Source organism: Eublepharis macularius, chromosome 18, assembly GCF_028583425.1.
Source record: "Eublepharis macularius isolate TG4126 chromosome 18, MPM_Emac_v1.0, whole genome shotgun sequence".
Taxonomy (NCBI): Eukaryota; Metazoa; Chordata; class Lepidosauria; order Squamata; family Eublepharidae; genus Eublepharis; species Eublepharis macularius.
Genome location: NC_072807.1, coordinates 24,037,544 through 24,179,342, shown reverse-complemented (window position 1 = coordinate 24,179,342; position 141,799 = coordinate 24,037,544). Strand labels below are relative to the sequence as shown.

Below are 141,799 nucleotides of genomic sequence, written 5' to 3'. Positions count from 1 at the left end.
GAGGGCTCCCTCCAGCAGAGAGCCAGACATTTTCCTGGGAAATGGGCCTGGGGTTTTTTTTTGGCTGCCCTGTGTGTTCTCTTCCAGCTGCCGGTCGGGGCTTTGTGCTGAGACGAAGGAACGTTTCCAGATTTGGGGGGAGGGGGGAATCGGGAAGGGGGGGGGTCACATTTCGAGGGGCAACGGAGATCCACAAGCACCTCGTTTCTGCCTGCCTGTCGGTGCGCCAGTGCAGAACTGGCAGGCCTGGCTTTCAGACGCCGGGGCCGCTCGCTCCTTGGGGGAGCACGCCTGGATCCTCCGAGCTCGCATGGCGGCGGCTGTAACTGCGTGATCCCCCCCTCCCCAGTCTCCCCTCTACGTAAAACCGACAAGACTGCCCCCCCTCTCTTTCCAGCCTCGTACACAAGATATCTGAACGCCGCACGCACGCAGCACATCACAACAGATACACGCACTCCGATCGACCCTAGCTCCCCCCACGCCGGCCAAGCAACCCGGCTTGCAAGCAAGGCCGGAGACGCAGCCAGCCGGCGGGCAGCGAAGCCACCCGCCGCTCCAAAATCTCCAGTGCTAATCAGATCCTTTCTCGTAATGCAATTTTGCACACGCCGTAGAAAAACAACAACAACAACAACAACACACACAAGCGCGGGGCTCGGTGCCTTTTCGACGCCTGGCGCGCCTGACGTCACTCCTTCTTTAATTAGGGAGAAGTTATTTTTAGCCAACCTCGAGTAACCCCACTTCCTGGCCCGGCAGGCTCCAGTGAGTTTCCCTGACCCTATTTCTCTGCCAACTTTACATCGCAGACCCTGGCACGGATTGGTGTGTGTGTGTGGAAGGCAAGCATCGCGTTTCGAAGCCAATGTAAACCCACCACTTGAAAAATCGAGTGCCACGATGGGTGGTGATGGTAATGGGGCTCTGTATCCTTTTTATGTTGATTTCCAAGTCAACTCCAGGGAAGGGGGGGGGGCGTGTTGAAACTAATCCACGCAGGAGGACATTTTCCTTGAACCTCTGGCCTGCGTTAGAGACGTTGTGAAGCAGCGCAAACATCACACCACCGTCTCCCCCTCGCTAGTCACGCACAGGGGCGCGCACGCACACGTAAGCCAAGGCTGTGGCCTAGTATGCTGGGGTGGATCGTTCTGGTGAATTTACCAGTGATGAAAATAATAATAATAATGCTGAGATGAAAGGAAGGATGAAGTGCCCACAGTTTTGAAAATAAATAAATAAATACAATGAAGCAGGGGCTTAATCAAATCAAAAGTATTCCCCAGCCACTGCTTCTTAGGGCCATGTAAGCAGATGTAGAGGATCAAAACGGCGACGTAGAAAAAAGATACCCGGGGGAGACATCCAAAGTTTCAAACATTAAGTAGCCCCCCCGCCCCATAATACAATCAAAGGGATCGTGCAATTGCTGTCCCTTCCTGCAGGACAGATTTAATAATGTTCCCAAACGCTGTATTTGCAAGGCCGAGGCTCTTACAGGCTGTATTTGCAAGGCCGAGCACACGGAATAAATAATAATAATAATAATAATAATAATAATAATAATAATAATAATAATAATAATAATAATAATAGAATAAATCTTCAACTATGTTTAAAATATCCACGTGGATATTTCACATTCGTTTGAATTCTCTTGTTATCCTCCTTGCACCTTTGCCTCTACTTTCCGTGGGGATTTGCAAGAGAGCTGCCCAGGGTCTGAAACGCAACGCAGGGTGTGAAGTGACCAGTTGACTAAGTCTCTTTCCACGTCCCCCGGCTTCAGACGTGCTCTAAGCGGTTTTTAGAAGGGCCAGAATTGGCTGCTGCGGCTACAGCCGTCCTTTCGGGGTGTTCCCACCGACCGGTGTAAAAGCCTTGTGACGCGGTTCCTCAGATCCCAGTTTGCAATCAGAAAACTAGTCCATGCTGGACCTAACAAAACGAGGCCATAGATCTGGGCTGCTAAATTTGGTAGGGAGGTAGTTTTTATTTTTGCAGGAGTGTGTTGCTTTGCTAAGGGCTCCTTCCCCTAAGTTGCTTAAGGCCTGTGGCGATGAACCCGCCAAGTGTTCCAAGCACACCACCAAGTCTCCTGCCACACCCGCCCCTGCCCACGAGCCTTTCATCCCAGTCCTTCCTAAGGCCTGAAAAGAAAGGCTGCCCTGGATCCTCAAGGCGCTTAGGTGGGAATAAGCCCTGCGCATCACAATAGATCTGCCTACCCGCTTAGAACTGCAGGCTGCCCTAGATTTGACGCCCTTCCTCCCTCCCCACCCTCTCCTGGGCTTCGTGGGTGCTGCACTGGCCCAAAGGCTCCGGGGCATCTTTAAACGGCTCGCTTGGGAGGGTTTGGACGAGGCTTTGGAGATAAGAGGGGGATTCAACAGCCCTTCCGAGCAAAGATCTGAAGTGGCAAGCGAGGAAGGGAGAAGACCTCCCTGAATCTGATGCCCCCCCCCCATTTAACAACCCTCCCCAATCTTTCACACCACTCCTGTTTCCTTCCATCTAGCCCAGCATTCATACGTGCAACGCCTCTGCCTCTCACATGCGGATTCAAATGTCACGGGGAAATCGGCTAGCTGCACAACTTTCTCCCTGTCCCTTCCCAGCCCCTTCACCCCCAAAACCCTCTGCACCCCCATACCTCGCAGAACCCACCCCCATCGTGGGCAGCTCCAACCCCACCCTCCAAAAACCAGACGCCGTTTTGGCCGAAGATGGAGGGCCCGACCCTGCCCTCCCCCAACCCCTCCCCCGCCCCCCCCCCTCAGCATCCAGCCAGCTTCGGCAGAGCCACCCGGCACTTACACGCTGCAGCTCAAGCGCGGGCAACGGAGCGAGGGAAGCAGCAGCAGGCAGTCTAGGAAGAAATCCTTTGGGGAGGGAGAGGAGGGGGGGAAAGCGAGCGAAGGGAGGCGAGCGAGGTGGAAGCCTGCGCAGCAATTCCCAGCAGCCGATCGGCCAGCATTTTTGCAGCTCCGCATCCCCTCCCTTCCTGGGACTGGATGTGTGTTGGGGGGGAGGGGTTGCAAGGGGTATCGCCTGGAGCCGGGCCGCCTTCGCTGCGCCCAGCCCGCTTCTCGCAGCCCCGAGCTCTGATCGCTTTCCAAGGAGCTGCCTCCGCTGGCAGGCTGAGCCCGCACTGACGTCAGAGCAGCAGCCTCTTACTCACGCCAACCAAAGCCGGCCGGAGGAGGAGGCAGCGGGGAGGGGAGGGAGGGAGGGAGGGAGGGGAGGGGGAGGGGCGCTTGGCACCGCAGCCGCCGAGCAGAAATCGCGCGCCGAGGCTGTAATTAAGACTCTGATGGCGTCCAATTAAAAAAAAAACCCAACACACTCCGTTCTGAACCGGCTTTGCAAAGCAGGGCCTCTGCCAGCAGCCCGGGCAGGCCTGCAAATCAATCAACACCCTCGAGCCACTTCCCGCACACGCACCCCCCAACCCGGCTCCAGCCCTCCAGGCTTCCTGCAGAAACGGGATTTCTGACAAGGTAACGCCGCCACAAAGAGCGCCAGTCTCGGTCACTCAGTCTTTTAGGGGGCGCGAGGGGCTGGGCCGAGCGAGAGTGCAGGTCTCCCTGGAGAAGGGGCTTGGGAGCAGGCGAGGAAGACATCGCAGGCTGACTTGGGGGCCCTGAGACCTCGAAGCCAGGGCGGTGATGTGACAATCACTGACTTTGTGTGTGTGTGTGTGTGTGTCTATCCATTCATCCAGCCACGCAGATTAGATAGATAGATAGATAGATAGATAGATAGATAGATAGATAGATAGATAGATAGATAGATAGACAGACAGACAGACAGACAGACAGACAGACAGGCAGGCAGGCAGGCAGGCAGGCAGGCAGGCAGGCAGGCAGGCAGGCAGGCAGGCAGGCAGGCCATTCAGGACAGGTGAACTGTGCACCTTGCTGCCAGCCGGGTCTCTCTCCGCTTTCTCAGATGCAAGGAATCCAAGTTCCCGTCTTGCCCACGGCGAGCGGAGGAAGAACAGAGGGCTTCTTCCCATCTTCTGCCACCCTCCCTGCGCCCGGCTTCTTCCCTTCCCTCCTCCACTCCTCGCCCACCTTGTTTACCTTGCCACTAGCGCTGTCCGAGTGCTGAAGCTGATCTCCCCACCCCCTCTAAGTTCGGCCTGGGCCTTCTGTCTTGCCTCCCGCTCCCCAGGGTTGACCCCCAAGGGGGTCTTTTTATCTCTAGAAGGGCTATCCATTGTTGTCCGGACCCCCATCTCACTGCAACCGAATCAAGGCGTTTAAATGGGGCGGGGGGGGGTGCCTCTGTTAAAGCTAAGGTGCTTTCCTTTTCTCTGGAGCGGGGCGAAGAGGATGGAAACTGCGGTGTAAAGCTGGGGTACTGGGGGGGGGGGTCTTCAGTTCCTTCGCTCTGCGTGAGTCTCTCCGCTGATTCCCAGGACTGCAGAAACAGCCGAAGGGGAGGGGGGGTCTTGCCGCGTGAACTTCCCAGCAGGGGCTACCCATCCATCAAACTCCAGACTGACAGACGGACAAGCCAAGTTCATGAGCAATCGCCTTAACCCCTTGGCGGCCATTTCTATGCTAAATTAGATTTCAGCAGATTTGGCACAAACTGATGATGTGTGTGGAGTGTGTGTGTGTGTGTGCTTTCAAACCTAGGAGGTGGAATTCTCCCATTCTTTCCCCCCCCGTTCTTTTCTTTTTTGCTTGAGATCAGTTGCCCCCATTCCATTAACCTGCTTTCATTTTGCTTTTATTCACACACACATGTATAATATAAAACATATATTATATTATATTATATTATATTATATTATATTATATTATATTATATTATATTATATTATATTATATTATATTATATTATATTATAATAGTACCAATATAATACATGCTATAGTATTATACCTGTTTTTAGCCTCATAAACATCTTCATCGCTTGATTCCCCTCGCAGCCTTTCCCGTTCTATACTGGCCCCGTTTTAATCCACACATAACATTCTTTCCCCTTTCTGCTCTGCCTTAGCAGTCTCCCTCATTTTCAGAATAATTAATTTCCCACACACACCTCCTTCAACCGCCAACAGACATCAGTGCAGTGCGGTCCCTTCTTTATATAAAACACTGTCCAACGACGCCGGAGCGGCCTCCGTACCATACAGAGATTATACCATCACGGAAGAAGCCTGAACCGTATAGAGAAAGAAGGCATCCAGGAGACCAGCAACTGAAATATGAATTGCCGATGGCTTGGAAAACCTGGTGGTGGAAGCGGAGACCCTAAAGGTTTTCAGGCGGCAGGCAACCTGACACGCACCACGCCCGAAGACACGGTTCTGCAGCATGGTAACTTCGCAGTAATCCTTCCAGATTTCCTTTTGACCGCGCGCATGAGATCTTTGGCTCAGATGAGAATTAAACTGTTGCTCAGCAAGCGGTGTGGGAGAGACGACACCGAACTCGCCTTGGTAATAATGCTAAATCCTAAAGGCAACAACGCTCATAATTAATAGAATCCTCAACACCAAGAAGAATCAATGCAGTAATAATTCGTCTTTGCCTTCCTGCCAATGTTTCCTTGCGGCTGCGTGTATTTGCCTGAACAATTAATCCGCCAGAAGCTCAACTTCCCTGTAACCGTGGCAGCCTCTCTCCCCCCCTACCCCAACTTCATTTTAAACCCTTCGCGTTTCCTATTGAATTAGCTCTGCTCCATTGACGCTGAAATGAAGACGCCAAATCAACTTTTACCCGTAGTATTTTCTCACCATCCCAAAGAAAAGTCTTTCTGCTTTTTTAAAAAAATCTTTCTTTTCTTTCTTTCTTTCTTTTTTTAAATTCAAGCACCGGGGAGGTGGACGTGCTTTGCAGTTTAACTACTTCCAATTTCTTTGTTCCGGTCTCTCTGGGGCTCCATTGTCGCCCTATTGAGTGAACTTACTGCCAAGACAAATTTCAATGTTTTTTTCCCAAGGCGCACCCCGCGGAACTCAAGACTGAGTGTGTGTGTGTTGGATTGCTTTGCTGAAGTCTGCCTCTCTGGCCTGCGGTGAGAGAACAGTTTGTACAAAGGTGTAAGCAACCTCTGTGCCTCTGTGTGTATACATAACACAGGCTGGAGGAGCCAGGCCCTTTCCAAGTAGCAAGACAAGCCACTGTCCAGGGCACCTAGGAAATCGCGAAGCCCACCTCCACGGGTTGGAAAGGGGAGATTCACAAATGCCCCCTTCCTTCTTACAGGCGCTCTCGGCCCATTCATAGCTCCTTTTCCCCAGCTCCATAGAAGTGGGTGGCGATTTGTTTACCAACGCCTTTCGTTGTGTTGGTAGGAGCCGGGTCGCACACGAGTAAACTCCCCACGGCGCGGCCTTTGCTCCATTCAGTATATGGATCGTGGTGGGGGCAGGTTGCAATCGAAGAGACAGGAATGCCTCTCCGCCAAGGTGCAGAGGAAAGGAGAACCGGGGACACTTCCTCGAAGGCAAGCGAAATCTCTCCAACCGGCCTGACCTGGAGAGTAAGCGGGCCTCCTCTCCTCCCCCTCTGACGTCCGAAATTGACAGAAAGGGTGATGTCCGGCTGACAGCTACTAGCACGCCGCAGAGATGTACAACCAGCCGGTTCTTTACAGCAGAGAGCCGGAGAGACTCGGCGCGCGTTTGAGACACAGAGAGGCGCGCCCGCAGAAGCCACAAACCAGCCCTGGATCTTAACTGTTTCTAGCCGAAACGAGGCGCAAGAGGGAGGAAGGTGCGGGGCGCAGCCACCGATTCGCCCCTTTCAGGTCTAGAGGGAAGCAAATGCCAAGGCAAAGGAGTGGCTTGCCTCTCGGGCAGTGTTTTTCTCTTGCTTCCCCCCCCCCCCCCGAACTCTGATCAGAAGCTTTTGAAGCGCACACACCTGCAAGCAACAAACTCCCCCCCCCCCAGCCCCAATCTCCACCGCTCCCTGCCAAGGTTTTGGAAGGGATCCATATCAATTAACCGTCCCCTCCTCCTTCTCTTCTTCATCAAACTAGGTGAGAGGCAAAAAGATGCTCGCCTTACCTTGCCGAGATGATTCCGAGCTCCGACTTCCTCCCCGTCTCCCCCTGTCTCTGCCTCCCTCTCTCCGTCTCTCTCTCCGTGTGCCTCTGTCTCCCCCTCTCTTTCTGGACGGTCCCTGAGCCCCCCTAAAGGGAGGGTCCTTTTCCTACGCCCTCCCTTCACCCTTCTCTCTGCGCCTCTGGAGCTCTGGCGCTTCTTACCAGCAGAAAAAGAGGGCTGTTTTTCCCCCTTCTCTCTCACCTCCGAGGCGGGAGGGGGGCGAGGAAGAGGGGAGCGAGGGGGGTGTCATTTTTTAGGATGTGCGAAGCCTATGAGCTCTGGCAAAGTGGGCACGGAGTCCCACGTAGGTCTGTACGTCACCTATAATACGCCTTGGCAGGTCTTTTTCCCCCTTCTGGGCAGCTGGTTCGGATCGTGGAAAATAATAAAAGATAAAAGTATTCCTATTAATAACTGTACTCATCGTTTTCCAACCGAGGTGGGTGGGGAATAGTTTTCTGTGTGTACCTCTTGTCGTCGTGGGGCGGTGGTGAAGGTGGACAGACTGGAGTCCAAGGGTTGGCTTGCACACTTGGGTAAGAGTTAGCGCTTGAATGAAGGGGGGATCGCACGACACGTGTCGATAAAGGTGTGACTCGTGTCCGCAGAGATGCAGAGGGGAGTGAAACTGACAAGCCGAAGGTGGGCTAGAAGTAGAGCGCGGAGAGAAACTTTCCAAGAGTTGAGCAGGCGGGAGGCATATTCCTTTTGGCAGTTGTCGGGGCAGGCAGCTCCAGGCGTCCTGCCCCAGCCCGGAAAGAACCGAGAAACAGAGCGAAGAAAAAGATTCCTCCCGGGCCCGAGGAGTTTTTGACAAGCCAGCGGGCAGCCAAGGATGCCCCGGCCAGCCTGCGGATTCGGGGGTCCGGCAACTGCTGGCAGCTGCGTCGCAGCAACCTCTCGAAGACGCTGGCTTGGGCTGCTCCTCTTTGGTCCTTGCCAGCTTCGCCTCGCCTTGGGCACGGGGAGCAGAGGTGCCCATGGGAAGGGGCTGCCGGCCGGAGTGGAACAATCTCCCCTCCATACACACACCTTAGATGTACTAACTGGGGAGAATCCGGGCAAGGCACCGGCATGAGCACCGAGTTGCTTTCTCGAGGGAGGCTCGGTGGGTATTCTCAGAAACTGGGTTAGGAATCTGCCTCGGCTCTTCTCCATTTTGTGGTTTGACCGGGCACTCATGAATAATCAGAGAGAGAGAGAGAGAGAGAGAGAGAGACGGATAGACAGACGATACTTATACATACGGGGGGCTGTATTATTAGAGATGGTCGATATAAGATTTATTTAAAACGTTTTAGTCCACCTATATGCACGTAGGTAGGGATGTTCAGAACCAGCATTTGAATAGTCGCTGTACAAACACACATACACAATCAGCCGTGTGTGTGTGTGTATCTACATGCATAGCTTTCTCACCATTACTCACTGAAGTATTGGATTGGTGAGAATATATAACTCCTGTAACATTTCCCTGTGTGTAATCTCACTTTCACAAGGAATAATTAAATATACATGGAACTGATATGACTTTTCAACGTGTTAACTCTTTAAGACGTTTCCTCAACTTTTGAGTGGGCCAATTTCCCGAATAAACAAAACGGGAAGTCGTTTGCTGTTCTGGCGTGGCAGTTTTCAGGCGGTCTGAATTTCAGGGGATTGGAAATGTTCGTTCGACCCAATGAACTGTTCTATCATTTGGAAGTAGTTCTAATATACTGAAAATCCTTATGATAATAGCTAACAACAACGACAGAAGAAGATTTTGCTTCTCTGAATTTGCTTTGTATTATTTTGTTGTTGTTTTATCGTTCTTTTTTTTTTAAAAAAAGCACGTCTTATATGTTGGATATTCGGTTAAGAAGCAGCAGCAAGGCACTAAAACGTTAGGCTCTGATCCGGCCCAGATGTGAAATCCTGTGAAGTGTGTGTCTATATGCATAACTCTCACCCTCCCACGCAGAAATATAGCATGCGTGAGAATGTTGCACCCTCCCACGGAAATCCTCGGGGCTCCACACCCCTGACTTCGGGGGTCTACCTTTTCTGGGGATTCCAGTGACCACCGCCTTGGCTTCTTCAGGAATGTATCCGGGGCCTTCTGTCTGTTGTAAGATTGACCGGGAAAGACTCGGGATCGAAGCAACGGCAGCCAACGGACCAAGGGGGACAAAGGGCAACCCACCCAGCCCCACCCCAGCCTTGGGTCTGTTGACCTGAAACTAGCACCGGGGCTCTATGCAGGTAGCGGATCGACCGAAGGCGTTTGCTTCTCCAGCCCCAGTTGAGCAGGGGAATCCGTAGGAGCCTTCTGGGTCAGCAAGCGACCTTCTGTGTGTGTGTTTTTATGATCCCCTGGGTGAAAAAGGGCAGAGAAATAAAAGCCAAGCGAATGGGGGAAGCTCTTGACCCCTGACCTTGGGATTCTGTTCTTTTCCCACTGAAGCAGGGCGGGAACAAAAGGAGACCGGTTTGTTTCAATGAGGAAGGGCAGGCGAGGTTAAACAAATGCCCCTTTCTGTCAATTGTCTGGCCTGCTCATGGCGATCAGGTTAAGGTAACAGGCTTGTGTACTTCGCCGCCCCCCCTCTTCTCCCCCCTCCCCGAAAAGAAGAAGAGAATTTGTGTTTTCCGGGAGGTGATCCTGGAGCTTTGGGCTTCCGTTGGCAGCTGTTTCGGGGTCAAACGCTCGACTCGCACCGCGCTTCATTGCAGGTCCATCTAGCATCTCCTTTAGGAAATCACCTAGCAGGTGGAAAGCTTAGAAGAGCCAAGGTGGGAATTCTCACACTGCTCCCCACAAACATGCTAAATTCCCACGGTCTATTAGTATTAGTATTAGTATTAGTATTAGTATTAGTATTAGTATTAGTATTAGTATTAGTATTAGTATTAGTATTAGTATTAGTATTAGTATTAGTATTAGTATTAGTGAAATAATTCGGCCCATAAGCATTTGAAGTACACATACAATTCTAAAATATTCTCTCTATTTAAATAACCGGTGGGATGTCAATACTTTTATGGCCCCTGTGGAGGGCTTTTTTTTTTTTTAAAGCTTTCAAGATGCCTTCCTCTTTTGCATTTCTTCTAAAAAAGCGTCTTGTAAAACGGAAAGGTGTCGGCTCCCCCCTCATCTGTCTCGAAGCGTTGTCCATTTTGCTAGTGACCAAAACGAAGACAAAATTTATATCAAATACCGAAATTTGGAAAAGACACACCACCCCTTCTCCGGTTTTCCGGAATCTCTAGACTGTAAGGCATAACACTACCGAAACGGATCACCTAGCAAATTGGGTTGTTTCTGTCTGTGTTGTAATGAATTACATATATATTTTTTCAGGTGGTGTTAGACAATAGTGCTCATGGTGTGTGTGTGCCTGTGTGTGTGTGTGTAGTGTACTGATTGGTTTCTTTTATCCCCCCGCCGTTCTTTCTACGTTCATATAAGGCAAGGCCATTTCTTTCATCTATATATATCGACAAAAAGAAAAAGCAGGGAAGAGGTTTTTTATATGCCGACTCCCATCCCGGGGTCTATTGAGATTTATAGACAACCGCAGGCGCCTCTGTGAAACAGTGAGACACATGGGAAGTGAAACACAGTTAAATGCACAGGGTGGGCTTGTTTGTATCAAAACATTATTTTGTATTTAAAAGAAAAGCCTCTAAAATAATATGATATTGAGAATATGAACAAACGGAGGTGGGGGGAAGCCTGCTAGATTTCAGACGCATGGAAGAGGTGCGATGTTTTGCTTCGCTGCAAATAGTTTAAAGGTGGATATTAAAAAGGCGGATGGTTCTTTGATGATTTTGTTTTCAATGGGGGAAAAGGGTTTTCGGAGCATCTACGAGCGCAGTTTTGAATGGCAGCTGCCCTACGAAGTCCGGTGCGGGCAAGAGCGACACCTAGCGGCTCCATTGAGAATTGCGCTGTTGCACCCTGCCGAAGCTCGTTTTTTAAACTGAATTTTTAAATAACATTCCCACCGACCCACCCCAAAAAACACAACACAGTATTGTCTTGCTTGGCGAACGTGTTGCCTTCAGGTGACATCATCAATCAAGTAAGAAACGCGGGTTGGGCGATTGTCATAGGGGCAGACTGGTTTATGGGCAAAAAAATAAATACAACATCTGCAGATGGAGAATTTTGCTGAAAAACCAGTCGTTTCCATTAATCAACGCTAAAGACACCTAAGTTTGACTAGAAGTTTCCACCTTCAGTCACCATGCGAGGTATGTTTAGTCTTCTGGCTGAAGGTTGCAGGAACGGGGCAACCTTCTCTTTGAGCGATGAGCATTTCCTGTGATGGAAAAAAAACCCTTTCTAAAATGATACTTATTTTAAAACAGGGGAGCGCTTTATTTTTGTCCGTTTCATTTCCCTTTGAGCATTACAAGGAAGAAGGCGGCATTCTTCTATTAGAAAAGGGAAAGAAAAACCCGCTAGAAATAAGTTCCAAGACTTTTTTCAATTTCGTCTTCCTAGAAAACATTTTTATTACTTCCTACGCTGTCCTTTTGGCTTTCGTTTCGAGAAAGTACTTTACAGATTGTAAAGGAACTGAACTCACACTTTGGCACAAGATCTTTAGTAGATTTATACACAAAATCTGTCACTCTCACATCAATCTATATTACCCCACCCCCAGAAGTACATTTCTCCCTTCATTTCGAATCACTTATGTACGATTTACATGTGAGAAGTGTGGATTTCCTTTTTAAGCAATTTTTGAAAACTGAATAAAAACTCCTGGGTTCTTCAATGACATCTTATCGTATTGTCCACTAACAATTTTTATTTTGTTGGCGATATTTATAGTCCGCCTTTCTCACTGAGACTCAAGGCAGATTACACAGTGAGAATTAGTACAGTCAATTCAAAGGACATCTCAATAAACAAAAGGCCGGCTTTGCGTCCTAGGGACGTCTCTCTGAAGGTGATTCCTATTGTAATTAACGGGACGTGCTTTTGAACTCAGCAAATTATTTAGAGGTGCTTAATTTTGTTGTCGTTGTTGTTTGGGAAACCGCTATATATCTGTCATTTTCCTGTGGGAAAGCGCAAGAGTCCAGTAGCCCTACAATACTAACAAAATTTGAGGTAGGTATGAGCTTTCTTGAGTCACACTTCTTCAGACTAAGTGAGTTGTGACTCACGGAAGCTCACACCCTACCACAAATTTTATTAATCTTATAGGGGCTACTGGACTCTTGCTCTTTCCTGCTGCTACAGACAGACTAACATGGCCACTCATCTTGATTTTTCATTTTTCTAAAATCATTGAGTATCACCTAGGAACTGGCCGACATTTCAGAAGAATTGCTGCTTGCGCTCATTCTCTCTCTCTCCATGGGAGGCGCCACGTTTGCCCGACTGAAGATCCAGATCCGAATAAATCCACGAAGGACTTCTCTGCTCTTTCAATATAATTGTTTCATACGGGAAGGTAATTTCTTCTGCCTGATTAAGAACCTAGAAGAGCCTTCGGTAACGGCACCTGCTTACAGCATGTACTTTCCAAGCCCCTTGCTCCTAAGTATGCCAATTGACTTCTGTAGGATTGTCTCGGGGTTTAGGATACCCTTTCCCTTATGGAGAAATACTGACAAAAGTTCTGTTTTGAGGAACTACAAGATAGCCCCCAGTCCCATCTTCTACTAGCTAGCCCAGCTCCCCTACTTCCAATTTCCTACTTATACCACAAGCAATGTTTTTTTTAAAAAAAATAATTTTAATTTTTGAACAGGAAACTACAGAAGTCCTAGAGGATAGAGAGGTTTTGGGTAGCAAAGGAGGGGAAACAGATCTAGAATGCCACCTCAGCAAGAAATCCAGTTCAAGGAACAGGGACTGGATGGACCCTCTTACCAAACAGTTCTCATTTTCCCCCAACAGTAACACAGAGTCCAGTCCAGATAAAACTGGACATATTTAAAGCATCATTGGTTTCAACAGAAGCAAACTAGCCCCAATCTAGTTTCCTGGCTCTGGACTCAAAGGGTCTTTGGAGGGACCAAGCCTGAATATGTTATACCATGGGCTTGGGGGCAGGTAAGAAAGAGGGCAAAAGAGGGAAAGTTGGAAATCACTCCGGGTAGGTCATTTTTGAAGGGTGAACTGAACATCATCAAGCTGTGGAAAAGAGTAACAGTCCAGTAGCACCTATAAAATTAACAAAATTAGTGGTAGGGTATTTGTGAGTTATAGCTCACTTCTTCAGATACCAGTAATCTGAAGAAGTGCGCTGTAGCTTACGAAAGCTGATACCCTACCACTAATTTGGTTAGTCTTATAGGTGCTACTGGACTCTTGCTCTTTTCCACTGCTACAGACAGACTAACACGGCTATCCATCTTGAACATCATCAAGACAGTTCTGGGGCAGCGTATATCCTTCTTTAGACTTAAGGCAACCCTATGAATGAAAGACCTCACATTAATAGCCTCTCATTAATAGCCTGGCTTAGATCTTGCCGACTGGAGGCCAGTGGCTTCCTTTATTGAGTCACACAGCTTTGGATTTTCTCATACATGTCTGAAAACCAGCCATCATATAATGCCTTTTATTGGGGCCAACTGAAATTTTACCCCCAATGTCTGCAGGCTCTCCATTATGGCTCTCTGGCCATATAGATGTTGATCATCCTAGACCAGTTGAAGGAAGCCTGTGAGAACAGGAGACAGACTTGCTGTCCCACCACAAAGGTCTTTCCCCTCCAGCATCCTTCCCCCCCCCCCAGAAAGTTTCAAGTGGGTAGCCAGGTTAATCTGTTGGTAAACAGCAAAATTAGAGCCCAATAGCACTGCAAAGACCCACAAGATTTTCAGGCTATCAGCTGTAGAGATGAAGAGAGCTTTGACTCTCAAAAAGCGTATATCCTGGAAATCTTGTTGGTCTTGAAAGCTCTGGACTTGAACCTGGCTCTTTTATTTTCCACATAACAGCTAATCCACTGGTAGAGGTATTTTGCCACCTTCCAGTAAGCGTTGGTTTCCCCCTCCCCAATCCTAAATAACAGAGGTTCATAGAAAGCAACATATTCTGCAAAATGTCATTCGCTTTGATTTTTTAAAATTTCTCCTGCATCTAATACACTTATGAAGCAACGTCCAATGAATTTATTCCTTGCAAGGGAGCATAGATCTGCTACAAAGCCCATTTTAAAATATACTGTGATATACACTTTCCTCCCTTCTACCCCAAAAAGAGTTTTGTGGCACCATCAAAGGGAAGCAATTCATTGCAGCAGTCAAAGGGAGCGTGATTCCCAGAAGCTTATACCTTGGAAATTGTTGGTTTTTATGGTGCTACTGGACTTGAATCTTATTGTGGCAGAGAACATTACTGAGCTGGAATTTAACAATAGATTTAATTGTATTAATTGGAACTTAAACAGATGCCATTATCACTTGCTGTGAATGGTCACTGTGTTTATCCTGTGCTCTGGTTTCCCATGGAAGTAAACTACACCATTTGCATTTCACGGCCTTTGCACTCCACTCTTCCATTCCCCCCCACTGCGTGTAGATTTATTACTTAATTTGGGCCGACTCACCAGAACACAGCACACGTTCTTGTCTCTCATGCTAGGGTTGAATCCTGGAAGAAAAAGACATCTCTGAGCATGTTCAGAGCACCTTGGCCTCTGCACTGTCTAACCTCAGTCTACTGCCTACAGGAGCAGGCTGCCTCTTGTAGAAGCAAGACCGGAGGATTTTCAGATATAAGAGGAGGGCCCAAACTCCTCCCGAAACAAAGCCTCCCCATTCCGTTTTTGCTCACTATCATTTGCAAGGCTTCAGATTAGAGGGGTGTGAACATCGCACTGGGAAAACAGATTTTTTGCAAAGCACTTCTACAAATGGTGGGGGAGATAAGCAGAGAGGCTGTTTACAGCGGGGGGGGGGGGGGAGGCAACCGCAACAACCACCGTTCTTTAACTGTAGCCCTTCCCCCAACAGCACTCCATGTGGCTTCCTGCCAAAGACCCGATCAGGTCATGTTCTTCGCAAGATGCTCTGTAATCAGGTTCAGAATGTTTTCCTACAGCCAGGAGAGGACTCTTGCTCCCTCTTGCTCTAAATGGAATTTGCTAGATCTCTCTGGGAGTGGGCCCTGGTACAGTGACCAAGCACCGGTATCGCCTGCAGAAGCTCCCAGATTTGGTTCCCAGCACTGCTAGTTAAGTGGACCAGATAGCAGGTGATGGGAAAGACCTCCGCTTGAGACCCTGGAGAGGTGCTGCCAGCCAGAGTTAAGGACCTTAGTAGAGCATCAGACACTAAATCTAAGAGCCAAGCTACAAGTGACGCCTTATACAGGTTGGACACTTGTCAGCTTCCCTCAAGTTGTTTTTTTTTTCATTACTCAGTTTTAATTCTTTCAAAACACCCTTTGTGAAAATAAAGGTTTACAAAAGATATTTGCAACGTGCGTCGTCTTTGAAAAAAAGGGCTGTGGGAGATTGATAGCAAGGGGCCATCTGAGGCCTCGACGCAGGACAAGATGTGTCACAAGAGCTGCAGCCGCTTCTCTTTACAGACCTAGCTTGGTCCTTCTCCAGTGCCTCCGTTTGGAGTTGTATCTGATCTTATTGCCAGTTTTCATACGGATCCATTGTGGGATGGGCCGGTTCTGTTTCTGCTTTTTAGCAAGAAACCGCTTGATCTTGAACGTCTTGTGGGAGGACATGGCGAAGACTTGCCCACCAGGCACCACGGCTTCCCTCAAGTTTTGATGGGAAATGTAGGCATCCTTGTTTTACAGCTTGGCTCTCCATTACAGCTGCAAGACCAGGATGCCTACATTTCCCATCAAAACTTGAGGGAAGCGGACAAGTGTCCAACCTGTGTCAGGCGTCACTTGTAGCTTGGCTCTCACTCACAGCAAGGTTAGTCAAGCTCTGTTTGCCCTGCAGGGGACTCACTTCTGTTTGGTTATATAGTTCCCAAGACAAAGGAATTCATTGTGCAGAAACATGGGGAAGGATATAGTTGTACAGTGAACCTAAGACCTCAGCTACCTTAAAAAAAAAGAAATTAGTATTCTCGCTCAGATGAGCTCTCTATTATGCGCAGACTGCAATCCAGGTTGAAGAACTAGGTCCTCAGAAAAAATTACACAGGAAGCAATGAGTGAAAGAGCTCCACACTTGAGAATCAAGGTCCATTTTTATTGTCAGCTTATAAGGCAGAGGGCTTTTCATCATGGACAGGAGCTATTTTGTTTACAGGTACAAAGTATTCATATATCGTTCTGTCGTTAAGATGCTTACATCCTAAAGATGATGTACAAGAGCCTTGTGGCTTGCTTTAGTTTCCACATTGTGGAATTTGAGGTAAAGAAATCCCAGAAATTGCTTTAGGAAAAGCTTTCGACTTTGTCATTTAAAGAAGTCACAATCAACCACAACATTCCTTTATGTTACTGTGACGTCCCTCGGTTCTGTTAAAAAAAAAGGCCAAGAACAGGAACCACCAGGGAATCAATCTAATGGCTCAGCTTAAGAAAAACCACAGGATGTGGAAGGGGGGGAACTTCTGCTTCCTGCCTCTTTATTGAACTGTGCTGATGGAATGGGGTGGCCGTGCCCTCGGTGGCATTTGAGTTGCGTCAGTGAGGGTTTGGGCATGTCAACAGCAAACGCTCACACTCAGTGCAAACTCGGCCCACAAAACGTGGCAGAGTATTATGTTCAGTCGATAAGTGCCTTGGGTCATCAAGAGAGCTCTTCTCGGTGCTGGGTAGTGCTTTTTTAAGTGGTGTAGAAGTGCATCAATCTATTCCATTGTTTCTTTGAAGGGCGCTATGCCAAGCGTGTGTTTTCCCCCATTGCTGCCGTGTGCTATTTCCGTGCTCCTGTGTTCCATTGGTTATTCCTTCAGTGTACGCCTGCTGCTGTGTTAGCTTCAGTTAATGTTGTGGCTGAAGGTGTTTATCACATTCAGGGACCGCACGTTGCTCCATTAAGAACCAGAACTGGGTTCTCGATCCATCGGTGCTCCCGCGTGGTTTACCAACACTGTGTTCAAATGTGTTAATCATTTCTCCGTGTGCAGACGGTGAAATAGTTGGTAGTGCAAAAGTGTGGGTTCCATGTCACTGAGTTTAGAGCTTGAAGCTGGGGCAAAGTTGAGGAAAGAATAATTAGCACACAGTATTGAAGCAGATTTGGATACATCCTGCCCCCCCCCTTAAGGATGAAGCTCATTTCCTGTTTCTGCACTAGCCAATATCAGGCTATGCCTCCTGATTGGAAGCCTAGGTTAACTCAAGCAGAGCTTCAACAGCCAGCCTCCCCCAACAGTAGGCAATAGTGCCATATCACCTGAGATATTCAGCAGACTTATATGCTTCTATTAGAGAATCACACCAAGATGTTTAAAATGATTTGATTTGCTAACACTCCTGTCTGCCCCAGCATGTAGTTTAAGAATGACCAAATTCCAGAATTCAGACTTGGGTTTCCCCTTCTCATCAGGCCCCTCACACATTGCCTTTCCAGCATCCGACAGCAGAAGAACTCCCTCATCTTAATGGAGGAGCTGCTTCTACCGCTCAAAGTCAGGCAAGACATAAATCCCAGCTGCTTGCTGGACACTTGCCATCTCATTATCAGAAGTGTTCATCAGAAGGCATTTCTGCCAAGAGCAGGCTTTACGCGTTAGCTATAGACAGTCATTGGAACAATCAGGCCATTCATAACATCATCATAAGCCTGTAATGGTTCATAACACCTCTGCTAACTACACATGTCATGCTCTGGGGCTGAAGCCTAGCTGCTGGCTTCTTCTCTGTTCAGTAGACCAGGCCGTTTAGAAACAGAGTGCAGGATGTTATTTTGGTTCTTTGAACATCCCATTTTAAGAATCAGGCTGCCCTCCCTAGAGCCAAAACTGACTTTTGCTAAGGAGTCCTTGCCAAGACTTTTAAACAGAAGATTCCTTGAAAGCCCCCTCCCCCAACAAAGAGCTCATTTTAACACATCAGTTTCACATAAAGTAGTGGGTGTCAAAATGGAACGTGTTTAGAAATCAGAGCAAAGGAGGAATAATACTATAATTACACCAAACTAAGACCTATTACCAGGCAGTGTCTGAAAGGTTCTCTTTATTGGCTCATGTTGGGGAAGGACTGGAATCATGCAGTAGTCAAGGAGCAACCTGAGCCAAGCAGTCTCTGCAGCACCGCTGGGCCCAGTTGGTTCAGATACGGCCAGGGCTACCAATGGCCACACTAGCTGCGGTCACAGGGCAGAGCCAAGCAGCTCCTGTTGTGCTGGTGGCACAAAGGACACTCTAGTCAATTCTGATCACCAGGGCTGTGGCCCACCAGGAGAAACTTTTCCAGTACACTAAGAGGACAATTCACCTTGACCTGGATAGCCCAGGTCAGCCAGAGCTCATCAGATCTCAGAAGCTAAGCAGGGTCAGCCTTGGTTAGTAACTGGATGGGAGACTTCCAGTGGATACCAGGGTTGCAGAGCCAGGCAATGGCAAACCACCTGTGTTAATCTTTTGCCATGAAAACCCCACCAGGGGTTGCCATAAATCAGCTATGTCTTGAGGGCACTCTCCACCACCAAGGGGGCAATTCAGCCCTGCCATATCACCAGTTGAGACACGTGGAACAGCCACTAGGCATCTTTAGCATGGGATGGGTGGTGCAGCCGCACACACAACCCTCCTTCCCATGCAGTGTAGCAAGCTAGCCAAGAAACATGTCTAAGCTTTGTAAATAGCTAGAAGAAGAAATACTACTTGCCCTGTAGAAAAAGGAAGCTATTTTGGTTGGAGGAAGAATGTGTTTGTAGCTCAGCTAATGTTGCAGGGTTTGGGGGAGGATTCTGTAGAGAGGGGAAACACATATATTTGGCAAAGTCTCCTCTGGGTGTCAGAGACATTTTGCTGGAGTGAGCCCTCAAGAACACACTGCCTCTGTTGCAGCAGAAGAGCAATAGTAATAATAACAATAACAATAACAACATTCAATTTATACGCCACCCTTCAGGACAACTTAACGCCTACTCAGAGCAGTTTACAAAGTATGCCATTATTGTCCCCACAATAATAAACACCCTGTGAGGTGGGTGGGACTGAGAGAGCTCTGAAAGAGCTGTGACTGACCCAAGGTCACCCAGCTAGCTTCAAGTGGAAGAGCAGGGAATCAAACCCTGTTCTCTAGATTAGAGTCCTGCACTGTTAACCACTACACCAAACTGGCCAAATAGCAGCAGCCGTGCCATGTTTTCAGAAAACTGACCCACCATTATGAATCTTTTCATTGGAGAACATCCAATGAACTTGAGGAAATCTGGACTCCCCTAAAATCTCAGATGTGAAGGCGCATGCGTGCATGCACGCAGTTTTTCAATTTTTCTAATGGGAAAATTTGGGAGACTACTAAAAAACTGCTCCTATGAAAAAGTCTGAGAATTTCCTGTTCTTTCCAATGGGAAAAAACCTCTTTAGTATAGACATATCCAAATCCCTTGGTGATGTAGTATTGCTTCTGAGTTGCTGCTTGACAACTGTTGTCAACTGGCTGAAAACAAACAAACTGAAATTCAACCCAGACAAGACAGAAGTGATGGTGATTGTTGGAAGGATGTTATGCTTCCAACCTTTGATGGGGTTCAATTGATCCTGGCTGAGGCTAGGAGTTATAATAGATCTGGCACTGCTGGTAGCAAAGCAAGTAAATGCAGCTGCAAAAAAAAAAAAAAAAAAGGTCTCACAACTCAAGACTACTCTGAAAGATGGCCCTCTACCTTGACATGGCTGATCTGGCCACTTGGATTCATGGCAAAGTAACATCAAAACTAGACTACTGTAATGCACTCTACATAGGCCTCCCCTCAAAGTTGACTTCAGAGACTCCAACTGGTGCAGAACGCTGCAGATCATTTACTCTCAGGAGCTAGACAGAACATGCATATCAGTCCCATTCTGCAGTCACTCCATTGACTTCCCATCAGTTACCAGGCTCAATTCAAGGTCCTGACTATCATATTCATGGCTCTCCCCCTATGTTCCACCATGCAGCTTCACTTATTTGGACAGGGCCCTCTGCAGATACTGCCCTGGAGTTGGGCAAACTATGCGAGACTGAATTATTCAGGGGGGCTTTCTACCCAGATTATAGGGCTGTGTTATAAGAAGTAGCTCAGAGAGATGCCTTGGTAGGGACAAGGACTATATGCTATGCTCTTGGGGACTCTCTGCTGATGTAGACATGCACCTACTAGAGAGTTTCTACATTGCTAAACATGCCATGTAAATTGGTTATGTTTTCTTTCAGAAGATTTAATCCCTGTGCCCATCTTTATGCTTGTTCTTCTACTGAACTATATTGTCTCTCTTTCACTGAATGTCATCACTGTTGTTAATTATTGTACTCTGCTCAGTGAAATGTCCTAGATGTTGATTATATTATATTTTCACTTGCCCTGTGTAATCTGCCTTGGATCCGAGTGAGAAAGGAAGACTACAAATAAATAATGTTCAAGAAGTTTTTGGTTTAAATTGGCAACAATTAATATGCCATGATGTATTAATGATACTAGATTATGAAACAGTTTGATGTTTTCAGTATTATAAAGCTTAGCTTAAGTTAGTATCGAAACATGTCGGTAGCCCTGTCTATTGTGACTCAGAGAGCTTTTGTTCAAGTACCTTCCTTTTGTTTAAGATTGAATTTGTTTTCTATAATGCTCTTTTATTTTTCCCTGCCTCTCTAGCAAAAATGGAAGATACACTCCTGGCCTCCTGCAGCTTCAAGATTTCTGAGAATGTTACATCTCTATCCAAAAGACAGTTTGAAAATCATCTTAAAGTTGGCAGAATGAGGTGCTATACTCCCCTAAGAAGCTAACAATACTGTCACCTGGTGGCCAATAGCAGAATGACCTTACAAAAACCTCCTCAACTCCCAACAGAGATTCCTCCCAGGTTATTCTACTTCCCATTTATCCATAGCCAACGTGTCTCGTTTCTACAGAGAAGGTGACAATAAAATAAGGCCCCAACTACTGCTGCAGTATTTTGTTAATGGCTTCCCAGTTTACCCCAGCATTAGAGCATAGTGCAGGCCAGTGAATATCATAAAACACCTCTTACCCCTCTTCAACCAGAGGTTCAGACTAGATAGATAGGACTACCAGCATGTTCGGATACTAAGCCAAACTGTCGAAGGGCTGTTGAAAGGCAGCTCATGCTAGAATACTTACAGCACAGCCCCATGCATATTTACTTCAAACAACAGCCAGAGTATGTCAAGTAAAGCACGCCCAGGATAGCAGCCATATGACCAGTTAAGTAGGTTTACACAACACAGCTTTACTGTGTGTTCAATGGATTTTCTCTTACGTAGATGCTTTTCATCACAGCTCAACAGTGCAGCATTACAGAGTTACCCTATTACTCTCTTTTACGACCATTGAAATCAGTATGGTTAAGCTGCCATTCTAAAGGCACTTTCCTGTGAAATTAAACAATAATGGGCCGCGTTGTTGTGTGTTGTTGTGCTGCCAGACCGCTCCCATTGAGGCTGTGAATTTGTGTGTCTGTTTGGTTTAAGACTTCAATCTTTTTTTCCTGTGTGTGGCACCTGGTTACTGCCCTGAGGAAGCAATGACCTGTGAAACGGGAATACGAAATATGCAAGCATGAGCCCGTTGGCCCTTACATAGGAGTTTTTGGTGTCTAGCTACTCAGCGTATTGCCCACATATGGACATTGTTTGTACACATGAACTGATTACCAACTCTTTTCCTTTATGAGTATATACTACGTTTGTGGTCTGAACCAGCTTACTTTGACTTTACATTGATATTGGTCCTGGCACTTTGTAAATCACTTCCATGTACTGACTGTATTGTGCTTTGCCATTAATTTGTCTGGATATATTCGGCTTTTGGTCTCTAACCCTTGAATTTTTGTATATATGACTTGTATATATGACTCATATCTTTGATTTATTTTCACATATGCTGTTTATTCAATTGTATTGTCATCATTTCTATACCCAACAAAGCTATCTGCAAGCATCTCAGACTGTAGTATACAGGAGGGGGGTGGGCTATAGATTCCCTGCTTCTCTCCCTGCTTCTGAGTACCTTCAGCTTTCTTGGTACAATAACTATTGTTTAGTAAGAAAAAACCCCACAACATAACCCAATATATGTTCATCAATAAATTGCATTTTAAGACTTGCTATTGTAAATTGGGGGCAGGGGCGGGGAGAGACTAGCAGGGTTTAATACGCAGTCCAGAACCTAAAGTGATAAAATTGAGACCATCGCCATTAAGAAGCCAACAAGAAGCAGGAGGAATTAAGATACACACATAAGTAGACCCTGTGACGAAATACTAGCATAAAACCGAGGAACTCTTTTCCACCCATAATGTAGAACTCAGCACCAGTAGCAAGTACATTGCATGTGTATATGAAAACAGAAGAGAAGAATACCTGTCTCGGCTACATTTTAGAATTGCATAAACACTGTGCAAAGCGTTTCTGAAACTAGCATCATAATAATGTCAGTATCCTTATTTGTCTTAAAAAAATTGTTACCTGACTTCCCCCTTTCTTCACAATCAAAGACAACTGCTCAGCAAGACCCCAATCCACAATTTAGATCACAGCCCAGCTTTTATTAGAGGTACAAAAATTCACGCAAGGAGGGGGAGTGGCTAGAAAAAGCCAAATTGGCAATCAAATTTCAGTGGGGTTGGTAACCGCTTCTACAGGTGTTGCTAACTAATGAGGGGGCGGGGCTTGACACCTGCGTTTTGCAGGGGCCCAAGCATGGGGGACACTGTGCCTGGGGGACACTGTGCGCTTATGCCTTTTGTTATTTAAGCAAGTTCCCTCGCCCACCATGGAGCATGCAATTGTATTATAGGATGCACGTGGAGGACATATTGGACTGTGTACGGGCTGGCGTCCCGGCTTTGGGGGCAGCAGAAATTCAACAGGCAGTGTTGCATTTCCCAGTACTGGCTCCCCGATGCAGGATAAAGATTTCCCGTTTGGATTAGCAATTTAGGAAAACAGTGACTACAGTGAAAATGAATGATGCAAAGGGAAGTTCCTTGTATTGTCCTGTTGAGGCATAAAAGCATCCCAGTTCCAACGCAAAGGAGACGACCAATTTTTTAAAAAAGTTTTGTTTTATTAAAACAAGAAAAAAAAGCAGAGAGGCTCTTTTATCTCCCTTGGCCTCTATTCGTTTGCGACCGCGGCAGGACTCGAACCTGCAATCTTCTGATCCGAAGTCAGACGCCTTATCCATTAGGCCACGCGGCCCCGATGGAAATAGTTTTTCTTCAGCGCTATAGGAAGTCGAAGAGCTGAATTTGCCTGAACCTGGAAGATACTATCTTAATGGGGGGGGGTTCAAAAAGTAGCCGAAGGCACTCCGGCACAGACCACAGCAGCTGCTTTTTATCCCCCCAAGCCCTTCCTTCCTCGGTTACAGGCTGAGGCCTCCAGGGCGCGATGAGGGAAGCTTTTCCGAGGCGCGCCTCTTCGTTCACCCCCGCGTCGGACGAGCTCATTGCAGCCTAGGCCGGAGAAGGTTCGACGGAGCGGCGGAGGGGGAGCGTGGCGGTTGAGGCCGTTGAGGGAGGGAGCCCCGTCAGGCCTCTGAAGGGGGCAGAGTGGCTGAAGGGCGCCTGCAGGCACCCTGGTCGGGGGAATTGCGGGAGGAGGAAAGCAAGCGAGCAGCGGCTGAAGGGGGGCCTGGAGACAGAGGGGAAGCCATTAAATTAGCCACTTTTGGTAGAGGGGAAAAGCAGTCAGGTTTTTTGAGGGGAAGCAGTTTGTTGACACCCGGTGGGGGGGGGGCACCCAATTGGGGGAAAGGATTAATTTATTGAAGGGTTGGAATAATAGGCAAATAGAGCGAGGGGTGTGTTTTTTTGTATGGACAGCCTAGTTTTGTATCTGAAGAAGTGAGTTGTGACTCACGAAAGCTTACACCCTACCACATCTTTTGTTAGTCTTATAGGTACTATTGGACTCTTGCCTCTTACCTACTGCTAGTTTTGTATGGATAGCCTGGTTTCAGTTGGGTAGGGAGGGTAGCAGTGGTTAGTTTCTTGGGGGAGGGAAAACAAAGAAGAGCAGTCAGTTAGGGTTGGGGAGAGACTGTATGTCCAAGCCTGATTTCTTGGGGTGGGAGAAGTAAGCATTAGTTTCTCAGTAGAAGGGGCAGGAAGCAGTTTTGTCTCTGGGGGAGGGAGCTTTACTGAACTCTAGGAATTCACTTATGTGCAAATGAATTCCTAGAGTATTCTAGACCCACTGCTAGAATACTCATTGGGTCTAGTATTCCAGACCCAATGCTAGAATACTCATACTTAGAAACCTGAAAAGCTTTTCTTCAGTGTTAAGCCTTTATAAGGAAAAAGTCTGCATTTCAAGGAGGCAAGTGGCAACAGATAAGTATTTATGTATTTCAGAGGCTCTAGTCCTAGGTCTTGAACTGAATGAGAGAAGGAGCATCCGCTGTTTTGAGGCATGAGAGGATAGCACACTGAACACCAGCTCTGTTACACACTATTTGCTTCCTGACAGATTGGAGCTAGCAAGAAAGTCGAACCCCTATGCCTGTTGAAGATGAAACACTTGGCATGGAGGACGACACTGGCAGGTCTGTTTACATCACGGACAGCCCTGAGATGGTCCTCAGGTTCCTCTGGCAGCCACCTGCTACAGGCAGAGGTGGCGCAGGATACCTGCACAGCATCGGGCCAGCAGCGCATGAACCCCCTTGGGATCCAGATGCTCTCCAAGGGTCTTCATGAACAGATTTTTCGAGGTGCTCAGGTGCATTACTCAGATGAAGATGTCCAGAAAAGCGTGGAACACTTGAAGAAGCATGACCTGTGGGGAAAAGAGACCTCCACTGTTCCAGATGTGGAGCTGCAGCTGCCCCACATGTACGGGGCCAACATAGATGAACACTTCTGTATTTTGGCGCAGAAGCAGAGCCTCCCATATTTGGAGGCTGCCGAAGAGCTTCTTGAGAGTACGCTCTCCCCCATGCCTCAAGAGTGGGCTTGGGAAGTTGGGTGGACACGATACGGACCTGACGGGGAGAAGAAAATGGTGGAGTTCCCTGATGAGCGGGCAATGGTATTTGATGTGGAGGTATGCGTGGAAGAAGGGCATTGCCCCACACTTGCAGTGGCTGTTTCCCCAAGTGCCTGGTAAGATAGAGATAACTTTGGTGCAGGGATGGGACAGAATTCTTATGCCTACAAGTGATAATGTGACCAATGCCCTTCTTCATCCTTTCCCCCTCAGCCCCATAATCCTTCCTCAGCCGCCCTGTTACGCTTTTTGGCTTGCAGTAGGCCACAATCTTTTTCAAGCTCCAGTCAGTTCGCATTTTAGGGCCTTATGGCACTATCTTGCTGTCTCTTCTTCCTGAATTCTTTTTGATTGCAGCACACCAGTGGGAAGAGAGAGGTTCCCACCTAGGAATTTCCTGAGCTGTTGCGCCAAACCAGAAGAGTGGTCATCAGAACCCCTAACACACACTTGATGTATCATTATGTGTGGCTTTCCCTTGTTTACACTGAGCTGTCTGTACTGATCCACAGAACTCAGTCTGGTAAATAGGTTGCTGAGGCATCAGTGTGCGCGGTGCATGGCTGTTTGTGGGGCTTGTAGAAAAAGAGTTCATTATACTTACTTACTACTTTCTGCATTTAAGTCATGCCTAAGACCAGTTTTCCTTCGTGTTTGCTTGTTTATCTTCATTGTTTTCCGGCTACATTGTTATCCAATGTTTTATGCTGTGTTTTCTGCCCATTGCGCAATTTGCCGTGAGCCTGAGCAAGAAAGATGGACTATAAATGAAGTAAATAAAATCAATTAAATAATTTTCTTCACTTATATATATCCTAACTTTTACTCCAAGGGGGACTCAAAGCATTGTTTTCTTCTCTTCCATTTCATCTTTACACCAACGCTGTGATGTAGGTTAGACTGAATGTGTGCAAGCGGCCCAGGGTAAACAAGCAAGCTTCATGACAGAGTGGGGATTCAAACCTGAGTCTCCCAGATTTTAGTCTGACACTATAACTACTATTTCACACTGATAACCCACACACACTTTGCATACATGTTCAGATAGAGAAGGATGAGCCTGTATTGTATCTGATAAAGGCTGCTTTTCCTCTTTTTGTCAACTGCTTAGGAATCAGATGTCACAATTTGGTCTTGGACTATAGGTGTGCAGTATTTTATGTTTCATTTTTAGAAATCTTCAATATTTGTCTCCTCGGTGTGTTTGGGACTGCTTCTTTCCTTGCTGTCCTAGTAGCATTTTAGCTACTAATGTGCCTGGGTTCTCTGTATGGTTAGCCATTCATATGAACGTGACTTCTTCTAAGTATGCATCTGTAATTGGCCAGAAAGAGGTTTGGTGGTCTGATGAATTTCTCATCAGGATCACACAGAAGAGAACAGCAGAATCCTTGACATATTTGCTTAGAAAGACCTTCCACTGAATTCAGTGGAATTTTCTCGTTTGCAAATTTCAGGCGCACACCCTTAAAACATGAAGGCTAAAATGGCAGGGCCTGTGCGCAGTGGCACCAGCAAGCTCCACATTTAACATGACTGTGGTGCAGTTCCTTTGTAGGCTGGCCAGGACACTTTAGTCCGCTCTCCACTGCAAATAATGAAAGGCTGATGCTTTTGCTTTGCAGGTACTCATGGTGCAGCAAGCGGCTGCTAGAGCAGAGATACAGTTGGTCCAACCAGCTGACTCTGGCTGACCTTATCCCTCTGGAATCGGGCAGCAACTTCCCGAAGCAGGACTGGCGGGAGAAGCTCGTGGTGGGTCACAACATCTCCTTTGACCGGGCACACATCAGAGAACAGTACCTGATTCAGGTGAGACCGCCTGACCTTGAGATGGACATGTATTTATTTTCATTACTGTAAGGCTTGGTGAACAACCGTCAGCAAAAAGGTACAATATACAAATAAGTGCTTGTTATATAAAGGATTTATGTCGGTGTCAGTAGGGGAAAATGCAGATAAAAGGCCCAGTTCCTTTTAACAGGCACTGCCCAATACATTGTCCCTACTGCTGATAGCTAAACTTTTGTTTACAAAGTCTGTGTGCCTGCTTTTTGTTGATGCTACAGACAAAGCAGCTTTCTTTCACGTTTGTCTGGAGGGGGAATTACAGGTGTTGCCTCTTGTCCTAAAACCCTGGCTTCTGGCCTCTTCTCTGCAGTGTGCTGTTGGGAGGGGGTGGTTTGCAGGAGAGCTGCTGACCCCGCCACACTCCTCTTTTCTTGAGCAAAGGTTCCAGGCCCATCTTTTCAGTGGACCCAGGAGCCTTGTGGGAAACAAGCGGGGAGGGATGGAGCTGCAAGGGGAAAATGGGAGGGGAGGGAAGAGTTATGCACCTTTTGGGGTTCTTTACTTTTGATATTTGTATCCCCCCTTTCAGCTCTCCAAATTGGCTTACAACAATTGAAATTCAATGCAGTACCTGTTCAGTACAAAATAACAAGGGATATATATGGGTGTGTGGGTGACAACTGATGATGCAGCTGCAGTAGGAGGGGCCAGAAGGAGTTGAAAGTGGACCTCCAGGGCTGGCTGATGGTAAAGACGTCCACCAACAGAAGCAGCCCTTTTGCTGACCTGTTGGCCCTGGCAGCTGATGACCTAGTCAACTATCCTTTCCCATATTGCTCTGCTTCTTCCTCTCCCCATTCCTCCCCCTACTTTGTAGAGGAGGAGAGGTAGCTTGGGTAATGAAAAGATGACAGGATGCAGTTTTGAGCCTCAGCCACTTCACAAGAACTTAATTTGATAAAGGGTAAGTTATGAATGCTTCCGTTATGCACACTCAGTGGTCCTTCCTGAAGCATCGACCTGGCTCCTGTTGATGGATGGGATGCTGAGCTAGATGTAGAGTTTAATTAAAACATTTTTTCTGCCTCTGTTCTCCCTGGAAGGAACTTACAAATAGACAAAACATAGCACCTGCAGGTAACACAACAATCCAGTCAGTAATACCGCAACAATAAGAATATAAAATAATCTCAACCGAGTCTGAAAACAACCAAATAACAATGAGCATCAGGAGCAATTAAAAAGCAGAACTGCATCTTGAAGCTAACACATAGGGCTGTTTGACAGTCTCTGCACATGGGCTTGCCTAAAATACCTTTTAATTCTCCATGCTGCTTCTCTGTTGTTTTCTCTCTTTATAAAGTGGTAGCCATATTAGCATGTTATAGCAAAATAAAAGCCCAGTGGCACCTTAAAGACTAATTTCAGTGTGAGCTTTTGAGAGTCACGGCCCACTTTTTGTCTTGCTACTTACGGTTCTTCGCATTAGTGAATTTGTAGAGTGGCAATGCTACTGTCCCTTTTCAAAATGACTGTACATTTCAGGGCTCTCGCATGCGTTTCCTGGACACCCTGAGCATGCACATGGCCATCTCGGGATTGTCAGGATTCCAACGCAGCCTTTGGATGGCAGCGAAGCACGGCAAGAGGAAAGGGCTGCAGCAAGTGCAGGAACACATCAAGAAGACGCGCAGCAAAACTGATGGTCCTGTGGTGAGCTGGAGAAGCAGGGGGGAGCTGCATGCAAACTCTTGAAGTCATTCACTGGGTGTGACCCTCAATGCGCCTCCTCTAGTTCATGGCTTGAATAGGAACAGTGCTAGACAGAAGTCGATGGTTTTCCAGCAGTGAGCCAAGACTGAAGGCAAAAATAGTTTTTTTTTCTTTTTTCCAGTTGTTGAAGCAGGTTCAAAAATAGGATTGTGGCTTGGAGTGTATGTGGCTTGAAGTTTGTATGCTCATTCTGCTTTCCTTCTAATTGGGCTTTGTAGATCTTTGTATTATTTTGGAAACTTTGGGTGGCACCTTCAGACCCTAGTTTGCCAATTGAGTTATCGCAGAAAACTCTGATCTCCTTGTCTCCCTTCCTGTTTGGAGGCAGCCTGCAAGGCAGGGGCAGAAGGGGAGGGGAGAGAACCTGCAAGCCTGAGACTCGTTCTAGACTTGCTCATGTAGATAGATGGGGAAAGAGATTCTTCTGGCAGAAGTGCTCCAAAGTGACACAGCAGGAAAGAAGGGGGAGCTGGTAAAATTCCAGATGGGAGAGAAGAACAGGTAAGAAATAAGGATTTTAAAAAAATCTGTAGTTTCCCATTCTCTTGATATCTCATCACTTTGCAGATTGCCTCCTGGGACTGGGTGAACATTAGCAGCATCAACAACCTAGTAGATGTTCATGCCCTCTATGTAGGGGGCCAGACATTGGAGAAAGAGGCCCGAGAACTCTTTGTGAAGGGAAGCATGAATGACATCAGAAACAATTTCCAGGTAAGGAGAGAATCTATTGGACAAGATCTTTTAAAGGAAGTGGCTCAACATGGTCTTTGTATATATGTCTCAGGTTCAGTCTGTGCGATTTCCCATCAAAGAAAGATCTTGAATAACAGGGCTTGGGAGGACTGCTGTGTATGATCTGGAAGCTGCTGCCAGTCAGAGGAGAAAATGCTGGAACAGTTTGACTAACAGTGCCTGGATATGAAGGTTTTAGGAGGAGCTGCCTTAAAATGTATCTTCTCATACTTCTCCTTTTCTCAAAGGACCTGATGACATATTGTGCCCTCGATGTCCAAGCTACGCATGAGGTATTCCAGGAGCAACTTCCACTCTTCATAAAAAGGTGAGATGACGGGGTACAGCCATATCGAGACACCAACAGTGCCGGAACTTACTTGTTGCTCTTGAGAGCCGCAAAGGGGAAAAATCTCACCTGGGTATTATTATATGTATTTATTTTAAATATTTGGACCCTGCTTTTCCTCCTGGCTGAAGGTGGCTTGCCAGTAATACTTAAAACATTACAGATTAAGACTGAAAAAGAATATAAATCTCAAATACCTCTCTCCCTTTAAATATGTCTGCTGTACATACCCATAGAAAGTGCCCTCTGGAGATTTCTCATGAGGGGGGCTCCTGCCCTCACCTCTTCAGGGAGCCTATTACATATAGTGAGAGATGTTAATACTGAACCATGACTTAGCATTATTGGAGCAAGTCTTGGGCTCACATGCTCTTTCCTCCCCCTGCACACTCCAGTTCTTGCCCATTAGAACTCGCAGACTATGGATTGTATGTGTTGTCCAAATCGGAATTGGAAACCATGGTTCAGGTGTAACGTAACTGTGAAGGAATCAGAACATTCAAGGGGAAGAATGAGTGGTACTTGGGAGAAGAGGTACTTGGCAAGGCTGAGGCTTGTGAATGTAGTGCCACACCATGAACTGGCATTATGTGTGAACAGACCCAGTATCTCGCCAAGCACCATGATGTTTGGGGAGTGATGTAATTATTGCATGTGCCTGTAATTATTGCTCTGTGACCATTCTTCAAAATGCCTGTCTTTGAGATTGATCTTCCGTTGTGCAAGCTACTTTTTTCTCTTTACAGAAGACCCCCCCCCCAACTTACAGTGTTCAAATGAACAGTTGTAAATCATTGAGACAGAGACTTTATGATCATCTTTTGTAGAACGGCTTGATGAGAAAACCCTTTGCGTAATTATTTCCCCCTTTTTTCATTTTGTCTGGGCTTTTATCTGGTCTTACGGATAAAAAGCTTGGCTAGAAAAATAAATCGCCAGTTGACCGCATTTGAGAATGAGGCATGTAAAATTAAAGCCAAGAATTCTGGGAGTTGCATCCTAGTAAACGATACAGCAGCAAAAAGCGTGCACTAACGGCATGTCATACGAATGTGAGGGTGCTTGTATATTGCAAGGAGCAAGGGGAGGATACTGTGCAGGTCAAGTCTTATGGCATCCCCAGCCAGGGGCCAGCAAACTTCAGCAGTGATTTTGCTTTCACTGCAGGAGAGATTCAAGGTACAGCAATTATTTTGCTCCATGGGAATGACTGGAAAATATCCACTTATATAAGAGAAAATAAAGTGGTCTGTTGAGCGCCACCCTCAGGATGCAGGCTTGACCTGTTCCCTACCCTGGCAACCACAGCCACTGAAAATCAAGCCTGTTCCTATCTATATTTATGCGGACTCTGTCTGGATATTTTTCTTTTTGATTATGCCTTGTGGGGTGGATTTTTAGGAACTGTGTATTAGCGAAGAGTGGCGAATGTCTATGGTTAACAGAGCAGAGTCCGAAAGAGCAAGAGTCCAGTAGCACCTCTAATACTTAGAAAATATGTGGTAGGGTATGAGCTTTCATGAGCCTCAGCTCACTTCTTCAGGTATGTATGTATCTGAAGAAGTGAGCTGTGGCTCATGAAAGCTCATACCCTACCACAAATTTTTGTTAGTATTAGAGGTGCTACTGGACTCTTGCCCTTTTCTACTGCTACAGACTACCATGGCTACCTATCTTGATCTATATATTAGAGGCCAGTTGTTGCTAGCCAAGTAGTTTCAGCTGTGCAATCAGCCCTTTTTTGCAACTTCTGCTTCAGGTGTCCCCATCCCGTGACATTTGCAGGAATGCTAGAAATGGGGGTCTCATACCTCCCTGTCAATCAGAACTGGGAGAGGTACCTAGATGAAGCACAGGTCACTTATGAGGAGCTGCAAAAGGAGATGAAGAAATCCTTGATGAACCTGGCTGACGATGCCTGCCAGCTGCTCCACGAGGAGAGGTAGGTAGCACTAATATTGTGATTGGTGGAGAACCTTGCATGTGCATGGTGACTATGCAAACTGCCTTCAAACAGAACTGCGTGTTTAATAGAGATCCGCACCTGAGCCTCTGTCGAGCAGCTGCAAAGTCCGAGGGGTTGTGTGTGTGCTGGAGCAATAGGCAGGAAAGGGGATTTTATGTCCCCCCAGTTGTTTTTTTCCACCAAACAGTTCTAGCTGCTTGTTTGTCTGGTCTTAAGGGAAAAGCACCTGAGGGAGGTGAATTGCATGGGAACGATGACTGTTACGAAGGATTTATACTCCTTCCACCTGTCACTCCTTTGCTTCAAATCACACCCTCCCCTATCAACTTTACAGCTATTTACTTTATTTACAGTCTGCCTTTCTCACTGAAACTCATAGTGGATCGCTCAATTAAAAACAGTGCAATAGATTGTTTGTAATATACTATCAACAGTGGAATAGAACACATACATAAATTGGAGGGCAAAGCATTGCAACAAAGCTGGATTGCAAAAATGGAGAACAACGCAATAAAAACAGCATAATATCTACTATAAAAAGCAACGGAAACTGCTTGAAATTTCACTGATGTTAGCTATGAGCGTATTCTCTTTATAAAAATGTGATCCTGAATAACTCCTTTTTGTACAGTCTGTGAGGACTTGAGCCTGTTGCTCTGTCCTGAAAATCTGTAGTGTGTTTTGCCTTTACACCGAACCTTGAAAGTAAGGAACAAAATGGAGGATTATGACTTGAGAATGTTTGGAAGGCAATATTATTGTACCAAGGAGAAGATGGCTCAGCAAGGAGCTGTAATTGTCCCCGTCATTCGTGCTGGATGTGCCTAGATAGAATTGGGAGCTAATTTCAAACCAATAATGTCATTTGGGAAGAGCACAGCTGGAAGTCATTGCTAATGGAAATCAGCTGGAACCTTGAATAAAGTTCTTGGAGATAAAAAGGCTGTGTCAGAATAACCCACATGTTGTGTTTGTTATGGTGTATTGCACAGGTACAAGGATGACCCCTGGTTATGGGATCTGGAGTGGGACCTCCAAGAATTTAAGCAAAAGAAGAAAAAAACTGGGAAGAAGAATCAAGATGGCGATGATGAACCTCCCAAAGTCGTGGAAAATGCTTCTGTGCTGGAGTGGCAGGAAGGTAAAGTGCTCTCATGAGGGTGTGCTGGCAGGATGCCATGGCTCAGTGGCAGAGCACAGTGCTGTGTTGTGTAGATGGTTCCCAGTTCAGTCCCTGGCCTTGGCAGTTAAAGAATCTTAGGTATTAGGAAAGACCTGGAGACCCTAGAGAGCAGCTGCCACCCACAGTCAGTAATTTTCTCCGTGGTAGGAGCCTGAAATAAGGTAGAGAACCAGCCAGTGAAGGCCTGTTTTGTACTACACTGATCTATAGAAAAAGGATGCATTCAGAGAGGGGAAGCAAAATGAAGTTTGAGGAATTAAAAAACCTTTTTAAAAAATGCTGCAACCAGAGTGTGGTTGAAGGGTGCATAACAGTTACCTTGCTGAAGCTCAGCCATGCTGGATCTCTTCAGTGCCTGAATGGAAGAATCCCTTCTAAGAATCCTAGGGATACCACCTTGAGTGTCATGGATGTTGTTGGTGGTGGTGGTGGGGAGACAGGTTGGGAATACACTAAATAAACTAACTAGACCTGCTGTTTTTGATGGTTAAAAACTCAAAGATTTCACAGAAGAAAAGAAATGTATAATTTATGCTAGCAGCAAGATGCAGAATTTGTTTTCAGATTCTAATGCTTTCATTGCATTCTTCCATTATGGGCCTTAGATACTTGCCTTGTCAGTGAAAGCCTAGATAAGACAGAGCCATGTGCTTGTATTAAATTTTGCATTGGGTTGTAGGATCTGCAGGGGAAACTGGCTTCTGTGGGCTGTGCCCCTTGATGCGAGGCACAGTGCAGGCAGGGAATGACACGGCGCTCCCAGTGCTTCCAGATCCTTGAAAAATGTTTTTCTGGTTTGTCGTTTGGTGAAAACAGATCCTGGTCCCCCTACTGAAGTGGAGGAACAGAGCATCCCTGCCAGCCAGCTGTGCTTGGACCGCCTGAAGGAGACTGTTACTTTGCAGCCAAAGAGGATTCAGCATCTGCCTGGTCATCCAGGGTGAGTTCTGAAAGAAAGGAAGATTTCATATCCCATTACTTATGTACAGTCTCTGTAAGCCACTTCAAATTCACAAGTGTTTTATAAAAAAGTTACAATCACAAGTATAAAATAAGTCCAGTTAGAATAAACCTTGACATCCTTGCAGATGGTGACAATTCTCCAATGTCATATTAGCTTTCTGCCCTAATGGACAGGACTCCCGTGCTGCTGTCTGCTCTTTGAAAATGCCTCTTTCTCTAGGTCAGGGATAGAAACCTGAGGTAGGGCTGGAAATGTGAACCTAGATCTTTAGAAACTGGCTTCTGTGGGCTGTTTTTAGCCCTGGTAGAGGAAAAGATAGAAAGCAAATTTGAGAGGTAGCAGAGGGAAGCCGTGGCCCTGATCCACAATCATGCTTCACCCTGCCTGCTTTTCCAGTTAAATCATGTAGTGTGCCATCACTAGTGTATAATCATAGTGTGGCCCTTTAAAAAGGCCCGTTACTAAAGACATTATCCCCCTCCCCCCCCACGATTCCTATAGATGGTACCGTAAACTGTGTCCCCGACTGAGTGATCCCAGCTGGGTGCCTGGCCCAAGTCTCATCAGCTTGCAGATGAGAGTGACCCCAAAGCTCATGCGGCTCACCTGGGATGGTTTTCCACTGCACTACTCTGAGAAGTACGGCTGGGGTTACCTGGTGCCAGGAAAGGAGAGACCAGCAGAGGATGCCCCTGGTGACCAGTCACCTGCGTGCCCGTTCAGGTAAGAACTTTCTGTAGCAGCCAGCTAGGATTTATTTAATATTGTGCTGTCCTCATCTGTGGCAATTTACAGAGTAATGCCAGTGAGAAAAACGATTCCCTGCTAGAGTTGCCTACTTTTAAACTGGTCCCTTTAATATTCCAAGTTCTTTTCCAAGTTAAAGATAATAGAGGGTCATATAAATAATAAATATTAGCTTTTTTGTTTCAGTTACCCCAGTATTGCCATTGCCAATGACTATGGGTTTCAAAGCAGTACCTGCAGAGGGCAAGGCAGAGCTCCACTTAGGTGACACCTAGCCCCTTTCTTATCTTAATATTAGGTGGCTCTTCAGCAAATAGCAGGCAATGTTGTTTACCTCCTTGCCGGGATGAGTTTCAGTTTTCCATTTCCACATGTTAAGCCTCTGTTAAGGGGACAGGAAACTTTTCTCCAGGCCTGTCGCCAACCTTAGTTCCCGTCCTTTGGAGCTTGCAATCTACATTTTTGTAGAGGGAGGGGAACATTAAGGGAAGGGGAGAGATCAGAGGAAAGGAAATGCAGTTATCCATACTTGTTTTTCTGGACACGTATCTCCCCTCTCATTCTGTGTCTCAAATATTGTGGGTTTCAAACCCCCTTCATCTGGAGCTGTCATTTCACAAACCAATAGTGTGGTCTCTGCAGAAGACTGTAGTTGACTCTGCTCCTCTAAGACTGCATGTGCAGCATCTGAAGTCCCACCCAAGAAATTACTCTGGCACATCTGGATCTAGCTTCATCTGAAGCATGAATACGGGATCATGGCCTGGTAACCTGTTGCCTGCAGCATCACAGTGACGCTGGGCAGGGCTAGAGAAACATTTTTGTTTATGAGAACCAAGTCCTGCCAATATTAAGGAAATGTTATTTGTTGCTAAGCAATGACATTGCATTTTTTTGATCCTGGGTGCTTGGGCAACAGGGATTTTTCTAGACCTGATGCTGGCAAATTAGATTAGGTGCCAGACGCTCAAGATGTTTGATGGACGTTGCTGCCCTCGTAGGTGTGATTGTGCCTCATTTGCGCACACCTCCCTCCCGGGTAATACAGCGTCTGTCTTTTCAGATTCAGAATTAAGCAGCCAGGCCAACTTCCTAGTTCATTTCTGCAGGCAGGACGTGAGTAACGGCTCAGATGTGATTTAAAGGGCCACAAACTCTCCTCCTGCCCCCTGTTTGCAGGGTTATTGAGCATCTGTACCGGGAACATTGCAAGGAGAAAGGCAAAGAGCAGCCTGACTCACTGGATGCCTCTCTGGATGAAGACCTTATGTTAACAGAAAACAGCGCTGTCTGGCAAAAGGTACCACTTTTAGGAGTTGAGATTAACCATCAGTTAGGGTAATGAATCACATAGTCCGACTGTTTTGTGCCACGTCAGATAACAGATGAAGGACTTTAATGAATGGATATCGTTTAAAAACAAAAAAACCCAAATGCTTCCCGAACATAGAAAACTAGCATATGAGCTTAGTGTGAAGGCCCGTCTTGAACAGACGGTCAGGAATGTGAACAGTGATATGAGTTGATATGGGTAGGGAGAGTGAGCCGGATGTTAAAGAGGTCTCTTCCCTTCTTGCTAGGTTGAGGAGCTCGGTCACCTGGAGACAGATGTGGATGCAGATCCTGCAGCCAAGCCCACGAGAAAGGTATCGGCATACTCAGCTGGGAGAAAGAGGGTCCATTTGTGCATACTGCATATTGGTCAAGCTTGTGGGTAGAGAGTGTCTTCCGGGGTGTTTGATAAAGTCTGAGTATACAGGGCTCCCTCTGTATAGTGTGGGTCTAGTTCCATAGAGGACATGATAAGAGCAGCCCTTGTGACGTGTTCAAAATTCTGTTCTGTGGCCTAGCATCCCTTGAGTTCTGTCATTCTAGATGGAGCACTGGGCTGTTTTCGTTTATGTAAAACGTTTACAACCCCTTCCCCAGCCTGTTTTCAAAGTGGCTTACAGCAGCAGAGAAAAAACTGAAGCTACACTTGTGTAGAATCAATAAGAGAATTAAAAACAATATCTCATAACTAAAAATTTTAGTGGCTAGTTTAAAAATACCTTTTCTGCAGCCCTTCAAGAATCCAGGCTTAACAGATCAATCCTAAGCAGAGTTGCTCCAGTCTAAACCCATTGATTTTATTGGGCTTAGGCTGAAGTAACTCTGCTTAGGATTGCACTGTAAGAGGCATAACTCCTCAGTTTCAAAGGTACTGGTGGCTGCAGCTTTGCAGGATTTTGAGAGGAACGGCAAGGGTCCTAGGAAAGATTGTGAGAAGCCACTCTCATGTTTGGAGGTTGGTGCCACATGTCTGCTGTATTAATAATTGTAGAGGAAATAAAGGCTCTCTGGAGTGGAAGCGAAGAATGTCCTGCTTTTAGCCCTTTAGGGAATACATACCTGGACTTTGTTTTAGTTACAACAGTCTGTCTATATGAGGGGATTATTAGGTGCTTCCCACACTTGAAGTCTTTCGTTTTTGTACATTTTGATCTTGTCCAGTTAATTCAGCATTGATTGCCTCTAGGATGAGGAGGGGTCTGCAGAGAGTCCTGAATATCACCATGGCAATGGTCCTTACAATGATGTCAATATTCCTGGCTGTTGGTTTTTTAAGCTACCTCACAAGGTGAGCTTGGTATTTTTTAATGAGTATTACTCATGCATAAGTGGGATTTCACTGAATCCCAGTGGCTTTTTGTGATCTAAAATCAGAAAATGTGTTGAAGCATGTATGCCAAAGATTGGCATTTGTGATATATGGAGATGTTGTCCGAGAATTCTTTTGATGAGATTGGCTTCTTTGTTTAACACCCTCGTGGAAAAGATGGGGAGGGGGAAATGTTTGTTCTGTGGATGTGTCAAACCAAGTCCCTGAGCACGTAGCATTTGATTAGAGAGCCTCCTTGTTCCCTTCCCTTGGAAGCTGAACATTTGTTTCCTGTATTGGAAAAACAGACACATGAGTGTTGTAGCTCAAGTGTGCTTATGCGATGCACCTTATGACATTGGTTCTCAAACTATTGCTGGACCCAGTAGTGGTTCACGACTGTCTTGGAATGGGGGGGGGGCAGGGGAGGGAGGAGAGAAGGAGAAGGAGCAGAGTGAGGTAGAAGAGGATGCTGCAGGAGGCTCAGTGGCAAATGTGGGTATATTTCCGCACAAGGTGCAAAATGCCCATGACGTACCGCCTGTAGCTCAACAATGCTATATATTTATAGATCCAGAGGATTTATAAATAAACATTAAAAATGGAATATAAACTTGCAGGAATCTGACATTGCTTAACATTATTTTATGTTGGGAAGGGAGAAATTTACTTTTCGAGGGAGTCTTGTAGTTTGAACTTAAGTAACTAAGTTATGTTACCAGATTTTACTAAAAATATTATAAAATGCAAATGCAGCTGCTTGCTGTTTGCCCGTCCCGTCGCCCTCAGCACTAGTTGGCCAGGACACTTGAAGGCAGGGATTTCTGCAGTTCCTGAAGGTAACTGGACAGAACCCCCTTCGCTTGCAGAACGACCAGTGGTGACAAGACGTGTTTGTAAATCTGCAAACAGGAAGGGATATTCTCATGACATTGGCTATTTTGGCGCTCCTGTTCCGAGTCCGAGCTCACTCCTTTTCCCTGCTGTTAAAAGGACGGGAATGCCAACAATGTTGGAAGTCCGTTTGCCAAGGATTTCTTGTCCAAGATGGAGGATGGAACCCTGCAACCTGGCACCAGGGGCTCCGATGGGACACGAGCTCTGGAAATCAACAAGAAGGTCTCCTTCTGGAGGAATGCTCATAAGCGAATCAGGTAGTTTGGGTGCCCTACTGTTCAGCTGCAGATCTGTTTTGCTGCCAGATATTCCCTGCCGATTGCTGTACATGGCTGTAATCCTCAGTCCTCCACTCTGCACTGAGAGGATTCCAATTCTGCAGTCAAAAAGCTCGACTGATGCATATTTTCTGCCATTAACTTGTTCAGTTCACTTGTCTGGTGTGACACTATTCACTTTTTTGTGGAACTGCTTGCCGAACAGCAGGTGGGAGAGTGAACAATTATTTATTGTTGTCATTAGAGATGTAAATTTTCTGGAAATGTTGAAACCATAGAAATTTGGAGGAAATCTGCAAAATTTATTTTTTAAAGAAACTTATTTTTTTCTTTAAAGACATAAAATGCATCATTCATAAACTTGCTAGCATCATAATTGTATTTGGAAAATTAAAAAATGTAAATGCCTTAGTTTGGGTAAAACTAAACTGCAGGTATATTGAATACTATAGAGAAGTGAAAACTGCAGCGTTCTATCTTACTTAAGCCTATATTGCTGTGAAGTAGAAAAACATAAAAGTTGACAATAGAAACCATACATTGTGTAGAAAAACAAAAGATTTGGACTTAGAAACAGTCTGCATAGTGTCACATTATTAAGAGCTAGCATAATGAGTTTTAAAGCTAACATTTTTTAATTTGTAAAGTTTTATAGTGTATTATTGCCGCACAGTACCGTGTCATATTAACTGTGGACCTCCTTAGCGGCATTTTCACACTAAACGTCCTCAAGAAATGTTACATCTTCAGGTATACATAGGAATAATTCTTGATATCACAGATTGCCTTGCATAAATATCTTCATACTATATTGTTCTTAGAAAGCATTTTGGGTGACTAATGACTAAATCCTAAGCAGAGTTACTCCATTGACTTCAGTAAGCTTAGACTGGAGTAACTCTTCTTAGGATTGCACTGTATTTACTCCTTCCCAAACAGAAAATATTATATAAGAGTGGATTTCAACATTCTCCAAAATGTCCTGTTTCAAAAAACAATCCCCCAACTCTACTGCCCAGTATAGATGGGTCAGTGGAGAGAAGGGGTCTCGTATCATTCGTGCTGGGAGACAAAAAGGGCAAGAAATGGCTCGAGCGTTCTGAGCAGAGGGAGGAAACCCCTGTTTCCTACTTCCTTCAAACTCCAGTGCAAAGCGAGAGAAGCTTTCCCTCCCTCCCCCCCTCCCTCCCTCCCCCAACTCCAAGTCTTCAATTTTCTGAGAACCTGAGCATAGCTCTGATCTTCCTGGGATAGCATACGGGGTGCTCTTCTGCCGTGCTTGTTTCCAGACGTATTTCGTTGGATGCCTCCCTTTTTTTGTTTTTCCTTTGGCAGTTCACAGATGGTGGTGTGGCTGAAGAAAGGAGAGCTGCCTCGATCCGTGACCAGGTACCTCTATGGAGTCACCATAATGGTTCAATTTACTGCATATTTTGACAGCATCTATTGAGTCGTATCTCTTGATTTTTCAAGCCGTATTTGTGGTCATTTTTATTCAAGCCTGTATATCTCACTAGTTATCAGTGCTGTGCCTGCTTATGTGTAGCTTGACTGGGCAGGTCTCTGGAGAGGCAACACAGAAGTTTTCTAAATAATCTCATGTTTTGAATCATGTAAAGGTGTTCAGGTAGTGGGATGCGCTTGGGGTGAGGTGGAGAGAGAGCGTCAGGGGAGCACAGAATCTTTCCTCCTTGAACACCATGTTTGAGGCTCTGCTTACATGTTTTCACATTGTGTCTCTGCAAAACCTTGGAAACTTGAGTGGTAAGGCAGTATAGAAATTCGTAAGTAAAGCCTGAAGCTTAAAATGTTATAGTTTTTAAAAATCAAAAATATGCCATTTCTCAAGAATTGCCACGAGATTATTGTATTCCAAGCACATTTCATTGAGGCAGATTAACAGACGTCTGATGGCAGGGCTGGGTGTGTGTGTGTAAATTTTAATGCACAGATGCTGAGCTACTCCTCAAAGAACCTTTAGACCCTCTGCCCACCCCCCTCCAGCACTGTGTCATTCCAGCAACAGCCTCGGTTGTCCCTATCGAGTGGCTGCTGTGCTGCTTGTTGTGCTTTTGAAGGGGCTCATCCTCACCCTCTTCCAGGCATCCCGACTACGATGAGGAGAACAGCTACGGGGCCATTCTGCCTCAGGTGGTGACTGCTGGGACCATCACTCGCCGGGCTGTGGAGCCCACCTGGCTGACGGCCAGCAATGCCCGAGTAGGTATCTGCTTCTTGCCAAAAGCTTTGGTTGGGGCTAAAATGCGTTAGTGATGAGACCTAGAAGAAGTGCAGAATTCCCTTGAATTCCAAGTAAATGGAATTCTCAGGTATGAGAGTTGGGTATAGAGCAGGATGTAACTGTCAGAGATGATTTTCCAGTCCAGGGAGTGTTTGGCTTTCTCTTCAGGATAGGCTGAGCCAAGAACCCAAGACGGGGAAAGGAAGGAGGGTGCCCACTTGTTTCAGAAGAAAAGTAATGTGTGGCCTGGAGATGGGATTGGCCACAGCACTTTGCCTTAGATCTACGTGGTAGCAAATATAGAGGCCAGAGTTTAATGTTTGAGTGGCTCTGAACCATCTTGGGCTCACTCCGGTGTGTTTTCATGTCTCATGCCATGACCTCTCCCCCCCCCCCCCCATTAAGTGTCTCTGATCTCTCCCCATTTCCCCTCTAACAATGTAATGTAGATTACACACCTTCTGGGTAGGCAAATATCACTTGGTGCTCTGTAATGCACCAGGTTCAATACTCGTACAGTCAGTTGAGTCAGCAGCCTTTTGTAGATGTGCTGTTTTCCTCCTTAACAAGATTTCAGCATTTCTGGTGAAGCTGTGTATGTGTCCTTGCGATGTGCTGTTTGCAGAATCACTCCGTAGTCTGGCAAGGAGGAGGCAGACTACATAGCAATTAGCTTAGCCAGGGACATGGTGACAGCGTTGTCCTCCATTTCTTGCAGGCTGACCGGGTGGGCAGTGAGCTGAAGGCCATGGTCCAGGCCCCTCCTGCCTACCACTTGGTTGGAGCTGACGTGGATTCCCAGGAGCTTTGGATAGCAGCTGTCTTGGGAGAAGCTCATTTTGCTGGCATACACGGTGAGTGCCTTCGCCTCCATGTCTTCAGTGTTTGGAACTGATGCTGTCTTGGTCCATAAAGCCTCTGCTGTTGCTCCTCCTAACTGCAGACTTGATAATCAAGTGAATGTCGGTAGGGAAGGAAAACAGGGCCATCCACAGGCTAAGTGTCTGTGTACTTGGGAATTTCCTACATAGGCAAAAAAAGAAAATTAGATAGTCAACCTTTAGACGTGATTATTTCTTCATATGATTTCTATCCCACCTTTTGATCCAGAGCATCCCAAGGTAGCTTATGCAGAAAGTACAATTAATACAGTTTTGGGGATGCTTCCACCTCCTCTGACATAGCATTGCTATGGGCACGATCCCGCCCAAACCCTGGTTATCCTTAAGTCCTTCTTGTTAGGAGTTTCTACAGACGTTGGAGACTCATTATGGATGCTCAAAATTAATGTGTAATTTTTTTAAAAGAAGGGGAAACCCTTCCCCTTACACCTTGATGAAAAATGGCCTCTTGGAATGTAAGAATATAAGGGACTAGGAGTTACGAGATGAAAAAATGGTTTATAAAGTGAGAGCTTAAAATGTCTTAGAGGAGATTTGGGTGGGGGATTTCCCTAAAGTTGATCTCCCTGCTTCCTCAGTGATTCTTTCTGGGCCTCCAGCTTGTTTAGCTCTAACTAACTATTGATAGATCCTGCCCTCCCTATGTGTGCCTGCTTCTGTTTGAAGCATCCCGACATCCTGTGGGTACTGAGTTCCATAAAACACGTTGTGTCAAGAAGTGTCTTTCCTGAACCAGTTCCTCTTTAGTTTATCAGAGTTCTGATCAGAGCATAACTAGACTGGGAAGCGCAGGGAAGACTTCCGCTGCTTGGCAGGGGCTCGGGGGTAAAGGGGGGGGGGGGAGTCTTGGAACTCTCGTGTCTGAGTCAGTCCAGGAGGGCTGTTTGTGCACTGTATGCCCAAAATTACAGTCGAGCGTGAAGGTGCCCCAGTTCTACACAAGGATAAACTGAAGCATAGGCTCTGCGTGAATGATGGAACCTGGTGTTTCAGCATTTCATGGTTTATTATTCAGGCTGTGGGGAGAGGCTGGGAGCTAAGCAAGTCTCTGCCTCCTTTGTCAGTTGAAATTTCTTTTGCCACCGTTGTGGCTGCTCACTGTATGCTCTTCACATACTTGTAGGCAAATGTTTGCCTTTTTAAAATGGAAAGCTGAAATTCCCTGAAAGCATCCGGTTCTGTCCTTTGTTTGGAATCTACTTGGTCCTGCTGTGCCCTGAGGTGCCTCCTAAAAACTTGCTTTTGGATTGAATGAACCCTTCCTCTTCCCATCACAGGCTGCACCGCCTTTGGCTGGATGACCCTTCAGGGGAAGAAGAGCAATGGCACAGACCTGCACAGTAAGACGGCTTCCACCGTTGGCATCAGTCGGGAGCATGCCAAAGTGTTCAACTACGGGCGGATCTATGGGGCAGGGCAGCCTTTTGCTGAGCGCCTCCTCATGCAGTTCAACCATCGCCTGACACAGCAGCAGGCCAGTGAGAAGGCACGCCAGATGTATGCCAGCACAAAGGGGATCAGGCGGTGAGGAAACCAGTTGGAAGCCATAGATTGTCATGTTCCTGCTGTGTGGCAGTGTTGTGTGGGCTGCTGAACATAACTAGGGTCACTAAATAAAGGTGGTCAAAAGACCATTGGGAAGAAAAGTTCTACAATACTATAGTGCAACAGTTTATAAATCTTTTCAAGTGATTTTAACAATAATACATGATTACATCATATTACATATTTCTCATATCATTTTTCAACATTTTTCAGCAATCTTATCATTCATAATACACAGAAACAAGAGTCCTCTGCAAGAGGACCTGAGGGTGTGACGGCAGTGCAGCAGGAAAAGTCTTTAAAGACTCAAAATAACGTGTCGTCTTTAACTTTTTTCTTTTTTCCTTTTTTCAAATTTTTCAAAAGCCAAGATGGAAAGGTACGTGGCTGGTCCAGAGATGAAAGTTGGAAAGCCCAGTGGTGGTACTGAAAGTCAGTGTTGCTTGGCATCTCAGCTTAGTGAGGGTGGAGGTAGGAGCCATCTCAGGCCTGTAACTGGAGATAGCAGTGATTGAATCTGGTGATCTGCTGTTGAGACTTAGCCTGAATAGAAGGCACATGTGCAGTCAGCTACCATCTGCTTCATGGATCAAGGAACAGAATCCGCAAGGCTGACTCCAGTGTTTCCGGGGTACTCCTGGCGAAAGCGTTGTCTACCCAAATGATCCCTCCTTGTTCTGTAGCAGGCACATCAGACAAGGAAGAGAAGGGTCTCTGTCTCAGCTCCGCCACTGTGTACAGGCATTTTCTAACTCTGTGGGACCTGGCCTGAGGGGGTGACTGGCCTGCCTTTTGGCCCCGGTCAAAGTTCTAGTTCTATATTGATAGAGAATTCAGGGAGTCCTCTCAAACTTCAGAGCGTGTAATGTATAGGCTAAACCGTGTGTTAGTACTGATGCCCAGGGTGGATTGCTTGGAGCTGTTGCTCTCTGGGCACCTCATTGAACCGCACTCAGTTGCTCTGAGAGCCATCTTGTGTCCTGAATCACACTGGAGCTGCTGTGTCCGTGGCCCTGCCAGGTGTTGAACTTGCATCACTTCTTGTGTGCCTTCTGACTTCCTTCTCCTCCTCCTTTTCATGTAGCTGCCTCCTGTCTGAGGATGGAGAATGGCTGGTGAAAGAGCTGGGCATCCCCGTGGAACGGGCAGCCGACGGTTCCGTGTCCTTGCAGGATGTGCGGCAGATACACAGAGAAGCAGGGAAAAGGTGAGGGAGGGAAGAAAGCTTTTGGTTGCAGGCAGATCATGCTTGAGCCTATAGTTAGGGCTCTGTCTGTTGGGTGCTCTAAGAGTCCCTGTGCCAAGGTCACAATTTTTTGTTTAATTCTCTTTATCACTGGAAGTGGCAATAGGCTTCATTGAATGGCAGCTCTGTCCCTCGTGAGTGCTGAAATCTTAATTGGTCACCATTGATTTCTGACGCTTACCAGGCTTTATCTCAGGAAACTGTCCTCTATGCTTTCCCCTCTTCTGGTGTGGCATATCCATAGCTTGGGCTGCAGCCTTTTCCCTTGCTTTTCAGACATGGCTTCAAAACTGACTATTGCAGTAGCAGACCCCCTCTTTCGCCTGAAGGAGATAACTTGAATCTTGTGGGCCAAACTAGATGTTTGGTGCAGCAGCCCCTGATCTAGGAATCCAGGTTGCCACGAACCATCTACAAAGGAGTGGAAAGAGGGTATGATTTGTAGCAGAGATGAGGCAGGTGTGTTGGGGGTTCTGTCCAGGGACAGAACATGTGGGGTGAGAGGTATGCAGAGAACAGTGATTGGCACCTCCTGCCTGCCCTTCTCAGCTACAAACAGTGCTCTTAACCTGGAGCTTTGCATTGGCTCCTAGACTGGATCTCCTGCCAGATATCCATCCGGTTTGACTCATGCTCTTTGAATTCAGCATAAAGGGGGGGCGGGGGGGGTGTGGGGTCCTCTGATGCCCAATAGTGCCTTTATGGGGGTTGCAAGGGAAGAGAAGCATGAGTGACCTTTGCTTGCACAACCATTGGATTGAGCCTATTATTACTGGGTTCTCTTTAAAAAAAATAAGACTAATAATCTTTTTAAAACAAACTAACTGAAGAACCTTTTTTACGATCTACAATCACATCTCCAAAAATTGCCTTAGTAATTCTTACGCCTCTCCGTTTATGGTAAGTTTACCATTCTCCTTAATCCTCTTGACAATTCTAGGAAGCAAATAGAATGAGCTCCATGACTACGAAGTGTTGGTTCTGCCAGGTGTTAAAACGTAATTATATATGTAATGGAGATAGAATTAAAAACTGTGGAAATGTGTATCAATGTAATTAAAGAAGTGTTTAATTGTCTAGCTGCATTCAGAGCCCTAGACAGCCTCTGAACTTTTAAATCAGGAACATTATAGAAGTTAGTGCTGAATCTTGTGGCTGATGTTCGGTCTCATAATAGTGCCCTAAGCTCTTTTTAGGAGAAGGTGGGCTGAAAATGTCTTCAGTAAACAAATGTTGCGCCCTGACCTGGCTAGCCCAGGCAAGCCTGATTTCGGGTACTAAGCAGAGTCAGCCTTGATTAGAAATTGGATGGGAGACCTCCAGTGAAGATCACAGTTGCAGATGCAGGCGATGGCAAACCTCCTCTATTAGTCTCTTGCCATGGAAACCCCTCTCGGCATTGCCATAAGTCAGCTATGATTTGACAGCAGTCTCTACTATCGAACAAATGTTGCAGGTCTAGAAAGAAAAAGTGGGACGTGGTGCGCCAGCGACTGTGGGCCAATGGGACAGAGTCCGAAATGTTCAACAAACTGGAAAGCATCGCCATGTCGGAATCGCCTTGCACCCCAGTGTTGGGCTGCCACATCAGCAGAGCCTTGGAGCCGGCCGCTGTCAAGGGCGAGGTGAGAGAGAACCTTATTGAGGTTGAATTTCATCGTTTCCTTAGAAGTTGTTGATCCCCCCCGCCCCATCCCCAATCACTGTTTTGTGAGTGGTTGTCAGCCTGCTTTGTGAGTGCCTTTTTACTGAATCGCCAGTATTTGGAAGTGAGAGACGCCCTTGCAGTCTGATGGACAGCAGCCTGTAATAAAAAGCTCTGTGTGAATTTTTCCTGGGCCCTTTCTCTGGCTGCCTGTAAGGAACAGCTCAAGTTGAAACTCTGCTTCAAAGCGAGGACCTCTTGTATTCTGCCTGTACAGTGCATAGTGATGCTATTCTGTGTCCCTGGGTGCACTGCATTCAGCATTTTGTAGTGCAGTCTCTTTGGGAAAGAGAAGGCAAAAGACCTGCAGTTGTGGAGTGATCCCTTCCCTCAGATCTGTAATGATAAGGAAAGCCAGAATCAGCATGTTAGGCTGCATCTTTGGGTGAGATGTTTGGCAGTCTGCCCTACAATCTCTTCATCTAGGAGGCTATGAGCTGCATCCTAACATGGCTGCAGTTAGTAGAAATCGCCTACAGGCAATCAAGTGGGAAAAATTTATACAAAAGTAGTCTGATCCCCCCCTCCCATTTATGAAACAAATCGCTGATGTAGGCATTACGCTTGTGAAAATGACAGACGAGAGTAACTTGTGCTGCTTGCGTTGATGGATCCAGTTTTCTTGCCACCCAGTTGCCTCCCCCTACTCTTGCTTTCCCAGTGTGTGAGGTCTATGAGCAGTGAAAATCTCAGTTGCCTGAAGCTCTGAGCAGCTGTATGTCCTGTGTGTATGAAGTGGTTTGTGTCTGTAATAGAAGCCCCACACCCCTTTGGCTTTTTGCTGTGTTCTGCTCTTGCCATTTTGTGAATCTTAGAAGCCGAAACATCGTCCCATGCACCTCTGCCAAGGTCACGTATTCCGCCCCCCCCACCTTTCGCAGGAGTGCTCTTGATGAACAAATCCTTTAGTAACAATCACACCGGCTATTGTTTAGTGCCCAACCTAGACGCAGTTGCTCTGTGGAGTGATTTACACTCTGTGCCTTATCTGAGAGCAAAGCCTTGAAAGTGGTGTGACCGACAGAGCCAAGTCTGTCTTCTGTTCCACATCTGCCAATCCCCTTTGTACTTTGGTGGCTCGACAGGGAAATCTACCAATGGTAATCAAGGAGGGCGGAGGAGCTGAGGGGAAAGGAGCCATTTAACTGATATTTGAGCCAGAGAGGTTTGAGGTTCCTTAGACAGGTTAGGGATTCTGTTCTGTCTCTTGTCACTTCAGGAGGAAGTGGGCTGTTCCGTGTGGTTGCCTAGTGTGCCACACACTGGCTGATGCTTCTCAAACAGTCTTCCAAGCTTATTTGGAAGCTATGGGGCAAGGCAGTGATGTGTGAGTTTTAAAAGGCTAAAGTAAAGAATTTAAAAGGTCAGGAAACCTGTGGGAAAAGAGCTCTTAAAGTCCAAAGCAGTCTAGCAGTTACTGGTGTTCTCTCTACTCTGAGACAATATATACTATTAAGAATCAATCTCTCTCTCTCGCTAAGTAGGTTACATTTGTATAAAGGTCCTGAATATCCCCCACTTTACTTTCCCTGCACTGTAAAATAAACCTTTCTCTTGTTGTGTTCAATCTCTGTTTTCTTCTTTGGTATTAAGGGTGGGAAAGGTGCCAACTAGGTTTTACCAAGACAGAGGTGAGGGTACTGGAGGTGGCTAGCTGTAAATAGCGCCAAGCACTGGCAGGCCAGTAAATTGGAAGGACAGTGGTATGTGGCTGTGGGGGGGCAGGGGTCCCCCCCCCAAGTATTTTAATGCCCCAACTCATAACACCCTGTCATGGTGCAAACGTCATCATTGGTTCAGGCCCCTCATAAGTGGGCAAAGTGTATCTTTTCCTTCCCCTCACTTCCTTTGGATTCGGCAAACCCTTATTTCTATCTGAAATACATACAAATGTCCAGAAAATGATGGCTTTTGGTCTGCAATACCCACAAAGGTGCAGCCTTGACTCCTCGATACAGGAGCCGTAAGTATAGATGCTTGATGACCATAGTCTTTACTGGAACCTATTTTGTTTTGAATTTGTGTCCTCCCCATTTATCTTAACGTGCTTAACTAAAAAACGAGCAGAAAATTCATTTGCTGACTCCCTAAATACCAGCTCTCACGTTATACTGCAAGTCTGTTAGGTGCTGATCTTGTTGCCCAGCAAGGAAACCTTGGCCGTAATACGTTCCAGCACGAGTCTCCTTGCTTGTCTTTTGTAAAGGGAAGTCTTCTTTGGCAGTCTGACTCCCATTTGCTTTGTTGTAGTTTGTCACCAGCAGAATAAACTGGGTGGTGCAGAGCTCCGCTGTGGATTACCTGCACCTGATGCTCGTGGCCATGAAATGGCTGTGTGAGGAGTTCAGCATCAACGGCCGCTTCTGCATCAGCATTCACGATGAAGTGCGCTACCTGGTCCAGAGTGAAGACCGCTACCGGGCAGCTCTAGCCCTGCAGATCACCAACCTCCTCACGCGGTAAGCGTTTGGCAGGCTCCTCTTTGAGGCGTATGTTTGGGGGTGGGAAGTCATGGAACGATCAGAACAAGAATGAGACACTTTGCCCAAGTTGGTGGCAGCTTGAGCGGCATCCAGTGGCAGCAGCTTGCATGGGTGGAAAGAGTTTGAATGGCCTTGCTGTATGAACTCCTTGCATGCATTCTGCTGCTGCTGAAATAAATACAAATAATTTGAAATCCCAGGGGCAGGAAATGGCCCTTACGCTTCAGAGCTTGCTTGCTTAGAGCCGCTTCTTTGTTGTGTCAGCAAAGAAAACACTTATTTCCAGGGCCAAACATGGCTTCAGAGCTGGAATACAAATGTGATGCCTAGTGTGCCTATATTTTGTCATGAGAACAAAGTATACCAATCACGTGCACTTGCCCCCCAATTATCTAGCCTCTTAACTGGTAAAATACGTATTTGGAAAATTCAGGAGTTTAGAGGACAAAGGAAATCTTTCTCCACAAGTTTCTCACTCAGCAATATGGCAAAAGTTTATGCACGTAATGTGCTTGATGCCTGTCATTTGTCAGAGTGGGGGGTTGGACCTGCAGTTGATAGACTGGCATCTGCCACCTGTCCTGTGGAAGGAGGAGAACGCTTAAAACGACCAAGTATGTATGTTCCCCTTTGTTTGCTTTCAGGTGCATGTTTGCCTATAAGTTGGGTCTGCAAGACCTGCCTCAGTCAGTGGCCTTTTTCAGTGCTGTGGATATCGATCAGTGCTTAAGGAAAGAGGTTACTATGGACTGCATCACTCCCTCCAACCCAACTGGAATGGAACGGAGATACGGCATCCCCCAGGGTGAGTGCCTACTGTTCTTTTACCCTTGATGAGCTAGAACCCCTCTTCTCTACACAACTAGTCCAGGATTTCTGTTCTGCCCTGTGTGCGCGCGCGAGAGAGAACGCAAAGCATTCCAGTTGCCCTGTTAAGACATTTTTATTGCACATTTTCAGGCAAAAACTAACAGGAACTTACAGTTACCCTGCCCTCTTAAAGCCTGTCTAGAAGTTATATCCACCCAATGACTGTCTTCCCCGGCCCCAAGACAGAACAATTATTTATCACCAAAGCAATGTCATTAAAAGAAGACATAGACTAAGGGAGAGATCCTACAACTCTTTGGATGTATGGGCTTCCCCCACCCACCCACTAGTAAATTAAACCACATTTAAAGATGGTGAATCTTCTATTGCTTGGCAAATTTGCATTCAGGGGAAGAGGGAACACGCAAAAGAGAACACTCAAGCCTGCTCTTTGCCCGTGGTGGCGGAATTGTCACCATCTGGCCTCCCCTTGGCTTCCACGGCCCTCTTGGCCACCTCTGGCTTTCACATCTCTTGCTGCTGGTGCTCTTGTCACCCAACCCCTGCCGATTCTTTGCTGCAGCTTAGGGGCATGCCAGAGTGCTGCAAACTCTTCAGGAGGAGAGCTTGTCACATAGGCAGCAATTATGCTCAGCACTTGACATAATTGCTCCTTTAATTGATGTGGATTAATGGGTGTTTAAACAACTTCCAACTAAGGCTTGTTAATTATTTACTGAGATGCAACAGTGTGTGTTCTAACTATGACAGCTTTGGAAGAAAATCATCACAGGGACAGTTTATGTATTTTATTAAATTAAGCAGCCAGGGGATCCCTTTTAAACTAAGGCAAAATGCATTTTAGGGAAAGGACAATTAATAGGTCCCGGCTGTGGGAATATCCTTCAGTGGCTCTCTCAGCCTCTGAACACAGAGCACATTAGTGAGGGAGAGACGGGTGCCAGATGTGCAGACAGCAGAAGCCTCTGCCTGACTAAAAGACAAGACCAGTGTGTGGCAGAGAGAGAGGCAAGTGGATCTGAAGTCTCTTCACACTCTGCACTTGCTTTCAGGTGATGCTCTGGATATATATCAACTTCTGAAAATAACCAAAGGCTCATTGGAGAAAGGAAAATAAGTAATGAGACATTAAAGGCCTTCAGTTGGGGAATCCTGGGAGCAGGAGAAATGGCCTCTCTCAAGCAGCCCGGCCTTGACTCGTTGCTCGGAGAGGAAACGGTAAGGAGAGTGGCGGGAGCAGCCAGCTGTAGCTCCAAAGGCCAGTCTCTGACTCAGGGCCCTACAGGAGACAGGCAGGCAGTTCTTCAGCAGGCTGCTGTGAGACCAGCATTCAGGGAATCTTCTGTCAAGATGGTGGCGGAATAGCTTGTGTTAAAGAGAGGCCGTCTTTGTTCACAAAACCCACTTGGGCATAAATATGTCATTCTTATTTTTTTCGTCTTCTCTTCTTTTTGGGCTCCTGGCTGTCACTGGACTGTGCTGATGCAATGCTCTAAAAAAGGGGGGAACAAAGGCTAAATGTAGTAAAGTCCTGGCACAAACAGAGATTGTTTCTCACTTACACCCAGTTCTGCAAGACAATTTCCCTAGAAGTCTGAATTTCCAAGTTTCAGGTTTTAATAATTGGTATTGTGCCCACTAAAATGAGAAACAGAAAGGCTGTTCTCATAAATCCAGAGGCTTTGAAATGCAGCACCCAAAGAAAACTGCCCCATGGAACTGGAAAGCAGAGCAAGTTGTGGGGGATGAATTTGAGAATTTCTGGGTGTAAAGAACAACCTTACCATTATGTAGCATCCAAAAAACAGTTCTTTAAGTTCAGAAATTTTGAAAATCAGCTGTATAGAGGAATTGGTGAGCAAGCCTTATTCTTGCCTCCCACCACCATAAGATCTTTCTCCTCCTGGATTGAATTACAATTTCATGTGGGTGGGGACAGGAACCATGAATGGTTGCAAAGTATATAAGAAAGACTGTTGGAACACTTCCGTGTTATTAAAACCAAGCATTCAAATAACTTGTTCCACACATTAGAAACGTAGTTTTTGCTTTCTTTGTTGTTTGAAAAGAAACAAAAATTAGTTTAAAGCAGGCCACTCACAAAACATCCTATTGTAAGAGGTGCTGCTGCAGCTGAATTCAAGTTGGCATGAAAATGAGCCTTGTGATGACGGCATCACCCTGGAGGACAGGAGAAACGTGTTGCATAAATTGTGCTCTTTTTAGAATGGGTACAGACCTGGTTGTTGTCCGGCTCGTTTTCAGCATCCTGTCCCTCCAGGGCATTCTCTAAGGTAGACACGTTGATGCGGAAGTCTCTCGAGGTGCTCAGTTTCATGTACTGCATCAGGTTGACCTGTGGTAGCCAAAGGGATGGTCAGTGTCTGTAATGCATGCTAAAAAGACTACACACACAAACAGAATGTTACCTTTGACTTTTTGGAGAGATGGATCAGGAAATTCTCATACTGCTCTATGGCGAAAATCAAGTTTGGAATTGGTTTCGTCTCCCGCAGCACTTTGGCCTGTGGGGAGAAAAGTGGTCAGAGCTGATGGCTGTTGGACACTTCTACAAAGGTAAAAATCAAAGGCTCTTTGGAGCTACTTTCACCTTAAGAACAGCAAGCTAAGCGTCTTCTTCAGTAAAAAATTATTTACATATGCCAGAGACCTTACAGGTATTCATTATAAGATACCCTCTGCTGGTTGGATGGGGGCAGGGAGGGGGAGAAAAGAGGCTTTCATCAGAAATGTTTCTCTTTGCATTTCCCCTGCCGTAGTAGAGGAAATGGTTCTAGACCAGTATGTTCTCTAATAACTGTGTTTTCTATGCAAACACCCATCTGAGTCTGAAATGGTAGAGCACAGACAGAGGTTTAATTTTCCTACAAACTAGGGCAGGATAAAATACATAGCAGTTTTCTTCATGCCAGTGCTCTGCAACCTTGGGGCATCTTAAGTAAGTGGATTCTTATGTTATTTATGAGTTCTGTACTCACTTAAACCACTGAAACACAGAACTGACACCAAACAGTCTTAACGGCTGGCTATGCAAATCGTTAAGAGGGTGAAGAGTAGTTGCTGTGTTCCTGTTGTTTCTGACTATCCCACAGGGTCCCTGCTTCTGTTGGCATTACACACAGAGCGGTGGGTGTGAGGAACACAGGCTCTGGAGGCACAGCCACAACCTGTTTTTCTGAGGATCAGTTCATCAAGGGGCCGAGGGAATCCCTGCTTGCATCCTGTAAGATAGTCCAAAACAGGGAGAAGGCAGTCGCACTCACCATAACTACAGACACCTCTGCTGTCATCCTGTCCTTTTTCTTCTTTTTCTTTTCTTCTACAATTGAGGTTTCACTCTGGAAGGTAGGCAGGAGACAACAAGAATGGAGAGAAATGGTCAGTGCTCGGGGAAAAGGAGAAGCCGGAGTGGGGAGATCACCCCAGCATGCCACATGAGGATCTGGGAGACCCAGGTTTGAATCCCTGCACTGCTGTAGACACTCACTGGGTGGACCTTGGGCCAGGCCTACTCCCTCAGCCTAGCCTATCTCACAGGTAGTCGTGAGGACAAAATAGAAGAGGGAAGAATGATGTTGTAAGGTGTATTAGGTTGCATGTAATTGCAACTTTCTGCAAAGTATAAACACAACCGGAAGCTGTGCTTGCAATACTTACAGTCAAAAGCAAGGATTGGATTCAACCAGTTTTTCTGCTAGTGAAAAAGGCTATGTTGGGGCTCAAGCAACCTATGCAGCCCAAAGCTATTTCGGGTGGGGGATGTAATAAGGAAGAAAACTGGGTGAGGTTGAGTGGGAAAGTTGGTTAGATCAACCTTGGGTGAGATGCTGAAAGATCGACAATCGGATCTGGTATTCATGTTCTTTAGGTAAATAGCAGCTGCACAGAGCCCCCCTGCAGGTGCAAAATTTTTACTTTCATATTGCAAAGTATTTTTATTATTTTTAAAGATATTCATACCCTCCTTTTCTCCTTCTCCCTTTCGCCTCACAACAACCCTGTGAGGTATGTTAGGCTGAGAGTGAGTGACTGGCCCAACGCCACAGAAAGCTTCCCTAGTTGTGCAGGGATTTGACCCTGGATCTCACCACACATGTAAAACAAATCACCAAAGAAAACCCTGGCCTATACTTTGGATCCAAGCTTGGCACAAGTGCAGCATATGGCCATCCACCCAAGAGGTTCAAAAGCAAATGTCATTTGTTTGGTCTGACTTAACAGGAAATGAGAGGCTCAGCCTTACCTGTACGTAAGTGATGAAAGCGTAACACGGGGGGGTCAAATGGGAACCTGAAAGCCTAACCTGAGGAAGGGGGGGAAAAGTTACTCCAACCATTTCTTTCCTTCCACCATCATGTAATAATAAAAAATATTCAGTGAGCCCCTGTTCACATGAGGGGCTATACAAGACTGCTCACACTCACCAGCTTTTCCAGCCGCCCTGGAATTCCTCCACTCGCGCTGCGGCACGCTTGCAGATACTAGGGTAGCAAGACAAGAGAGAGCACACGAGTCAGAGTAGCCTGTGCCACAGATGCCCTCCTCATGTAACCCCCAGTGTCTTAAGACCAGCAGAAGAGGCCCTACTCCTGATACCGCACTGCCATCTAATGTGATCCCAGACCAGCTTGGCTGTGGTGCCTCCCTGTGGCATAGGGCATATTGGTTTGGTGTGCTTTCACTCCCAGTCATTCGGTGGTTGATTGTGTTATTGCTGGAAGAGGTTTTTAATTCTTGGTAAGCCGTTCCAAGAACCTCATGAGCTACATTACAGCATTTACGGTTCAAGTGTAAATATATGCAGCCTTGCCTGGAACTAAGCTGCCCAGCGCCAGTTTGTGGGCCAGTTTGGGCCGAGGGGAAAGTAGAGGATGAGATCTCCGCACTCCACCCTCCTTTGCCCAGGCTGAGAGCACTCACATATTTGATAAGGGAAGTGAGAGTTGTGTACATCTTGCTGACGCTCCTGAGCAAGGCATCCACGCAGCTCCCTGCAGGCAAAGCCGTTTGTACCAGCTCGTGGTAAGAGGTCAGCAAAGTTCCTAGCTGAAGAATGACTGCCTTTTCCAGGGGATGGGCTGCATTGGCTGCTTGAGAAGCATCTTCTTTACCAAAAAGAGAGAGGACAAACTTGGAATAACCTCTTGGAATAACCCCCTCCCATACTCAAACACAGGAGAGAAAAAAGGAGATGTGCCAACAAAGGACAGCCTGAATAAAACAGGTCCTAATTTCAGCACCTCCCAGAGTCGAAGGGCAGGGCCTAAGCTAGCCTACTTAGCCTCCCACTTGCTCAGGAGATCTGCCTTCTCCTCAAGGGACACAGGTGCAAGCTTCCTGCTAAAATCAAGGGGGGGGGGTGGCGGCTGCACAGCAGCAGAGAGCATGAACTGCAAGACAGAAAGACCTATGCAAGACTCTGGGTCAGTGCAAGGCAGGTAGCTGCAGGAAGTGGAAGCCAGGAGAAACCATTACAAAGCAATGGTTTACAAAGTAAAGCAAGGACTCCTTGCGGCCCCATTGAACAGAGAGAGAGCAAGAGAGAGCACACTCTTCATCCAACCAACAATGGCCATTAATACGCCATCTCAGAGCTAGGGAAGCTGGTTCCACCATGCTAGAAGCCAGGTCAGCCTGTCATAGGTTCCTTAATGGTTCAACTGTTCCTCTTTCCCCACATTTACCTGCTGCCTCAGACCCCAAATGGCTTTTCATCTTATTGATCAACCAATCCACCTCTTCGAGGACCTTCTCTGCTTGGCCCAGAACGAGCAACTAAGACAGAAAAGAGAAGGGCAGAGGATGCTTTTGGGAACAGTTCAGAGGAACCCTCTTGGAGTGACAGCCTTTGCACAACCCAACTCACACAAGCTGTAGGAGCTGCTGTCTTGGTGTTCACAACTGCAAAGTGGGATTGGTGCTCTACTTCAAGATCCTGTGAGGATAGAGAGAAAGAGAGACCGACTTATATGGGAGCAGGAGGTTTTCCTGGTGCACACAGTGGAGGAATCCACAGCACAGAGGCTGAGCTGAGTCTGAAAGGTCATGCTACGCCCCCCCCCCTCACCTGGTCTATGTCCCCAAGCTGAGCATGGATATCCTGGGCAAGCTCACGCAATATGCTAACAGGGCTCTTGATGAGAGTATGCAGATGGAAGAGAAGGGTGAGCAGCCCTCTGCAGCAAGGGGCATCTTCTGTTGGGAGAGGAAGCAATCAGAAAATTTTGAAAACTTATGGAGGACAGCTCAACAGAGCCCAACCCATGGCCAGGCAAGCCTCTAATGGGTCTAATACAGATAATATGCTGCCTGCCCCACAAACGATGGTTAGCCCTGCAGAATCATGTATTCCTGCTCTCTCATGCAAATCCCTCTCCCCTCTTTTCTTGTTTTGGAGGCAATTCTCCTCAGTAAGAATCCATTCCAGTTCTTCTGATGACAACAGGTAACCCAAACCACTGTTTCCAAGCTCTGATGCAAATATGGTTTGACACTATGGATCGCCAAATTATAACGGTAAATACCAACTAGCTGGCTTTGAAAAGAAAGAGGAGGGGAATATCTACCAAGAGCTAGTGTGGTATAATAGATAGAGTGTCAGACTAGGATTGAGGAAACCCAAGTTCAAATCTCCACTCAGCCATGGAAACTCACTGGGTAACCTTGGGTCAGTCCAGTCATCTTCTCTCAACTTACCCTACCTCACAGGATTGCTGTGAAGATGGGAGGTGCCGGGGTGGGGGGGTGGGGGGGAATGATGTTCTAAGCTGCTTTGAGTCCTCATGGGGAGGGGAACAGAATATAAATAAATGCAAATGCGCATCAAAACATTTAGGGCCTCCACTACTCTTCAGCCCTTTCCTCCACCAATTTCAACAACCCACAGACTAGATTTCTTTGGGTGTCCCCAAAAGGCAGGAGAATCGAGTCCAAATCTTACCCAGGCTGGTTTCCTTGCAGATCTTGACTGTCCAAGATAACAACTGCACATACTGTATCAAAGACAGAGAGAGATTTAATCAGTCACAAAAATGTTATTGGTTGTTGTAAGCTGCCTTGAGGGTAAGCTTTCAAAATTTGGTTTGAAAGGCCAGAATTAGATGGCCCTTCATTAAAAGCTAAAAAAGAGAACTCAGTTGACAGGTAAGACCATGGGCTTGTTACACGTGGTGGCTGGCTGAAACAGATCCGTGGCAGAATAGCAAAATTCTTCTGTTGCAGCCGATCATGGGGACCAGCTGCCAAGCTGAGGCTGTGACACTGGACGCCACAGAGTGCTTGCAAAGCACAGACCAGTTCTGGCAGCTCACTTCAAATGGGTATACGCACAAACATTTCACCCCAAAGCATAGTCATAATGCACACTTAAAATGATTAACAAACATTGTCTTCTCAAAGAATCTTGGAAATTGGCAGGTTTGTGAATGGGGGAGGGATCTCTAAGAAAGAACACCACATCAAACTACAATTCCCAGGATTCTTCTGGAGGGATGCTGTCAGTTAAAGTGGTAGAAAATTCAAAACAATGCTATAGCGCCTGTAGGACTCATGAGATTCCATAAGCAACAAACATCCAGGAAAGGCACTTTCAGTTCAGAGAATAGTTATGAACAGAGGGGGTTGTATCCAGACTAACAGTGCAATCCTAAGCAGAGTTACTCCAGTCAAAGCCCATTGAAATCAGTGGGCTTAGACTCGAGTAACTCTGCTTAGGATTGCACTGTAAATTTCCCAATGGTAGAATGGAACTTTCCTGCCTCCCTCTTCCCACTGCAGTCTGCTGAGTTTCATGAAATGCTCTTGGGGGACCCTGAGGGGGTCTGCAGCAGGAATGGGAAAGTGACAAGAAACTGACAATTTTAAGTCTGGATCCTACCTGGGATATCCGGTTGGCACAGATGGCCTTTTCAGAAAAAGCCTTGCCATATTCATAATCATTACAGAAACAGCTGGATGCTTGCTAAACAGAATACTGGAACTGGCTCTCTGTTCCACATTGCCATTTAAGCGTGCCGATGCTTCTGTGATCCTTTAGAATCAAACAACCACTTCTGAAGCCACTTGTTTAGCAAACTCTATTTTTTAAAAATTCAGGCTCGGTGGCTTTCAGACTCTTCCCTAGAATAGTGGGGCTTCTTAGAAGCTTTATCCGAGTTCCTCCAACAGGAAGATAAATCACGGCCAATAAACTTCTCTGAAAGGCAGCCACCTCACCAGTAACTATCACAGCTCCAACACTAAACCGGATGAGTCCAAGAGAATCTGCCGATAGTCCACATGAACTTTGTATATTCCCTAAAACGTGCCCCAGAATCATCTGCAGAGCCCATGAGCAACATCGCAGGAGGACAGGTACTACCTTGATAAACAAGGTGATGTCAAAAAAGAGTTTCTGAAAGGTGAAAGACAGTTTTATGCAATTCCCCTGCCCATAAAAAGGGTGCAGAAAGGGAGAGAGGGAACACACAACTCTCAATATAAAAAATGTAATCAGGAATCAAGATTCTTCAGTGGACATATATAAGCTGTATTGAGGTCCAACCAACACAGATTTCTGACAGTTTCACCTGTTTGTCTGGCCAAGGCAAGAGAGTGTCAAGAGCCCACCGAACTCAATGCCAGGGTAGTTTGAAGAGGATGATTCTGTCTAAATTTTCACAGGGAGTGGCTTTTAACTGATCTTGTAAAAAAATCATCCTGTTATAAAGTTCTATTGAATAAAAACAATTCTATACCGTTTCATGGTGAACCCACAACTATATTTACTTATTACAACAAGAGTTCTCCCTTGGTTTGGTTACTGCCCTTGCACTGTGTCTGCATTTATAAAAAATATTTTATTAGCATTTTCATGTTTGCATATTGTTTTCAATGTTGGTAAGATGCCCTGGATTTTAAGAAAGCAAGTGTATAAAATGCCGAAGTAAATGCGAGCATATCATCAGGATGCTAACTTCAGGGCCCTCTCTGCCCCCCGCACAATTGTTAGCAGCTGCCACCCATACCTGTGGGGAGGAGGGCTCCAGGAGCTTGGAAAGGGAGGTAAGAACAGAGATCAGCAAAAGAGCTTCCTTGCTATTGAAGTCGTCCTCAGCGTGGCTGATCTGATTCACAAGTGACCTCTGGCAGGGAGAAAAGAAGGATGGACATTAGTAGACGCAAGCCAGCTGGAGACACGATCAGAGAAGGATAAACCACGCATTTCTTGGCCTGAGTAGACCGGGGAATGGAGAACTACGTAACGTGGATGTTCCAGAATTCCAATGCTGTTTTTGAAAATGCTCTGTTAACCGTTCGTTAAATTGCAACTGTTTAAATTTAATTTTGAACTGCTTCCCCCTTTCCCTAGTGAGCAAAAGACACTCTGGAAAGGTCAGCACATCCATTCTTCCATTTGCCCTATTCATGTATTCCTTTGTTTCTAGTCCGCCTTTCTCAAAGAGACTCCAAAATGCAAAGATAGCCGTAAATATACTAAGAACTATTTACAAACTTTCAACCAACATTAAAAGCCACACTATCCGCTTCATAAAGAGGCACTTGCTGTTTGGCAGCAAGACAGCTTTTCCCTTGCTCACCTGAAACTGTCGGATCAGGAACGCTGCCTTTTCGGTAACATTAACATCCACTGCCTCTTCTTCTCCATCTTCGTTGGTTTGATCTGCCAGGGAGAATGAAAGGACAGCACCAGAGAGGATTCACTATATAGTGAACAAAAGGCACACTCATACCTATACTTGCTGCCTTGAGCCTCAAGGATAGGTGGAATATAAATGTTTTAATAAACAAACTTTGAAAAGTAATGGACACCTTTTAGGCTGTGCTAGGGCTTTGGGAGTGTCACGTAGAGCCAGCTTTGCAGTATGAGGCTCTCAGGCATATTTATTTTATATCCTGGTGTTCAACTATAGTGCCTTACACAACACTTAAGAACACACACAAGCTATTCCTTCCGCCTCCCCTCCCCATTCCCCATTTTACTAAGTGAATGTTTTAACCTCTTGTCCCAGCCCAAAGGACCACTCTCTTCCCTGCTTGGCTCTCACAACAAGGAGCTAGGTCCTGCCCTGGCTCTGGTGGTTGGACTGGCAGAGGCTTATTATTAGTATTTACCACCAACAGTCACTCACTTGCAGGCTTTTCCTGCCTCTTGCTAGGAAAATGATACCTAACACCATAAAATGCTTCTCTGGAACATCCAGCAGTGAATGATCTGAGGCTGGCCCTCTGCTTGGGTGGGGTTCTGAGAACAAGCCCTCTGGCCACCCTCTCAGTTCCCTGGGAGACACTCCAGAAGAAAAACGGGCACAAAAGCCTTACCCAAGGCCTGCAGAAATTGGGGGAGTTTGGGCTGGTACCGATGTTGCACCGTGTTGAAGATCCGCAGCAATCCCTCTAAGCACAGCAACGAGATGTTCTTGCCTTTCTCCTTCTTCCCTGATTCCTCAGCAGCAGTTGGGATTGAGGTATATCTCCAGAGTAGGACTCTATATGAGGGGAGAGAGGGAAGGAGATGGGGCTGGGCGCTCCAGTACACTCGATGGCCCAGAGCGAAGACTCGGAACCAGCATGGCCCTCTGAACAAACCACACATCCAGCACTCATGAACTGGGCTCACACTTTCTCTCTCTGCGCGCATGTGAATAGGTGGTAGAGGAGCTACGATTCAAGCCTCTTGCAAGTTGCGCTCTCGTGCATTCGTTCTGCTTAACGCATCTAAAGTAGGGCAGCAGAAGCAGAGCATGGCCACTCACATGGGTCTTGCCAAAGCTGTTCTTTCTGCCTGCCTGGGGACTGCACAGCTTCAGGACAGCTAGCATGGTGTCACCTCTGTTGAGGCCAATGTAAAGTGTAATCCTAACTCTAGCCTCCATTGAGGCGCCACGAGTTCTGTGGGCCCGGTCCCAACGTGCCCTCGTCCTGCTCCCCTTCACCTCCTCGCTTCGTGCCCCTACAGCAGGCCTGCACAACTTGATCCCTATCCAGCTGAACGCAGACCCCTGGTCATGTCTTGTGACCCGCTTGGAGGAAGCACAGCTTCCTGGTTTGCAGTTTCTGGCCTCCTGCACTCTCCACGTAGGCAGCAGGAGGCACAGCAAGTCCCGTGCGTGGCTCATGAGCTGCGCTCTGCTTAGCATAAAAAGCCAGGTGCCTTGTGGCACCCCAGACTCTGGCGAATACATCGACGCTTGCCTTGACAACGCTGCACGGCCCTCTGCTGGTTTTGCTGCAGAGGACTAACACGGCCAGCCCTCTGAACTTGAGTCGGTCAGTCGTGAAGCCTGCAGGGCTGTCCCGCGGCAGGAGCCCTTCCCTGCCACGCGGACTTCCTCGGCCACGAGTGGCACAACCTGAATTCCTTAGCCTGGCAGGCGAACCAGTTTGTTGCACAAACCACAATTCCATCACGATATCAGAGTGCAGCCGTATTTCGGAAGCATGCTCTGCCACAGAGATCTTCAGCTCACAGGACAGGACCCGTAGGTGGGTCACACCCTGCTAGAGAACTGCCTTGGGGGGGTGTTGCCTTTTCGGAAGGGCCTGCTTAGGCACCTGTGTAGACAGCAAGGGTAATACGTCTCCTGTCTACGGATGCCAATCTTCAGGAGGGACCCGGAGATCTCCCAGAATTACAACTGATCTCTAGCCAGCAGAAATCGGTTCCCCAGAAGAAAATGGCTGCTTTGAAGGATGGAATCTACAGCACTACCCACTGAGCTCCCTCCCCTCCTTAAACTCTCACACTCTCCAAGACCTGCCCTCTAAATCTCCAGGAATTTCCCACCCCGGAGTTGGCAACCATACTCCTTCCTCTCTCCTGGCCCCCATGCTGAAAGTTGCAGCAGAGGAAAGGAATGCTTCACGACCCAGACTCTCCCTGGTTGCCCACAGTCCTGGCCTTGCACTCGTGAAGTCCCAATGCCAGCTCTCCCTCTTCCCGTCACATGACAGTGAGGCCACAGGGCTTGCGGTTCTCTGGGTCTGACGCTACCGTTTCTGGGTGGGCTTAGGGTCCGGAAAGGTTCGAAATCACTGCTTTACCCACACCAGACTGAAAACCCCGAGACAGCGCAGGGCCACTTACCGAGTGATTTTGCAAAGGTTCTGGAACGTTTTCTCTTGGTTCTGCCCATCGGGCCCGTCCGTCTGCCCCGTCTCCTCCAGCTGCTGCACCTTCTGCAATGCCACGCTGACAGCAAAGCGCATGAACTCGTTGCTGGCACGCAGGACAGCCAAGCTCTCCTCATGGTTCTGGGAACAGTCCCTGAGAAGTCAAAAGGAAATAAATGCTCGTCCTTTCTGGGTGTGAGGTATAAGATGACGGAAAGACAGACACACACAAACTCTTGCCAATTGTAGGAGATCTGTTGGAGAAGTTACCTGAACAGCAGTGAGGAAAGTCCCAGGATGCAAAAAGGAGTCTTGTCCATACTGGTCCCCAGTTATCAGAACAAACATTTCCACGCCGCACCAGATTCAGATTTGCATCCTCAGTTGTGGTCCGCTTTCCCAGTCAAAGTAGGGAATGTTGGGAGCAAGCCAAGGAGAAATCCTTACCTGAAGAGACTTGTCAGCAAGGTGGAGACAAAGCCCATGGAAAGGAAGCTTCGGGCTATTTTATTTGCTGACGGGGACTTGCTCTTTCCGCCTTTCTCTTTCAGGATGTCACAAAGACTGGAGTAGCACTTGAACAGCCCCAGAACATCTTCAGACGTGCTCTTGCTGCCACAACACAATTACCGAATAAAAGAAAAATTCCATAACCACAAGATGGGAGATTGGAATGTGACAATTTTTCAAAGGCTACAGTTTTCCTATCCAAGGGTTGTTAGTAGTGGAATGTAATGCCCAGATGTGCATTCAAGAGAGCCAGTGTGTTGTATTGGCTAAAGTGTTGTGCTCGCTTCGGCAGCACGTATACTAAAATACTAAAATTGGTATTGGCTAAAGTGTTGTACTAGGGTCTGAAATCCCCATTCTGCCATAAAGCTACCTCGATGACATTTAGCTAGTCAGAGGCCAACCTACCGCACAGGGCTGTTGTGAGGATAAAATGCAAAAGGGAGAAGCACACATGCTGCCCTGAGGACGACATTAAAAAATATATATAGTTGATAGATCCATGTCAATCTATCCCTCTTCTCTCCACTGTCAGCTTGAGTCCCCCCAATTGGGTCACCCTTTGTCACCCATCACTCATCTTGAAACAGCCGTAATATTCTCTTGCACAGAATTAGTGGCATAAATTCTGCAGGCGGCTTCTGCTCATGAACGATGTTAGTTGTTTTTGTTTCTCTAAATTATTAATGTAGCTTTGAGCCCCCAGTGGGGTGAAAAACAAGGCAACCCCCCCCCCTAAATAAATAAATTCTAAAAATCAAACATGGAAAGAAGGGAAAAAACCCACAGCTTTTCCACCATAAAACTACAAGTACTCCACACTTTTTCATTCCGTACCTGAAGTTCCCTGTGCTAAAATTGTACTCGATCAAGACTTCACAGACCCCCATCACCAAAATAGCATAGATATTGTTCTTCACACCCACTCCAGTAGACTGAGAAAAATCTGCTGACTTATCCTGAGCAACAACAACAACAACAACAACGAAATTAATATCTCCTCCCCCAAGTGCCCCACAAGAGGGTGGCTCCATCGCCTTCCCTATTCCCACGTGCCAAGGTTGCTGTCCAGTCGCAACCAACCTATGGTGACCCAGCAAGAGGCTTTCGAGGCAATCGAGTAGCAGAGGGGGGGGGGGGGTTGCCATTGCCTTCCTCTGCAGAGTGTGCCTTGGTGGTGATGAGCTATACCAGACCACCTTCCCTCCTCACGCGTAAATTACCAGTTCAAAATCTTCCAGTTCACTCTTGATCATTCGACGTGTGATAGACGCCAACATCTCGCCCAGCTCTTGCTGGAACCCGGCCTCTTCCTCCTCCTCCTCCTCGTCCTCCTCTTCAACCCGACGGCGCAGGGCTAAAGTGTTCTTATACCAGGTCAGGCAGTGGTGGATGCAGCAGAGGAGGTGAGCCTGAGGGAAGCGAGACGTGGCCGTCATGTGGACTGTTCAGGTGTCCTCTGACTCACCAGAATTGTCCAATTCTGCCCTTATACTGCAGGTAGAAGGTGAAGGAGCAAGAGGATCAACTATGATCCAGTTTCTGCCTAGAAATCTGCTAAAGATAGCTCAGCAAGTCAGAAGCGACCTGATGGCACATAACCTACACACTCCTCAGTGTAGTGGGTTATGTGCCATCAGGTCGCTTCTGACTTGCTGCGACCCTCTGAATGAACAACCTCCCAAACGTCCTATCACTGACAGCCTTACTCAGGTCTTGCAAACTGGAGGCTGTGGCTTCCTTTATTGAGTCAATTCATCTCATTTTGGATCTCCCTCTTTTCCTACTGCCTTCCACATGTCCTAGCGTTATTGTCTTTTCCAGTGAGTCAAAAAACATATACAGAGGACGACAAGTGAGTAATCTTTTCATTTGAAATAATCTGAGAAAAGGAATGACCTTTGGTTTTCACATGGTTTGGAGGAGGAAGCAGCTTTTATGATGCATGCCGGAAGGAGAAGTAACTACAGATGAGCTTTCCTGAAACACAGCTTGCCTTTCAAATCCAATCTTCCACCAAAACGTGGAACTGCAAGAGTCTTGGATATGTACCAAGGCACACGGACTCAGGGGCGAGGCTTGGCCAATTCCTGCATGTAATATGTGTGTGGACCCTAGAACATGCCCCAGAACACTGGGCAAAGACAGGGAAGGCAGACACATGCAGGGGTTCCTTGGCACACAAGTCATAGTAGAAAAGGCTTTTTTGAAGATATGCACCAGACAAAAAAATCCATAGTTTTATAGGTTACTTGAGAACCAGGGGTCTCAGTAACATTATCAGAAGAAGCAAAAAAAATATTAAGATGACAATTACTGCAAAGGGTCAAAAGGATTAATATGTCATCATCATACATGGATGATGAGCTGATGAGATAAAAAGGGGTTGGTTTGCCTAGAAATATGCTGGCATTTTCCTTTTATCTTTCTATCAACAAACATAAGAGACTAATCCCGGCTGCCCCTATACGATTTTTAGTTTCTACAAGAATTTTAGCTAAATTATTTATAAATATATTTTACTCCAGGGTTTTATTGTACCACTTATTTGTACAGATATTTTAAATTCTACTAACTTGTATCTTGTTGTGATGGACTGCCTAACTTGTACTGAAATGAACTGTACTATGGGGTTAGGATAATAACATTCGATTTATATACTGCCCTTCAGGACAACTTAACACCCACTCAGAGCGGGTTACAAAGTATGCCATTATTATCCCCACAACAAAACACCCTGTGAGGTGGGTGGAGCTGAGAGAGCTCCGAGAAGCTGTGACTGACCCCAGGTCACCCAGCTGGCTCCAAGTGGAGGACCGGGGAATCAAACCCAGCTCTGCAGATTAGAGTCCTGCGTTCTTAACCACTACACCAAACTGGCTCTTATGGCCCATGGCTACAACAATAAACATTTTGCTTGCTACAGGGGAAAAAAAGAGAGAGTAGTCTAAGGTGTGCGGTTCAACCCCAAAATAAACCCAGAGGCCAGGAGAGTGGAAAATATGCTTAGAACTGGTGCAAAGAGTGAGCAACTAAGAAGCCCTTTTTGCAGCAGCCTCCGCAGTATGGGGACAATAACATTGGCCTACTCTGCAGGATTACCCCTTTTATAGTCCTTACAACGAATGTGTGCAAGTTCCTCTGAATGCTTGAAGTGCTACATACAGCCACAACCTGCTGTTGCATCACTCATCCACGACTCTTACCAGAGGTTCTTGCAGGAAGATTTGGTCTCGCTGAGCCAAGATGCAGCCCTCTAGTTTTAATGGGGGCAACAGGTCCGGTTCAGGTTCATAATACTGTTTTATCTGCCACAGGGAATAGACAGTTAGGATTTCATAACAGGAAACTATTAACCCATTTTACTGCCAGGCGATAGAGAAGGAAATGAAATTATTTATTTACTTCCTTTATATTCCATTTTTCTCCCCAATGGGGCCCCCAAAGTGGCTCATAACATTCTCCACTCCTCCATTTGATCATCACAACAGCCCTGTGAAGTAGGTAAGGCTAAGAAGGTGTGACTGTGCCAAGGTCACCCGGCGAGTCTCCACTGCAAACTAAAAGAGCAACGCATTTGTTCATGCGGTAAATCAGTAGAGGACCTTCTTCGCTGTGTTCTGTCTTGTCCTTTGTATACGGAACCCAGAAAGAAATTCCTGACCAAGGCCCTAAGTAACATACACTCCTTCTCTGACTCCGATAAATTAGTCTACATGTTATCTGACGTAGATGCCTCTGTATCCTACAAAGTGGCACTTTTTGCCTTGGCTGCTAGAAAAGACAAGAGCAAGTGTGGTTTCTAAGAAAACATCTCATCAGTCTGAGCAATAAATCCAGGTCTAGTTTGTGTTTTGAATAATTATAATGCTGTCTGATATTTTAGAATTCTTTTTAAATTTTATGGTTATAATTTGTATATATGTTCTGTTTTGTAAAGGCCAATGGCCATATGCAATAAATTTACCTACCTACCTACCATTGCAAACTGGAGTTTGAACCTGTGTCTCCCAGAATGTAGTGTGACACACTAACCACTATGCGTCCGCAGCTAATTTGAACTGAGAATGAAAGATCCATCCCTTGTTTAGGGGGCTGCATTACTGGACACGGCTTTAGTCACCCCCTCTTCCATCTGGTTTTCCTTTTTATTTCAGCTCTCTCTTGCCACTAAAACCTACTTTGGACTGCAAAGTGCTTTGAGGCAGAGGCCAGACCGAAGGCTGCGCACTTTCAAATACTGAATTACAACTAAACTAGCAGCAGAGGCATCAGTAATTAAAAAGAGACAGCTGAGGTTCGAAGCAGCTGTATGTCTTTTTCTCGCCACCTGCCTGTAAACAACATCTCCCTCTATTCCAGAGGGGAATGCGTGTTTGTTACTTTTGCTACCGCCGACACAGAGTTCTGTGACATCTTAAAAACTAGCAAATATATAGCAGTGCAAAAGTTAATGCAGCGCCGTATGTATTAGTCTTTCCGGATACTGGTGTCTGAGCCTAATATAGCATCTCTTACCTGAGAGAGCAGTGTCTCCAGGACAGAACTGCTCAGCTGGGAATTCCTACGCAGGACATCGTAAAAACCCTGACAGAATAGAGAAGTACAAAATCAGCATTTTAAAAACAAATTAATCAACTGCTGCTTCAGATAATTTATTTTTCTCTCTGCACTCAGTCCACAGGAGTCAGACACGCCCCTCTCCTGGGCAACCAGTCCCCCTACATCAAACTAGAGACGTGATGTGGAAGGCCCACGGGATGAATTTTCCACATTTCTAGCATGATCAATGCTGCGTTTGTGCACAACTCAGAGAACTGGGAAAATCTAATCAGGGCCACAGGGAAGAAGGATGAGGGTTTAATCTTCCCTGTGGCAACTTAAATTACTTTCCCTATTTGATCTCTTGGGGGAAATGGGTACCATATTGGTCCAAGTGTGTTTTTCTCCAAAGAGAAACAGCCTCAGTGTGGAGGGAGCATTTAAAGGTGCGAAGCACCACAGGGGAAAGGGTGTTCCTTGCCCCCTTCCCTCCGGTTCAACCCCACCTCCCCCAGCACTCTAGCCCTGCTTAGACTCACCTCCCCCAACTCTGACCTATTTAAAATAGCGGGAGATCCTAATCACAGATCACACCAACACAAAGAGAGGTGGGGACTAAGAACAGAGCTGCACAACATAACAAACAAAACACTGACCCATAAAACCAAGTTAGTCCATCTCGCAGCTCGCACCACCAGGAGACACAGCAAAGACAGGTATGTCTGTGTAACAGCGATCACACGGAAGGACAGAGGAGGAATCCTCACCTCGTACAGCATGAGCCTGACATCCGCCTGCTGACTTAAGCATCGCCTCAGGCTGCCTAGGATTTCGAGGCAGAAGGCCTCATTAGCCGCTGAGTTATACCGGGCGTGAACATCCACCTGCACCTGCACAGCAACACCGGGGGTCAAGCACGTTTGCTCTCGCTTGCCCTAACTAAAAAAAGAAGACCTAGACATGCCTGCCTCGGAAGCAAACCTAACGTGAAGGCAGCAAACCTTCCTTTTAAGTGAGCACCCACCCATTATATCATTATGTATTTGCAGAATTGTTTTCTCACTCCCTCTCGCAGCTTTTTCCACCACTTGCCTCTGGAGCCACAGAGCGCACAGAAGTGGTGACCTCCTCCAATTCTTTGTCCCCCAGCACCTAGCATTCAGAGATGAGTCGCCTATATACATGGAGGTCACATTGAGCCTATAGCCATTGGCACCCTCCACGAATCTCCCTCATCTTTTTTAACAGCCAGCTAAAATGGTGGCCCTCCGCACTTCATGTGGTAGCAGCAAGTCCCACAAACGGACTGCACATATCTGTGAGGATGCTTTACGCTGAATCAGACCCTTCAGCCATCAACGTTATTATTGTGAATTCAGACGGGCAGCGGCTCTCCGGGGTCTCAGGCAGAGGTCTTTCCCGTCACCTCCTACCAGATCCTACCAACTGGAGACAGTGGGAATTCAACATGGCAAGCAGCTGTTCTGCCACTGAGCCAGGGCCCCTCTGTGTCTATTTCTTATGCTTCTGTGTACATATATCAGTGCAGCAAGTAAAACAGGCACTGATAGGAACTTCCGGAAGAGGTGGGCACAGGCACCTACCTGACTTGCCCCGATGGCTTGGCTGCAGCTGGAGGAAGTCAGGCTGCCCAGGATCTTGAAATTCTTCAACAGTAGCAAAAACCCAGCGACTGCCGACTTACGAGCATCCAACTGCCTGTGATGGGGGAAGGTGGAGGAGAATTCAAGATATCACCCTCGAAACTCCTGTTGGGAAACCTGGAACACACGCTCCTCTGCTGCATTCTGAAGCAACAATAAATGCAGCCATACTCATTTAAGTTGCCCTTGAAACTTGGGAGTGAAGCCCAGGCAGGAAAATTAAAAAAGCTGCTTGGGGGCGGGGGGGGGGGGCGGGATCAGGGTGGACAGAAAATAATTTGAACCAAGATTAAGTATTTTTAAATTATTTATTCTAAAATTCAAGTTCTATTAGATTCTTCATTCAGTATGGAAGGTTAGAAATAATTTAAGACTAGCAACCAAAGCAGACAAATGGAGTTATTTTCCATGTCATGAAGAAATGCCATCTTATCCTAGCCCTGCAAAACTCTAGGCACTTGGTTTTCAGCTAAGTGGCCATGCTTAGCATGCTCGCACGGGCAGAAGGACAGCTGGACAGAAAGCCATTTACTCCACAGCTGCTCCTCTCGCCTCTACGCGTACATAATTCTGTAGGGCAAAAGTACCAGGGCAGCAAAGGTTTGGGACCGAGTGCAAAAAAGGGTAACCCGAGGGCTCAGTTAAGCTGGAAGTCAATTTTTTTGCACATTGTATGCACACTGGTTCAGGAAGCAGGGAAATGTCAAAATGGGGAATGGTGGCTAGAGTGCTGGACCAGATCTGGGAGACCCAGGTTTGAATCCCCCACTCTGCCATGGAAGCTTGCTGGGTGTCCTTGGGCTGAGCCACACACTCCCAGCTTCGCCTACCTCAGAGGGTTGCTGTGAGGTTAAAATGGAGGAAAGGTGAACGACGCAGGCAGCTTCGGCTCCCCAGTGAGGAGAAAGGCAGGGTATAAATGAAGTTAAGAAAATATATAATCAGGAGTTCTTTTCCAAGAAAAGGAAGCTATGCCCATGTCAATCTTCGAAGGGCTGAGAGACTGCAAATGTGTTAAAAGATTTTTTTTTTTACTGTAGAGTCAAAAAAGAAAGAGAAGAGGGGAAAAAAAACCCTCAACTGAGCAACAGAAGCCAGTGTGGCACAGTTGTTTAAGTATCAGACTAGGATCTGAGAGACTTGGGTTCGAATCCCTACTCTGACACGAAGCTTGGACCAGCCACTTGTTCTCCGCCTAACCTACTTTATGGGATTATTTCGAAGATAAAAGTGGGGCAGGGAGAACCACATACAGTTCCCCTGAGCTAATCGGATGACGGGTGAGATAAAAAAAACATGTTAGATACACGTTAGTTTTGAAAACGTTAATTCTTTAAAAGGCAACTCACCCCGAAAACATTGATTTGCGAAGAACAAGGATCAGGGAGTCCCTCATGGACATGCTTATTTTGAGCAGGGGCTGGAACAAAAAAGGACGCAGCAGGCGGTCAGGCTCAACACAGAATTGTTTTAAAGGAGGAACAATACCAGGAAACTCGGAAAGAGAAGGGTAAGGGGAAGCTATCTTTTAAGCATGGCCGACGGTCGGATCAGTAATCGTCCAGCTGCGTTCTGTGAAAGAACTGCTACCGTACCATCAGAGAACCACTGAATTAATGAAAAAAATTCTTGTTAGCCCAGAACACACCCAACAAGGAGGCTGTCTGCTGCATCTCTGCGTGATTTACTGCCCTGACCTCCCTTCCTCTCCCCACTGAGATGTACATGCCCCCCCCCACCAGAAGCTGCAATGCTTTACCTGCACAGCCTTCAGAAGGCCCTGCACTGTTGCAAGAGGGAGGAAAGACAGCTGATCGAAGGCTTCTGTGACTTTAGAGGAAGAATTCTGAAGGACGAGGGGAGCGTACGATATAATGCCAGACAGCAAATCTGAAAGAAGAAAATAACAAGCGGAGCTGTGGCCTCCAAGGAGGGTAAGAACAAACGATCCAAACGGCAGGCACCTTTGGCAGGAAGAGAGGAAAGTGGACAGGCAACAGACTTCTCCTGTTGGGACATGCAGAGGCTAGGGAGACTGCAGGCCAGAGAATGTATCTGACCCACCGGGACGCGAGTGCTCTGTGAGACTCGGGAAGAGAGCACCAGTGGGCTGGAATACGAACACGAAACTGTCATCCCTCTGAAGTGGAGAAGAAAACTAAGGAAGTTTCACACTGTTCGTGGATTGCCCAATGGACCGTTTCACCCTTACCTATGAAGTGGCTGATGGGGGAACCAGCATTTGTGATGACTCTGTTGAGCAGCTGCTCCAGGATCTCATTCCTGATTGGTTCATGGACCTGGAAATGGGTAAGACAGTTAAGAGAGAGAGCGCGAGCAATTTGGTCCCTCCCGCCCGCCCGCCTATTTCTACTAGATTTGCAGAACATTTACAAGCCCATAAAATGTTTAACTGAAACAGATTTCCTATAGAGGACCCTCCTGTGGGTCACTGGAGTTATCCACAATAGCCGCAGCATCTTTCGCCACTCCAGGCCTTTCGGAGTGCTGTACTAATCCTGTTCTCAGGCTGCAGTGAACGCACATATAAAACGTCTATAGTGTACACTTAATTTTTCCCCCTTTGTATGTGCATTGAGCGATTTCATGCCACATTCAGTATGCCACATGTACAGCAGAACGTGTGATTCAAACCCCACATTCATCCATAACCCGGTCCCCAGCTTCATTTGTAAAGTTGGCTTTTCCTTTTAAAAGGATGTACACACGTGCAGGATGTTATCTGTGTTCACTTGAACATGTGAAGGACAGGGCTTCTGCCTGGGGGTGGCTTGCTGGGCTTCCCAGGGATTTAGCGAGCTCAGACCAATTCCTGGAGACGCCCCTCCTTCCTGGCTGTTTTGCTGCTCGTCTTTTTCATCTATTGGGAAATTCTTCTTCAAGGTATTTTTTTTTTCAGTTTAGGATTTTGCTTTTAGCCATTCAACTTTCATTATCTCAGAAAACAGGGTGGAAGTACGCTATTCCTATTAGAAGGGAGGCATTCTCTGGGAACATTCTGGTCTTGCCCTTGGAGCGAGTGGGAGGAACAACCTGCTCACAGACACCCTCCTGCACTGATGCATGTTTTTTAAACATAAGGCTATGGGCCAAACATACAGGACAGCTGAGAGGCTAAATCTACTCTGTAAAGTGTTTTGGAAAACAAAATATTAATATAACCCCAAGTATGTGCGATGAGAAAATTTAATAAAGTCCTCTTGAGAGCCCGTTGTAGCTTTGGTATGATTTACTACTCTAGACTTGCCTCCTCTTAATCCCCCACCCTGGATAGGGGTAACTCTGACAGTCTTTCTGCTTTCAATCACTCGTGACCCAGACCCAACAGCCCTCACAGGAAGCTGCTTGACGGATCTCTGCAGGCCACCACAGTTCTAACCTGGAAGTATGCCCAGAACAAGGGACTCCTGCAGAAACTTTTAAATGGTGGGCAGTTCTCACCCTTAGAGACTGAAGGGTGGCTCCAACTTAAATTCAGGGGGAAAAATGCCCTGGCTATCAGCAGTTTGGGAAACGGGGCACTACAGCTTATCAACAACAACACAAGGCTGTAACAATGCTTTCTCCAGCTCTTCCTTACCTTGAAGGCTTCCAACAGGATATTGGCTCCCAGGTTGCATGCCTGCTGGGCTGGGGTCTTGGAAAGGCCATTGACCATTTCCGTGGATTTGCCTCCTAAAATTTTCTTTGGCCCATAGGAGTCCAACAGGATGAAGCCAAGATCCACCAGGCCTTGAGTAACATGGTCCCAACCAAACACACTGGAGGGAGATGTTTAAAAAAAAAAGAAACAGGAGGAGGAGAGCAGCATAATAAAATCCGGCAAGGGTTCCGCTGTCATGCAATTCTTCCCCTCCTTAGGCATGGACCGAGCAGTAGAAACATAAAAACTGCTAGACCAGGCCGAAGGTTCCTTTTCACGCAGCGCCCCATTTCCTGAATTGGCCTTCCGGAGAAACCCACAAAAAGGCACCAGTCCCTTCCTGCTCCCCCCCACCGCCCACAACACGTTCTGCAATACGGCTCCTTGCTTCACAAGTGTACTTCACCTATCCGCGGCCTGATTTATACATGCAGCACAAACGCAGTGGCTTAATGGAGAGTATCATTTCAGACCTGGAGGGTGTCACGTTTTTTATGCGACCCTATAGAAAAACACCCTGCAAATTAAAATGCTTATGGGAGAAAGGTTTCAGGTAGTGGCTTGAATGCTTTGCTCATTTTCCACGTAAAGGAAATTACCAGCCTATGGGAAACGGAAAAAATATACTCCCTCACCCAGAGCCTGAAGTGGCACAAGCCATTCCATCGCCTCCTTGTCACTGGCCTTTCTTCCGCGGCGTGGGCAGAGCGGATCTTCAATGGCTGGCAGGCTGCAGCAACTCACCTGTTTGCCACGACTTCTAAAACTGTGGCTGATATGCTGTTGCGCAGAGGAGCCAAATCCTGCAGGAACTTGGAGCCCTGGATGAACTGCAGGTCCTTGAAGCACTTCATAATTGACGTTTTCAAGAAGTCAAAGACCTTCAGCAAAACAAAAAAAAAATTAAATAGCAACTCAGCAGAAGGCTGTCTTTATTTCCACAACTGAGACTCCAAGAAGGAAGAACAAGCATGCTGTAAACATGCCTTAACATGAGTGACTTGGATATTGTCAGCGCATACAATTGTTCTGTATCTTAGTGATGCAGTTAAGAGCTGGGAAAGAGGGCGTACCTGCTCTTGAAATCGGTGTATTCTGGCCACTGACAGCAGAAGGGTCACGCTGAAGGGACAGAGGGCTTTGCCAGGATCTCCTTGCTGCTCAGACTAGGAAACACCAAGCACAGCCAGAATGTTAAGAGATTTTCAAACGTATAAAAAGTGGCTTGCATACTAAATAACAGTGCATTTATTTTTTAAATAGCTGTCATGTTAAATGAAACTGAAGTTTCACATTTAATTTTAAACTACTTGTGGAGGATTAATTCAGAACAAGGGACCTGAACTTTCTTCTAAGCTTAGCTACCATGTCACAAAAAGTTTGTTTCAATATTGAAGTCATTGCATGCACACACCCCAGTGACCTAGGCACAAGCCAAAAAGCTGCATCAGATTTGTCAATCAGGCTTAGCCATGACTGAAGTAGGGTGAAAAAAAAAGGGGTGAAGCATACTTCTTTAAAAAATATATATTTTAGCCAGAGTTCTGTTCTTAAAAGAAAAATCAGAAGCCCCATTAAGTTGGAGGAAGTGCCGTTAAGAGCCACTTAAGTTGGAAGAAGGCTTCTAGCATAGCTCAGTGGAGTAACAGGAAACAGGCCAGTCTCTCAGACGCCCTTGCAGATCTGGCCCGTGCATTTTGAGCATCAGCTCCATCTCAACTGGTTCTTTCATTTAACATACCTTTAAGTATTTTAGCAGCTCCTTGCCCAAATCTGGGTCCAGATTAACGGCCAGCCCAATATGCAGAATGACTGTGCCTTCCACATGGCGGAGTTGATCTAAGGGCACTGTAGCTTCTTCAAGGTCCAGGGACCTGGAAGAGTTGTTGATAAAAAAACAAACCAGGTTGCAACGAAGATTCAGTAAGGACCTCTGCACATAAATGGACATGTCTGCAAGAAGTCTCAAAGAGGCCACTGGGAAGGTGACTCAATTGAGAAGCAAGTCTCACAGCAATATTCAAAACCAAAAGGGTGATACATTTAATTACAACCAACTCAAACATCATAAGCCAGTATGCAAGCTTTTGAGTTCTGCAGAACTCTTCGTCAGGATGAATAAAGAGGTGTGTGGGGATGATCTTTCAGACCATCAACTTAAAAGTCTTAAAGCATTCTGGAAGGGGAAGAATTCTGGAGGACTCAAAAGCTTGCACATTGTTTTGCATTATTTGGTTGGTCTGAATGAAAAGTACTATATGGCCCAAGTACCTACACTTTCACTACCCCAGCAGATACAGGACATAAGGAATTACTCACTCTGAATCTTTCTGCTCTTCTTTCTGCTTCTGATCCACCTGGTTGAAAAAGCTGATGATTCCTTCCAAAATGTTTTTCTTGCTACCCTGTAAATTTGGAAGAAAATAAAGTAACAGATGTCATTTTATAACATTACAGTACAGTAATATAATGTGCCATCAACAGCAGCAACAAACATAGTGCTCAATGCACAGAGAGAATCTCAGCAATCTTTGGAACAGGCTGGAAAGCTGGGCTGATATTCATTCCCACCCGCACTGCAAGGAGGACACTGAGGCAGACAGAGTGGCTTGTTAAGGCAAGTTCAGGGCAGAAGGTGGTCTTTAGCTGATGGTTTCCTGGTTCACAGTTTAGCCACTGTGCTACTCTCAGTCTCCCAGCCCATTTCTCTTTTAATATCAAGAATACAGCCTGGCTCCTTGAAAGCTGCAAGAGCCCAACGCATACACACCATTTTAAGAAATATCAGAAAAGCCCCACTGGATCAGGCCAGTCCACCTAGACCAGCATCCTTTCTCACACAGTGGCTGGCCCGTTACTCTGGAGGGCCAACAACAGGGCACAGAGGCTGAGGTCTTCCCCAAGCAGTGCCGCTCTGGTCCACATCCTCCTCAGAAGCTGCGTGGTCCAAGTTTTGGAATCTGGGGGACCTGGTCAGCCTCCCCACAAATATTACCTTTGCAGAAAGGAGCAGCAGCTGGTAGACCAGAGGAGGGATTTCCTGGAGATCTAGCTTAGGGAACATCCTTAGGACCTTTTCCACCACAAACTGCAGCTCTTCCACACTCAGTGGGATGTCCCTGCAGAGATGGGGTGGGGGGGGGGAGAGACAACCCAACCATTTCCCAGTTTTCAAAACGCAAGTGTACTTAGCCCAAGAGCTAGCAAAAGGAAATCCCACCATGAAGGACCCAAAGCCCACTTGGCTGCTGGATCAAATAGGTTTCTGATGTTCTGGGCAGACCCAACCACTCTTTGAAGTCATCTCCCCAAAGCTTCAGTAGGGAACATCCTGGGAACGTAGCAAGTGGGATAAGAATGGTCAGCAAACAGGCTAACCCACCCCAACACCAAGGGCAAATCACTCCAGGAAGATGGATGAAATCCAGACCGTAGTGGCTTTGCTAGTCTCTCCCTCTGGTTTATATCTAACTGGGTCGCTAGCTGACCCAGTCATGAGAGATGGTTCTCCAGTGCAATCTTCTAAGACGGCCGAAGTAAGCAGAATTAGAAGGGTGTAACTCCAGTAAGGAAGGACTCCATGGCTAAAGGCCACCATTGCACATGGGATCATACCAGAGACAGCCTTCGATCCCAAAATGTCTTCTTCATGGAAGGACTGTGTGGCCTAGTGAAACTTCTTCCAAAGTGTAAGCACTGGCTAGTTTTGGCTTAGCACCTTTCCTCTCCTTTACCTCTGGAAACAAGTGATTCCTGAAGTCACAAATACCCCCCCAAGACAATAACAACAAGAAAGATTGGGGATTACCTGAACATGGAGGTGAGATGGATCACATACTGATGACTCCACCTGTCCAGATAAAATTGATCAATACATCTGAGAACTGGGGGAGGGGGCGATTACTTGCAGAAAATATTACCATATCTAGAGTTCAACTTTTATTTTTTTCTCCTCAGATAGTTCTTTGACTGCATGAAACAAAAGGCTGGTTGGTTGATTTTACCAACCATTCCAGAACATTTGCAACATCTTCGGCCTGCTCATAGATCTGCTGACAAACAGGACTGCTGAGTGCCTGGCCAGAGACTCTGCAACCCAGAGCAATCGTGCCACTGTTCCCTTCCAGTGCAGAGGAATGAGAGTTCAAGAAGGCAGGGCAGAAGGAGGGTGACTAAGCCTTAAAACAAAGCATACAACTCTTCTGTACTGAGACACACATGGCTCAGAGAAAGGTTTACAATTTAGCAATGAGCCTCTCCTAGAACAATAGTCTGAGGTTGACATTTCACTGTGGTTATTTATTTGTATTTCCAGCAATGTACCAGGCACTTCACAGTAGTAAAAAGAGAGGGAAGAGGGAAATCTCCATTCCAAAACAGGTACAGAGTTTAGTATTTGACTCTGAAATCACACATGGCAGAAAGGCTCGCGGGAAATAGGTGGATTCTGTACCAGTCTCCCGCAAAATCTACAGAACTGAACAAAACAGGTATACCTACCTGCTGGAGCACAGGGTATTGATCAGCTGTTTCTTAAGCTCTTCCCCTCTCAGCTCACCTGTCAGGAGGGAAACACTGAGCATTCAGAAGATGTGACTAAAGTTAAAGGAAGGAGGAGGGGAAAAAACAAAGGAAGGGATTACCTTTGCCATAAGTCAGGCTCTCTTTCGATGTAGCCAGAGCAGTCAATATTGTTGGGAACAACTCTAAAGATTTGCCACTAAGCAGGCTGCATCCTCGGACAGCTTCAATAAACAAAGTGGCCAACTCAACCAATGCAGGACCTGGCAGCTGGTGGACCTAAGAGAGGGACAGAAAAAAAAAACATGCTTATTGGGGGCTTTATATATGCTTCCCCTCAAAAGGGGGGCGGGGAGGGAGAGAAAATCAAGAACAAAGGACACGGTCAAGATGTCAGTGAAAACTGTTTTAGAAATGGCTGTCGCACTGCCATGCTGGAATGTCTTTCCACCAGGAAAAATAGGAAACCCTCTTCACACATAACATCAAGTAATAAGAAATGGAAAGTCTAAGCTACTGATCTTGATCACGCATGCAAGGTTATCTTAACCGGGCTGCTGACCTTTTTGACCAGCCTTGTTCCCGTGGCCTTTGTTAGAGCCTAACAGACAAAAATCAGGGGAAACTTTTTTCTAAGTGGTAGGAAAGGCTTCCCTGGCCACTGGGCCCATGTTAAAGGCACAAGGGCAGGGCTAGTATGTTGACAACCCAGTATCCTAATGACAATGACTGCATTACCAGGGAGACTAATTGCTTGACAGGAAGTCCCACTGAATAACACCATATCTGAAATAAACATGCACAGGGGAGGTGCATTGACTTGCTGGCCTGTTCCAAGAATATTAATTTGGAAACTGAAACTGAAACTCAGAAGTGAAAGGAAGCCAGCATGGGGTGTCAGACTAGTGTCTTAGTGTCAGACTAGGATCTCAGAGACCCAGGTTCGAATCCGCACTCTGCCATGGAAGCTTGTTGGGTGACCTTGGGCCAGTAACACACTCAGCCTAATCTACCTCACAGGGCTGTTGTGAGGATAAAAAGGAGGGGGAGATTAGAATGTTGGAAGCCACCTGGGGTCCCCACTGGGGAGAAAAGAAAGATATAAATGATGTAAGTTTATAATAAAAACTCTCCTAATCAGATCTAGAAGGGCCAGGAGCAAATCCTGGTGGTCCCTGGGCCGAAGGACATCCGTCTGGCCTTGACCAGGGCCAGGGCTTTTTCTGCCCTGGCCCCAGCCTGGTGGGACGCTCTCCTGCTGGAGATCCTGGCTCTGCGGGACCTGTTACAGTTCCGCAGGGCCTGTAAAAAGGAGATGTTCCGCCAGGCCTTTGGCTGAGGGCCAGCGGGTATCCCCCTTCTTCCATCTAAGACCACCACTTTTTCTGGGACTGTCCTCGGCCATGTGCTATGCCCATATATATGCCCATGGACGGACTCCCAACTGTTCATTTAAGTAGCCTGCGCCTGGACTATTTTAATGATTGCTTTAAGATTATTATTGATTTTATAGTTTTATGATTAACTCATTGTGTTTTATGAATCTTGTGAGCCACCCTGAGCCCATTCGTGGGGAGGGCGGGGTATAAAGCCAATACAATTAATTAATTATTCCTAATAAAGCTGTTACCACCTCTAGCATCAGCAGCCTTATAATCTCAGATGCAACTTCCACATGAAGGTCCCCCGACTCCACCAGCTGGACGCTGTGCTTGTAAATACTGACTCTTCTGACAACACAACTCTGTTGAGAGCACGGAGAACCTAATGTGGAGGACAGAAAGCAAACAACGTTATCTACACAGGCCATCTCCTCATCCCGCTCATGGTCAAGGGACAGCTGGGACCATTCAAAAGCAATGGAGCCTTAACTCTCAGACCATTTCCCCCTGTAAGGACATTTTTTCCTGCCATCTTATTCGGCACAATCTAAACAGCCAGAAAATTATATTTAACACACAAGCTTACACACTTCTGCATCACAGAAGCAGCTCCCACGAAATTATCATCTGACTTAGTCTACATTTCTAAGGCTACAGTCCTAAGAACACTTTCCTGGGAGTAAATCCCACTGAATAAAATGACTTACTTTTGAGTAGACAGTCTACCAGAAATTAGTTGCATATTCAAGCAATACCGAGATCATGAGACTTGACCGTTAGGATTCATTTTGGTTTTATCCAAGGCCCTTCTTCAAGACAATACTGTCTGGAACCTGACTACATTTATCTAGAATGTTTATATGCAGTCTTTTCACCCGCTGGGTCCTCAAGGTGGTCAACAAGTAAAGTGAAATGTACAATGATTCACATAAAACCACCATATAACGTTGGAGAAATCCACCACCAAGCAGTACCAAGCTAATTTGAAGGCCTTTTAAAAAAGACATCTTAGTCTGGTCCCAGAGGCCTGTAGAGATGGTGCCAATCTAGGGGTGCCAGCTGCCCACTGGAAGCCTCCCTTGCTTCATGCCCTTACTCCTTGGAGTGACAGGGCTGGAAATAGCATTCAATGACGTATGATGCCACATCCACCAAAAATCCTGGTTGTGAAGTCAGTGCATGAGGTGACACTCTGGCCATCCCTGAAAACCCCATAGTAAGAACCATGGAGTTTTGGGGGAGGGCCAGAACATCGCCCAATATGCTGCCATTACATTTGGTTTCGGGCGGCTGTAACATCACACATTGCCAGATGTCATTTATGACCATCACCCCACTCGAAAAGCTCCCAGGGGTGGTGGCCAGTGGCCTGACGACATCCCTAATCCCATTTCCTTGGGGACAGGATCCCATAAAGCAGGGAGCAAGAAAAACCTCTAACAAGTCCCACTGAACCTAGTCTCAGGCAACTTCAGTTCCTGCAGGAAGGCCCTATTAGTGGCAAAACCCAGCCATTACTTACTGTGCCATCCTAAGCAGAGTTGCATCGTCCTGAGTCCGGTTGGAGCCCACTGAAGTCAATGGGCTTACAAGAGTGTAACCCTGCTCAGGATAATAGGATCTGGATCCAGTGGCACCTTAGAGACTAACAAGGTTCTGACGGTATAAGCTTTTGACAGTCAAAGCTCTCTTCTTCAGAACTCAGGACAGCACTGTTGGTATAGGTGCTTAAGATACCAGTCTTGTATATAAACACATTATTTATGTGCTTGGCCCCCCAAACCTAAAGAACAAACAGCTCAGAGGTTAGCCTGCCACAGGTCATCGCCTGGTACCTTTGAAGATCCCTCTCAGCAGGGTGCCGATTTCTTTGCCTCTCAAGGCCTGCTTTGTAACCAGGTCACCCAACTGCAACAAGAAGAGAAAAAGACTGCAAGACTCATTTGCCGTATCAGTATTTTAAACTTTTACCTCTGTCTTTTGAGAAGTCCAGGGCTGCAACCAGGTAATACATTCTATGTAGCACTGTGCAAATGAGCTTCCCCTCACCTAAATAAAGACTTGCAAATAATATGTCGCTCACTCACACCACCATCAAAAGACACACACATACAAACATAACTGTTGTAAAACGTGCCTTATCAAGTTGGAGGGAGAGTTCAGGGGCACAATATTTTCCAGTGTTTCATTTATCCACAGAAAATGTCCCAGTTCTAAAAAATCACTGTTTTGTAAAATAAGCAATAATGAATGGATGCCATCGCTAATTCAATATTCAGCCACCTTGGCAGTTTCAAAGTTGCAATTAATGTTTTTCAAATTATTATCCCTAGGAATTGCACAGGAGAATATCCTTATGGTTTACTGATCGGGGAGAAGGGGGAATAAAATCACAAAAATTATAATAATCCAAATAAAAGTCTAGTTATGAATTTGCCTGATTGGTTGTTCAGCTCAAATTGAAACCAAAGCGAAAATCATAGTGGCAGCCAGGAAGAGGAAGGAATGGGCTACAACAAGTGTAGAAACAGAACTACCCTTTGGCCCCTATAGGCATTTGGACTCTGGAAGAATTACGGACACTGTTGTAGATTCTGCCATAGAGCTTAGCGCCAATTATGTTACAGTGCAGATTCCAAGGAGCAGTGGCTCCTTGATACATGGTTCCTCTACAAAACAGAAGCAGTAATAACATGGGTATACCATTTCCTACAGCTGTTATCCACGTGCAGAAGAAAAAAAATAAAAGGACTGTGTCCAAATTATGAGGCATACAGACAATACAACTAGAAGGAAGAGTGAGATGGGGTTCCTCTGCACCCTCTTAATTCGCAACATGCATTCAGTATAACATGGGAAACAGCCTATGCACATACAGGAAGTTTGCGCATAGGCTTCACCCTCATGGCCAAGAAACCCCTAAAAGGCAGGGGTTCTAATTATGCTTCTGTGCATATATTTTATACATATCCAGGTTCATTCAAACATTATATTAAGCACATAATCACGGGAAAGGGAGGAGTTACGAGCACGGGCAGATGCAACCCTATTCCTCCTCCTGTGTGGACTGTATGCTGCATAACTAATTTATGTTCCTTCAGATAGGTGGAGGCCCATAAATGATACATTAGCAAGCCACCATGGGGTATAGAAGCCTTGCCATTTGGCCACAAGGCTCCTGCTAACAAGAACCAGCATCAATGAAATGCAATAAACAAGCAAAGTGAGCAATGTCCTGCGGAAGGCATAGGACCAAACAAAGGTACTAATGGTAGATCCGCCTTCGGGGAGTGCTTTGGGATCCGCTGCAGCAACTTGCCTCTTTTTCATTCAGGTTCTGCAGGCATGCCTGAAGGTGCTCTGTTTTTTCTTCTGCTGCTAAGACCAGGATTTTTTGGTCCATTGCTGCCTAGATGACAAAAGAGAACTAATTTTGACTGTGATCTGCCAAATTAACAAAAAAAGAAAAGCATTCAAACACAAATAAAAGCAGGAGCTGCAGATTGCTCTTTTGTCTTCTTGCAACTGCTGCCAAACAGAAAAAGACGCTCTGTGCACTCCTATGCACACTTACCTAGAGGTAAGCTGCACTGAACACAGCAGCACTTACTTTGGGGCACGCTTCCATAGGACTGCACTGCTTTACTTCACTCAGTTTATACAATCAGTGCTTTCAAATGGGAAACCTTTTCCTAGTGTGTCCCACTTTGAATGATCAGCGGTGACACACTGCAAGTTTAAGCGTGCCACAAATCTTCTCTATGTAATGAGGAGTGTGTCATTCAGAAGTCCTGGCTGACTCCTTTTACCTGACAGGCTAGATTTCTGCATGCATCGAGGGGGTTTTCATTCGTTCTATTGTATTCTGCTTTTGAACCAACAGCTCACAGGAACCAAAAATCCAGTAACAAATGACAAAGTATCTCTCAGGGGATTTTTTTTTATATTGGCAAGAGAGCATACATCTGGCCCAAGGAACCTGGGTCTGCAACTACACCACACTGATACCAGTTCCAGCTCTGCCATCAATGGGACCATTGTGTTGGACTAGGATCTGGGAAGCCCAAGTCCAAATCGGCCCACTCTGCCATGGAAGCTTGCCGAGCAACTTTGGGCCAAGCACACTCTCTTAGGACTGTTGTTGTGGGGATAAAACAGAGGAGAACAATGTAAGTTGCTATGGGGCCTTACTGGGTAGAAAGGTGGGGTATAAATAGGCTTTCGAACCTACAAATTGGTTGCTTGGGAGGGTGGCATTATTCCCACTGAGCTCCCCCCTTCCCCAACAATCAGTCAAATAGCAGGGCAAAAACAGATCCAAACCAGAGGAAAGCGCAACCTGTCTGGTTTATTTCACATTTGAGCATTCCCTGGTCCTCTGGAATAGACAGGAGTCTTGTGGTGGCTCAAAGGCTAAGATTTTTTTAACAGCTTTGGTGGACTGGAGCCCACTGGGCCAGATGCTCTGCAGGGGATCCTCGAAAGAGGAAATCTGTACATGCTCAGAGGCGCTTTTGATTTCTCTGTTGACGGTTCTGTTTTTGGGAGCAAGACCCAACCCTCACCTCCACAAAGTCCCGTGAGAGACCACCAGTTAGCGTTGCCAAACTCCAGGTGGTGCCTGGAGACATCCCAGAATTGCAAGAGATCTCTAGACGACAGTGATCAGTTCCCATGGAGAACATGGCAGGTTTAGAGGGTGGACTCATAGCATTATACCTTGCTGAGGTCCCTCATCTTCCCAAACCACACCATCCCCAGGGTCCCCCCTCCAAATCTCCAGGGAATTCCCGACCTGGAGTTGACAACCCTACAAATTAACCCATCCACCCCCTCAGACACGACTCTGGTAACCCCTCCACCTATTGGCTAGTGGCTCCGTGACCTTTCACCCCTTGTGGCCCACGGCCCTACCAACTTCGCACCTCAGGCCCTCGCTTTTCTCCCGCTTCCGCCTCCGAACCCCCGCCGGGAGCTGCCGCCCGCCTTCCCAACGCCTTCGCGGGCTCCGAACCTCCCGCCAGGAACTCTCGTCAGCGTTGCCCCGAGTAACAGGCCAACCTCCGGTTGCTTGGGAAAGGGCTTCCGGTCACCGCCGCTTCGCTTCCAATAAGGGAGAAAAAGACGCGCGCGGTAGACAGCCCAACTTCCGGTACCAATATCGAGCCTTTCTAAGCGCAGATTGGCAAGCGTGTTCGGTGCTATGCCGGAAGTTTTATTAAGGGCTTTCGTCCGTTTCTATCTCTATGGGTCTTTAAAAAATAATTTTTATTCATTATAATATATAAAAATAAAATGATTATAATTATATTTTAAAAATTAAAAATGAAATTAAATATATTAAATTAATAATTTAAATACAATAATTTTAAAATTAGATCATAATAATTATAAACTAATAATAATATTAATAAAATTAAATATAATGTAATCATTTCACATTTCATATAGGCATATCGGTGCTTTAATGTTGCAACGATCAAACCTCAGCTGTTCAAATGTCAATCAGCCCTGTGATGTTTGATCTGATCTGTGAGACACTCATTTATTCATTGACAGGCAAGGCAACCCAGGGTTACCAGCCTCCAGGTAGTGGCTGGAGATCTCCTGGAATTACAGCTCGTCTCCAGGCCACAAAGATCAGTTCACCTGGAGAAAATGGCTACTTTGGGGGGTGGACTCTATGGAATTATGCCATGCCAAGGTCCTTTCCCTCCCCAAACCCCACTTTCTCCAGGTTTCACCCCCCAGATCTCCAGGAATTTCTCAACTTGAAGCTGGCAACCCTAAGGCAACCTAGTGTTGCCAACCTCAAGATGGCAGCTGGAGACCTCCCTGATCTGATCTCCAGAAACGGTTACCAGATCCAGGTTGGGAATTTCCTGGAGATTTGGAGGATGGAGCCCGAAGAGGGCATGGTTTGGGAAGGAAAAGGCGTCAGTGGGGTATAATGCCATAAAGTTCACCCTTCAGAGTAGCCATTTTCTCCAGGGGAACTGGACCATATGGCATTATACCTTGCTGAGGTCCCTCCCTACCCAAACTGCGCCCTCTCCAAGATCCACCCCCAAATCTCCACAGCTGCCAACCCAAATAAGCTTTTAACCCCTCTTTGGAATCTATAGTTCTAGGGCCATTTGGTCAACATGAGTGGTCCATGATCTGCTGATCTCCTCCCGAGGACACGGATTACCAGGTCAGATCTTTCTCAATTCCCTCCCACCCCACAGTCCGGGCAGCATCTTGAATACACATCACATGAACCACCCTATTAGCAAGAAGAGAACTTCCATATTCAGAGGCAGTCAACCTCTCTAGGGTTGCCAGCTCCAACTTGGGAAATTCCTGGAGATCTTGGGGGGGGGTGAAACCTGGAGAAAGTGGGGTTTGAGGAGGGAAAGGACCTCGGCGTGGCATAATTCCGTAGAGTCCACCCCCCAAAGTAGCCATTTTCTCAAGGTGAACTGATCTCCGTGGCCTGGAGACCAGTTGTCATTCTGGGAGAACTCCAGCCACTACCAGGAGGCTGGCAACCCTATCTGAAACCCAGTGCTGGGAGGAAACATCTCTGTGGCCTGCTGTTGACCCTTCAGTGTAACTGGTTGGCCACTGTCCGTGTGAAACAGGATGACAGACTAGGTGGGCCACTGATCTGACCCAGCAGGGGTCTTTCTATGATCTTACACATTAACCTCAGGCGACTTCTAGCATCACAATCTCATCATTGTACACGTGATGTATTATGTAACGTTTGTTCTAATTGCTTTTGTCCCATGCAGGTTTAACCCCTTGCGTGGCTTTTCTTCGCTGCTATGAACTCAAACAAAAGGCTCATTCAAGAACTAGCAGGAACAAAACACGTCTCTCTCCCATGCAGGTCAAACTAAGAGGCGAGGATCACTTTGTACATATTCTCTAAGCATTTGCAAGGACAAGGGGATGCTTTTGTTCTAGGAAGGGATTTAACCCGTGTTTAGGACGTGGGGATTAAACTAAGTAGCCAGTTGCAAAACACAGCTCCCCCCCACCTTCCCATAGAAGCCAAAGCTTCAGGGACAAGAACCAATCTCAAAGCAAGGGGACAGAAGCCACACTGGGCTGCTGTTTGCATGTCCTGTCACTTACTCGGGCAAAGAATTGCTATTTCAAGCCCCAATCATCTGTAATCATGAGTACCAGCTGCTTCAAGAACATTCATAACTACCAATTATCAGTAAAGAGAGAACAAATTTCTGTGTTCCACAAAGCTGCTGCAACGCACATCATTTGTTCTTCTCTTCTCACGGGACTTAAAATCTCTTGGTATCGGGGTCCCTGCTGGCCTCGTTTTCAGAGCATCGCTTTAGTTATCCAGCAGCAAGGGAAATGCACTCTGTACCTGTTTAGAGTCACTTTCCTACGTGAAAAGTTCCAGAAGATGTGAATGGGTGCATCTGGGGTGGGGGGAATAAAGATGGCTGTGATTATGCATTGGGAAGAGAAAGAGGTATTTTTGAGCTAATATTTTGGAGTCATCTGAGGCCATCCAACCCCCAAAACCTCACTGAACGTATTCTAACTTCCTAATTGTTCACTTACAACTTGGGGCAAATTTGCTAATAATACTGCATACTTTGTGGGCAGTAGGTAAAGGTTAAGAGGCAATGATATAAATGCAAAGGCTTATTTGAAAGAATTAACCAGTGATTCAGAGTTTGCTGAGATTGTCTCTTTATACACATGCATTCTCATAATACTTCTATAGTATGCTAGAAAGAGCTCGAATTGCTTTTGCGTGTGTGATCTGTGCTGCCCTGTCCAAAAAAGTGGCAAAGCCCTAAGGTGCAATATCAGAGTGTACTTTTCAGACAGCAAGTGGGAGGGGTATGCTGTTTTTACGACTCTCCCTACCCAGAAGGGATTCTTTGCAAGTAGAAAACTAGCACAGCAGGGAGGAAGATTGGGACTCAATTGTCTCCATTCTAAGCTAACTTTCCAGCTGCATGGGAGATTATTTTTAACCTATTGAAAAAATTACACACACACCCTTAACACACTTGTAGTCTGATTTGCTACCATCTCCGTACTCTACCACTTCATTTCTGCTGCTTGTGTCAATCCAGCCACAGTCATTGTTACAGCGAACCCGCAGGGTAGGCTAATACGTAGTCTCTGCCTCTCATTCTCCTGTTCTCCCTTTCCCAGTGGTGTCATCAGGCACAGCAGCATATATACATAGCAGAAAGCCACTGAGATGATTTTAAATCCAGAGGCTCACAGCCTGCTCCTTCCCTTCCAGTGTCCCCCAAAGGCCTCCACCTTCCACCCAGCATTACTCTAATGAGCATGGCCCAGTTAAACAATAAGGAGCTTTTATACTTGCCTAATCAGTCCCAGAATCCTGACAGATTCCGCCCACCTCCCAGCCATGCGCTTCTGCAAGCCAAGGGACTCCCATCTTCCTCATCTGCCTTTTGTAATTTTTTAATGGGGGGTCCCTTGCTCAGGCTGTACTGACCTAGTTTAAAAAAAAAAACCTGTTGCAAGCGATGCCTTGTGATGGTCTAATCCCAGCCTGGTGACTCTTCGAAGCTTTTCTGCCTAGAACTTCCTTTCTGCTGCACTCTGTACCTTTGCTTGCCCACAGGGTGACCGTCTCTTTGGTGACGTGATTTTTCAGGGTTGGCTGCTGCCCTTTCTGGAACTCTTTTGGCGTCTCCGGTGAGTGTTTCTGACTTTCATTTGGATTGGGGGTTTGTGTATTCTGCCTGCATCACTGGTTTTCAGGGCTCAGAAGTCAGAAAGCCTTCGCCACCTTCCTTTAATATGCCTCCCAGTCCTATTGAGCACAGTCCAGATAATGTTAAGCATTTGTAACGCTCCCCTGAAATAAAACAAACCAACAAACAGGATTAACAGCCTGCTCCATAACATATTTACTCAGAAGGAAACCCTACGGAGTCCAATGGCACTTACTCCTTAGTAATGATTGCAGTCATAACTTTGGCTGGGCTGTGCAAATTCTTCTTATTTTGATTTGATAAAAATGGGTCTTACTCAGGTGTGCTGACTTCTTCTTTTTTTTGCAAAATGTGTAAGCCAACCAGACTCACTAGGAGCCAGCTTGGGGGGACAGGCACTTGGGTGCACCAGATTACTGTTCTTGACAGTGTGATCTGGTCTCTAGTCCCTCCTTCCCTCTTGGCAAGCTTACTGGATAGGACTTGGGGCTTGCCCAGGAATCAGGTCCTTTTCAAAAAATTAATTTTAACCATCATCTCTCAAGGCAGCTTGAAATGGTTTCTCGACATGGAACAGCTTTCTCCAGCAAAGGGCAGCCAGGTACAATTAGAAATCACCCCCATGCTGCTTTAAGCCTCAGAAGGGAAAAAGAGAGGCACCCATCAGCCCTCCCCTCCACGGATTGCCCCCCCCAAACCCACATTTCAACCACAAAAACATTACAAATATCTTGCTTCTCTGCACCTTTTAAAGTGAACTAAGACGAAGAAACCCTTTGGAGAGCAAAATCTTATCATGTGTCTTCACCTGCACAGGCTCCCTTGATGCTTTAGGATAGCTGAGCTCACAGAAGGCTGAGAAGCTATAGGTACACAAAGATTTTCTTTTGCAAGGGGGGTTGTTAACTGAAGGTTATCCGTGCTCTCTTTCTGTAGGTGTGTGGATTAGGAAACAGTATGACTTCAGTGGTGAGTAACAACCCCTGTGCTGTGTTCTGTTGTTAAATTTTCCTGGTGATGCTCATTGAGATAAAGTGCAAGCCTAGAACCCTTTCTCAGAGGGGGCAAAAGTTCTCCATTTCTCTAGGACGGGGTGGGGTGGGGACCACTGTCCCACCTCATGCCCTCTGGTTGCTGAGATTCTTGTAAAAGATATTAAAATATACAACCCAATCCAGCAAGGCACTTCCTATATTCTTAAGCCAATGTCAAACTAAACATGATGTTGGGAGATCATCTTTGAGGACTGTATGACCCCATCCTCGGAGCTCATAGCAGCTTTGGGTGACCCATTAGAGTTGGACAGATGGCATTGGGGAGAGAGGTGATTCCCTCCACATCATCATAGCCCAACTTAAATATTAGCAGTTCCACAGCAAAAAAGTCTGAAGGAACCACCAAGCTGTGGTGGGTAGGATCTGACCAATTAAATTCATCACACGGGGTACAATCAGATCCGATGTGGATCCAGAGGAGTTAGCTGTGTTAGTCTGTAGTAGCAAAATCAAAAAGAGTCCAGTAGCACCTTTAAGACTAACCAACTTTATTGTAGCATAAGCTTTCGAGAATCACAGTTCTCTTCGTCAGATGCATGGAGGGCAAGAAGAAGCTGGTCAGGTATAGAGGAGGAGGGGGGGCGGAGTAGATGCAAACAGCTGCTTCTGATATGGAGATCTGTTTGCTTCTGTTAAGGAAATCAGTTACTTCTGATAATGAGACAACCATTCATAGTCCCTATTCAGTCCCAGTCTAACTGAGTCAAATTTACATGTGGAAGATCTGATATTTTTAAGGCTGAAAAGAAGCCACAAGGAATCACTGCTACGGCACATGGGGAGGGAGTTTAACATGTAACTCCCTCCCCCCGTGATTTTTTAAAAACTTACAAATATACCAGGAGGTTTGGTCGCAGTTCTTCTCCATCTCATTGTCTGTAAATGCTATTATATACTAGGCTGAATATTTCCTCTGTCACAGTTCAAGTTGGCATTTCTTTAAGCACCCAGAGCTCAGTTCCAATTGTGGTTTAACTCCCCTCCCCTCCAGCCTGGAACATTCAGGATTGTTTCAGAGGAGGAGCAGGCCTTACGTTTGAAACTCGAGCGGCTGACCACCAAGGACCACGGCCCAGTCTTTGGGAAATGCGAGAATATCCCTGCGCACACCTTGCAAAAGGTGAGAACGGATCAGGAGAGGAGCCGGGGTGCTACCTGTTGGGGGGGGCATGCATGACTGCAAGCTGCCACTGGCCACTAGATGCCGCCAGGCACTCAAGCAGAGGCAAAGAGAGCCTCGCTTGGGCAACCTGGCATGTACGTTTCTTTCGGTGAGGTCTGAAGCAGGGTTGCAAAAGGGGAAGATGATCATTCAGTTCCTTCGGCTTCCTCTTCCTTCCCTCCCACACAACATGAGCAGCCTGGAGTCTCTTTGTTGCCACAGGCCAAAGATGAACTGAACGAGACACCGGAGAAGCGGGAATCAGCCATAAAAGAGCTACAAGTCCTGGTCCAGGAGAGAGCCGATGGAAGAGAAGACATTTGTAAAGCAGTGGCTGAGAAAGTGAAGGGGAAAGACGATGCCTTCTTCCTCCGCTTCATCCGTGCCCGCAAGTTTGATGTCAACAGGGCTTACGATCTGCTTAAAGGTGTGTAGGGGGGGCGGGATTTCCTGGGGCTACTCGCCCTAAGCTTCCTCCAGCTGGGAATATAAAGATCCACCCCCAAGTCAGAGCTTGTTGCTAGGAGACAGATCACCCGCTCCTAGGAAAGAGTTGAGTGTTTATCATTTTAAGTGGCAACATCTGCCCTGTTTGTTGGGAGACAAGTACTAGCAAGTGCAGATGTCTCAGAGAAAGGCAAAGAAAAGACTCAGCACCTCCCTGTCCTTAGATATTTTCCACCATCACCCCGCCTCCCTTTTACACATGATATGAGACGGCTGGATTTGAACACAAGACCCTACTGTCATGTAGAGTTTGTTTGGTTGGGAAAAGAGAGACTTAGACACATAGACTAAAGTATAGGTTAGAATGCATTTTGATTTTAAGTGGTTGGGTTGCAAATCAGCACTCTGCTGGTTCAACTCTCACAAACTAGGGAGGCATTTTGGTGTAGTGGTAATGACTGGTGGGACTCTAATCTGGAGAACCAAGTTTGATACCCCACTCCTCTGTTTGAAGCCAGCTGGGTGACCTTGAGTCAGTCACAGCTCTCTCAGAGCTCTCTCAGCCCCACTCACCTCACAGGGTGATTGTTGTGGGGATAACAACAACATACTTTGTAAACTACTCTGAGTGGGTGTTCAGTTGTCCTGAAGGGCGGTATATAAATCAAATGTTTATTATTATTATTATGCCCCTGAGCTCAGCAGGTGGCCTTGGGTAAGTGGTTGGATTCCAAGTCAGCACTCTGCTGGTTCAAATCCCACTACAGCCCTGAGCTCAGTAGGTAGCCTAGGGTCAGCACTTCGCTCAGCCCCAACTCCCCAGCTTTACTGTGGGGACAATAACAACACTGACTTTATTCACCACTCTGAATAGGGCACTAATCTGCCTCAAAGAGCGGTATAGAAGAGCAATTATTCTTATTAGAGATGGAATTTCTTCAGGATGCTGGGCAGTCCATGAAACCACCATTCTTTCATGCTTCTTTTTGTTAAAGATTCAGGCAGTAAACAAGCCAGCAATTAACAGAACTGGTTGAGATGAGAGGCACAAGTGAATCACAAGAATTTTGCTTGGCTTTGAACTTTCCCAGATTGTTTTCTTTATTTCATACCCAGTGGCTGTTAGTGGGAGCCAACTAAAGCAGGTGTAAAGATCTGCCAGGTAACCTTCAAGAGACTCCACTATTTGTTAGTAAGAGCTTTATTGAAAGGTTGTTAGTTCATGATCTTACTGGGTTCATTGTCAGGAACGAGGCATGCCTACATATCAAGCACCTATATCATTTACAGACTAACATTCCCCGCCTCCCTTTCTAGAGGCTGACTAAATCTGTTGGGAACTAACTGTACCGGAGAGGACATAAGGTTCAAGGTTACGTGTGCTCCTTTCCCAGCTGCTAGGAGCAAGCATAGTCTAAGAGAGTCAAGTCAAGAATTCACGTCCTGGGAAACACATCCGCAATAGACAGTCATAACATCATAACCTCCAGCCCCCAACCAACCCCCTCTCCCAGGTATAATAATAATAGTAACAACAACAACAACATCATCATTCGATTTATATACCGCCCTTCAGGACAACTTAATGCCCACTCAGAGCGGTTTACAAAGTGTTATTATTACCCCACTACAATCACCCTGTGAGGTGGGTGGGGCTGAGAGAGCTCTGAGAAGCTGTGACTGACCCAAGGCCACCCAGCTGTCTTCAAGTGGAGGAGTGGGGAATCAAACCCGGCTCTCCAGATTAGAGTCCCGTGCTCTTAACCACTACACCAAACTGGGTATGGCAGGTGCTGCCAACATCTTGACAGCAGGGCATCAGCAAACAGGGCAGAGGCTGGGCTCATTTTGGTGAGCAAGAAAGAGGGAGAGAAACAGCAGGCAGGAAAATTAAATTCCTTCCCCTGAGGAGATGACAGGAAAAATGAGGGCGGACTGAAAAAGCAAGGCAGGCCTCTGGTGTCCCAAAGAGAGCAGCATTGCACAGATTCCTTAAGCACCTTGTTTTTGATATTGAGCAAGAGACACGAGAACGTCAGAGCAGAATGTGAACAAATGTGCATGCCCTGCTCTTTTCCTTCAACTGCTCCTTTTGTCCTGCTCATAATTTGCAAAGGTATGGCTTTTTCTGTTTCGGCCCCTTGGCTTTGAAACAGCCTCCCTGAGAGTGTAAGGAAAACCTCCCACCTGAGTAGCATTCAGAAGAGGTTGTATGATCAAACTATTTAGGAGGGCATATGAGAGGACAACAGTCTGGAACTGAAAGGGAGTCGTTTTATCTTGGCTGGCTTTTGCATTTGAGATGCATCATTTGCTGTCATCCACCAAGACTCCCAAATGCTGGGATAAAGGCAGGCATATAAATATTTTAAAAACAAATTAGCAGAGGAAGAGAAGATGCAAGATGATTCTCAAGCCGGATCAACATTTTACTTTGCTCTTCCATCACATCATAAAACAACACTGACCGAGAGAGCTCGGAACGGGAAATGCAAAGTGAGTGCCAGGAGATGTGCCAATAGTAACAAACATGCCAAGGACAGAAATCTTACAGAACTCTCTCCAAGGCCGAATGACCTTGCTTTACCCCCGTGCGTCTCCTCTCCAATACACGGCACTCTTGCCCTCTGTGCACGCACACTAGCAGCGGGTCTTTCCCAAAAGCGATTGCAAATACACCCAAGGGAGGCTCGGTCAGGGCTTTCAACTTCACATAAGAGGCTTTGCAAGACCCAAGGGTCTTGGCTGAAGATCACCACTCTAGACGATCTCTGGTGGTGGTGGAAAGTGCCATCAAGTCATAGCTAACTCATAGCATCCCCTACTGGTGTTTTCAAGGCCTACCTCTGCATAACAGCCCTGGTCTTCTTTGGTGATCTCCCATTCAATTTCTAAATAAGGCCAACCCGGCTTAGCATCCTAGATTTGATGAGATTGGGCTAGCCTGTTATCCAGGTCAGGATAGAAAACCTCTACCAGTCAGAGTATGCAATACAGAGCTAGATGGACCATTGGTTCAAGTTAGCAGAAGGCCACTTCGAATGCTCACCTGTCCAGCATTTGTTATGTGGGAATAGTGGATTTGGACCATCTCCCTTAGTCATGGCATTCTCGCTTTCCTTAACTCCAGGCTACATCAACTTCCGCAAGCAGTATCCAGAGCTCTTTGAGAACCTGACCCCAGAGGCTGTGCGTAGCACCATCGAGGCTGGCTACCCTGGCATTTTGTCCAACAGGGATAAGTACGGGCGGGTGGTGCTGCTGTTCAATATTGAGAGCTGGGACTACGAAGAGATCACCTTTGATGAGGTCAGCATCTTACAGCTAATCCCTTATGGACTCTACAGACTGGGTCAGGTTTCATTCCACTCAAGGAACAAAGTCTCATGGCTTCCCCCTAAAGAACACTGGGAACTGTAGTTCTGAAGGCTTGAACATTCTGTTCAACGCCCCCCCCCCATACTACAATGCTTAGGATTCCCCAGGAAAAATAAAAGGCATTTAAAATATAGACACGAAGACTTAGGTGGTGGAAAGTGCAGTCAGATCATAGCTGACCATATGGCAACCTCTGCTGGGGCTTTCCAGGCAAGAGATTAACAGAAAAGGTTTGCCACTGTCTCTGCACAGTGACCTTGGTTTTTCTTGGAGGTCTCCCATCCAAGTACTAACCAAAGCTGGCCCTGCTTAGCTTTTGAGATTTGACAAGATCATGCACGCTTAGGCTATCCAGGTTAGGGACAAAGAATTAAAATAAGTATGTTATTTATTAAGTCATCCATCCAGATGCCAGACTATTGCACATACTTGATACAGCTTCCAAAATCTTAGAAACTGGCCATATAAGCAAAGACAAATACGATGGATAAATGGATAAATTTTCAGAGGAGAAATGGTTGTATGGTTGGGGGAGGGATACCGTTAGCTCTTTCTTTCTCCCATTGCCATTCAAGATGAGCAGCTCTCATATCATGTGAGCCATCCATTTTCACAGAGACCTTCCTAAAACCAAAAGTAGGTGTCTGGCTTTACACGAAGAACATCCTCTGGCCCATCTATACCTACTGTCTACTCAAAGGTCTGAAAAAGGGTGAGGGCGGGGTTAGCTAGAGAAGCTCTCACCCTAAATGGAGCCACCAGAGATTGAACCAAGGACCTAACTAAGGGGAAAGGCTCAGTGGCAGAGCATCTGCTTGGCATGCAGACGATCCCAAATGCAATCTTTGGCATCTCCAACGGAAAAGACTAGGTAAAAGGTGATGTGAAAGACCTCTGCCTGAGACCCGGGAGAGCTGCTGCCAGTCTGAGTAGACGATATTGACCCTGATGGACCAAGGGTCAGATTCAGGATAAGGCAGCTTCATGTGTGTCCATATGTGTCTTTGACCTTCTGCAGGCATAGCAGGTGCTGAACCATTGAGCGATATCCCACTGTCTCCAAAAGAAAGGAGCTGCATGCAAGGGGACAGCATTAAAAAAAACCCACAAAACATTCAGACTGTACCTGGTCTTCATGCTACCAACTTGAACCCTCAGCCCAAGGTGGCCTTTGCAGTTGCCATTTTGCATGGTGCAACAGGAGTGGCCCAGGAGAGCCTGACCTTGTCAGATCTCAGAAGCTAAGCAGATTTGGCCTTGGTTAGTAATTGGATGGGAGCCCTCCAACAAAGACCAGGGTTGCAGAGGCAGGCAATGGCAAGCTGCCTCTGTGAGTCTCTTGCCTTGAAAACCCTGCCAGGAGTTGCCATCAGTCAACTATGACTTGAGGGCAGGATTTCATTTCATTTCAACAGGAGTGGAGGGGGGGCAGAGGCTTGGGACATCCCTTCCTTTTGCATCTCCGCCTTCCTTCGGTCTAGATTCTCCGTGCCTACTGTGTGATCCTAGAGAGGCTGCTGGAGAACGAGGAGACCCAAATCAACGGCTTCTGCATCATCGAAAACTTCAAGGGCTTCACAGTGCAGCAGGCTTCTGGCATCAAGCCTTCAGAACTGAAGAAGATGGTGGACATGCTGCAGGTGAGAAGACGGACCCCCCACACACACACACACCGGCAGTCCCAAGAACATGGGAGGCACAGGCACCCACCACAGAGAGGAAAGGAACCTTAAAGCTAGTGGGCAGCAAAGCGCCGCATGTGCCATTTGGCTTTCCTGTCCCTGCACAGCAGAAACACTTGCTCCTGGGGTGACCCTTCTTGGCCACTGCTGGAGTAGCCAAAGGGCTTTCCTCTGTAAAGGAATCCCTTTTGCAAGGCAGCTGGTGCCAAGTGCTGGTGCCCAGACTATGTGGGCATGCTGTGGATAGCAGTAGGGATTTGGAGGTGATGGAGGCTGGGATCAGCAACACACACACACACACACACACACACACACACACACACACACACACACACACACACACACACACACACACACACACACACACACACACACACACACACACACACACACACACACACACACACACACACACCCCACCCCCCCATGCAGGCCCATGAGTGATTAATGCATATGTGAGCTGACTCACAATTTAAATTCAGAGAGAGAAGAGGTATAGACAGAATGCATCCAATCAAACCCAAGGGGTATCAAAAGATCAAGACGTATTTTCAGGAAAGGAGGAGCAAGTAGTCCCCTTATGGCCTCTGGAAGAAGGTACTGGTTCCTAGGGCACCAGCAAGGTGGCCAATCTCTTTTACTCATTCATACATCAGAGAGTACAAGCCTTCAGGCAAATGCTCTCCTCCATCCTCAAGGAGAAATCTAGGTATCAGAGGACAGGATTAAGGACAAAGGAACTATCCCTGGCCATTCTCTCCTTTCCATTTCCGCTCTCCTGACTGGGTGCGTAACCTAACCTGTGTGACTCTGGAATTCCTAGGATTCCTTCCCAGCTCGTTTCAAGGCCGTCTACTTCATCCATCAGCCTTGGTACTTCACTACAACCTACAACGTGGTCAAACCTTTCCTGAAGAACAAACTGCTGGAAAGGGTGAGTGTATTGCTGGGGAAGCTTGTACCACGACAGGAACCATTGTCAAAATAAAGGCAAAGGACACGGCCGTTTTAGATCAGAGCTAGATGTCACAGAGGAAACACTGAGGGACACTGTAAGCAGTAAGTCAGGAGTTTTCCTCTTTCCTGAAACTCCGGTGCCACGGAGCACACAGCTTACAGAGGCAGATCAGGACATTAAAAGGCGAGGGGTCGTGGCATCTGCTCAGCATGGGAGAGGTCCCAGGTTCAATCGATAGTTACAAAATTTGGAAGTAGGGGATGGGAAAGATCTCTGCCTGAGACCCTGGAGAGCCAGTCTGAGCAGATAATTCTAACCTTGACAGATCAAGGCTCTGGTGCAGTATAAGGCAGTTTTGTGTGTGTTCAAATGACCAAGAAAAAAGCTGAGCGTCCCCCCCCCCCCCACCGGTCACCGATGAGCATAGGTTCACCCATCACCTTCTTCCATGCAGTTGTTGAACCAAAGGGCCCCCTTGACTCAGACCCAGCCAGTGGCAGTACCAGAGGCTGCAAGAGGAAACTCCCGTCTGCTGCTGCTACATCTGACACTCAGCTCAGCTTGTCCCTGGTCCCTGGCAGCCCTCCGGGGCAACGGTCCCGCTTTTGCTCACCTCTTCCTCCTTCTTCACATTCAGGTCTTTGTGCACGGTGATGAACTGGACTCTTTCTACCAAGAGATCGATGCCGATATCTTGCCTGCAGATTTTGGGGGCAACCTGCCAAAATACGATGGCAAAGACACAGCCGAGAAGCTTTTTGGGCCACAGATCGATGGTGAAGACACAGCTCTCTGAAGGAGGCGAAAAACAACATTCCAATCTAGAAAATGGGGTCAGAGGTGCCACCAAACCCATCCATCCTATTATATGTAGTGTTGGCTGAAAACTTCTATCGTGATTATGGAACTCCAGGATGCTCATCTTCTTGCATGATCCTCCTGTCATCAGACAGGGAGCAGAGCAGAGCAAAGACTTTGCTACTTCAAAACTTTGGAAGAATGCCTCCTCCACCCACCCCTTTTACCTGCCTTCTGCCACAGAAAACTGGAAGACCTAGTGAGAAACGTCTGTGGTGAGAAGGCCAAGAGAAAAGAAGAACCGGAGTTACTGCTTTCTTGGTCCATCTCGAATCCAAGTGTCTGGGTACTGAAGAAGCTGAGAAGTGCCTTCTTCCCTTATGTTTACTGGTTTGTTTAATGAGCGATAGAGGCAGCAGGGAAATGTAGCAGGCAGTTATGTATTCTAGGGACCCAGTAGTGGTTGTGAGGGAAGGAATGGCTAAGGAAGGAAAAGAGGGAAAGACAAAATTGTAAACGTTGCCCGTGTGGACAGCATGGACAGTTCACTCACTGCAGGAGAGTTCTGCCAAGATCTGTTTTCAGTTTAAAAAAGAAACACCGACAAATAATAATAATAAAATGTCAGAAGTGAATCTGGCTGCTTTTGCATTAGCTATAGATGAAAGTACCGGTAACGAGAGCTGCATTGACTGCATGCTAAAGTTAAGAAAAATTGAATTGCTGCAGGTTTTTTTATTCAGTCTGTAGAAGGTATGCCAATGAGGCACATCTGAATTGTCTTCTGAAATTTATTCTATAATTTCGCATTATTTATTGCGCTGTTGATAGTCCTGATGAGTGGTAAAGAGTTATGCTGGCCCCCGTCAATATTGCTGAGCAATAATATTGAGCACTACATAAACATTAAGCATATATTCACAACCATGAGGTCTAGAATTTTTTTTAAAGGAAAGCGATTCTTAGGAAGTTGCATCCTGCAGATAGCCCTTCAATTCTGCAGTGTTTCCATATTTTTGTAGAATCACAGCACACACACACACAGAGCTCTCCTTATGTGGACTGGGAAAAGTGAAAGACCAAGAATTACATTTTTGTAGCCTTTAAATTTTGGGGAAAAATAGCTGCCAATGGGAGAGGGGACAGGGGGACTCCAAATGGAAGTTGATCTGAAAGCAGTTTTTGTGAAAGGGTCAGAAAAGAACTCATTATAAAAGTGAAGCTGCAGCTTTCCCTATAGAAGACACCATCTAGTTTTGCACAGTAATTCCATGCAATTATTTGGCAATCAGATTACAGCTGTCAAGATGTGAGCTTAACAAAGGTCCTCAATATATACATTGCTGGTGGAAATGTCATTACATAGAAGAATTCTGGAATACAATCTTGCACCAAATCTTTTTGTTAACTGGCTACAAAATACCAAAGAAACCTGAGCTGATATTTCTGAATCAATGGGATGATATAGAGATCCCACCAATTCGACGAGACCTCATCAATGTCTTCTTAATGGCAGCAAAAAATTTAATTGCTTTAAAATGGAAATCACATACTGTACCAACAATTACCAGTTGGTATTCTAAAATATGGGACCATTTTTTATTTGAAAAAATCAATGATGGAATCTATCAAGCTGAAAATTTCCCCCAAACAACAAATTTTATGGAAAAATGGTTCCCTTTTTTTGAATACATTTCTAAAGAAAATCTATATCCTCCCAATAAAATATACCAAACAATCCTGAATCTATAATCCAAAATATATCAGATCATTCAACTTGAATTTGTCTTTCCATGTTTTACCCTTCTCTGTTATGTAGTTTTTAACAATTTACCCATGTTGTATTTCATATTGTAAACAGTTTTGTTAATAATTGAAATAAAAATATATATATATTAAAAGGTCCTCTCAGGTCTTTAAATATGCAGAAGGGGTTGTGCAATGGGCTTCGCTGTGAGAACCAGTTTCACACATTTGTGGCTCCCGGTAAGTGACCCACAGTGCACCCCTCCCAGGCAAAAGACCTGCCTGCCTCCAGCAAGAATCACCACTAGCTCAGTGTTGTTTGTTCTCCACGGTAGTGTTCTAAGCACACCAGGGAGGTGGAGAGATTAGGAATTGGGCTGCCTGGGCCATTTGATGCCAGAATTTTCAAGCAGCCATTCCAATGAGGACAAGCACCAACATCTTGCAGCGTTCACTATGCCTCTCAAGCGCATTTTGGTCCCACCCTTTCTCCAAGGTGCTCAAAGATTCTCCCCTCCTCCATGTTATTCTCACAACCACCCTGTAAGGCAGGCTAGGCTGAAAAGTGTGTAACTGACCCAAAGTAACCCAGCATTGTAGAGTGGAGATTTGAATCCCATCCAACCCCCACTGCAATACACTAGCTCAGCCAAATCCTAATTTAAAAAAAAAAACTGTACAAAAGCTTACTACACTTTAGGAACAGTGAAATTCGAGCAGGGGGTACAGTGATACAGTCAGCCTGAAGACAGTTTCAGGTGAGTAGCCATATTGGTCTGCAGTAGAAGAGCAAGATAGGAGTCCAGCAACATCTTAAAGACTAACAAGATTTCTTGGGTATAAGATTTCATGAGCTCTGTTTGTCAACTTGACTGCTTTATTCATGTGTTTATTCATATGCAGGTAATATTATATTCTCCTGCATTTAAGGAGCCAGGAAGGCAGAAATATTACCCAAAGAGAAGCTGGTTCTCTTTTCTTTGCTCCGTTCCTCCTTTCCCCCATGAAATTAAATCCACGGCCCAGTCTCTGCCTCGCCGCCATTCCTCTTTCTCAAGCTAAATACCAGGCCTATATGATTTGCAAAGCAAACCAGCAGGGGTCCTTCTGAAATGGAAAGAGCCTGAAGAGACCTACAAGAGGTGCATTCATTGGGCCACTGGCTCAGACTCAAGCCAAACAGGATGTCTGCTTGTGAAACCACTGAGGGATGGGGCCCTTCTAAATGGAGCAGAGGGGCAGGGGCCTAGTCCGGCCACCGCCATTAGCAACATTTGCTCACCCTAGGCAGAGACATTCTGGCAGAGAAGTGTTGCTGAGATCAGGTGTGTTACCTCTACTGCCCCTCTGTGCTGAATCCACCTTTCTTACAATCAGAATAAAATTGGCACTACCATATCCCCACATTGGGAGAAAGCAGAAAAGACACAGCCCCCGTTTGCCGATGTACTGGTGATTTCAGCATCCCACGAAGAAACAGTTCAGCGATTGCCAGCTCAACCAAATGCTACCGGTCAAAAGCATTACAAAATTTGACAGCACATTACAATATAGATGTTTTAGTTCTCCTGTAATACATTTGCCAGATCAGGCCTAGATATAGTAACATTCTCTTATAAAATAGGATGTGCAACATGCAAAGCTCCTTGGCAGAAGAGCAGAACAAAAATGAGATACAGATATATGGCAATGCTGCATTCTGAGAAAGAACTGGCAAAAGTCATGCCCTGACTATAAGGATATAAACTCATACGGCCTTGCCCAAATTTGGTTAATCAAATGTAAAGAAATCAGAAAGGTCAAAGGTGTATGGAATTGCAGCAGTCACTGGACTATTACTTTCATCACACACATCACAAGCCTGTAGAAATAAATGACAACACAATACAAACTCATTCTGAACTTATAACGTTCTTTATTTTTTAAGCAAAGAAATTCCATTGAATCAAAGATTAACAAAATTACTCTGTTCGCAATGACCTCTGTTTATCACACACAGAAGAACAAAAAAAAATTAAGAAAACAAAATCAAGGACACAGTTTTTATAACTTCATAAACATCAGCGGATTTAGAAAAAATTGCATTGCTAGTTGCAAATCTTCGTCCCGTCGGCAACCGGCTTCAGAGAGTCCGACAGAGGAACCGACAACTAGAAGAGTCGCTTACACACATGAAACCTTTTCAGGGCAGCATTTTTGTTTCCAAAGGAATCAGGAATGTGAAAGTGATGGTTTCCAAAGTGTCTATTTGGAAGCAAAAACTGCCAACAAAATCAAGGCTCGAGAGAAACCTTTAAAAATAAGAAAACACACCACGTTCTATTCGCTCTGATAAGGCAGCTGCAGTGACAGAAATCAAAGAGCGCACAGGTTCAGGTCTGAGCTTCCTGAGGTGTCCGGATATCACTCTGCTTCGGTATGTTCGGCGGGGGGGGGGGGGGGAGAGGGGGACGGCCTCTTAAAAAGTTGTGCTTTCCTACTTAATCAGGAGAAATAAAACTATCTAGAATGAATCAATGAGATTCACAAATAACTTAAAAACAGAGTGAAGCAAACCACTTGGGAGATCATGAATACGGCAGATTAAAGTCTCTATCTTCCCAGACAGAGCATGGGCCCTTAATGGGCAATGTTTTTAAGTAGCCTAGCCACACTGACATGGAAATTTAGTCTTTGCCCGAGAGAAAGCTTTTTTGCACAAGCAGAGACGGCTGCTGAGCCACGTGCTCCGGAATTCTCCGACGATGGACTGTTCCGCTACAACGAGAAAGATTCAAGCTGCTGGGAGGTAGATGGTCCCAAAGGCTGAGGAGCTAAACTAAAGTCTCCTGCTCAGAGGAAGAAGGGTTGGGCTCCTCTGGTTGGGATTTGGGGGAGTGCTAAGTGGGAGTCCCAGCTTGGTAAATGCTGCCCTTTCATGGTTGTGCCCCTTTGATGTAACCAGCAAAAAGAACAGAAAGTCAGATGCTTAAAACAGATACAGTGCAGTTCTTGATAAAACTAAATACACTTCCCCCATTCCATCCGGCTGATTTCACCTCACTTTGTCATGCAAACACCCCAAACACACCTGAAGGCTAAAAGCAATCTTCAAACAAAACAAAACCCAATTCTAGACAGGAATAAGTATGAACAACCAAAAAGGACTCTTAAAAAAAGAAAAGTCACAAACTCCAGCAGCATTGCATGATACTCCTATTTCAATGGAGCCCTTGCTCTAAGGTGAGCAAAGGACCCTAAATTCTAAACAGTCATTTACAAAAATGTCACATCAAGAGCAGGTTGGCTTTTGCCCTAGTTTAGATCATCTGCAGTCCAAGTCCTACATGTGGCACAAAGCAATGGACTTGTCAATGAAACAGAAATATGAGTGTGGGTGACAGTTTGGACACTTACGACACAATAAGACGGTGATGTTACTGCTGTCATGACTATTCAACTGTTGTAAAGGTGGACCCTTTCCTAGACTGCTATGATGAAACACCAAAAATGTACTTTGGAGTTCTGTTCTGGCAACAAATCTAAAGGAAGATCAACAGTAACTGGCACGTGCACCATTAAGACAAGGAAATTAAATGGAAACTCACTCTGTTTATATGAAGGGATGGGAGATGCAAGTGGACACAGGGATTTGTGCCCAATTGCAACAGAGATTTTCTTTAAAACAAACGTAAGCCAATAAAGAGTTGGGAAATTAATCTGCCATTTACCACTTTAAGTTTACCAAAGGAAGGCTAAACGTGCCTAACCCTCACTGTGATTCAAACACAGCCAGGTCTCTTTGAATGAGACTGCCAAGAAGTTAAAGAGATTCGCAGGCTGCAGAGCTACAATAACAAAGCCCTCCAGACTATCATCAGCATCAGGTTGATACACTGCTGTCACTTTGTGAAGGCTGCTCTCCATCACTCAATGTTGTGGCTTTTACCACATGGGTCAATATTCAACACACTAATTATTAGAATGATTTGCGACACCATGGTTTAAAAAAAAAATTCCAAATAATGTTGTGAGATCTTGAGCTAAAATGCTCCCTCTAACACATGGGCCAGCTTTCATTCTGGCTTTATTCCCAAATGAATCCCATTTGCCTTTCTAGAGGGATTCTGGACAAAAGGTGCCTGAAGGTGCATGATGAAGGTGCACGTTCTGACTTTGCTGGAAAATTACTGACTGAAGTTCAGTGTCATTTTTAAGCAGAATTTCTGCACCTGCTTTTCATTGCTCAAGCTCCCATCAGCTCATTCTTCCTTCTGTGATTTTTTTTTAATAGTCTAATGCAGACACAAGTAGTTAAGAATTCCCCTGGCTTGTTGCAACATGAGGAACACACACACGCCTGACTGGCCATGTCAAATTAAGATTTGGGCTCTCCATCATTGAAGAAGGGTGGTGGTGGAAACGGCTCCATGAGTTTCAAACGGTGATTAGCCCACGTGGTGGCGGGTGAGACAGAATGGTGCATGTCTCTCCTCCTCCCTCCATTCTAGTAGAAGATTGTTTCTTCTTGGAAAAGGCTACAAAAATACAGGTCCACAGCAATGTAATCCCTGAGCACAGAAGCTTTTAGAATGCCTAACAGAATCCCAGAAGCGCCATCAAAAGCAGCCATCAGCCTTGTTCACACGCGCGATCAATATGCTGCTGAAAGGCCCTCTGAAACACAATCGATGTGTGTCCTCAAACTTCCTATCCACAGAGAAAGGAAACACAGCCTTATTTGTAAAAAAGGGTTTGGTGGTTTCTCTTAGGGTATAAGTTTGCTTTTAGGAAAAACCCATAAAAATTCTTATTTCAAGGGGAGAAGTGAATGCCATGTCCTGTTTTTTTTAAAAAAACATTTAAATAAGGAGAGCTAGGAGGAAAGGAGGCTCTTGGTGACAAGGGCTAGAACGATTTTCTCTGTCACTTTGGTTAAGTGACTGCTGAGTGAAGAGGAGGGGCGAAGTAACAAGTTAAATATTGATGTAAACGACAGATTTTCCCATAGTTTACCTTTTAAAATTTTTAAATCTGCTGCGAGAGAAGCCACATCACTTCCTCTTTTATATACTGTAGCTACTAAAACTGACTTAAGCTTCTATATCCTCTTCTACTCAAGCAGGAGAGAGGGTCTACGTAGTGTTCTCCCCTGTTTATAGGAACTACTACATTAGATATGCAAAATTTTATGCCCAGTATGTTTTATTTTTGAATATTTTGATGCATAGGAAACTCCAGAGAAGAGCATATGAAGACGCTGACGCGTATCTTAAAACCCACTCTTCAAAAACAAAAAAGTGTTGTGTAGGAGTAGGGAAAATCCACAAGCTTTGCCAGCTTTTGGCTTGGTCATTTGTTCCTTCTATTTGAGGGAAGAACAGGTCCTCAGTTTTTCCTCACATGAAAGCGAGCCTAGATCACAGATTGTTGACCAGATCAAAGTTGCTGGCCTAAGGCAAACTGAAAGAACTTGATTCTTGATGAAAGAAAAGCACCTTTGCTGAAGTAGTTAATTATTGCTCAATTAAAACAGAACAAAAAAAGAACAAAGAAACCAACCATATGCATCTCTGAATTCCAGAGACTGGTCCTGGAAGCGTACAGCACAGCGCTGGAGTTCAGGAAATCTTCCTATGCATATAAAAGGCTACAATTAAAGTGCCCTGAAAGCAAAACCAAGACTGAAACAATAAAGTGCTAGCCGTTATTATGAGAAAACTGCAGAGATGAAGGGGGCCACAAACAATACTAATGGGAAGTTAAAGTGAAGCAGAGTTTGACCATGAAGTTCCACCATCATCCTAACCAGATTTTTAATTTTTTAAAAATATTTGATAGGGTGAGCTTTTTTTCCTCCTGGGTGACTACTGTCTGGCTTACTTCAGAAATCTGTCTCTCCACTGTACAGTAGCAGAAAGACTCTGGGTTTTCATACTGTAGGTCACCCACCTGCCACACTTGCCAATTGGCTGTAGTTGTCTTGGTGCTAAAAAACAACAGCTTTGCAACAAGGAGCATGCTAGTGCCCCAACAGACTCCTAAAACTCCCCTGCAAGTTCTCAGTAATTTCAGTAGCATCTAACCACACAGAAACATCTTACCAAATTTAAGGTTTTTGATCGCCGACTGTCCATTTTTCTAAGGCAAGTCACGGTGGCTGAAACAGCCATTCAATGCTTTAAAAACTTGGGGAGATTTTTTTTTTCCTTTTGATTTGCTGCTCTGACTTACACAAGAGGTGGAACAAACGCACATAAAACAAACACGGATATCATATCTCCCCCACCCCCGCACACAAGTTCCTAAAAGCATATATATTGATCCATTATGAAGTACTCTGAAAAGAGGAAAATTAAGGACCCACAGGCTGACAGTAGCTGGCTTCCACTCAAGACAGCGTTAAAAAGGCCTGGGTTAAGAGCACACAAGGAACCCTGTGTTGAAATAAAAGTCCTTACATTAGAAAAGGCAAGTATCGCAAGGCTACCAAGGTCACTCACAAGAAGTGTTAACCCAGCACAGAATCTATTGAATTGACCAATCCTGAAGTCCCAACCAAAAGCAACTTGTGTGACTGAATGCACTCCGCTCTCAACTCCGGGATTCTGAATCTGCAGTAACGGAAAGTGCTGATAACACAACTAAAGGCTTTCATAGCGATCTAAACCATCAAAAGTGCATTCAACAGAATGGACAAAGGAACATTTTCTGGAAACTTCCAATCCCCACATCTTCCCCTTAGCTTCATGGACAACGAGCAATGGCGACCTGCCAAGTGAACTGCTGGTTTCTTCTACGGATTTGATATAAGGTTCTCACACCCATTCTGGTGTGTGGGGGGGAGGACGGAGAGAAGAAATGCGAACACAAAGAGAGAACAACTCCTAAACCCATATCACTAACAGCTAGACGTAATTCTGCAAAAATCCAGAAGAGTTTTTGATCAGGAAGGTATGAACCGATGGTCAGGACTACTGGACCTTCTTCCTACTTTAGAAGAAGTTTGGCTGTCGCATGGGTTTCAGAATCTCGAAGCAAGTCACGGACAGCAACTCATCAATACAGTGGATCAGTTCTTTAAATACACGAAAAGGAGCACTGCAAACATTCAGACATACTCCAACCTGACGTTGCCCCTTTGCTGTACCTCTGCTTTGGCATGAAACACTGCAGACAGACTTCAAGATGTCGACACGCCTGGTAAAGCGGGGGAAGTAGTAAGAATCCCAGAAGATGGGGGTGGGAGAGAGAAGGTGGAACCACCTGAAAAGTCTCTGAGGCCATTTACTCCTGGCCGGACGACGACTGTTCCGTATCAGAACACTGAGATTTATTCCTCTCCCACTGGCAGATGGCATTGGCATACTGCACCACAAGCTTATCCATCCACGTAAGAGGCTCAGGAAAGAGTACTGCACCTTCGAAGAAGCCCAGGTGACCTCCATGTAGCGGCAGGACAAACATGACATTTTCCCGCTTCTCTGCAAGAGTGAAAAACCAACACGTTTTAGAGTGAGTAGAAGAATTCTGTATTCTGATAAAATCACGAGCACAGATTTAAGGGCAAAAAACTTTTGCTTAAAGTGTACTATATACTTCACAAGTAGCCAGTGGGATTCTAGGGAACGGTTCATATATCCCTACCACAGACTGTAGGATGCATTAGTTAAGGGTAGAACTGCAAGCCACAGGACCCAACTGCATCTTCGTTCTGCCCAGTCTAATGGGCAGATGTTTTTCCTCCTTGCTTTTCTGCTCAAACGAACCTCAAGACTATTCTTCAAGTTGTCTGTGTCTCAGTTCATTACTACCTTGCAGTTTCTTCCAAACCCAACACAACTTTTTCACTAAGGCCCAGAAAAAAGCAAACAACCTATGCTGTTCTAGTACCACATGGTATTCCTTCAAGTAACTGAGTGAGTGAGTTGGGGAGAGGGGGGGAGGGCTGTTTTCAACTCACCTGAAAGGGTTCTCGGAATTGATAACAGACTATCATGCACTAAAGGATCATCAGCAGCATTAACCAGCAACAGGGGAACGAAGATCTGCATCAAAAGGGAAACAATAAAAAGGATTCGTAAGTTTATAACTAAACTTGACCCTATCGGCAGAAAAAGGCACCTAACTCTCAAGCGGCAAACAAATGGTCAGATGTCACGTCATGCAGTTGCTCTGAATTTGCAGGAACAATGTCTTGAGACCTTGAGGTTAAATTGCTGGACTACAATTTGGGAGACCCAGGTTCGAATCCCCATACTGCCACGGAAGCTCACTAGGTACCCTTGGGCCACTCATTCTCTTGGCCTCACCTACCACACAGAGTTGTTGTCATTTCATGTAGGTATTCTGAATACACGAGGCAACATTGATTAATGGAAGATAAGCATAAATAATTAACTAATGACTATAATTAATGGAATAAATAATTTAATAAATAATTTAAAAATAATTAAATTACATAATTTAATAAATAGATTTAATTTAATACATCAACTTAATAATGCACAAATAATTAAATAATCAGCATAATTAATGGAAGATGAGCATAAATAATTAAATAACCAGATGGTCAGCACTCCTGTTCATTCAGGCTGGAAATAATAATGGTACTTTATGTACGCTGAATACAATAAATTGAATTGACTGAACTGGAGAGGATGGAAGGCGAATATAGGAAACATTAAACCTGAGTTATTCCACTGTAACAGACAATGACCTCACCCCAGAGAATAAAATTTTAGAGTTCTTTAGTTTTATGGAAGTGTGGACTCCTACCAGCTGACTACACCCTAAAGGATTCAGCAATACATTTTTAAAGCATCTTTAGCTCTTGCTAACTCCTTATGACTCCATATGAAGCCTTCTGACTACAATTATCATTTGAGGACATGCGGTATAAACTAGGCTGCTACAAACTAATGCCTGCTTTACATTATTTTCAGAAATTGGCACTGGGCACCAAATCCCCCTGGGCAGATCTTCATTCCAAACCTCCCATGTCCAAAAATAAAAATAAACACACACACGCACACGCACTGTTAAAAGCAGTGTATGTCAACGTGCCGAAGCAGTGTATGTCAAAGTATACGTTTTCTGCTAATGAAGATGACCAAAATTAACAATATGTACTGTGGCAACTCACCCTATACAAGAAACGCAAGCAACTCTCCTGTTCATAGTATTCCTTTAAGGAGTTGTAGCCATGGAATTTCCTGAAGGACAGAGAAGGGGAAAAATAACTTAGGGATCGGGAGAGATTCTTTTGCTTAGAGATGGCATGTTACTTCCTTCTAGAACCCACTCCCAGAATTGATAAGAATTTGCTCATGCAAGATGACTGGAATTATCGTTTCTGTGTTTCAAAGCCTGATGTTTGCTTAGGTTCTAGAAGGAACTGTTCAATGAAACTTCCAGAGAGCATACAGAGCCATTTATAAATCCTTCCTGTTCTTAACTGTCAAGTGTAACAATGTTTACATTTAATTCCAAGAAACCAATGGCTATGCGGAAGGAACCATCAACCAGGGAAGATGAGCACATCCACTTACAGTACAACCCCAAGCAGAGTCGATGGTCTTAGAAAGGGATAAACTCTGCTTAGGAGATGAATGGAAGGTCCCACTCCACTAACAAAAATCCAGTTCATTTACCAACAGTTTTGCCACACAGAGTAAGAGGTATTTCTGAAAAGACCTTCATGTAACAATCCAAGTAAGAATCTCAAGGAAGAAAAGTGGCAGGTTTCTTTTATGTATACTCATGCGTACGGCAGCGTCCATTTCAAGTGCGCCTAAAAGGGGAATTTAGTTACTATGGAGAAAAGTGCCTCCTGCCATACCTCATGATGTTGTCATCTATCTGCATGAGGGATGTTGCTGTGTGAAGTCTGTTCAGGTCTGTATCCACCAAAGGTTGGGGCCTCTTAGGGCTGTCAGCAAACAAGGCATTTCTGAAATTTACAGAAACAACGGCATTTGTCACATACACGCAAATACGGCAACTATTAGAGCTGCTGCTTGGGTTCAGAGCTGATCCGAAGGTTGCTCCTCAAAGGTGCTTTATAAGCACACTGATTTCAAGGTGTCAATTTCACAGCAATTTCACTTGCAAGACGGTTGTGAACCTGATCCTGTCCCCAGTGAAACCAGCAAGAAAGGCTGATATTAAGCCAAGCTACCGGCACGAGTTTTTAAAATGTGCATTAATAAAAAAGGGTGCGACCCAGACAGCATTGAAAGTGCTTGAGCCACTGTGGTTACATATCCTTGGAAGACACAACTTCAAATTCCTCTTTATCCATAAGGTTCACTGGATGCCCTTGCCATTCTCTTGGCCAAACCAGCCTCACAGGGTTGTTGTAAGGATATAGTGGGAAGGGAGAGAAAACTTCCTTGGAAGAAAGGCAGGATAAAATCAAACAAGCAAGTCCTACACCTTATGCTTCGGTTCAGACAGCTCAGTTTCAAATTTCTGCCATTTCTAGTCCTGTTACTTGCTTCTTAGATGTATCACTCTACTAATTGTATTGATTTACACACTGTGCCATCTTCCTCAGCCCCAGCCTGCATAGCCCAGGCAAGCCCTATCTTGTCAGACCTTGTAAGCTAAGGAGAGTTAGCCTTGGTTAGTAATTGGATGGGAGATCTCCAAAGACAACCAGCATTGCTATGCGGAGGCAGACAACAGCACAGCACCTCTATTAGTCTCTTGCCTTGAAAAGCTCAGCAGGGGCTGCTAGGATTTGAGAGCACTCTCCCCCCCCCCCCCAATCCACCTGGGCTCTCAGTAAGAATGGTGGACTATAACTTAAAAAAATCACTGAGACTTAATAGTGTTTAACTTTGACTGAATCACATCTGAAGCAACTGTGGAGGCAATCTGAGCAAGTCTGAGAAGTTTTGCAGTGCTGGAAATGAGCTGAGGTTTTTTTTTATTTATTTTTTTAAGGGCAATTTTCACTGGGTTTAAAAACGACATTGAAGTCAGTTAAAAGGAAACATTTCAGACGACAATAGCTGCAGTCCTTCGCAAAGGGCCTTTTTTTGCAGTGCGAAGCAACAGTCTGGGCCATCAAACTAGAGACTTCGGTGGCTTGATAATCATGCCAAAAATCACGGGCGTGGAAGTTCTTCCTTGGTTTGGTCGGTTTGCATATTAGTGAGACGTCACACCATTAGCTCATCCAGATGAATTACTTGGCGTGGTCATTTCAGCACCATGGTATTCACTGGGGACGCCATAAAACAGATTAAATTCAAGAGAGGATGACATAACTGAGCCTCTGCCTTGACAGTAGAGGATACACAGAGCACAGAATAAAAACCAGGAGAGCTGCGGACAGTGGGACTGTGCTGTTAGCCACGGATAGGGGCCACAAGCAAGCTGCTCCCCCATAAGATAGCTGTAAAATAATGAAGGAGAAAGCACACAAGCATACACAGAAGATTGGGAGCCTGCCCTACAGCACAAAAGATCCATTATAGAAACAAAATATTTTGGTCAATTAACAAGCTGTAATTTAAACCTGCAAAAGACTATTTTTGCTTACAACCAAGAGATCTTTTTAAACAGGGAGATTATGGTCCTTAGTACATTTTGTCAAAATAAGTTGGCTAACCAGGGTGAATTAAACAAGATCTATACATAACTAAGTGCCACATTTTTTCCCCAGACTGCAGCTCCTGTTACCAGATTTCCAGACTGCTGCTGCTTTGGAGCTGTCTGAATAACCAGCTCTTAGTTTCACTCAGCTTTCCAGCTCCTGCAAACATACCAACAATCTCCTTAAAAGTTCTCTTAGAATAATGAATACATTGCAAGCTATACTGACACAGTCTATATACCAAAGCGAGCATATGGTACAGGATAAAAAACCCGCAACACTGGAGTTCATTTAGAGTACATAGAGCACGTTTTCATACCTATGAGATAAGATTATTTTCTTCATGTTGTCTGCCATAAGGAAGTTGTAAAATCTCCGACACTGATCCCACTGCATGAAGGTTTCTTGTGCCCTACCCAAAAAAAAAGTCCCAAACCTAATTATCAAAACAGGCTAAACCAACTTTATTTTCCAAGTCATAAAAGCCCTTCGTACATAGATGACCATTTCACATGAATGATTTGTTCCATTCCAAGTGGCTACCATGAGCTACCAGACCTTAAGAAAAATGGACTCTTAAGATGCCTTAGTGGCCCTAATGAAGGCAGAAAAGGGGGGAATAAATAGTGGTTAAGTAGTTGCTATGCAAGTCGGCACTCTGCCGGTCTGAATCCCACTACTGTAATGAGCTGAGTAGGTGGCCTTGTGTAAGCCCCAGCTCCCCAGCTGTATTGTGGGGATAAAAATAACACAGACTTTGTCCACCACTCTGAGTGGGATACTAACCTGTCTAGATCCAGAGGAGTTAGCCATGTTAGTCTGTAGGTGTAAAATAGTCAAGTGTCCAGTAGCACTCTTAAGACTAACCAACTTTATTGTAGCATAAGCTTTCGAGAGCCACAGCTCTCTTCGTCAGATGCATCTGACAAACAGAGCTGTGGCTCTTGAAAGCTTATGCTACAATAAAGTTGGTTAGTCTTAGAGGTGCTACTGGACACTTTACTAATCTGTCCAGAAGAGCAGTATATAAGTGCAGCTATTGTTATTACAAACAGACAAAGACAACCTGATTGAAACCCACTTCTATCAAACGTACTGTAGATCTCTATTGGGGACTGCTATAAAAAGCATCAGCCGGCAGGGGGAACAAAGTCCTTAAAAATGTGGCCATAGAGCACAAGGCAAGTAACAGTGGGCAAAACAACTTTCTATGAAGGGATGTTGCTTTTATGCTAAGTGGTCTGTTTTGTATTGTCTCACCCTAGACTGGTAAGATGGATCAGGAATCACAAAACTTTATATAAAATGGATTAACTCAAACTGTATTTGAAATTACTGTAAATTTAGCATGTCGGACTATATACTTATATACTGTATACTTACATTGTTGCATATAACATTCGCAGACACCAGTAAGGCTCAGACCTACCTAACAGTAAATAAATTAACATCCCTTTCTATGTGTATGCTTTCTTGACACATCACACATCCCTTCTTCTTCAGGTATGAATGAAATTTAACATGAGTACTTTAAAACTGGAGGAAGGAAAGAGATGGTATGTTAAGCGTGTGTTGTTCCAATCTCTAACCTTCTCGCTTTTGGTAATTATTTAATCCTGCCACAAGGTTTTTGCAGCTGCACAGTTTTAAGTATAAAGACAGTCTTTGTTGCCTGGCTAAAGAACAGAACTGAATCAAGATGTGCTCTGTTATTATGGAGGTCACCATTTCCTTAGCATAACAGTACTTTTTCCAAACGAGAAAAATCCTATGTAGTATTTATATTCAGATATAAAAACCTCTAAATTGTGGCTGGTATCTGATGTTGTTTACTTAAAAGCAGAGAATCTAATTTCAATGGCATTTCTAAGCGAGTATGCTTATGGCTGCAGCCTCACTTTTATTACAGAGGAATTTCTAGCATTAAATACATTTCTATAAGGGTATGACTACGTATAGCTGAGTTTTATAATTTTTTGATGAAAGGAGTTTCCCCTGTGAGTTTTGGCTTTAACCCAATAAAAGGTAAGTTCTGAACTATTACATAATGACCTGCTTTACAAAGTTGTTAGATACTTAAGGCTAAAAGTCTGAATGAAGATCCTTATCAATGCAATCCTAAAAAAAAAAAACTCCAGCCTAAGCCCATTGAAATCAATGGGCTTAGACTGGAGTAAGAGAACTATTTAACTGAGTCTACCAAACACACTCCCCTTGATCACTTTCCAAAACGTGAAGACCAGGAAAATTTGACTCTCATACATGTTCCCTACAGCAGTACTCAATACTCAGCTGCTATCCAATACCCTGGTAGAATTGCGGTTTGCAATATTGCGGCATGTATTTACTTGCAATGAAGCACTTCCTTTTGTTAAGAAAGGGAAAACAGTCTCAGCTGGCTGCAACCATGTACAGAAGAGCGGCAGAAAGGAAACAAGGCATTTTCCTGGCCGTGTTTTTTCAGCCCAACCCCGCTTCCCCAGCTGCTCCCCCTGGCAGCATTCAAGATGTACCTTGTTTAAAATGCACCTGGGATTCCGCAAGGGGCAATTTGAGGCACAAAAACTACCAGAGGGAAAGGCTTAAACACCACCCTTTCCCCTCTCTGTCACTCCTCTGCTCAAAACCACAGACTCCAGAGGCTGTTTTTCCTTGCTTTAACCATTGCCAAGAGTTGAGGATGTCACACTAATTTGCACATAAGATGCACTCTACTTTTATTTTAACTGACCATGCATAGTGCAGAAGAACTGCAAATTAGATGCCACAAAGCTTAGCACATTTACACAGTCTTTTAAAAATGCAGAAGGCAGACTGCTGAGCTTCCGCAAAGGAGCATAGGTCAATTGGTTCACTGGCAGACCTGCAGAAGTAACAGGCAGTGTTTGCCCTTGATTAGAGTTATGAAACCTTTTACCACAAGACCAAATCCTGAGAATAAGCTTACCTCAGGGCACTGTACCCTTGGCACACGCTGACACAGCACAACACACTCTCCTGGTTAGCCTGGCTCTCCCCTAGGTATTTGCATACTATATTTCCACCCAGGCTGAATCCCACCACAACCAACTGCGTCTGCGGATATGTTTTCTTGATGTGGTTTACCATGGCTCCAAATTCCCATGTGCAACCTGTGGAATAAGGAAAAAGATGGTGCAAGATTTACATTAATGACCCTTTGAAGTGCCACATTTAGAAAGAAATATCTATATTTTTTTAGAAGAGTTAAAAAGATAATCTTACAGTTCACTTCAGTGAATATTTACGGAGCATACCGAAGCGAGTAAAATACCTTAATTCCGAAGCGGCTTGCCATGTCGGAATTAAGGTATTTCCGGATTTTTTTCCTGCTTCAGGTAAACCCGAAGCGGGAAACCCCAAGTGACCTGGCCCTGCACACCCCTAGTTAGAACAGACACGTTATAAAATACAGGAGTATCTTTAGACACACCTTTTCAATGCAATGTGCAGACTGCAGGCTGTACACTATGGGTCTAGCTGCAATTGCCAAGCCCTGAATGGACTTGAACCCATACACCTGCAGGACCACCTCTCCAGCTGTGGTCCGCTGTGACAGTTTTACTCATCTGAGCAAAGCCTTCTAACGGTGCCACACTGCAAATGGATAAGACTGGCAGCTGCCTGTTCGTTATGTGTTCTCAGTAGTGGTCTGAGAACACTAGTGCAATGGCCTGTCTGAGGACAGGAAGGCTCCTGCACTTCTGTTATTCTGCTGGAATGTGCAGAACAGAAATGTTCAGAAAAGTATTTTTTAAAAAGAACAGTCCAGGAGGGCACTGGAACAATTACTGTAGCTCTAGGTATCATTTGCTTTTACGGCACTGCCTTTACCTTGTAATCCCCCTCCTGGGTTGTTTGTAATACATCTGCCTTAGAAAGTTTGTTATTCACTTTGTTCTCTAATTTGGTTATCCAAATCCTATTTGCATTGCTCACTGGTTGTCTTACGCAATCTGATTGCACTGTTTATATCCTGTAATATGCCTTGAGACTCAGAGAGAAAGGAGGTCTATAAGTAAATAAAATAAATGAGTGACTGGCAGGCTGCACAGTGGGGCTCCAGCTGCAGTTGTCAATCCTTTGTTGACCCCCATCCCTTTCACCTAACAGTTTCTTTGTGGCTGCAGCTCCAAGCTGCATCTTCCTTTTCATCTCTATCCTTCTTTCTACTGTCAGTGTGAAGCAACACAACAGGAAGCCATGAAGTCCACTGTCGTCTGCTTTCCCCCTGCCTGCCTTTTCTGCTCTAGGGGAAAGCAATGCCTAGCTTCTGCATCAAGGCTTAGGCAATGATCACAGCCATCACCTCATTAAGATGGTCCTTTCCCCATGACAAAACGGACAAAGAAGTTCAGGTCAGGCAGGTGCCCAGCCAGGATCCCTGGAAAGGGAGCCTACTCTATGTCCAGTGTGTTCGTCAGCAAATGTGGTGGCAGAGAGACCTTGCCCTTCTCTGGAAGAAGCCCACATTTGCATAAAGAGACACCTCTCACAACTCAAAGAGTAGGGAGCTCGGGACTTCAGGGATGAGAACAACTGCCTAGTTATATTCTGGCATACAGGCAGAGCCTTCCTTCCAAAGAATGTTTTTCAAGACTTGTTTACGAACACCATAGCTGAGCTACAAAGAAAGCAACTCCCACGGGGAGGGGGGAGGGAGGACAGAGCTTAATAGTGACATTTTGGGTTGCTCAATACCACTCTAGAATCATCTCCCAAAGGCTGCAAAAGGGCTGTGGTTATTAAAGAGCAGCTATGCAGGAGGCCCTGCCAAGGAATTTTTGAGAGATGATCACGACAAACATCAAAGAAGAAGTAAGCAACAGATGACAAGCTAACAGTTAAAATGAATTTTTGGAGATCTCTGCTTTGAGCTCACTTGCTCTCCAAAAGGGCCCTAGCTTTTCTGATAAGCTATGCCTTACTCACTGTTCAAGTAATATAATCCCAGGAATAAGATAGCCAGCTAAAGATACAAAATGCTACAGCACAGCAAGCACTATGCTTTCCAGCTTCTTTTTGTCCAATAAGTGCATATTCTTATTCTGCTACTATCTTAAAAGGCTCTCTCATGCACCCCTCTGCTTCTTGGCAGTCTCTCTCTCTCTCTCTCTCTCTCACTTATGTATGACGGAACTTTGGGATATTGCAGCTTTCTAATCTGCATATCAGAGAGAGACAGACACCATGTTCTTAATGGACGGGGGTGCCCTTTCTCCACTGCTATTCTTTCCACACATTTGACACTGCCAACAATGCATCTGCCCATTTGACATTTTTTTAAAAAGAGGGACTTTTAAGAATAATTTTGGAGGCAAAATACAAACAGAAACTTCTACCTGTAATGTTTATTCAATTTCTGAAGTTTTTTTTCCTCCTTCCAAATAACCTGCTTGGTGTTTAATAGAGGGGGCCAATTTCTATCACAGAGAAAGCACTAAAGTTTCAGAGGATTTTGAGAGGGTCTTGCACATATCTGATTCTGGGGAACTATGTCCAGCTGCAGAGAGTAAATTAACACAGAAAGAGCAAACTGGAAAGTCAAACATATTTACCATAAGTGAACATGCGTGGGGAAGTCAGTTCAATGTTTGGCAGAGCTCCAAGGTGGTTTAGCACAGCACATCGATAGCCATTCTTCTGGGCATAGTCGACAAAAGTTCGAATGTACTGTTTCTCACTGTGATTGGCTATTCCGGGGCAGATTACCATTGTGACATCTTCTGTAAAATTAAAAAAGGCGAAGGGATTTTAAGAGAAAGCAGAAGGGTACCTTAGCCTCATAAATGTATAGTTATGATGCAGCACAGATATCATTCAGTTCCATTCTAACACAAAACAATGAGAAACTTTGTAAAGGAAGCAAACATCTCAGAACCGAGCCAACTTTGTACATATTCAGAAAGCACAAAAAGCAAATTATGTTAAGTTTATATAACCAAGGGAAATGTATTATACACCCTAAGGAATTTCACACAGTATGTCTGAAAGAACTAGGATAAGCAAGTTGAGAGAAGAGTTGATTTTGACAAGTTATTGTGACATTATCCAAGGACTTTTCTCTGGTAATTTGATCATCAACAAAGCCAACTTCCCCATGCAAGACCGCATGCTATCATCTTATTTTTTCATTTATTGCTTATTAACAAGGGGACTCAATTTTATTGATCTTCACTCTCCTCACTTCTGTTTCTGTCAAAGTTTAACAGGACTGAATAAATGCTTAAAAAGATTTTAAAAGATGCTGTTGATAAATAATATGGTTATGCAAGAAAAGGCACTTCTGGGGTAAACCAATATTTGAAAAACTTTTCATAATAAAATCTTTGAATGAAATAGAGGTAATAATTTCACTGATATATGAGGCACCAACTGGTCTCTGAGGAGGACTAAAAAGAAAAGTTCAGCAAAAAGAAGAAGGGTTTAATTTTGGAATGTCAGGAAACCAAGCAAGGGACCCAGATTGAGGCACCCATCTGCCATAGATCACTTTGAAGCGCTCAGCAAAGCTTCCGTTTTCTGAAGATCAAATCAGTTACCAAGCAGCAGGAAAGCAACATTAAATGTACCAATATACATGTATATGTATGAGTCTACCGTGTATATATTCAAGGGTACTGTCCTTATATGTTGAACCACACGGATGATGTTTTTAATCACACTTATGTACTTTTATTTGCTGAATTATGCTCTTTTATTTATTGAATGAAATGATATACCAGTCTTTTAATTATTTCTATTACATATTTTAGTTATACTTAATTCACATTTTTTGTTCCGACACTTCCTACTTCCTATACATATAACTCACGGCTGCCCTGGAGACTTTAAGTCAGGTAGCAGTTACAAGTTCCCCGTGGAACTCCCTTCCGCAGTGCAGCAGGGCCTGATTCTGATCAGGGCTGTGGTACAGGAGGGAGAGGAGACGCTTCAGCCTTCTTTGCCATGCTATTTTCCTGACCCTGTCTCTTAAGTCTGATACACTGTATTAGCCCTCTTTTATAAAGGAAGGTTCCGCATTTAATTAAAGGGAAAATCCTACAGGCAAAACATCCTGTTTAGCAACTTTACTCCTCAGCATTATGTTTTTATAGGTCACAGGAATTGCCCTTCTCTACCCATTCCCCAACTACCAATCAAGGTTCATTTTACCAGCTAGTTATTTTTAAAAAAAATACATTTCTGTACAGGATTTATCAGCATCCAACGCTGAGAAAGAAAGCAGAACTCAGAATATTTGGCCCAGAATTCGGATACATGGCTCACTGGCTTGGCCTGGGGTACTCCAAACTAGCAGCATCAAGGCCCCCCCAACATCTCAAGCCTTCTATCGCGCTTGTCACTGTGGATTGACACAGCTGTTTTTCTAACCTCCAACGCAGTGTTCAGCCAGAGGTTCAAAGAGGTCAAAAGTTGCTGTTGCACCATCTGGCATTGTGAGGTACTTGCGAAGACCATATGGATGTGGTGAGCTTACTCTCCCCATCTTCCCGTAAAGCGCAGTCTGGATGTGCCCACTCTTCCCCCAGATCAGAGGTGGAACATACCTGAAATGAAAACAAGTCCATTTGTTTGCTTGCTAAAAACATAACAACAACAACATTCCATTTATATACCGCCCTTTAGGACATCTTAATGCCACACTCAGAGCAGTTTACAAAGTGTTATTATTATTATTCTCAGGGGTGTATGGCTGAGAGAGCTCTGAGAGAGCTGTGACTGACCCAAGGTCACCCAGCTGGCTTCAAGCAGAAGATTGGGGAATCAAACCCCAGTTCTCCAGATTAGATCCTGCCATGCTTAACCACTACACCAAACTGACATCTGCATCAGTGCATATTTGAAACAAGGTCACAGAAAACCTTACCCAGGAACAAGATTGCTGACTGGCCAACTTGCCCAAATTAATGATAAAGAAGAAGAAGCCACACCCAACAGTGAGTGCCACGGATGATGTTTTATGGGCTTTGAGCTCCATCCTTTCAAAGGACATTCAATCATACTCATAATCAGATAAGCGGGATCTTACCTTTGGTATGACTGAGTGACCTTTGAAAGTACTCCACTACTGCTCAGAGCGCTTAGAAAAGCATTTCCTTTCAAGGGAGAAAAGAATATCTGTACTATGCTTATCAGGAAAGCAGCAAGACTCCATGCCAAAGCAAACAGGACTTCTGTCTCTGATTTATGGTTCTTCATGAACAGGCAAGGGCAGAAAGGAGGGCAGGAAGTTGGATTTATTTAAGTAACCCCAGAATAGCTGTCAGGAATCAGCTGGGGAGACGTACCACATCGGACCAAAAGGAGGTGCCTTCTTAAGGCATATGAAGAAGCCCAGTGCAAGATTTGAAGGAACACACCAATCCTTATCATCAATATAAAGGCTATTGGAATCATTTTAAGAAGGGAAATAGTCCTAGAGACATAGCTTGGCATGCTCTCCTGTTGTAAGGCATATTTCTTGTTGAAGGAAGAGAAAGAGATTATGACACTGGGGAACTCACAGAAACCTAAAAACGTTCATAGCTAAGAAGTGCAATGCTGAATTATATACATACAAAGGAGGACAATATTATTAGGACAGTAACAGGGAGTTAGGCGCCCCATGGCGCAGAGCGGTAAGATGCAGTACTGCAGCCCAAGCTCTACTCATGACCTGAGTTCAATCCTGGTGGAAGCTGGGTTCAGGTAGCCAGCTCAAGGTTGACTCAGCCTTCCATTCTTCTGAGGTTGGTAAAATGAGTAGCCAGTTTCCTGGGGGTAAAGTGTAGATGACTGGGGAAGGCAATGGCAAACCACCCCACAAAAAGTCTGCCAAGAAAACATCGTGATGCGACGTCCCCCCATGGGTCAGTAATGACTCGGTGCTTGCACAGGGGACTACCTTTACCTTTAACAGGGAGTTATGCTAGCTACAAACTGTACTGAAGAAGGGGTGTTCTACAATGCTTTCAAATACAGCCTGTCCAAAATTACACAAAGGTGTGGCTGACCTGTTTATGATGCTTCCTCCTGAATCTTATGCCTGCTTGCAGTTTAGCACATGTCCAGCAGGACAATCCAAAACATGTGGCTTCCTTGTATGAGAAGGACAGAATCACTCAAGAAAGTATGACAATGCTGGAGCATCAGCACTTAAAACGAGGGTGAAGGTGTGTGTGTACCATTTTCTCAAGGAGGCTGCGAGTGACCATGTGAGTATGGTTAAATAATAAGCCAGCAACTGACCAGCCGTGCAACTCTGCCCAACTCATTCAGACCCATGAACGTGGCCTTCATAAACCTGTGCAGTGTTTAGTGTTGCCGGCAGAATTATTCATGGCAGGCAGTCGGCACAATCTAATTAGACAGATCATTTTCATAAACAGCTCTGTTGCATTCTTTGAATTTCCAGAATATACTTTCAGCAGATAAGTATATCAGAGTAGGGTTCCAAGTACACTGATGAAGAGCCTCTCTGTTTAAAGTTCCACAATATATACTCCAATAGTTTTGCAGCATTTACAACATCAACATGACATGCACACCATCTGTGTTAATTACATACAAGTGAAACATACAAATTAGACATAATCTATTTTCAGTTTCTAAGTCAAACTGACTACAATGCTACGTTAATCCAACTGCGCTACTTGCACTAATGTTACTCTACAGAAAGCTAGAGAGGCTATTAGTAAAGAAAGAACAAATAGTTTCCTAAATTCAGATTACTGCTAATCAATTTATATTTCTTATAGGATGCTGTGCTACGTACCTATAAAAGTTAAATGCTTTGCAGAATATCAAACAAGTCAGAGCATAGAATGTAAGATACAAAAACAAAAATATGGTCCTTATTGAAAAATTTTAATTGAATAAATCTTGTTTCTTTTTTTTTAAAAAAGGAGAGAAATAAATTTTGTACTTGCTTACGCTACCAAAGCAAAAGGCTAGACTCAGCACAAATTCATGGCCTGCAGTACATGGAAGAAAAAGTTTGTGGAGTGTAACTTACAACTCTGCTCTTTTGGAAAGGCCACTTCCACCGAAGTAAGAGTTGACCAAGCAGAGTGGAATGACATTGGCCAGTGAATATATCCACTCCCTTCAGAAAGATTAGACAAATATGTTTCCTCAGAAATATAAATCTATTATTCAACCCACTGTTCAATCCCAAAAGGAAGGTCGAAGCCTTGCACAACTTAGAAGTAGGAACTCTCTTTTCCTCTTCTTCTCACAAGGATTGTATCAGCTTCTATACTTCCTTTATGAAGCAAAGCTTTTAGCAGGAAAACACCATGCAGCAATTTCCCACTTCATCCCTTTCTTCACGCTAAGGTCATGTTTATGCTGAATGTTTGTTACAATGAACTGTATTTTTTATTCACAGACATGTTGCTAGAGACGGGTCTCTTATCAATAAACTATTTCTGCTGTATGTTGATAGGAGACTGATAAGGTTCTCAGAGTATTTTCAAGCTGAGTCAAAAAAACTGAACCCTTATCTGGACTCAATCTTCACATCCAAGGGCCTTTCAGCAGTCTTTAAGAAGACTGTGATGCAATTAAATTCCGCAGGCATTCTGAGCAGGCCAGATACTCACTCACCATTCGTTGTAAATTCAGGCCCAGTTACAAAAAAGTCTCAAAAGAAATGCCCTGTGCTCTGCAGGTGACTTCAGCATTTTAATGGAGTATTTGTGCAATGCTTCTCCTGTGGGGAAGGTAAAACTGTCATTCCCACCCCCTCCTTGTGGTGGGAGGGAAGTAACTTCCTTATCTCTGATCATAGACCTCCATAAATAAAAGCACTACATCGATATACACTTCTATATGGGATACATCATCATGTTTTGCCAAATGCATTCTCTTGGGGGCCAAATCTCAAGATCATTTACAAAGGGCTACACTACCACTGGTCTGAGAAGTCTAACTGTGGGAGTCGAAGCAAGCAGCACCAACAGAAGATCCTCCAAACTTCTATGGTTTTCACAAGCAGTCTTGGGAGGGATAGAAAAATATATGAATTTTCCATACTTAACAAAAGACAACAACAAAAACCAGCATTATGACAAGAGTTTACTATTGCAGAATGGTTTGGGGGCAAGCAGAATAAACAAATTAAATGAAAGAACCAGTCAGGTGGATACCTGAAGTGAAATTAAACTTTGCCAACTATGCTCCACTTGTGCTGCTACTGTACGCTCTTTTGTAGGAACCCAATTGCCACAAGCAGGCTTTACTAAGAGGAAATACAGTATGTGTTGTGCTCCACTTTATTCTGACAATCCTTTAAAAAAGAGATCAAATTATAAGAGGCATGAAACAATCCCATAAGCCCTAACAAGGTTCTTGAAATTCTGTGGAGAACACAGCAATTAAAATTCCATGCATTTTGCACTTAGATTAACAGTGAACAAGGTTCTCACTTAACTATTTTCACCCCTCTCATGCAAATATCTCATGTATATTTGCTGAGAAGAAAGGCCTACTGTGTTCAAGTGACTTCCAAGAAACTGTGTAGAATTGCAGTCTTGGAAACTTAAATCTGGTTTAAATACTCTTACGACTAAGGAATACGAGTTTCAACTGATTAAACAGCTAATACATTTTAAATATTGATGCCAAAGTTGAGCTAGCAACTGCGAGCTGTAAAATGACACTATTCTTGCAGCTTAGCTACAGAAGAAGAAAAAAAGTAGATTTTAGTTTTTGTGAGACATCTATTGAAAGCTACTAAAATATTTGCAGTTTTCACTACACTGATATTGCTCAGCTATAGCAATGTGTATTTTATGGAAGACTTCTCTGAGAAGCAGAAGGGGCCACAAAACTTCCCAATTTATAATGAGGGGAGAAGAACAACACAATAATCCATGTACGATTGCTTCTGCATGGACAAGACTATGCTGTGAACTCTCCTAGACAAAAGCGTTCTGCTCTTATTAATACAGATTCCAAAACTGCATATTTTACTAACATCAGAAACTTTGGGCCAAACCAGATGCAGCAAGGGCAATCCATTTCAGAGTGTTCACATTTCCTTACAGAAAAGTGCCCCGGAGAATGCTTCAGTCCACTGATAAACAGTAGCTGGTGGTCCCTGGCCCCAGGGAGGCTTACCTAGAACCAGGATTTTCTCTGTCCTGGCAACAGCCTGGTGGAATTCTGTCTGCTGAGACCCAGGCCCAGCATGGTTTATCATCTATTCGCCAGGCCTGCAAGACAGAGATGTTCCGCCAGGTGTATGACTGAGGCTGGGGGCAGGACAAGCTTTCTGGCTGGTCTCTTGTTGGGGGGTGGGGCGGGTAATATAACCTCCCATTCTGGTTCCCACCGGTTAGTTCATCTTGGTCATCTGGTTACGTTCCTCCAGACTGTGGGGTTTGTTGGCTGGGGTTAAGAAAGTATAGCTGCCATTTAGGGCGATGTTTTATTGAACGGAACTGTCTGTTATTTATATTTTTATTGCTGGTTTTAAATATTGTTGCTATCTGCCCTAAGCCCATTCGTGGGGAGGGCAGAATATAAGTTAAATCAATCAATCAAAACAGAACACAGCTGTGGGGAGATGAATGCTGACCCTCCCCCCCCCTTAATCTTCCTTTGCTGCAGTCCTTTGTTTTTAAGCATTTTTAGTCCAGACTGGCTCACTTTTAGTACTGGATCAGAGTTAAGCAAAAAAATACTTCAAGGAACAGAGCACAAACAGGTAGAGGGCAAGGGTTAGCTCTCCTCACCTGCACGCTATGCTTTCTAAAAAAGAGAGACCCTCCCCCCACACCTGCCTTACCTGCAACCAGTGGAGATACAGACATGGATCCTCCCTGTTGTATCTACTTTGGACCTGAGCTTATCTTTATTGTAAAATAAGGCAGAAAACTAAGATGCAAAATGGCTCTTTGTTCAGTTCAAGACATGAGAAGGAGCCATCACATTAACTATTTCTGTTTTCTGAACTACTAAGCAGGAGCCATTAACTGAACAGTTCATCCTTCCAGGACTAAAGACCAAGGGACATACATTGCTTGAAATTAAAGGAAGGGAGGGAAACACCACATAAACTGAGAAAACAAGAACACTTCATTAAAATGAACTACTACAGTGAATAAAGGTCAACTTATCCTTCCATTTCACAGGAAGAACATGCTTTTTCTGTACAAGAGTTGACAAGCACTTGGCTGTACAGCAAATCTAGAAGCTTGGAGGCAGTTTTCATTCTGCAGCCCTCTCAGTTTACTGCCTTTTGCCCTTGCACTCAAGATTGTATTCCAACCAACAGGTTTTGAGGTGGGAGAAGGGAAGAGATAACAAGCAGCAGAAACAAAACCCTCTAGACGCTGCTGAAACTTCAGACAGGCTAGTTATTATTGAGCAATTTATTTCTGTTCTACAAATTAGCAGCTAATGAACAGGCACTGAAAACAGAACAGTAGGAAATGTTCAGGAAAATGCTAGGGAAAAGATTCTAGAGGGGCAGAGAGGCTCAGGGAATCTATGAAGCACGTAGGTTTTTATGCTGAAATAACGAGACTGTTTTCACAGCATTTCAACCCAAATGCCTGGAAAGTTTTATTAAAAATGTTTCACAAAATGTTTCTGGGCAGAGGGTTGCATTCCCTTGATCTGTGTAACCTTTTGCCTGGGAGGGGGTCTCCTTCCCCCAGCAATGCCTTTTTTGAAGATCACAGGAAGGTGGTGCAGGGAAGCAGGGCAAGATTTTGTTCCACCAAAAAAAATTAGTAGAATATAACCTACTGTAAACTGAATGGTGCTAATTAAGCACCTCAAAGTGAAGCCATTCAAAAGAAGCTTCAGTTCACTGCCACTATGTAACAGTAAACAAATATTATTGTAGAATGTTTTACACCCACAAATTCTACAAAACTGTTTTAATTTGTTTACTTCTGGGGTAGATGCTGATTTTTTGCAACCATTTAAATGTTTGCCAAGGTATGGAAAACTAGCAAAGCATTCTTTTGGTAACTACAGATCTCTTTGCCTCCCACACTTTGGCTTCTCAAGACAGCATCATAATCTTACTTTTGTACAAACCCACAAAAACAACTTCTTAGCTTTGCTGACAACTCACTCTTTGGTCAGAAGAGGGCAGGATTTGAGTAGGAAGCGGGACAAAGGAGTGTCTTGGTAAAGGAGATCCGGAGGGGCAGTTGGGCTCTTCAGGTTGAGGCAGCGGACAATGATGTAGAGGACAGCAGCTACAGCGGCCAACTTCACCCCATCGAACACTGCGGGCAGCTCGGGGGTTTCCATTATGGCATTCATCTTGAAATCTGAAGAAGAAAAATAGCCCTCAGAAACTCCTTTCAGCATCCTTGCAATGGAGCCATGGCTTTTTGTTGACCATAACACTGAATGCTATACATACAAATACCATTTGTAAAAATGGCAGACTCAGGGCACTGGATTACTCCAGTTTAAACCAATCCAGTTTAAACTGGATTACTCAGTTTAAACCAAGAATTGTCATCTACCTACTCAAGAAATCTTTGGATCCCACAACAGAGACAAAGCAAGGACAGTTCTTAGGAAACCGTTCAAAGTAGACATCCCATATGTTGGGTTTTACCGCTACATTGCCCGTTAGAAGAGCGAGATTCCACAGAACAACTGAAGGACAGAACTATCAGAATTCTGCATCTCACGCTTCACTAAAAAGAGCAAAAGAGATGTAAGTTGTAGTTATGTTGTGTGAAGCAATGAATCGGAACAAAAGAGAAGGAGGAACAGATTTACTGTGTCTGTTTTAAAGCGACTGATAAAGGCAAGACTTGTTAAGAGACATTACTAAACCAAGGAAGAAGGCAGCAAATTTTACACCTATGTTCTCCATATAGCAGAAAAAGGAGGAAAGCATCATGGGGAGGTCTCTGGGCAGTTTTGTAATCAATAACCCTCTATGGAGTAGTGTGAGCCAGGGAACAGACCGCAACGTAGATCCAGAGTGTTTTGCATAAACACTACATAGCAGTAAATAACACAATTCTGATCGGTAACTACAAATGAATTTGTTACAAGTGACATGAATATGAATATCCTAGGGAAGAAGCATGGGTACAAATTTGCTTCAGATCAACCTGCAAAGCATACTATAGGATATATAAACGCTATTTCATACATTCTGCAATCAGAATTACTCTTCATTTAAACGTATCAACATTCTCATGCAATTTTATGGACAAGATTATAAGGAAGTGATAGAGAGCAATAACCAAGACTTCCATTTCCTAGTTTTCAATTCCATCTTGGTCTCTGCATCAGAGGGAGATGCGTTGCTATACAAAACTACTCCCGTACTTGGTAGCAAGATGTATAATAATCAAGGCAGCTCTCAACAGTAACCAAACAGTGCATTCAAGAATGAACATAAAACTCACCTGTGCCGCTTATTCTTAAACACAGGTAATTCAGGAATCCACTGCAATCCAAGCTCTGCTATCCAAGTCAAAGTTATTCTATTTAAAAAAAGATCAAATATCATTTTACTGTCAATATCAATAATCTAACAAAGTAGAAACTGCAGTACAGACGTCCCATAAAATCCACCTAAAATACAAAAGGCAACAGTATAATAACTAGAGATGTAAAGGCACAAGAATAATTTTTTTTCTCCCATTTTACCCCCCAGCCCAAGGATTTTTTAAAAAAAATTGTCAATCAAAAAACTGGAATTTTTAGGGAATGCTGGGGGGGAAACTGAAATTTTGGAATGAGTGAAATGCTTTATAAGATAAAAGGTTTTACTCACTCAAAAGGAATAATATAAAGATTTTTATGTGAAACGATTTATAGCATTTATAACAATTTATAGCATTAGAAAATGGTAATTTCTATGTATACCATAGACATATCCAAAACTTTTCAAGGATATGTCATGAGACTAATTTATCCATAATTAAATGCTATGAAAATACACTATTTAACAGTTCACTGATTTCAATGTTGTAATGTTTAACTCAATTTGCAAACAAGTTGCTCCTGTCCAAAGAATGCACTTTTTAATTACAACATTTGTGCTTTCTATTTCAGCTTCCCCCCCCACACCTCTCAGATGGCAAAACTAAGATTAACATAGGATACAAGGTAGCATAGGGTGCAGCATTTTGTAACTCTCTCTTTAGAATTAAAATAGCTGCTTTTAGTGGTTGCCTCAACAAGCTACTGGTGCGCAACACTGCATGAGGGAGGCTTGTGCTGTGAGAAAGGACTTTGCACAGAATGCACAAAAACAGGGGAAGAGAACTATAGGATTGTTGAGTGTGAAGTACATGATATCAAGTATCAATGGTAAAGGCAAGGCTGCTATGCTCTCTAGCACTGCTCAACTGATACATGTATTTATTTATTTGTTGGATTTGTACCCATTCTCCACTGAATGGGCTCAGGGCAGGTCACAACATCATGATTTATAGCAACTGGCTGCATACTCTGGCCAAAACCGAAGCCTAGACTAGGACAAATATGTGCTTGACCATGATCATGGCATTCACAGAATATCTAAGGATGTTTGTACAGTGATTAAGAAAATGGAACTGGGATCTATGCCTCACTTAGGAAGCTGACAATAGTATAGCCTCGCCTCTCCCTGTCCCCTTTCATGCCTTTCTTCTGTAAACTTCCATTCTGAATAGAGCCAGTACGCCTGAATGTCCAGATACAACTAACTGGGAGACATCTCATCTCCTTCACATGCACAAATGACACAGTATTAGTACATCTGACAGAAGGATTTCAACAGGCACTGATGCAGCACTAAAAATAAACTGGATCCAACATAACTGCCAAAGCAAAGAAGTCTGCAAGTATCAAATGCATGCCTAGCATTCTCTACATTTGCTGCCCAAACACGAAAACTGGCAGTGACGGCCAGTGCAAACAGGGACACAACGTCCAAACAGGGGACTGTCTCTCCCATTGCTGATTTGCATCTAGGTGCATGTTTAGCATCGTTTTACAAGCGGGAAGGATGGACTGCCAAGACGACAGAGCAGGATAAAATCAGGCAGAGCTTTAAGTCAAAGCAGCTGAGCATCTAGAGGGCAAGAACCCAAGAGCTGTACTTCCCTATACATAAAAACTGGGTAGCACTGGAGAATAATACAAGGAGAGGACAATATCAGTCAGTGATGAGTTACTGTAATTATCCCTTGAGCTGTGCTTGTTAGCCCTCCCCATAAGACTGAGTTTGGATGTACAATCCCCATACGACCTCCCTAGGAGATTCTCTCTTGAGATTACTGGGTGCCCTCTCTAGCACCAAATTCTCACTCAGGAAATATTGCCCTGTGGTGAAATGCAGCTATGCCCCCAGGCTCTTTCCACTTAACCCAGAAGCAGACCAGAATGGAAGCATATACGGTAACTAAGGAATCCTAGGAAGAAAAAAATCACACAACCAGTTTGTACTACTATTCAAATCACAACTGCACTCATCAGGAGAAGCAGGAGGCAGAGCTAAAGGAACGAAACTGCATCACCTCAGAACAGACTACAAAGGTGATCTAAAAATCTGCTAAATAAGTAGTCTCCCAATGCGCTGAGAAAATGCTTAAATTCTCTTCCTACCCACTGTCCACTTAAAAACTCATATGTCTGGTGAGAGAGTCTTGCTTAAAGAATTGGAATTTGAACCTACAGTTTTTCTCTGGATGTCTAAAATTGCTGCTCAGCAAATACATCATACTTCCTAGAACTCAGGATGGAACTATTTGCTCAGAAATGATCCCCGTTTCTTAGCCAAGAAAATAAAGAGTTCGGAAATAAAATTACTTGGCATATTTGCATAAGTCATCACATATCAGGATAGCATATCAACAATTTTCCTCCACCAATACTCCATAATAGAGTATTTAAGATATTTTAGTCTTTATTTGAATATCAGCCACTTAATTTTGTGTTTCCCTACGTTGGAAGACTATGATCCGGAAGGACAGATAATAAAAAAACCACACACAAATACAACTAAAGGCACACACGTCCCAAACCCAACCTTCCATCCACAAAACAGGGATAAGCATGGTCTCGGGTTTGTTGAGTAAATGAAGCAAATACGAAGTGCTTTAGTACTATGTACAAAACTGTTCAGTAATCCTGCAGTGTGAAAATCTGTTTCAAAATTATACATCTACATAACAGAAAGACCTACTAAACATTCATACCAAGTTTATGCTGCCTGGATATTTCTAACAAGACTCTGACAAAATAAAATCACCACCGCACATTTCCAGTTCTAACAAAGATCATCACCACCAAAAGCCAAGCTAAAACAAGTCAAATCTTAAGAATTTGGAAACACACATTGGTTTGTGTAAGTTAGATATAATAAACTATATAATAAAATGTTAAGCTCTTTTGGCCATCCAAATCAGTCAAGCAGATAGCATACGCACTATCTTGGTACAAAAAAGTCAGTACAACCTTTAAAAAAGTGTAAATGCCTGTATTATTTTGTCCCTGTTCTATGATAATCCTATTAGCTGTTTAGGAAAAGTATAGCAGGCACTTAGTTTCAAGGTAATGGCAGCTACCAATCTGCAACCAGATAGGAAATACCACGATTCAAATTTCAGTTTTACTTATACAAGGTGTTAAATGAGCTTGCAGGTGACACCAAGCAGTTGAAAAATTCTATGCTCATGATGGGTCAACTGACATCACCCACAAATCTTCAATTCTTATCATATCCTATGACATGAACTAGCAGAACATGTAACAGTGATCTGGCTCCATAATGCATCACCTGACAATAGCTCTTATAACTGTATGCAGAGCAACTGGGTTTTTTTTTTCCCTTCCCTAATTCTATCATATGATTAGCACAAGGAGCAGATGGAGGAATGGGACCTTGAGGGGAAAAATGCCAGAGTTAATATCGTATCATCACCTATCAAAATATTTTCAGTACAGAGGGCTCACCTAACAAAAGTATTTGTATTTTCCTCCCAAAGCAGCATTCAGTGTTACCACAGAGCTCTGTTTACAATTATTCATATTTTCATTATCATCTTACATCTCCCAGTCTGCAGACACACCCCACGAAAACTTACAGGCACATTGAATCCTAGTCACACCCATGTAGTAAGGGGAAGTAAGAGCTAATTTAATTATTCTGAATGGTTTGGTTCATGTCCAGTGTGATTTTCTCCCCCTCCCTTTTTTTCCTTTAAAAGCAGACCTCAAAAGCTGCTTTTGAAATCAGTCTATCGAAAGTGCTTCTGTATGAAAGAATTCTGCAGCTCTCTACCACCAACCAACTGGCTTTACTGGTATCATTCTGCTCTACCATGCTCTCAAATGCAATTTTATGTGTTTGCCAAGGAACAAAAGCTGCCATAACCTCCAACTTGCACACCAGAGTGTCACATGTAGGTCTGATTACAGGTAGTTCTCCATACCACATAGCATTCTTTCCAGGCCTACAAAATACCCTAATAAAAGAAGCAACCAATAAACTCTGCTATACAACCATTGGTTAGTAAAAACGCTCCATAACATTTTCTCTCTCTCCCATAATACTAGAGCTTGGGGACACCCAATTAAGTTTATGCACAGTAGACTTGGGATGGACAGAAGAAAGTATTTCATGCAATGCCTAACTAAATTGTGGAATTTAATGCCAGTGGATGTACTGATGGCCACTATCATAGATAGATATCTAATTCAAAGGAATTAGATAAATTTAGAGGAAAGGTCCATCAAGGGTTTCTAGCCATGATGATTACAGAGAGCATCCCCATTGAGAAGCAGTCAACCTCTGAATACTAACGCAAGGAGGCAACCTCAGACAAAGGCCTTGGCTTCTAAGCTCTTATTTGCTGGCCCTCAAGGGCAAATGGTTGGCCGCTGGGTGAGACAGGAAGCTGGACTGGATGTACCACTGGACTGATCCAGCATGTTTTTTATAATCCTGACAATTGTGCAATCTGCATTTCTGTTATGCTTATAGGACAGGAAGTCCAAACGCATAATTCTGTGCAATTAAATGCCAAAGATTGTACGTTGTAAGGCAGAACAGATAGCCAACAGTACTGCCAACTGAAGTTCTCATTTATTTTATACTTGCTGATGATCCTTAACACTGGTTTATTCCCAGCTATTTTCCTGCAATACAACTTTTTCAAATGAGAAGGCAACATCTACTTTTTCCTATGAGGTCACAATAGAGTTTTTGACATCTATCTTACACAACCAAAATGAACTAACTTCATTTGGGTTATTTCCACACCATTATCCTCAAGCTACTTCTTCAGCACAGTGCAACACTAATTTAAGGTTACAAGTTCTGCAAGATAAGAAGAAACCAAAGTCTGAGATAGTCATCTTAACCTGGCAGAATAAAGACAAGCTTCATTTAGAAATAGAAAGGCGGACTATAAATAACATGAATAAACAAGCAAGTAAGAATCTGCAATTTATTCGCGGCCAATGTTTTCACAGAATAATCCCCCCAACCCCCATTTCTAGAGAAAGATTCTTTACCCAAGAGGATGTCCTTTCTGTTTGTAATCAGCATGTCCAAAACCAAGAAGTACCAATCGTATCCTATACTAATGAACTTCTAAGCAAAAGGCTGGTTAACCCCTCCCCCCAGGATTTGGGACCACCTGCAACCAAATATTAATTTACAGGACGAGCCTAAATTGAGTTACATACTTCTAAGCCAATCAACTTCAATGGACTTAGAAGAACATCACTCTGCATAGGACTACACTGGTAATTATGGCCTCTTGGCTTTAGCCTGCAGCTGCCACACACATCCACTCACTGGCCAATCGGTGCATATTTGGCAGGGCAGGACCTTTTCCCTAGACTGCCCAAGGAGGATAAAAAGAAACTCAAACTGCAGCAGCATTCTATGCCATGAATTCATTTATGTTCTGTTTCCGCTTGCTGTGGCATGGTCCACAGTACAAAGGTAAGCAAGCCAACATGGGTTCCCCAAATATCCCTTTAAGAAGCCCAGGCTATATGAACTCACAGACCAGCCACACCAAGATAGTAGTTCCAACTACTCCTATCCCAGTCTGTTATTTCTTCCCTATTCATTTCCCAGCGTACCAACTGAGCTTCTGTAATGTTGTCTGTTGGTCAGCTACAGCACAATCCCCTGCCTGTGCAATACCAACATCTCAGGCACCTGTAATGAAGTTGCGGACTTGTTCACTGTACTGGCGTCATTCTTCCTTCCCAACCCTCGCTTCACCTCAGGACCAACTGGTATCTTCCCAAACAGATTATTAAAACTTTGCGCAAAATTGCTGATTAGATGATAATCTGAATGGTTTTCTCAAGCTCTACAAGTGCAGTATCTTCTCCCACCAAGTGAACTAAAGAGCACAAATATTTGACTTTAAAGCAGGCATGGTCCAAACATATTTTTAGAAGGAACAATGATCCATAATGGAATACCAAATAAATTAGGGGGGGGGTAGTGAAACTATGCTTTTTAATAAAAAGATAATGGACAAACTGAAATTAAGAAGAAAGCTCCCCCACCCCAGAACAAATGTTCAGTAAAGTGTTAAAAATTAGCCACCCTCATTTTATATGATTTCATATAAGCACTTATGACTCTCTTGTGTAAAACAGACTAAATGTAAGAGATGTATACCCATTAAACAATGTGAAGTATTACTGCTGGGCTCTGTGCAAGACAAGGTCAAAAGAAAAAAAAGGAGGATCAAGAAAAGGAAGTAAATCAATTATGTTCCTGTTTATAACCGGAACAGTCAAAACACAAATTGTATATGTACAAACGCTAACTGAGAACAATCCTTTGACAAACATTTCAAAGGAAGAGTCAAGCTATGTTCAAGCAGTTTAACAAAGAAATACTTCAGCTACACTAAAGAGGTTTCAAAACTGTCAATGCCACTAAATGAAAAATCTTACCTCACAGTTTAGACTGATTCCCAAAGAAGCCTGCGAGTAAATAGCAGGAGAACAATGCCCACAGTGAATTATAAATGTAACAGAGGCTTCGAGAACCCTATCAGGAGACATTGTAATCCGGTGGGTCAAACGTGAGTCACAGGGATCAAAGATATCCCGTTAGCAATCATAGTTGTTCTAGTAACTTGTGACCACTTGTCACAGCACTTATGCACCTTGCTTTCCCCGTTTGGAAATAACCAATAAATCACCTATGCAGAACATCTGAATATCATGGGATGAGAAGCACTGCCAAATATTTATTTTAGCTGTGGCTAGAAAGTACAATCAGTACAATTCTATTCAGAATCCTTAAAGATACATAAAATGGGAACGACGGCATTTTCATCTCTTGATGCAAGGCAGACAAAGTTCTGACATGAGCAACAAAAAAAAAGTAATGAAAAGGTGACTTTAAAGCAAGATACAGAAAAATTCTGCAAAGCTGTAAATGCATTCAAGGCAAGTCACCATAATGATTCCCTCTCTAACAGAAATAACGCATTTAGAACATGATTCAATGCTAAATGGCATCAAAAAGTAGCTGTTGATCGAAATACCCACGTTTGGACTTTTGTGCAGTCTGGAGTAAGACAGACTACCAGCATAATCTCACCTGATATAAAAGGACACCGAATAATCAAAATAACAGAAGCAATCCAATGAATAAAATGATAGGTTATAAATAACAGGTCTGTTCAGCCTGGCTACATGACAGGTGGGAAGTAGATGAAATACAATTACAACATAACAAATGTCTAAACACGAAGACAACAAGTGGGGAGGGGGGGGAGAGATAATGACAAGTTTTAAAGGAATTCTGATGAGGCCTGGAGGGACATCATCTTGCTGTTAGGCTACGGTTTCTCCAGAAAGCAGAGAGATAATGAGTTACAAAGGAGAACATGCAGCACCAGTAACAGGAAGGAGTGTATCATATTAAGCAAAGCAGGTCGGAAACGGCAACCACCACATACAGGGAGAAGGGTAGCAAGTCCAGAAAAAAATGCCACATAATACTCCAGGAGGATATGGATCCAGCTCAGCTGAATCCCTATGGGCAGAGCAAGCACACAGCTTCTGAAGGAGATCTGTACCGCTCAGATAACAGAACTGTATAGCGGCAGGGGACAGCATTTAACAGGAAAAACATTTTCACCCACTGATAAGAAGCTGCTCATACCAGAAAGAATTTCGTTACCCCTGTAGAAAATAAATGGGGGGGGGAATCCTACAATACATCTCAGAAGTGGGATTCCCTAGAGTCTATAAAAATGTGAGGCCAATCTGTGACCAGTTAAACTCCAAAGGTCAAAATCCATATAATAAAAACAGCAGCTAGGAGGAGGGGTATGACTCCTGAAACCCAATACAGAAAAAAGGGAAACAAGGGGGCATCCTTAAGGAAGAACCCAAAGCCCACCCTCTTCTATTTCAGATAATACTAGTCACTTTTAAGGCCACCTATTATAAAAACGTAACAGGTAAAATGCTTTTAATGCTTTTTTTCAGCAAATGAATCTAGAATATATTAAAAGGCAGGCTTTTAGAGCTGACTGCAAAACTCACCCGTTCCTTGTACTCCTGCAAACAAACGGGGAAGGGGTGGGGGAGAAGAGACAAGCAAAGGTCAATCTCCTTCCTGCCTGCCTGCGAACTTCCTAGAAGCGCCAAGATGGTCCCTGTTGGAACCAGGATGCTGGACTTTGTACCAGAGAGGCTGCAGCATGACTTTCCTTATATCACACATACACATAGACATTTTTTCCACCAACACCACCGTCACCCACCCCTGCAATCCCTTCTCCATCTAAATCAGCATTCTTGTTTTGTGCCATTTTGGTTAGTCTTAACAAACTTTTGGCAAGGGGTTGGGAGGAAGATTTTTTTTGTTTGGATCATACAGGGTACATTCTGATTTCGATGTACATCGAGGAAGAAGGGAATTTAGGGGCTGGTGATCAGTACAGGGTTAAGAGGCAGAATATGAATAAATGGGGATAAAGAGTTATGAAAATCTGAAGAATTTGAGGCACCCTACTGGATCTGAGCCTTGTTGGCCCACCAGCCGGGGCAATAGCTTGAGCTACTGTGTGAAACATAATGCCAGAGCTGATGGACACCTAGTCTAATGCAGCAAGTGCAGCTCTTCTGTTGCCTGCTCATTTTATACTCAGTCTTTCATTGCGTGTGCGTAAAATGCTGTCAAGCTGCAGCTTACTTATGGTGACCCCATAGGGTTTTTAAGGAAAGAGACTTCAGAGATGGTTTGCCATTGCCTGCCTCTACGACAATCCTACAAGGTTTTCAAGGCAAGAGATGTGCAGAGGAGCTTTGCCATTGCCTGGCTCTACAGAGAAATCCTAGTCTTCCTTGATGGTCTCCCATCCAAGTACTAATCAGGGCTGACGCTGCTTAGCTTCTGAAATTTAATGAGACTGAACTAGCTGGGCCATCCAGCAACCCTAACCTTCCACGGTGGTCTCCCATCCAAGCACTAACCAGAGTCAACACTATTTTCCTTCTAAGATCTCAGTCTTGAGGGAAATCTTCGACAAGCAGTTTGTGCACATATAAGGTGCTATCAGGTTGCAGCTGAGACTTACGGTAACCCCATAGGGTTTTCAAGGCAAGAGATATTCAGCCATTGCCTGCCTCTGTATAGTGACCCTGGACTTCCTTGGTGGCCTCCCTTCCAAGTACTAAACAGAGCAGACCTTGCTGTAGCTTCCAAGATCTGACAAGACCAGGCTAGCCCAGAGCAAGAGTCCAGTAGCACCTATAAGACTAACAAAATTTGTGGTAGAGTATGAGGTTTCCGGTGTCACAACTCACTTCTTCAGATCCTATGACTCATGAAGGCTCATACACTACAACAAATTTTGTTAGTCCTATAGGTGCTACTGGACTCATGCTCTTTTCTGCTGCTACAGACAGACTAACACGGCTACCTATCTTGATCAGGCTAGCCCAGGCCACTCAAACCAGAGCAATCTTTAATTAATTGAATTAGTAAAAGGGGAGAAAAAGGCAGGGAGATGCATTGGAAAGGAGAAGACCGAAGGAAGAACCAGGAAAGATACTCCCTTTATTTTATGCTCTCTCTCTCATATATATTACAAAACTATATATGCATATGTATATATCTTTCCAACGATATTTCTATCTACATAATACCACAGGAGGATAAGGGATCCGGCTTTTCCACAGCAGAGGACAACCCAGCCTGGGAGCTATCAAAGAGAAAACGACAGGAGGGCCGTGGAGGGAGGATTGGAGAAGGAAACGGACCACAGTCTGGTCAGCCACGGGCGATGGGGAGGCAAGAGAGCCAGGCCATTCAGTGATTTGCACTCATCCTGTGGGCAGAGAACAAGGCAGGGGCAATCTTGGGGGGGGGGGGGAGAAGGGGCTGTGGGGGTCGCTGCCCCTCAAGCCTGTGGAGGGATGCCGTGGGGGGCGGCCATTGAAGCGCGCCAACTGCGCCTCTCTCCCCAGGCAGGTGACTGAACCTGCCAATTCTCCTCTGAGAAAATACCCGGATGTTGGGAGGGGTCTCTAGGCGACCGCCCAGCGGCCCGGATTACCTCAGCATCCTTCCTTCGTTCCTCCCCCCCACTCCCCACCCAGGTCCAAAACCCCGACGGCCGCCTCACCTGCGTGGGCCCAGCCCGGGCGCTGCGGCCGGTTCCTGCTCCGGCAACGACTCCCATGGAGATGCGTCTCCCCCCGCCCCTTTCCGCGGCCACACGCTAAGCACGCCCTAACCGAAGCCGGCTCACCCCGTCCGGCCGCCCCGCCCTCTTTCTTGTCACCGATCTGCCCTCGTCCATTGGCTAGAGCGCACGCCACTCGCCGCCCTCGGTCGCACGCTATTGGCAGAAGCGATCTATTAAAAAAAAAAAGGGCGAATTTGCGAGAGAAAAAAAGAGGTTTAAAGGTTGTTTAAGGCTGTGGCGGTGCCGCCCGTCTCGCGGCTGCCTGACAAGGGCCCCGATTGGCTTCTTATGACGCAGTGGGGCAGGGCTTCAAGACGCCATTGGCTCGAGAGGGGTGTCTGTCAGCAAGGGGATGGGAGGGGGATAGAAGAGCAGGAGGAGGGAGAAAAGGCGGGAATAGTTAAAGGAAGGGATGACTGAAGGGGGCTGTTCACGTGATAGACAGGCCGTCCTCCCGCCTCTCTGTTTTAGGCTGCCTTTTTTTTTTAACTGCAGGATATGAGAGGATTAAGAAGGGTTTTCTAAATTACTATTGTTTCCTTCCCAGGCTGGAAATTTACAAGTCTTGCCAACTGTGTCATGAGAGTTCAGTCGCTATTGCACATTTTATGGCTGTTTTTATACTTGATTTTTTTTAAATTACACTGTTCAGTAACACTGCTTCAAAATTCTAAAATGAAAAACAGTCATAAAACTTGCAGTAATGAAAGCATTCAAATAAATAAATCGATTTTTTAAAAAAAAATTAAGGGGTGAATAGCACAGCTTTTAAAAAATAAAATTAAATAATAAAAACGGCCAGCAATTTGCAGCAAAATACAATTTAAAAAATATATATATATTCAATTTTGAGGTTCACAATAGCTAAAGCACGAAAACCGCCCTGTTTCCAGCAATATGTAAACTGACAGCTAAAAAAAGGTCAGAAAATCTAGTTGGTGTCATCTAACTGCAAGCGTTTTAACAATTACAAACTGCATTGGCTTGGCATACAAATGCTCACAAGAAATGAAAGTTGAAGGTATACATTGAATTCTGTCAGATACATCACTTTTAGAAATAATAATACTTAGTGATTATTTCACACTACAGTAAAGTAAACCTAAGGTGGCCAGCCTTACTATCTACATAATGCAAATAGGGGACTAGCTACACATTACATTGGAGATCAGTCATCAGAGATCTTGATAATATTTTTTATCCTAAAAAGTAGCTGGGCAGGAGGAAGAGGAATTATTATTTGTTAATTTCATTTATAGCCCAACTTTCTCACTAAGACTCAAGACAGACTACAAGACATGAAAAGCAAATCAATCAGGCACCAAATCCTTCAATAAGGGTTGCAGTAGGACTGAACTGGAATTGGGGCTGCAGCAGTTGACAAGGGAAGCCAACTAACTCTTTCCTCGCAAACCACGTTCTCTGTAACTGAACTCCTTTGGCTACAGTTTTGTGCTTTCTCACTCTGCCATGGAAACTCACTTAATCTCAAGCCATTTATACATTATTGTCGAAGGCTTTCACGGCCGGAGAACGATGGCTGTTGTGGGTTTTCCGGGCTGTATTGCCGTGGTCTTGGCATTGTAGTTCCTGACGTTTCGCCAGCAGCTGTGGCTGGCATCTTCAGAGGTGTGGCACCAAAAGACTTTTGGTGCTTTTGGTGCTACACCTCTGAAGATGCCAGCCACAGCTGCTGGCGAAACGTCAGGAACTACAATGCCAAGACCACGGCAATACAGCCTGGAAAACCCACAACAGCCATCATTTATACATGCTTATCCACTTTGGGACCCCAATCCCCATTGAGGAAAAAGGCATGGAATAAAAGAAGTAATTAAACGTAAACAAAGGATGTCCTACCAGGAGCTAAGTGCAACTTGGTTTCAATCCAGAAAACAGCATGGCAGGGTGGGGTGGGGGGCTTTGAATTGTGCCCCATGGGTAGGGTTGCCAGCCTCCAGGTAGTAGCTGGAGATAGGGTTGCCAGCTCCAACTTGGGAAATTCCTGGAGATCTGGGGGGTAAAACCTGGAGAAAGTGGGGTTTGGGGAGCGAAAGGACCTTGGCATGGCATCTCCAGCCACTACCTGGAGGCTGGCAACCCTAGTTGGAGATCTCCCAGAATTACAACTGGTCTCCAGGCCACAGAGATCAGTTCATCTGGAGAAAATGACTACTTTGGGAGGTGGACTCTATGGAATTATGCCATGCCAAGGTCCTTTCCCTCCCCAAACTCCACTTTCTCCAGGTTTCACCTCCCAGATCTCCAGGAATTTTCCAAGTCTACGTAATGCAAATAGGGGACTAGCTACACATTACATTGGAGAACAGTCATCAGAGATCTTGATAATATTTTTTATCCTAAAAAGTAGCTGGACGGGGAAGAGGAATTGGCAACCCTACCCATGAGATGAATTTTTGGGATTAAAAAAAATAGGAGATCTAATACTACATGTCCAACATAATATGTAGCCATAATTTGTGGCCAAAAGGAGACCTCTTTTCCTGTTAATTTATTGGGAAAATATTTACCACATTGTGATCAAAATTTAATATGGCCATCTAAATTTAGCCCATGGCTACACAGATGGCTATCCCTGCCCTACCTCACAGGTTTGTTGTGAGGATAAAACAGGAATTGGGGGGGGGCATTTATTCTACCCTAAACTCACTTGAGTGTAGGTAGGATCAATATTTGATAGATGAGATAGATTAGATAAAATGCAGAGTTGGCTGTGATTAAACTACTGCTCAGTGCCAGTTCATGAATTTGGCAGGACATCCTCTGTGAGGCCTACCTGGAAAAAATAGGGCAGGCACAGCCGTATGCCTCTGACATTTCTGAGCGCTCGACTCAAAATTAGAATGTCAAGTTGTCAACTTCCAGGTTGGCATGCATTGATTCCAGATTCCTTCGCTACCATAAATGTTTACAGCCATAACAGTTATTTGCAAATGGTGTCAGTGTGGGTGTAATTTCAGTAGATGAAAGGCCATTAGGTTATGTATCAACCACCAGCCTGAGGGTGTAATTCGGTTTGGCATTTAAGTTCAAAAAACCGCCACGCTTCAACGCCACACAGCTGTGAGGTCTGGGGAAAGCATGGTCCGTAGCCTGAAGAGGTCCTAGGCAAAGAGTCGACCTTGAATTCTCCTCTGGTGAATTTAAAAGGCAAGGACTGGCTGCTTGCAGTTTCTGGAGACAGGATGCTTGATGATTCATCCGCTGATCTCTAAGTGCATCTGCTCAGCCCTTGGCACATGGCAGCTCACGTGTTTAGAAAACGGCTCTCATCACTCTGTCTCCAGCTTAAGTAGGCTGAACAGAGGGGTGGGCCCTAGCAGAGTGAGTGACAACCCTTTCCGTCGTTATTCAGACTGATGGATCTAGCAGACCCCCTTGCTACATGTAAAAGACTCAGTACGGAAGGCAATTGCTGTGAGCAGGGTGCCAATGAGATTTCCAAAGCTTCCTCCCGCAGTTCCTGTTCCATCGTAAACAATAGGTTACAGCCAGCCACAAAGAGTTGATCCATCTTCTCCGCCTTTAACTTTGAGCCAAGCTACAAGTGACGAATGACACTTGAACGGCAAGTGAACAGACTCACGTGTATTCCTCCCTGTTCACTTGTGCTCCACTTGATCACTGATCCTTTCTGTCCTTACTTTGCCACACTTGGTTGTTACTGCCTGTGTCAACATAAATATCGAATGAATGTCTGAGCAAATAATATTTTGGGAAAGGTCACGGAATGCTGAGATAGCACCATAAATCCTCACATACCTCATTCCTGGTGGGTTCCTCTCTCATTAAGAGCAACTCATCCTTACATGGCGACCATAAGCTCCTTTCAATTTCCTACTTCTTCTGATGCTTGGTTAGAACTACTGAGTAATATAATATATGCCCCTCTCTCTCCATTATGCAAACACCCATTAAGCCACTTAAGAGAGTCATTTTTTCAAAAAGCAAAATCCAAACAGGAAAAAAAAATTAAGTCATTTGCCATACATTATGTTTGGGGTGGAGGAAAAACATGATCAAGAATTGTCATCGGACAGGATACCCACAGTTGTTAAAGTCACAGTGCTTTGCACGGCTTTTTTTCTGGGAAAAGAGGAGGTGGAACTCAGTGGGTTGCCCTCAGAGAAAATGGTCACATCGCTGGTGGCCCTGCCCCCTGATCTCCAGACAGAGGGGAGTTTAGATTGCCCTCCACGCCATGGTGTGAAAATGTGACCATTTTCAAGAGGTTCCGGAACTCCGTTCCACCACGTTCCAGCTGAAAAAAAGCCCTGGTGCTTTGGATCAAGCTAGACAAGACCCTGGAAAAATTGTGACTGGATTTGCCCAGTGTTTCTAAAAAGTAAACTGTAGCTGGTGGGTAGGATTTTACCTTGCATTGTTTCACCAATAAAAACCAATTGAGACATTGGCCGTTTCCACACACATTGAATAATACACTTTCAATGCACTTTAGTTATCCTTTAGAAGTGGATTTTTTGTTCCACACATGGAAAATCAGTTACAAATGTGCACTAAAGCGTATTGAAAGTGGATTATTTAACGTGTGTGGAAACGGCCATTATTAGTCCTGAAAGGGAAGCACGCAACACAGGCATCCTTTCTCTACCCATTCCTTCCCCCAGAACAGAAAAGAGCCCAGAGTGGAAAGGGGTTGATTGACAGCACTGTTCAGACTGGGAAAGTCCTTCTTTCCCAAGAATTCCAGCCCAGATCTGATTTGGGATAGATGCAATTTTCCTTTTTTAAAAAACAACAAGAACAACAACAAAACTTCAGGGAAGATCCATTATGGAACTGGACCTGTCTACATCTCATTTGGTTTGGCCATTTCTGGATTAGCATATATAGCCCCATAATGAATAGCAAACTTCTCCAAGGGGAACAAAACAAAAGAAAGAAAGAAAGAAAGAAAGAAAGAAAGAAAGAAAGAAAGAAAGAAAGAAAGAAAGAAAGAAAGAAAGAAAGAAAGAAAGAAAAAGAAGCAGGACGATAGGGAGAAAGATTTGGATCATCTGAGTCATGTTTGTATCCTTTAACCTCTAGGCTTTCATTCTGCATCAGCTATTTGGAGCTTTAAAAAAACCCCTTTTGCCTATTAAAGGAATTGTTTCCATTTCCATGGCAGGCATTCGGGATTTTTCTGCTCAAATATTTAGACAGTGGCTGCAACATCTTCCTTCTCAAGCTGCAAGAAATGATGACATGGTCTTTTCTGAAAAGGAACAAACAGTTCTCTAATCCCGAGGAAAGGTCGCCTTAGCAGCACTGAAGAGAAGTGCTCACGAACATGAACTAGCAATGGACTGTAGTGGGGTTTTTCCATTGTCGCCACCAACTGTGAAGATTGAACTGGACAACAGCGTTGCCAGCTCCAGCTTGGGAAATTCCTGGAGATTTGGGAGGTGGAGACTGGAAAGGGTGGGGTTTGAGGAAAGGAGGGATCTCAGCAGGATATAATGCCCTAGAGTCCACCTTCTAGATCCATCAACTAGGCTTGCCAACCTCCAGGTGGTATCTGGAGATCTCCTGGAATTACAACTAATCTCCAGGCCACATAAATCAGTTCCCCTGGAGAAAATGGCTGTTTTGGAGAGTGGACTCTATGGCATTATTTTTATTTATTTTATCTATTACTTCGATTTATGAACCGCCCATCCTCAGGGGCTCTGGGCGGTGAACATCAGTTAAAATTAATAAAAACAAAAAACAAAAATTCTAAAATCAACATACAATAATAAAATAAATTAACCAAATACATTAAGGTGCAATGGTGGGGAGAAACCCCCCCACCCCAAAGGTGGGAAGCCGACATGGCACTGCCCCCTTCAACCACCGAATGCCTGGCGGAACAGCTCTGTCTTACAGGCCCAGCGGAATGATAATATGGCCCACTGGGCCTGGGTCTCCATTGATAGAGCATTCCACCAGGCTGGGGCCAGGACTGAAAAGGCCCTGGCCCTAGTTGAAGCGAGCTGGGCTTCCTTAGGGCTGGGGACCACCAGTAAACATTTATCCACTGATCGAAGCAGATAAATCTCACTATGCCTCCTGTCATCCCTAAACTCTGCCCTCCCCAGGCTCCACCCCCCAAATCTTCAGTAATTTCCCAATCTGAACCTGGCATCCCTACCACCATCTTCTCCAGGGGGAGTTGATCCTGTGGTCTAGAAATAGTTGTAATTCCAGGAGATTCCCAGCCACCACTTTAAGGTCAGTATCCTGGGGGAGAGGGGATTTTTTAGCCTTGGAGCCTCTCCCTATCACTAAAATGACAGTTCCCAGTGATCTTATCTAAAACGCTTTGGTTGGTGGGCAACGATATGCAATATAATCGTATTAATAGGCAGCCTTTCCTCTAAGGAGCTCAGGGCAGAGTAGATGGGGCTATCTCATTTTATCCTATATGGTAGGTGAGGCTGAGCAGCAATGACTGGCCTAGGATTACCCAATGAACTCCTTAGCTGAAGAATTAATAATAATAATATGTTTATTGCTTTTCTGGCCGAAGCCATAAGCCATACAAACACCAACAAAATATGAACGCTGAAGAATTAATTACATGTTATGCCCCACCAGGGGTCGCCATAAGTCAACTATGACATGAGGGCAGGATTTCCTTTTTCATGCCCAAAGTCCCCCTATTCAAGTTCCAAGAGTAGTAACTTCAGGTATGAAAACTGATAATGTAGGAAAGG

The 141,799-nt window shown here is 45.0% G+C and overlaps 5 protein-coding genes and 1 non-coding gene across 10 annotated transcripts; 2 read left to right on the top strand and 4 right to left on the bottom strand.

The window, feature by feature from the left end:
* Positions 1-15,456: 15,456 nt before the first annotated feature.
* On the bottom strand, positions 15,457-15,798 carry LOC129345647 (60S ribosomal protein L39). The gene has a single exon (XM_055002867.1). It carries the CDS (start codon positions 15,774-15,776, stop codon positions 15,621-15,623), a length of 156 nt encoding a protein of 51 aa, XP_054858842.1. The 5' UTR covers positions 15,777-15,798; the 3' UTR covers positions 15,457-15,620.
* A 7,522-nt stretch (positions 15,799-23,320) lies between these two features.
* TRNAR-UCG (transfer RNA arginine (anticodon UCG)) lies at positions 23,321-23,393 on the bottom strand. The gene has a single exon. It is a non-coding gene; the product is annotated as a tRNA-Arg (tRNA).
* A 166-nt stretch (positions 23,394-23,559) lies between these two features.
* Positions 23,560-50,891, top strand: POLG (DNA polymerase gamma, catalytic subunit). Of its 3 annotated transcripts, none has more exons than XM_055002377.1 (23): positions 23,560-23,664; positions 24,666-25,300; positions 26,810-26,996; positions 28,521-28,688; positions 29,316-29,462; positions 29,732-29,811; positions 31,592-31,774; positions 32,791-32,939; positions 33,798-33,921; positions 34,447-34,668; positions 35,872-35,992; positions 36,273-36,338; positions 37,211-37,312; positions 38,327-38,487; positions 39,844-39,897; positions 40,611-40,728; positions 41,469-41,604; positions 42,930-43,176; positions 44,282-44,404; positions 45,900-46,068; positions 48,399-48,607; positions 49,276-49,436; positions 50,515-50,891. In XM_055002377.1, exons 2-23 carry the CDS (start codon positions 24,708-24,710, stop codon positions 50,577-50,579), a joined length of 3,585 nt encoding a protein of 1,194 aa, XP_054858352.1. In that variant the 5' UTR covers positions 23,560-23,664; positions 24,666-24,707; the 3' UTR covers positions 50,580-50,891. The 3 variants fall into 3 exon arrangements, with proteins under 3 accessions (XP_054858352.1, XP_054858351.1, XP_054858350.1); XM_055002376.1 differs by having other exon boundaries at positions 24,551-25,300; XM_055002375.1 differs by lacking the exon at positions 23,560-23,664 and adding an exon at positions 23,698-24,096 and having other exon boundaries at positions 24,551-25,300.
* FANCI (FA complementation group I) lies at positions 50,853-82,880 on the bottom strand. Of its 3 annotated transcripts, XM_055002374.1 has the most exons (38): positions 82,803-82,880; positions 81,197-81,321; positions 79,713-79,785; positions 78,129-78,259; positions 76,618-76,774; positions 76,475-76,532; positions 75,783-75,824; positions 74,970-75,093; positions 74,294-74,379; positions 73,716-73,848; positions 73,048-73,140; positions 72,719-72,855; positions 71,912-72,092; positions 70,523-70,610; positions 70,070-70,200; positions 69,660-69,730; positions 68,251-68,365; positions 67,414-67,536; positions 66,623-66,691; positions 65,311-65,412; positions 63,328-63,516; positions 62,942-63,063; positions 62,042-62,206; positions 61,569-61,748; positions 59,804-59,970; positions 59,062-59,144; positions 58,489-58,605; positions 56,424-56,475; positions 55,551-55,678; positions 55,350-55,418; positions 55,168-55,258; positions 54,404-54,588; positions 53,908-53,964; positions 53,727-53,786; positions 52,747-52,821; positions 51,892-51,987; positions 51,702-51,818; positions 50,853-50,954 (listed from the first exon to the last, which is right to left on the bottom strand). In XM_055002374.1, the coding sequence occupies exons 2-38, from the start codon at positions 81,278-81,280 to the stop codon at positions 50,889-50,891; spliced, it is 4,017 nt and encodes a 1,338-aa protein (XP_054858349.1). In that variant the 5' UTR covers positions 81,281-81,321; positions 82,803-82,880; the 3' UTR covers positions 50,853-50,888. The 3 variants fall into 3 exon arrangements, 2 of the variants coding, with proteins under 2 accessions (XP_054858349.1, XP_054858348.1); XM_055002373.1 differs by lacking the exons at positions 79,713-79,785; positions 81,197-81,321; positions 82,803-82,880 and having other exon boundaries at positions 54,404-54,585; positions 78,129-78,206; XR_008598497.1 differs by lacking the exons at positions 50,853-50,954; positions 51,702-51,818; positions 79,713-79,785; positions 81,197-81,321; positions 82,803-82,880 and having other exon boundaries at positions 51,976-51,987; positions 53,727-53,781; positions 78,129-78,206.
* Positions 82,881-83,693: 813 nt separating this feature from the next.
* Positions 83,694-96,817, top strand: RLBP1 (retinaldehyde binding protein 1). Its single transcript, XM_055002294.1, has 7 exons — positions 83,694-83,747; positions 86,504-86,577; positions 88,940-89,241; positions 92,392-92,570; positions 94,121-94,279; positions 95,145-95,255; positions 95,917-96,817. The coding sequence occupies exons 1-7, from the start codon at positions 83,694-83,696 to the stop codon at positions 96,073-96,075; spliced, it is 1,038 nt and encodes a 345-aa protein (XP_054858269.1). The 3' UTR covers positions 96,076-96,817.
* Positions 96,818-101,862: 5,045 nt separating this feature from the next.
* On the bottom strand, positions 101,863-135,102 carry ABHD2 (abhydrolase domain containing 2, acylglycerol lipase). Its single transcript, XM_055002378.1, has 11 exons — positions 135,015-135,102; positions 124,806-124,883; positions 123,500-123,701; positions 116,800-116,975; positions 114,984-115,151; positions 112,355-112,538; positions 109,727-109,819; positions 107,644-107,754; positions 106,948-107,017; positions 105,766-105,850; positions 101,863-105,286 (listed from the first exon to the last, which is right to left on the bottom strand). The coding sequence occupies exons 3-11, from the start codon at positions 123,691-123,693 to the stop codon at positions 105,090-105,092; spliced, it is 1,278 nt and encodes a 425-aa protein (XP_054858353.1). The 5' UTR covers positions 123,694-123,701; positions 124,806-124,883; positions 135,015-135,102; the 3' UTR covers positions 101,863-105,089.
* Between the last annotated feature and the right edge of the window lie 6,697 nt (positions 135,103-141,799).

Bases quoted from the DNA above. Each gene is read 5' to 3' on its own strand.
- POLG (XM_055002377.1), top strand. From the start codon at position 24,708: ATGAAACACTTGGCATGGAGGACGACACTGGCAGGTCTGTTTACATCA. The intron at 28,689-29,315 runs GTGAGCTGGAGA...ATCACTTTGCAG, and splicing joins GCAAAACTGATGGTCCTGTG to ATTGCCTCCTGGGACTGGGT. The intron at 36,339-37,210 runs GTATCGGCATAC...GATTGCCTCTAG, and splicing joins CAGCCAAGCCCACGAGAAAG to GATGAGGAGGGGTCTGCAGA.
- FANCI (XM_055002374.1), bottom strand. From the start codon at position 81,280: ATGGACCAAAAAATCCTGGTCTTAGCAGCAGAAGAAAAAACAGAGCAC. The intron at 75,825-76,474 runs GTAGGTATACCT...TTATCTGGACAG, and splicing joins AATACCCTGTGCTCCAGCAG to GTGGAGTCATCAGTATGTGA. The intron at 59,145-59,803 runs GTAAGGCTTTTG...TCTCCCTGGCAG, and splicing joins CCAATTTCTGCAGGCCTTGG to ATCAAACCAACGAAGATGGA.
- RLBP1 (XM_055002294.1), top strand. From the start codon at position 83,694: ATGGCAGCTGGAGACCTCCCTGATCTGATCTCCAGAAACGGTTACCAG. The intron at 83,748-86,503 runs GTTGGGAATTTC...GCTTGCCCACAG, and splicing joins GAAACGGTTACCAGATCCAG to GGTGACCGTCTCTTTGGTGA. The intron at 95,256-95,916 runs GTGAGTGTATTG...CTTCACATTCAG, and splicing joins AGAACAAACTGCTGGAAAGG to GTCTTTGTGCACGGTGATGA.
- LOC129345647 (XM_055002867.1), bottom strand. From the start codon at position 15,776: ATGTCCTCCCACAAGACGTTCAAGATCAAGCGGTTTCTTGCTAAAAAG.
- ABHD2 (XM_055002378.1), bottom strand. From the start codon at position 123,693: ATGAATGCCATAATGGAAACCCCCGAGCTGCCCGCAGTGTTCGATGGG. The intron at 116,976-123,499 runs GTGAGTTGTCAG...TTTTCATTTCAG, and splicing joins TGCCCTCTTCTGACCAAAGA to GTATGTTCCACCTCTGATCT. The intron at 112,539-114,983 runs GTAAATATGTTT...CTTATTCCACAG, and splicing joins CCCACGCATGTTCACTTATG to GTTGCACATGGGAATTTGGA.